Genomic DNA, 144,179 nt, shown 5'->3' with positions numbered 1-144,179 from the left:
ATCTTCAGAGCACATTCTCGGAAAGCCTCCTAGAAAAACAATCTGTTGTCTAAAAATTCCTTACCATGTAGAATCAGAGATCAGGGGTCAGGAGCATTTAACCACTGGTGGCATTAGGGACTGGTTGCTTAGGGTTCCATCACCCTCTGCAGGGATGGCTTTTGTTGTCAGTTATATTGCTCAGGGCATCCTCTCCCTGGGACCTGTCACTAGAGATCACACCAACTAGTTTTTTTTTTGCCCTTCAGCTTCCTTTTTTTGCAAACTGCAGGTAGATTTCCCCACACCTACACCCTGATAGGACAGTCTGTCTTTAGCCAAGTTTACAAAACCATTAACTCACTTATAAGCCCTTTTAGTTCTAGATCTGACACCTTTGAATGGCCTTGAGGGTTTCCCAAGTGTTCATCAGCAACACAACCCATTTCGAAGGGAAATACTTTTGCATCTGGCGAATGTTTTCATTTTCATTTCTCTGGGAAGTTAACCATGTCCAAATTCTGAGGATACCCCACAGATCTACACTGCCTATAATCTTCCTTTACTCGTTACAGCTCCTATTATTACTTGGTGTATCATTTCATTCATTCATTTAACAAGCATTTATTGAGCATCTACTGTGCGTCAGGCATTGTGCTAGGTGCTGGAAATACAATAGTTGGCAAAACAGACATGTGCCCTCCAGAGCAGACAACCTACTGGACAAAAGATGACCATAACGCTGTGAGATTGACTTTCTAACCAACATGCAGAATTGAGACATCAGCTCTCTTCCAACTGCCCCAACAGGAAATGAGCCCCCTCCCGCTCACCTCTAACAAAGCTGCCTCTGCTCAGAAGGGTTGGTTTGTTTTGTTTTTGTTTTGTTTTGTCTAGCTTTTCCCATGAAATAGCTTTTAGAGCCTCTGGTGTATTCTTTTGAATAACCTCAGTGGTGGCAAAGGCCTAAATGGTTTACAGCAGATCTGACTTTCAGAAATAGTTAACAGGCATTAAGAGTTAAGTCTGGCAAACAATTTGTGTGATAAAGTAGGTAATAACATTGTGGGTAGAAAAAAAATTTGCTTTAAATGTAACTCTCTGGTGACTGATTCTTGTCATGCTCAAAAACTGCCTCTGGAAGCATCTCCAAAGCTGGAAAGCCAAGCATGTTTGGAGCCACAATGGCATCACTGTTCAGCCCTCCAAAGGTGAAAAGGGCGACAGTTGTTTGGATATGAAGTTCCAGAGAATGGCTGGGTTGTTCACTCCACAACCTTTGAGTTCTTTTTAAACATGAGTGCCTATGGCTCTATTTTTGTATCAAAAACAATCTCATTATTTCATTGTTATGAACTCCCAGGAGGAGGAAGGGGCCTTAAGCAGCATCTTCCCAGCCCCCAGTCTGTGCCAAGCACATTGAGGACAGTTTAGTGCCAGGGCTCACCTGAGGCCCAGCATCAGGTGCCAGATTCAAATCTCAGCTCAGTCCCTTGCTAGTTGTGACTTAAGGCAAATAGCTTAGCCTCTCTCTGCCCCAGCGTCATCTTTAGAATAGTAATAATAATAATTGGGACCGGGCTTCCCTGGTGGCTCAGTGGTTAAGAATCTGCCTGCCAATGCAGGGGACACGGGTTCAATCCCTGGTCAGGGCCGATCCCACATGCCGCGGAGCAACTAAGCCCATGGGCCACAACTACTGAGCCGGTGCTCTAGAGCCTGCGAGCCACAACTACTGAGCCCACATGCCACAACTATTGAAGCCCACGCACCCTAGAGCCCATGCTCCACAACAAGAGAAGCCACCGCAGTGAGAAGCCTGTGCACTGCAATGAAGAGTAGCCCCTGCTCGCCTCAACTAGAGAAAGCCCGTGCACAGCAACGAAGACCCAGTGCAGCCAAAAATAAATAAAATTTTTAAAAATGTTGGGACTGCCTTGTAACCATTGCATAAGATAGTTGTGAAAATGAAATGAGTTAGGACATTGTAAGACATTGAGAACAGTGCCTGGCACACGGTCAGGCCCAGTAAGTGAATGAGTGATTTCCAATGATGTTAGTTCTTCGGGAGCAGGGACCAGGCATGCTCTTTGGATCTCACTGTTCCTAGCATGGAGCTACCAATATGGTACATGCTCAGTAAAAACTTATTCCAGGATAAAGTGCGCGCACACACACACACACACACACACACACACACTTCCAAGAGCTCCGTGTCCTGACATACACATCTGTTTAAGCTCCCTTCATCTTGGGTACTTTCACTGTGATGTCTCCCCTTCTGCCTAGGTGCAGTCAGTTGTCTGCTCTCTGGCAGGTGGACAGCAGTGGGGGGCTGGAAGCAGGGTGAGCCAGGGGTGGGGTGGGAGCAGGAAACAGGGTCCTCTATTTTAAGCACTTGCTTCAGCTGTTCCAAGGGGACCATCCCATCACGATTTAAAATAGGGCCCTCCAGGTGGCCAGGGCAGGTTCTCAAGGCCCACTGGGGCCCAACTGACCCATCATGGCAGTGAGGCTGAACCCTGCATCCTGCCGGCCTGACTAGCTGCTCTGAAGAAGAGTGGCTTTGTTTTGGGGTCAGGTGGTATAGCTACCTGCCACGGTGGGAGCTGCCGGGGCAGAGCTAGAAAGAAGGCTGTGGCTCCCAGAGAGCTACAATGCCTCAGAGGCCTCTCCATCACCCTGGAGGGCCTCCGGATCCCTAATCAGCTGGCTTCTCACTGGCTTGGTTCTATTTTTAGACACTTACAGTAGGTTGGGTTATCTCCAGTCCTGAACATACTCCCAAGACACAGCAGAAGTTACCACAACTCAGGCCGTGTCTGTCTCTTCCCCAGAAATAACCAGAAATCAAAAAACATAAAGATCACAGTACAGGGTGGAAGGTCAAATGTCCAGCTGCCTCTTGGAGGGCACAGGTCTTGACTTGCGGTGACTGCTTGCTCTTCATGCTTGATCTGGCCCAACTATATCCAAACAGAGAAGTGGCCACAGTCTCCCAAGGCTCTGCCCCTCACAGGTCCAGGCCTCAGAGCAGCTGAATCTGGCCCTTCCCGGCCTTCCTCAGTTCAGATTCCTCCTGCAGGCCCTAGTCACTCCACTCTCAAAACACAGGTGGCTTGTTAAAATCACCTGGGCAGCTTGTTAACAATCCAGATGCCTGGGCCCCATGTTAAACCCATTAAATCAGAGTCTCTGTGGTGGAGGCAGGTGTCTGAATTATTTTTAAAAAGTTCCAGGTGATTCTGATTCACACCAGACTCAGAGTCAGTGCCTCCATCAGTCAGGTTCTCTTTGATCCTCACTTCCTTGTTTGATTGAAACTGGAAACCCCTGAGGCTCGGACTAGCGCACACGTAATTTCTGCCTCTCTAAAAAGTGAAGTTTTCTGTTGAAGTTATGCAGACACCAGATCCCCAACATGAAGAACTTCCTAACTGCCTAGGATTGGCATTTTCTGCATATCAGACTCTGCTTTTTAAATATAAAACACGAGTGTTATTAGCAAGAGTAACAGAGTCAAGAGAGGTGGCCTGATCTGGTTCATTTATACAAGAAGTATTGCTTGAGCAGTTATTGTAAGCCAGACATGATTCTGGGCACTAGGGCTCCAGCATTGAACCGGCCAGACCAGGTCCCTCCCCTCATGAAGCTGACATCCTAGTGAGAGAGACAGTCAATAAATGAGCAAATAAGTAAATAAGATAATGTCAGGCTGCAGTTGAATCAGGTTGATCTCCAGCACAAGTAACAGAAGATCCCAACTGACCAGGCTTAAATGATAAGGGTGACTTCTTACTTTACTGTTATGGACTGAATTGGCCCCTGCCCCAGATCCTTATGTTGCGGTCCTAACCCCCAGTACCTCAGAATGTGACTATATTTGGAGACAGGGCCTTTAAAGAGGTGACTGAGTTAAAATGAGGTCTTTAGGGTGGGCCCTGATCCAATGTGACTGGTGTCCCTATCAGAAGAGGAGGTTTTGACACAGACAAGTGCAGAGGGAAGACCATGTGAGGACACAGGGAGAAGACATCATCTGCAAGTCAAGGAGAGAGGCCTAAGAAGGAAGCAACCCTGCTGACACTTTGATTTCAGGCTTCAAGCCTCCAGAAGTGTGAGCAAATAAATTTCTGTTGTTTAAGACACCCAATCTGTGCTACTTTGTAATGGCAGCCCTGACAGACTAATACACCTGCTGAGGTCAGACGGCTCCGGGCTTGAGAAATTCAGGGGCTCAGTGGCTTCATCCCTTTCATTCCTTCCATCCTTCTGCTCTTCCATCCTCTGCCTGGCCCTCAGCTCCTCACTTGGCTGTAAGTTGGCTGGTAAAGTTCCAGGCATCAAACTCAGACAGGACAACACTCTCCCTGGAAGGAAAGAGGCACCGTTCCATGCCATGTATCTCCTCTGCAGAAAAATAAAGTCTTTTCCAGCAGCCCCCCAATAGATTCCCCTCATATTTCATTGGCCAGAATGTCATCCTGTGTTTAGTCCCAAACCAAGCACTGGCAATGGGACTGGAAGCACCTTAGATGAATTAGGATTCACTCCTGAGATGAATGGGGGTGTAGGAATCATCACCTGAACAAAATTAGAGTTCTGTGGGCAAGGCAGAAGAGGAAACGGGCTTTGGGGAGGCAGCTAACAGTGCCTGCTATGAAGTGTTCTGCAGAAAATAAATGCAGACTGATGTGATAAAAAGCGATAGAGGTGGGGTGAAGTTGACAGGGTTAGACCAGGAGGTCGGGCAAGGCCTCTCTGAGATGATGTTTCAGCTGATCCCCGATTGACAGGAAGGAGCCAGCAAGCAAAAACTGGGGCTCAAAACATTCCAGGCAGTGGAACTGCAAAGGCCTGGAGGTAGAAACAAGCTGGCTGTATTCCAGCATCAGAAAGAAGTAGAACTATACTACATCTAAAAAGACCTTCCCTTCCCTCCTCTCCTCCCTCTCTGCCTCAGTCTACCTACCTGAAAGGGGGGTTTAATGAAGGTTGTCAGGCATCTCCATGTACCGGAGTCATCACCAGGGTGGACACCAGTTTGGCTGCTTCCACAACAATGTCACAAGAGCAGAAAGCCCTGGAACAACCAGGCAGGTGTTCTCTTCCAAGAAGGATGGGAAAACTCCAAATGGAAGCCAGTCCAAGGGTCTTGATGAGCAAGTACCTGGAGCTTTGAGCTTTCCTTCAGGGGGAGAATTTGCAGTTTGATGAAGAAAAAGACATATACTTTGAGAAACATGTGTGCAGGTCCTCCGAGAAAGTAAATTTCACATGCCAACTGTCCACATCCCCCTCCAACTCATTCACATCACTTCTGCCTGGGCAGGGAGAGGCGGGGAGAGTGTAGAGAGTAGATCCCAGTCTCTCAGAACTCAGGAGTGTGCCTCCAGCATCAGGGAAAATGTATGGTCTCACCAGATGTCAGGCTGGAAGGGATGTCCAGGATTATCTGTCTGCCTGCTTTATCTACAATTTTTCTTTTTTCACTTAATAATATGTTTTAATATTCTCATTCTTAAACAGTGAGCATAAAGCAGTCATAAATAGAGTCAAAAAGGTAAAGTCCCACTGGCACATTGATACAGCCACTTTGGAGTTAACCTTACCTTGTCAAGTTGGGCAGGCCCATATCCCATGGCCCAGCAATCTCACTTCTAGGTACATACCCAGAGAAACTCATGTGCTTGCACCAGAAGATGGGTGCAAGGACGCTCGTGATGGCATTGTTGGTAGGAGTGCAAAACTGGCAACCACGCAAAGGCCATCCAAAATAGAATACCTCTGTAAATGGTGGTATATTCAAGATTACGATACATCAGTAAAATGAATGAATGATAGCTGCACTCATCAACATGGGTGAAACTTACAACACTATTGAGTGATAAAACTAGTCTGAAAATACAGCATGATTCCCATGGTTCTAATTATATAAAGTTCAAAAACAGTCAAGTAATGTTTAAGCATACATACATATATGGGAAACTAAAGAAAGTGGAGGGAAGAAGTTCCCACTGGTTGGAGGAAAAGGAGCACAAAGGCATTGGTGGTGTGCCCTTCATTAGGTGGGATGGAAGGTGCATTGGTGGTCATTGTGTAAAATTGTTCTTTAAGGAACTTCTGCTTCTGTAAAGATGGAGTAGACAAACTTTTCCCTATCCTCCCACCACTATAACTAAAAGGCCTGGACATTAAATAAAGAGAAATATAAGAAGACTTTAAAAGGTGGAGGGAAGAAGCCCAGCCGGTTGGGGACGTCAGACCCCCAAGAAGGACATGCTCGTGTGCTCCCTGGATTTTCTGTTGCCTCCTGTACCCCAGAGGCAGAGCAAAAGGAGCCAACAACCAGAACCGTGAATGGGCGCAGACAAAAAAAACCCCAGCACACCCTGCTCTCCCTAGCCAAAAGACCAGGAAAGGGACAGCCCAGCAAGACAGAAAACTTGCCAGATAATAACCGCTACTCCAGTGCAGTGCTGCAGAAAAAAACTGATGCTCTCAGTGTCTGCAGGAGGAGAATGTTCCAGGTTCTTTCGGTTACAAGAGATAGAGATTCTTTCAAGACAGAGGAAAGGTGGGGTGTTGCTGAAAGAGGAACCCAGGAGAAACTGGACCAGGCCAGAAACTGACGGAGCCCTCTTTTTTTCTCCTAGATCTCATGGCATCCCTGTGTCTCGGCCAGCCTGCTCTTTCTTGCCGCACCCACAGCCCAGTGCCCTGCACCTTTGCACAGTCCCAGCTTGAACATGACCCCAGTGGCCCTCCCACTCCACAGCTGCTTTACATGACAGCAGTTCTTGGCGCAGTCTTCATGTCTCATCTCTGTCCCTGCCGCTAACTGCCTCAGTCTCTCAATTTTCCAACTTCCAATTTCCAATAAAGAAATCAGAGCAGCTCAGTTTACCTTTTTGAGGCAGCTGCCAGTCACAAGTTGCTGGGCAGCTTATGGATTGTTCAGTATGCAGCTCCAGTCCAATTAATTGTGGGCATGGGTAGCAGAGTCTTGTCCAAAATATGGCTTCTTAGAAACTCTAATTCAAAAAGATACATGCACCCCAATGTTCACAGCAGCACTATTTACAATAGCTAAGACATGGAAGCAACCTAAATGTCCATCGATCGATGAATGGATAAAGAACATGTGGCACATGTATATATATATACACCATATATATGTGTGCAAATAATACCATTTGCAGCAACATGGATGGACCTAGAGATTATCATACTATGTGAAGTTAGAAAGACAAATATCATATGATATCACTTACGTTTGGAATCTAAAATATGATACAAATGAACTTATTTACAAAACAGAAACCAACTCACAGACATAGAAAACAAACTTATGGTTACCAAAGGGGAAAAGGGTAGGGGGAGGGATAAATTAAGAGGTTGGGATTAGGGGTTTCCCTGGTGGCGCAGTGGTTAAGAATCCGCCTGCCAATGCAGGGGACATGGGTTCAAGCCCTGGTCTGGGAAGATCCCACATGCCATGGAGCAACTAAGCCCGGGAGCCACAACTACTGATCCTGCATTCCACAACTACTGAAGCCTGTGTGCCTAGAGCCCATGCTCCACAACAAGAGAAGCCACCGCAATGAGAAGCCCGTGCACCACAACGAAGACTAGCGCCCGCTTGCCGCAGCTAGAGAAAGCCTGTGCACAGCAACAAAGACCCAATGTAGCCAAAGATAAATAAATAAATAAATAAAAAGAGTTTGGGATTAGCAGATACAAACTATTAAATATAGAATGGGTAAACAACAAGGTCCTACTGTAAAGCACAGAGAACTATATTCAATATCCTGTAATAAACCATAATGAAAAAGAATATATATATATAATTGAATCACTTTGTTGTACACAAGAAACTAACACAACATTGTAAATCAACTATACTTCAATTTAAAAAAAAAGAACGAATTATGGCTCCTTCAGTGCCTGTGAGAACAGGCATCTTCCCAGACCCACGTGGAAGGGTGGGTCCTTCAAATATACCAAGTGTAGACGTAAACGAGTAAACACATAAATTATAGTAGACTATAGTTGGTGCCAAACAATGAGCCAAGGCCTAGGTGCACCCGGGCCTGAGAGTCAGGAAAAGCTTTGCAGAGGAAAAGATCATGTGAAGGAGGAGCAGGTGTTTGCCAGAGAAATATGGAAAGAAGGGCATTCCGGATGGAGGAACGTATGGGCAAATGGAAGCTGTTGTCAAAGGTCGTGACCTGTTCAGAGCACGGAGGCGAGTGCAGGGAGACTGGAGTGAGAGTGGGTGGCAAAAATGGGAGTGAAGCTGGGAAGACAGGTGGGATCAGACTGCAAATGACTTTGTATGTACACTGAGCTAGGGAGTTGGGGTTTTATCCCATAGGCGGTGGGAGCCAGCGTATGTTTATTAAGCAGGGAGGTAACATGATCCATTGTTTTCTGGAAGTAGGTTCCACGTTGCTCATAGGATCACCACTTCCTGCCATGGTTGGGCTCCGATACATCAAGGCTACTGCACTGGGCTCCTTATCCCATGGGGGAATGGTCTTTCTTTTGTGATGGGGGCCTTCTCTCCCCCCACTCCCAAACCCACCAGAAATATCTATACATGTCTCCAATTGTGAATGGGGTTCTAGTAGATATCCAGGAGTTTCATGGGGCTTTTTTGTGTGTGTGTGGTACGCGGGCCTCTCACTGTTGTGGCCTCTCCCGTTGCAGAGCACAGGCTCGGGACGCGCAGGCTCAGCGGCCAGGGCTCACGGGCCTAGCCGCTCCGCGGCATGTGGGATCTTCCCGGACCGGGGCAGGAACCCAGGTCCCCTGCATCGGCAGGCGGACTCTCAACCACTGCGCCACCAGGGAAGCCCCTCATGGGGCTTTTGACCCAAGGGATGGGCACCCCATATTTAAGAAGACAGTAAGCTCAGTAGCAGTGTAAAGGTTAGATTAGAGGGGAGCTTGGAAGAAGAGGGGTCAGTTAGGCAGCTGCTCTAATCGGCGAGATCCAACCAATAGGTAAGGAAGACCTAACCCAGGCTAGCAGGAGAGGGGGTGTGGCATGAGAGACATTCTCCAGGTGGGATCCATGGCACTTGACAACTGCTGAGGTGAGGGTGAGGCAGAGAGAAGAGGCACCTAACCTGGGTGAGTGGGAAGAGAAGGGTGCTAGAACACACACAGGGGACCCTGGAGAACGAGCAGGCTTGGGAGGAAGATGTTGGATGAGGTTTTGAGCATGTTGTCCAGAGATTTCTAACAGGCATTTGGAAATGTGGACCTGGAGTTCAAGAGAAAAGTCTTCACCTTTGCACACCCCCTCCCCACTTCAATCTATTCTACGTGATCAGCAAACATGTTATAAGTTATGTGCTCCATCAATATAACCACAGCTGGTTTTGATGTCCTTCAGATCCTTCACTCAAGCTGATGTCTGGACCTGGAGCTGTGGTCTCTGCTCAGGAGGGATTGTGATTCTATATCTTATCCTTCAAAATCTACCCCAACCTTTGAGTTTTTTTGTTCAGTCAACTCATAGCACTTCCTCTTATCCTTCCAAATTACCTGAGTGCCTCTCCTTTCTGTGACCCTTTTCTTCAGTAACAGTCCTGCAGCCTGGGTGAAGAGCCCAGAGGGTTTCTCTCAGCCCTCTGGAGAAAGGAAAGGGAGGAGCAGGTGTAGAGGGCAGCAGTGGGAGTGGCTGCGGCTTTAGTTTACTCTCCCTCTATGGTCTTGAAACCTGTATGTGGATTCCCTTGCCTTCCTTAGGCCCATAGTGGGGATGTCTCTGATGCCTGGGTAGAAGTTCCACCTTGGAAAGCTTTACTCTACCACCTCCCCTGCCCCCAAGAATTTCACACACACACACAGACACACAGACACACACACACACACACACACACACACACACACACGACCTGGAAAGAGGTTATAGCGGCACTTAGATCAGGTTCTCCCAGCCAGTGTGGGAGATGGAAATGAGCATTGCTCTCACCCCACCCCTCGCTAACTATTAAGTCTCTGCTTCTATTGCTTCTACCTTTGGTGCCTCCCTGTGGCAGATACCGCCCCTCCCCCCATCATCTCCCTGTCCTCCCCTCTTTCCATGCCTTCTCTAAGCTTCTTCTGGCCCTAGAGCTCCATCCCACTTAACTGAAGAGGTTGGGTGTCTTAGTCAGCTCAGGCTGCTATAACAAGATACCATAGACTAGGTGGTTTAAACTACATTCATTTCTCACAGTTTTGGAGGCTGGGAAGTCCAAGATGAAGGCACTGGCATATTAGGTGTCGGTGAGGGCCCTCTTCCTGGTCCCCTTCTTGCTGTGTCCTCACATGATGAGGAGAAAAGGCTCTGGTCTCTTTATCTTCTTATAAGGGCACGAATCCCAGCGTGGGGGCTTTACTCTCATGACCTCATCTAAACCTAGTTACCACCCAATGGTCCCACGTCCAAACACCATCACATTGGGGGTTAGGTTTTCAACATGAATTTGGGGTGAACACAAACATTCAGCTCCTAGTACTCAGGCTCTTAGATTGAGCATGGGAGAAGAGTAGGGTTGCAAATACCAGTGCTCTAATATTTTTGACCCTGTCACATTCTACTTCAGAATTTTATCTCTGCACATGTTTCTAAAACCATATAATGACCTGCCTTCCTTTGATTGGTCATCAGTAGATTGGAAACTCCTTGAACACAGGTAATATGTCTAAATTAAATACATTTCAAGAGCCTGGTACACAGTCATCTCTCTATGGGAATCTCGACATCTAAGTGGATGGAAATCTGGGGTCATGGCCTTGCTTGCCTTGCTGAGCAGGAGTGGTCTACAGTGAGAAGATAGAGGTTCAGATCAGCTCTCCCACTCACTGTATGTGGTGGGCAATTCACTTTCTCTCCTCTAAAAAATTAGAATAAATAACTCCTGTCCTGCCTTTTTTTTACAGGATTCCTGTGAAAATTAAATATGGAAACACTTGTAAAAGCCCTTTGTAAAGTGTGAAAAATCCTATACAATGTGAGATATTGTGATTATTATCTGGGGCACTGGAAAGGCAAGAGTTCTACAGATAGATAAAGGGGTTCTAAATAGATAAGATTATACGGCTACCCTGTGTGACTTAGCTCCTGACTCTGTCCAGAGTGTCTGTTTGCCTATTTTCTCAGCTTGCTAGTGATCCAAAGCCGTACCAGCTTGTCTACTGTTTGGCTGGAGCCTAAGAGAGACAGAGACAGAGAGACAGGGAGAATGAGGGACGGAAGCAGAGATACATGGGCAGACCTCACCTGGCTTCAGGGCTGGGATTTTCCAGGGTGGAAAAGTCCAGAGGACTTTCTTACCTTCTTCATTGAACAAAGAATGACTGTCAGGGTTTGGGTCTGAGTTCACAGAGAGAGCTCATAGTGAACTTCGAGATACTCTTACGGCAGCAGTCCTGAGGTCACCTGACCTACATGCAGATGCTGGAATATGGGATGCGGAACCTCCTCTCTCCTCCTTCCCTGTACTCCAGCCACATTAAACTATCAGGAATTCATCTAACATGCTGTGCTCTTTAGGTCTCCCTCCTGCCCCCCCTTTTTTAATGTGTATATATATTTTTAAAATTAATGTTTATTGGAGTGTAGTTGATTTACAATGTTGTGTTAGTTTCTGCTGTACAGCAAAGTGAATCAGTTATACATATACATGTATCCACTCTTTTTTGGATTCTTTTCCCATATAGGTCATTACAGAGTATTGAGTAGAGTTCCCTGTGCTATACAGTAGGTCCCCATTAGTTATCTGTTTCATATATAGTAGTGTGTATATGTCAATCCCAATCTCCCAATGTATCCCTCCCCACCCCCGCACTTTAATTGTGCTTCTTCTTCTTCTTCTTCCCAAATACCACTTCCCATGCCCCAAATCATGCCTTAACCTGGCTCACTTATCTGTTCTTAGGTCTCTACTAAAGGGTCACCTCCTCCAGGAAGCCCTCCCTCAAGTCTTCACTTTGGGGTAGGTGTCCAGACTAAGCCTCCCGCATATGTAGCAGGTATGTACTGTTCAACAACAACGAGGACACCAATTATATTACTTAAAACATGTTCTTGACATTAACTAAAACCACCTCAAGCCCACCCACCTAGATTGGAGAGAAGTTCGACACCAGTTGTTCCAGAGATGGATTCCACTCCCTTGGATCATCAGTCAACTGTGGAGTGCTTAGAAGGGGTCCCCCAGTCTCCCCATCCTCCAGTCGGAAGAGGCCCTGGTTGGCTGTGTTGCTTCAGGACCCGTTTGTGACCGCCTCTTTGTCATTGTTGTCCCATGGATCCTGCAGCCTCCTGGTCCAGCTCCCTGCTCAGAGCTTAAGGATTTCCCCCATGGAGGCCAGCTCCACAGCATCTCCCCCCCTCCCCTAGGCTCCAAAAGCTCTCCCAACCCAGTTCTTCTTCCTAGTCCTTGAGACTCTCTTGGGGTCTGGCTGCTGCCCCTTTCCTACCCCCTGAACCTCCCACCCCTTTCTTAGATAATAAAATCTAATTTCACTGATAGGCGGTTACACAAATGACCCTCACCCCCTCCTGTTATCACCTTCTGGAGGTAAAGATTTCTCAGGACTCTGAATAGAGGCCTGCTCACCATCCTGAAAGGGGAAAAATGCCTTCCATTCCCTCCTACGGCATCCACAGCAGCAAAAGCTGATTCTTAACAGATTATTACTCTGCTTCATGTTGCACATTTACATCTCACCCTAACCAAAAACAAAAAGAAAAAAGAAAAAGAACGTTCACCCGTGCTATAATTACATATGTTTCAGTCTCCCTAATAAATAGCCTTAGGCCGGTCTTGAGGAGAGATACCCCATATTATAAACTTTTGTATTCCCAAGATGAGTGCTTAATAAATGTTGGATGAATAAACGAATTGCCTGTGGAATTCAGAACTCAGTACAATATTGTACTTACCAGCTATGTTACAAGGATTAAATACCAAGGCCTGTTTGGCAGTCCCTTTTACTAACAAAGAACTCCTGCTTTTCAGAGTGTGATAGCAGCTTGTCTTCTAGACTGGGGACAAGTTTGAATGAGGCAGAATGTTTGTACTGGAATTTTCTATCATATGTGGCCAAGTCTTTGCCAACTTGTGAACATCAGTTCCATGGTCAGTCAATAGACTTGACCTTCCTGATTCCAGGCAGTTAAGAGCCAAGGTGTTAATAATTTAGCAAATACAGACTCGAGAATATTTTCACCTGAGGAAAACATTGGACGACCACTCATGTGGTTGGGCAGGGCTTTTGTCTGTTCATTTGTTTGTGTAAGTGTGTGTGTGTGGGGGGGGACTTGTCTTGTTTTTGTTGTGCTTTGTTTTGTTTTGGGCTTGCTCCATCAAAACCTTGCCTTCAGGGTGTTAGTAAAACTGACCAAATAATAAACAGCTGAATCAGCACACTGCCCCAGAAACCGAGGTGCCATGGGATGAAATGTTTCCACCTGTGCTGAAAATGAACATTATTAGCCCAAATGACCACGGCAAGTAGGGTTATTCCATTCCAGAAGGCATGAAGCCAAAGGAGGGCTCCTTGGCACATTCTTCTTAGTACTTGTGACTCAAGATCTCCTTCCCTTCCCCTAGAAACAGAGGAGGGCTCGGAAAGGCACTTAGTTATCTCAGTAACAGACAGATTGTTATCCCTCAGTGAGAGGAATTTAATTCCAGAGATCTGTGTGTGGGAGCTCAAGGGATACCAATCAAAACACAGCAGGGTTTGAGAGTAAGGTATCTAATAACTAACAAACACTTAGTTCTCCAAAACAAATCATACCAAACACATTTATAGATTCTTTTCTTTTTTTCCCCGACTTAATTACTGACCTGGTATACAGCTGGAATGCAGTGGGAAGCAAGCCCTCTGACTATAATCGGAAATACTCCCCTCTTGATGCTAAAGCAGCCACATTCAGGTTAGACGTGAGGTTGTCCTACCATAGTGACTTGGGAAGGGGGAGGATGAGCACCAGTAGGGGCAAGTGGAGGCCTCCCCACAGGAGGGGCAACATGGGAAACCAGCACACTATGTATCTGCCACGCACAGAATCCAGTGAGGAGGGCACAGAGCAGAATGGGGAAATAGAAAGAGGATGGGAATATTGGAGGATTGAATGCCGCTCTGCCACAGGAATCCCCAAGGGTTTCCTTAGAAGGCAAGGAAGTCCAGGAGAAAAATTCTCCACATAAACCTGGGCAATGGCCACCTGAGATGGAATTGGAGAAAGGGCCTGGTGAAATAAAAAAAAAAAAGGAGGTAAAGGACTCCATCTAAGCAATGATTAACAAATCACTACTGAGCACTTGGGACTTCCCTGGTGGTCCAGTGGGTAAGACTCTGCACTCCCAATGCAATGAGCCTGGGTTTGATCCCTGGTCCAGGAGCTAGATCCCACATACATGCCACAACTAAGAGTTCAAATGCTGCAACTAGGAGTCTGCATGCTGCAACTAAAGATCCCACGTGCCACAACTAAGACCTGGTGCAGCCAAAATAAATTAAATAAATAAGTAAATGTTTAAAAAAAAATACCAGTCACAAGCACTGAAATTGAAACTGTGATTAAAAATCTTCCAACAGGGCTTCCCTGGTGGCGCAGTGGTTGAGAGTCCGCCTGCCGATGCAGGGGACATGGGTTCGTGCCCCGGTCCGGGAAGATCCCACATACCGCAGAGCAGCTGGGCCCATGAGCCATGGCTGCTGAGCCTGCACGTCCGGAGCCTGCGCTCCACAACGGGAGAGGCCACAACAGTGAGAGGCCCACGTAAAGCAAAAAAAAAAAAAAAAAAAATCTTCCAACAAACAAAAGCCCAGGACCAGATGGCTTCACAGGCAAATTCTATCAAACATTTAGAGAAGAGCTAACACCTATCCTTCTCAAACTCTTCCAAAATATAGCAGAGGGAGGAACACTCCCAAACTCATTCTACGAGGCCACCATCACCTTGATACCAAAACCAGACAAGGATGTCACAAAGAAAGAAAACTACAGGCCAATATCACTGATGAACATAGATGCAAAAATCCTCAACAAAATACTAGCAAACAGAATCCAACAGCACATTTAAAGGATCAGACACCATGATCAAGTGGGGTTTATTCCAGGAATGCAAGGATTCTTCAATATATGCAAATCAATCAATGTGATACACCATATTAACAAATTGAAGGAGAAGAACCATATGATCATCTCAATAGATGCAGAAAAAGCTTTTGACAAAATTCAACACAAATTTATGATAAAAACCCTCCAGAAAGTAGGCATAGAGGGAACTTTCCTCAACATAATAAAGGCCATAGATGACAAACCCACAGCCAACATCGTCCTCAATGGTGAAAAACTGAAAGCATTTCCTCTAAGATCAGGAACAAGACAAGGTTGTCCACTCTCACCACTATTATTCAACAAAGTTTTGGAAGTTTTAGCCACAGCAATCAAAGAAGAAAAAGAAATAAAAGGAATCCAAATCGGAAAAGAAGAAGTAAAGGTGTCACTGTTTGCAGATGACGTGATACTATACATAGAGAATCCTAAAGATACTACCAGAAAACTATTAGAGCTAATCAATGAAATTGGTAAAGTAGCAGGATACAAAATTAATGCACAGAAATCTCTGGCATTCCTATACACTAATGATGAAAACTCTGAAAGTGAAATTAAGAAACACTCCCATTTACCATTGCAACAAAAAGAATAAAATGCCTAAGAATAAGCCTACCTAAGGAAACAAAAGACCTGTATGCAGAAAACTATAAGACACTGATGAAAGAAATTAAAGATGATACAAACAGTTGGAGAGATATACCACATTCTTGGATTGGAAGAATCAACATTGTGAAAATGACTATACTACCCAAAGCAACCTACAGATTCAATGCAATCCCTATCAAACTACCACTGGCATTTTTCACAGAACAGGAACAAAAAATTTCACAATTTGTATGGAGACACAAAGACCCCGAATAGCCAAAGCAATCTTGAGAAAGAAAAACGGAGCTGGAGGAATCAGGCTCCCTCACTTCAGACTATACTACAAAGCTACAGTAATCAAGACAGTATGGTACTGACACAAAAACAGAAATATAGATCAATGGAACAGGAGAGAAAGCCCAGAGCTAAACCCACACACATATGGTCACCTTATCTTTGAGAAAGGAGGCAAGAATATACAATGAAGAAAAGATAGCCTCTTCAGTAAGTGGCGCTGGGAAAACTGGACAGCTACGTGTAAAAGAAATGAAATTAGAACACTCCCTAACACCATACACAAAAATAAACTCAAAATGGATTAAAGACCTAAATGTAAGGCCAGACACCATCAAACTCTTAGAGGAAAACACAGGCAGAACACTCTATGACATAAATCACAGCAAGATCCTTTTTGACCCACCTCCTAGAGAAATGGAAAGAAAAACAAAAAGAAACAAATGGGACCTAATGAAACTTAAAAGCTTTTGCACAGCAAAGGAAACCATAAACAAGACCAAAAGACAACCCTCAGAATGGGGGAAAATATTTGCCAATGAAGCAATTGACAAAGGATTAATCTCCAAAGCATACAAGCAACTCATGCAGCTCAATATCAAAAAAATAAACAACCCAATCCAAAAATGGGCAGAAGACCTACATAGACATTTCTCCAAAGAAGATATACAGATTGCCAACAAACACATGAAAGAATGCTCAACATCATTAATCATTAGAGAAATGCACATCAAAACTACAATGAGATATCATCTCACACAGGTCAGAATGGCCATCATCAAAAAATCTACAAACATGGGCCTCCCTGGTGGCGCAAGTGGTTGAGAGTCCACCTGCCGATGCAGGGGATACGGGTTCGTGCCCCGGTCTGGGAGGATCCCATGTGCCGCGGAGCGGCTGGGCCCGTGAGCCATGGCCGCTGAGCCTGCGCGTCCGGAGCCTGCGCGTCCGGAGCCTGTGCTCTGCAACGGGGGAGGCCACAGCAGTGAGAGGCCCGCATACCGCAAAAAAAATAAATAAATAAATAAAAAATTAAAAAAAAAAAAAATCTACAAACAATAAATGCTGGAGAGGGTGTGGAGAAAAGGGAACCCTCTTGTACTGTTGGTGGGAATGTAAATTGATACAGCAACTATGGAGAACAGTATGGAGTTTACTTAAAAAACTAAAAATAGAACTACCATACGACCCAGCAATCCCACTACTGGGCATATACCTTGAGAAAACCATAATTCAAAAAGAGTCATGTACCAAAATATTCATTGCAGCTCTATTTACAATAGCCAGGACATGGAAGCAACATAAGTGTCCATCAACAGATGAATGGATAAAGAAGATGTGGCACATATATACAGTGGAATATTACTCAGCCATAAAAAGGAATGAAACTGAGTTATTTGTAGTGAGGTGGACGGACCTGGAGTCTGTCATACAGAGTGTAGTAAGTCAGAAAGAGAAAAACAAATACCGTATGCTAACACATAAATGGAATCTAAAAAAAAATAGGTCTTGAAGTACCTAGGGGCAAGATGGGAATAAAGACACAGACCTACTAGAGAATGGACTTGAGGACACGGGGAGGGGGAAGGGTAAGCTGTGACAAAGTGAGAGAGTGGCATGGACATATGTACACTTCCAAATGTAAAATAGATAACTAGTGGGAAGCAGCCGCATAGCACAGGGAGATCAGCTAGGTGCTTTGTGACCACCTAGAGGGGTGGGATAGGGAGTGTGGGAGGGAGACGCAAGAGGGAAGAGATATGGGAACATATGTATATGTATAACTGATTCACTTTGTTATAAAGCAGAAACTAACACACCATTGTAAGCAATTATACTCCAATAAAGATGTTAAAAATAAATAAATAATAGATACAAATAGAAAAAAAAATAAAAGATATTTTTAAAAAACCCAAATCATTATTGAGCACCTGATTATATACGCCAGTGACTCTGCTGGGTGCCAGGAATGTATTGTAAGAGAGATCTGGTTTTCACCCTCATGGAGTTTCTAGTACTGTAAGAGAGATGGACATCAGTCAATTAATTCCACAATGACAATCATGAACTTTGGCATTCCACAAAAATTCTAGTCTCCTGGTGCTGACCAGGACCTTGCCTTTGTCACACCAGCTGTATTCTCCAGCTACAGCCAAAGACATATTCAGCTTGAACACAACATCCTGTAGATCTCAGAGGATATCTTTCTTCCCTCAACGTCCTACAGAGGCAAACTGTTAATGAACAAAATTAAGCTCATTTGGGATGGAAGGGGGTGTCATTATGTATTTAAATATTCTGGCAGGTGGCTGTCCAACCTTTCTGAAAATCAAGAATCTTACAGAGTTTTGCCCAGGAGTTCCACTTTATTTGAAATATAACCTAAGAACTTCTTAAAAATTAGTTGCACAAGCCTGCAGTGTTAATTATAACAACAACAACAAAAAGGGATATGAGTATCCATGAACCTATCAACAGTTAAACACATCCTTATGATGGAATAGTTTGCAACAGCTGAAAACAATAGGAGCAGGTGCTCATGATGTAGTAAGTGAAAAAAAGTTGATACAAACTCATATATACAGGATACTTCAACTGTGTAAAAATATGTGAACATAAAAACAAAAATATGCCAAATATTAAGGCAGCTTGCTCTGGGAAGTCAGATTACGGATGACTGTTACTTTTTTTCACATGTTCTAAGCTTTTCCCACTGGGAAGAAATCACTTTTTAAAATCAGAAAAGGGTTATTACAAGTGAAAAACAATAATTTCAGGTCTATAAGCAGCTGAGGTTGAGTTTTGAATTCTAAGTTTTTCTTCCATTTTCCTGCTTGCTCCCTCTTCCCTTTGTTTCCATTTAAGGAACTAAGGGCTGGCAAGGTGCGGGTGAGCATTTGGTTCAGTAAGTTTTGAGGGGCCTCCTGGCACTCCTTGAAAATAGCAATCCCCAGGTCTTGGCTGCCCTCCCAGGGAGGAGAGCAGGTGACTCCATACACCATAGGGGCGGGGCAAATAGCTTTGTGACTAGCAGGGGAAGGGGGAGAGGGAAGGGGAGAGGGAAGGGGAGGGGAGAGGGAAGGGGAGGGGGAGAGGGAAGGGGAGGGGGAGAGGGGAGGGGAGAGGGGAGGGGAGGGGGAGAGGGGAGGGGAGAGGAGGGGAAGGGGGGGAGGGGAGGGGAGGGGGAAGGGGAGGGGGAGGGGAAGGGGGAGAGGGAAGGGGAGGGGGAGAGGGGAGGGGAGAGGAGGGGAAGGGGAGAGGGGAGGGGAGGGGGAGAGGGAAGGGGAAGGGGGAGAGGGAAGGGGGAGAGGGAAGGGGAGGGGGAGAGGGGAGGGGAGAGGAGGGGAAGGGGGAGAGGGGAGGGGAGGGGGAGAGGGAAGGGGAAGGGGGAGAGGGAAGGGGAAGGGGGAGAGGGAAGGGGAGCGGGAGAGGGAGGGGAGGGGGAGAGGGAAGGGGAAGGGGGAGAGGGAAGGGGAAGGGGGAGAGATAAGGGGAGGGGGAGAGGGAGGGGAGGGGGAGAGGGGAGGGGAGGGGGAGAGGGGAGGGGGAGGGGAAAGGGGAGGGGGAGGGGAAAGGGGAGGGGGAGAAGGAAGGGGAGGGGGAGGGGTGAGGGAGGGTAGCTGAGGCAGGGCAATGAAGTCTCTGGGGTGGGAGAAGCAGAGATGGCTCTGGAGACTTTGCCTGGCACCTTCCCTGTGCTAAAGACAGGCATTCCCAACAGCTACTGAATGTGTTCCTTTTCCTCCCTTTCAAGGTAGGGAAGTAGTATTTGCTAATTTGGGGTAACCTAGAAATCAGGAATGGAACAAGGGAAATATCAAGGATGATAGATAAACCCTGGCTGAGTCTGGGCTGGGTGAAGTGTTGTACCCAACTGGTAATCATTGGTAACCAGCCTCATTGGTAGGAAGAGGCCAGGCCGGTGGCTCTGAGACCTTTAGTGTGTTTCAGAAGCTCCTGGGTAAGGGATGTAGGAGGTTCATCCCCTGTTTTCGTACTGGTCAAAAATCCTGGGCCAGGAGACAGTTTAGACAATGCAGCACATACTAGGATCCTTCCACAGTACAAGAGTGTTTCCTGTCTTTAATCAGTGTCAGTGAATATCAGAAAGTTTCCTTTTCAGGAGTTCAAAATTCAAGTAGCCCAGGGATGAACAGGGCTGCAAACAAAGGCACAGACGGCAACTGAGAGCAGGAGGAGGAAGGTGAGGACTGGGGCCTCCTGGGGAAACTGGCATATTCTATTTAGAGGTGGGAGGAAAAGGAAACTGGCCTCAGGGGACCAGAAAGTCTACCACTAACTTCAAGGGAGACAGAGTTACTTATACGTCAAGGAGATGCAAATAATGAAGGGAAGGAAGAAAGATCTCTTAGGGGCTGGAGTGGAAAGGCCTGAGGGGGAAACTCTGGACACCTGCTGTCCTTCCTCTAGCATGTCCTCTCATTCTCCCTTGTTGCTCTTTGCCAAATGATCTCCCCGTGCAGGTAAATCGGGTTTATTTCCCCAGAAGGGACCACGAGAAGACACAAGTTGTCTTCATTTTGTGTCACTGACTCTCAGATTCATTCAACACATATTCCTCTGACTTGCTTCTTCCATCAATAATTCCCAAACATTTCCAATTAGCAGGCCACTTCAGGAAAGGCAAAATAGCCCTTATTAAAGCGTGATGTATCTCAGTGCTTGCCAGACTTTTTCACATCATGGCACACATCACGGTAAACGGTAATATTTATGTGACATGAAGGATAAACTGATTGTGTGAGGCTGGACGCTGTCACCAGGCACCAGCTGCTCCAGGGTTGTGAGGGTTCATCTCCTCCACACACCTGTAACCCACATGTTGGCACACTATTGGGAACCCCCAATCTGACACTTGGAGCCCAGCCACTAAAAAAAAAAAAATGCCTAGAATTAATAGACGGAAGTCATGTCTGTCAGCGACACAGCAAAGACCTAAACTATATGTCTTAAGTATTGTGAGCACATTTTAAATTTATGCCCAAAGCAAAACAAGGACATTTTATTTATTTATTTAAAAAATATGTATTTATGTATTTATTTTGGCTGCGCTGGGTCTTCATTGCAGCACACGGGATCTTCATTGCAGCGTGTTTAGCCGCGGCATGGGGACTCTTAGCTGTGGCATACGTGTGGGATCTAGTTCCCAGACCAGGGATCAAACCCGTGCCCCCTGCATTGGAAATGCAGAATCTTACCCACTGGACTACCAGGGAAGTCCCAAGGACATTGTAATATGATGTTGAAGTCCCTGTCTCCTTGCTATGCCTGGATTCTGCTGGAGAGAGCCCAGGTGGTCTCTAGATGTCTTCTTTAACATGGGGGGAGTATGAGGACTCATTATCATTACTGTAATATTCATAGGAGTATCCTTTCCAACCACGACAGGTTCTGAACCAAATGAGAACAAGGCTGAGGAATGAGAAAAATTGAGATGAAAACATAGCTTTATTTCTGATAAAGCTGGATTGGAAAACGTGGCTGGTACCTACATCCAAACGGGCTTCCTATTTTTTCTACCCAGATTTAAACTTACCCACACAGTCTTCAGCAAAGCAGCTGGATTACTGCAGGGCAAACACCCCCACCCTTCCTGCCAAGACTGGCTGCTTACCCCATGGAGTGCGGGAGGTCTCGAGAATTCAAGTTATTTTTCCAGTACCATTCCCTCCCAGAGAAGCCAGCAGAAGTTTCTATTTAATGGGGCAAGGTAGGAATGCAGGCTGATGAAAACAGCCCAAAGAGCCTTTGAGGGTTTATAAACACTTTACCCTAAAGTAAATGCAGAGTTTGACTAGGCTTCCTGGAAAACAGAGCTTGGGACAAAGCCTAAGGGTTAATGTTTCTGTGGAGAGGTTGCAAGCCTAGAGCAGCAAGAGTGAGGAAAAGAGGTGAGGCCGGGGAGGAGGGGAAGCAAACACAAGGTTGTGCATTATCAAACTGGCTACGGGCCCACAAGAAAATACACAGAGTTGCTCACTCACTCACTTGGGATGTCTCCAGGGATTGGAAGAGTCAGTTGGAGAGAAAGAAGCAGAGTGAGCAACTGCCAGCCCCTCCCAGTCTCATCTCCCTTTTTGGTCAAAGTTTACCCCCTGGGGGTTAACTCCCCATGTCTGGGCCGTGTGAGCCCCTCTGAGCAGCTGCTGGGAAGCCAGAGGTTCCTGGAGGCCAGCTGGGTTGGACTTGCATGCTGTGCCCTGGCTCCCTTGGGGCAGTTGAGGTCACACCTGACAGGACAGCACAAGGACAGCAGCTGTGACTGCAGGGCCGCAGAAAGAAGCCGGCACCTCTCTAGCTGGGAGGCAGGGCAAGACGAGGCAAGATGAGACTGAAGAAAAGGTGGGACTTAGCTAACCTAGGAAGGTATATAAACTGGGTCCAGACAGTAACTTAGGAAAAAACTGTCTTTGATTCTGAAATCGCTCAGGCCCTTGATGCTCTGGGCAGTCAGATGTCTTTTGACTGCCACTTTGGTAAGCGCTGGTTGAAAAAAAGGGTGTGTTCTCTCCTCATGATGAAATGAGGCAACCGTCTGCAAGGGCCCAGAGGCCTTGCAAATTTGAGCTGGGCCTGCACCCTCAGAGAAGCCTGGACCATTGGTCTAATCGCTGACCTGACAGCCAAAAATATGGCATTGGAACAGCATCAGTTTTATTTTTTTAATGTGTGTTGTGTCTTCGTTGCTGCGCGTGGGCTTTCTCTAGCTGCGGCGAGCGAGGGCTACTCTTCACTGCGGTGCACGGGCTTCTCACTGCGGTGGCTTCTCTTGCTGAGGAGCACGGGCTCTAGGCACACGGGCTTCATTAGTTGTGGCTCGCGGGCTCTAGAGCACAGGCTCAGTAGTTGTGGTGCACAGGCTTAGTTGCTCCGCGGCATGTGGGATGGAGCAGCATCAATTTTAACTTACTTATCTCAAGCTATGTATGGTTTTATTATATTTTTATTTATTTATTTATTTATTTATTTATTTTTTATTTTTTTTTTTTGCGGTACGCGGGCCTCTCACTGTTGTGGCCTCTCCCGTTGCGGAGCGCAGGCTCCGGATGCACAGGCTCAGCGGCCATGGCCCACGGGCCCAGCCACTTCGCGGCATGTGGGATCCTCCCAGACCGGGGCACGAACCCGTGTCCCCTGCATCGGCAGGCGGACTCTCAACCACTGCGCCACCAGGGAAGCCCTATATTTTTAGATATAATTCACGTACTTTAAAATTAATTCTTGGGCTTCCCGGTGGCACAGTGGTTGAGAATCTGCCTGCCAATGCAGGGGACATGAGTTCGAGCCCCGGTCTGGGAAGATCCCACATGCTGTGGAGCAACTGGGCCCGTGAGCCACAACTACTGAGCCTGCGCATCTGGAGCCTGTGCTCCGCAACAAGAGAGGCCGTGACAGTGAGAGGCCCGCGCACCGCGATGAAGAGTGACCCCCGCTTGCCACAACTAGAGAAAGCCCTCACACAGAAACGAAGACCCAACACAGCAATAAATAAATAAATTTATAAAAAAAATTAATTCTTTTTTTAATGATGTTGGGAGACTTTTTTGTTTGTTTGTTTGTTTTTTGGCTGCGTTGGTTCTTTGTTGCTGCACGCAGGTTTTCTCTAGTTGCAGCGAGCGGGGGCTACTCTTGGTTGCAGTGCACAGGTTTCTCATTGTGGTGGCTTCTCTTGTTGCAGAGTACGGGCTCTAGGTGTGCGGGCTTCAGTAGTTGTGGCACACGGGCTCAGTAGTTGTGGCACACGGGTTCAGTAGTTGTGGCGCACAGGCTTAGTTGCTCCACAGCATGTGGGATCTTCCCAGACCAGGGCTCAAACCCATGTTCCCTGCATTGGCAGATGGATTCTTAACCACTGCGCCACCAAGGAAGCCCCTAAAATTAATTCTTTTAAAATATACAGGGCTTCCCTGGTAGCGCAGTGGTTGGGAGTCCGCCTGCCGATGCAGGGCACACGGGTTTGTGCCCCAGTCCGGGGGGATCCCACGTGCCATGGAGCGGCTGGGCCCGTGGGCCACGGCCACTGAGCCTGCGCATCCGGAGCCTGTGCTCTGCAACAGGGAGAGGCCACAACAGTGAGAGGCCCGTGTACCGCAAAAAAAAAAAAAAAAAAAAAAAAATACAGTTCAGTGGTTTTAGATCATTCACAAGATTTTGCAACCAGTAGCACGATTAATTTTAGAACATTACCATTATCCCCAAAAGAAATCCCATACCCATTAGCAGTCACTTTCCATTTCCCATTTCCCCCAGGAAATCACTAACTGACTTTCTTTCTCTGTGAATTTGCCTATTCTGTACGTTTCATATGAGTGGAATCATACAATATGTGGCCTGTTGTGACTGGCCTCTTTTGTTCAGCCTGTTTTCAAGGTTCATCCATGTTGTGGCATGTATCAGAACTTCAGTCCCTTTTGATGGCTGATTAATAGTCCACTGTATGGATATGTCACATTTATTTTTCCGCTCATCAATTAATGGACCTTTAGGTTGTTTACACTTTTTGGCTCTTATGAGTAATGCTGCTATGAACATGCATATACAAGCTTTTTGTGTTTTAATTTCTCATGGGTACATACCTAAAAATGGCAGGTGGACTCTCAACCACTGCACGACCAGGGAAGCCCTTGCCTGTCTTTTTTTTTTTTTTTTTTTTTTTTTTGTGGTATGCGGGCCTCTCACTGTTGTGGCCTCCCCCGTTGCGGAGCACAGGCTCCGGACGCGCAGGCTCCGGACGCGCAGGCTCAGCGGCCATGGCTCACGGGCCCAGCCGCTCCGCGGCATATGGGATCCTCCCAGACCGGGGCACGAACCCGTATCCCCTGCATCGGCAGGCGGACTCTCAACCACTTGCGCCACCAGGGAGGCCCCCTTGCCTGTCTTTTTGATGATAGCCATCCAAGTGTGTGAGAAGTGATACCGCAATGTGGTTTTGATTTGCATTTTCCTAATGACAAATAATGTCAAGCATCTCTTCACGTGCTTAGTGGCCATGGAGAAATTTCTGTTCAAATCATTTTCCCATTTTTTGCTGTACACCTGAAACTAATACAACATTGTTAATTAACTATACTCCAGTATAAAACCAAAAGTTAAAAAAAATCATTTTCCCATTCTTTTTTTTTTTTTTCTTTTTTCAGTACGCGGGCCTTTCACTGCTGTGGCCTCTCCCGTTCCAGAGCACAGGCTCTGGACGCGCAGGCTCAGCGGCCATGGCTCAGGGACCCAGCCGCTCCGCGGCATGTGGGATCCTCCCGGTCCGGGGCACGAACCCGTGTCCCCTGCATCGGCAGGCGGACTCTCAACCACTGCGCCACCAGGGAAGCCCATTTTCCCATTCTTAAATTGGGTTATTTGTCTATGTATTGTTGAATTGTAAGAATTCTTTAAATATTCTGGATAGTGTTTATGTCAGATATGTTTGCAAATACTTTCTCCACTCTCTGGGTTGTCCTTTCGCTTTCTTGATATGTCCTTTGAAGTACAAAACTTTTAAATCAAAAAAAAAGATATGTTGATGCATATCTTTTTTTACTTTATGTATGTATATATCAATGTGTACTGTTTAAAACTGAGTTATAATTGACATAGCATTATATTCACTTCAGATGTACAACATAGTGATTTGATATATGTATATATTTTGAAATGTTCATTTTAACCAAGAAGAATGTGACTGAATCAAAGCTATCATGGTAGAGTTTGGTAACATCCCTCCCCACCTTCTGCCATTGCGGGCCAGTCAGCTAAGGGCACATTTCCTGGACCCTTTGCCATTTGACCACTGGAGTAAGGCCAAGGCAGTCAGAGCATCCTGGGGAAAACCAAACTGCCTCCTGAGACATTGGGAGAAAGTCAGAGGGGGGTTATTTAGAAAGGAAAAGGAAACAGGAGTCCTATTTTCTCACTTTTTTCTTTTTCTTTGCTCAACTAAGCAAATTCATACACTTCACTTTCCCCTAATGCAACTTCTTCATTTCTCCTCCTGCATAGCAAAAGAGACTTGGCAGGCATTGAGAAGAATAAGAAAAAAATGGCTAAGTCTTTTCAGACTTAACCAAAAATTTTTAAAGGTCTTGACTCAATGTAAAGTATCCTATGTGTAACCTTCCTGGTATTAGGCAGTTTTCCCCACAGTGTATTGGGGGCGAGCTGATGAGTTCCCCAGGTGCCCCATGATAGCTGGGATTGGAATTCAGAACCCCAGATTTTGAGGCCATCTGCCTTAGGGCCAGAGACTCTCCCTCCCTTCCCAGAGAGCCAGATCGGGGTACTGAGCGTGGAAGCCTTGACTCCACACATTCTGCCTCTTTTAAGAGCAAATGTCTGTTTTAGGCACAGAAAATACAAAGAGGAATAAGATAACTCCTACTCACAGGGCAGTAGGGAAGCTGCACCAGAAACATTTAGCCACTCCAACCACGTGACACCCATAAAATAGAAGTGCTGGGTACACATGGGGCCTGGCAAGCCTGCCTGTGACTCCAGCAGGTGGCCTCAGATGGGCAGCTGTGTCTGCCCTTGAAGGGGACCTGGACGTGCCGCAGCCCCACAAGCTGGAGGAAAGGGCTAGCCCCACATTTGTTGGGGAAAAATGGGGTGTCTGCCCCAGAGAGGGTAAAGTAGGACATTTAGTGAAAAGAAAAGTTGTGGCTCTTCAAGGAGAGGAGAGAACAGAGGATGGGAGAAGATGGGAGAGGAGGGAAGAGGATGTTTGGTCAACAGTTGTTCCTGCTGTGACTCAGAGCAACAAGGAAGAGTAGGACTTTTTTTTTTTTAATAATACCTTTATTGAGCTATAATTCATATACCATAGAATCCACTCTAAGTGCGCAATTCAGTCTTTTTTAGCATATTCACGGAGTTGTGCAGCCATCACCACAATTTTAGAACATTTTCCTCACCTTGAAAAGACACCTGTGCCCCTTAGTGGTCACCCCCAGCCCATTCTGCCTATTCCCCCAGCCCTAGGCAGCTACCAATTTACTTTCTGTCTCTATACATCTATTCTGGACATTTGACATGAAAGAAATCATACAATGTGGTCTTTTGTGACTGGCTTATTTCTCTTTGCATAATATTTTCAAGGTTCATCCAGGGTGAATCAATATTTCATTTCTCTTCACTGCTAAATAATATCTCACTGTATGGTTATACCACATTTTATTTATCCATTCATCAGTTGATGGACATTTGGGTTGTTTGCACTTGGCATCATGAGTAATGGTGCTTATAAACGTTCGTGTACAAGTTTTTATATGGAGGAGTAGGACTTTCCAGTTAGTCCTTATCAATTATTTATTAACTGCCTCTTGTGTATATAGCACAGTGACAGGTGTAGGGTGAGGCAAAGGATGTAGGAGGGCCGAGACCCAAAGAACTATAAATATAAATGTAATTCCCCAACTGTCCTCTGACTAAAGAGATATAAAATCAAAATACATTAGGTGAATCTTCAGTGGATTCTGGCTCAAAAAAAAAAAGCCATAGAGAGGACAGTTAAAAACATCTGATTGTGGACTGGAAATTAGATGACATTAGGGAATCATTGCTCATTTTTGTATGTGTGCTAATGATATGGTTATAAAGGAAAATGTCCTTATTTGCAGGGTATGCATGCTGAAGAAGTATGTAGGGTTGAAGTGTCAAGGTGTCTGAAGGTTATTTTCAAAAATTTAGCAAAAAAACAAAACAAAACAAAAACAACAGTACACACATGCCTACATGCAAGTAAAACAAATATGGCAAAATGTTAACAGTTGTTAAATCTAGATGGTGGTATTTGGGTGGTCATTGTACTATTTTCTCAAATTTTCAGCATATTTGAACATTTCCAAAATACAAATCTAAAAAAATTACAAAGCAAAAAAAACTGAAAGCAAGGTAAGGACATAAAAGTAAGTGGTGTATCTTTTAAAACAAGGTAGTCAGGGAAGGCCTCTGAAGGCAGGACATTTGAATAAATGCAGGAAAGAGGGAGTTGGCCATGAGGACCCAGGGGAAGGGCATTCCAGGAAGAGGGAACAGCCATCTCAGGGGCCCTGAAGTGGAAACGGGCTTGGTGTGTCCCTGGACACAAGCACTGAGAGAGGCTAAGAGGATGTGAGGGAGGCAGGAGATGAGGTTGAAAAGGTAGCCTAAATCCAGATTATACAGCATCATAGAATTGATTTTAGTTTAAGGATGACCTACTAAAGGACCATGAGTGGAGAGTCACTTGGGTCAAATTATATTTTAAAACATCTCTCTGGCTCCTGGGTGGAGAATAGGCTGTGAGGTGAGGGCGGGGGTCATAGTGGACAAGAGTGGAAACAGAGAGGCTGATAAATAGGATTTATTGCAGAGAGCATGGCATCACAGATTAGATGATGGCACAGGGAGAAGGGCTTAGTTTTGGCAAATATGTCCCAGAAGGGGAGTTCTCACGGAGTTTGTTGATGGACTGGGTGTGGGAATGAGGGGAAAAAACAGTCAAAGGAGACTCCAAGGACAGTCTGAGCATGAGCATCTGGCCAAACGGTGGCGCCATTTGCTGAGACAGGGAACTCTGGAGGGGAGGCACAGGCTTTTCCTTTTCAGAGGAACGTTAGTTTGGTTTAGAATGTCCTGGAAGTCTTTGTGGTCATGAAGCAACTGGAATTGGGGTTGGGCCTTCAAAATAAGGAGTTCATCAATATCAACAAATTAAGGTTTTCATGTGGGTTAACAAACAGGGTGGCACAGCAGGTTTGAATCCCGATGCTGCCATTTACTGGCTATGTGACCCTGAACAAATAACTTAACTTCTTTGAACCTGAGGTTCTTCATCCGTAAAATAGGCAAAATAACAACTGTCCTGCCAGGTTGTTAGGTTGTAACACACCTTGGCACAGCTCCTGGCACAGAGTAGGTGCTCAACATATAAGGTTCCCTGCTACTCTATAGAGACCATTAGGAAGAACTAACTTTGTGAGCAGCCTAAGTACTGCTTTAAGCTGTTTATCTTTTGTTGCCTTTTCAGCTAGAGTTGTCCTTTCTTCCTTTTAGTCGTACGGTATTTGAGCACTTACTGTGTACCACGTGCAGTTCTAGGCATTGGATGTATTGCAGTGAATGAAACAGACAAAACCTCTGCCTTCATAGAGTTTACATTCTGGTAGAGGGAGAAGACAAACTTAGCTAAGTAATATACAGTATGTAATATATGAGACGGTGATAAGTCCTAGGGAGAAAAGCAAAACAGGGGAGGGGAAGAGGAGGCACTGGAGTGGAGCCGGGACTGCAATTTTTAAAAAATATTTAATTATTTATTATTTATTTTGGCTGTGCCGGCTCTTCGTCACGGCATGCGGGATCTTTTAGTCGCAGCATGTAGACTCTTAGTTGTGGCATGCATGTGGGATCTAGCTCCCCGACCAGGGATCGAACCCAGTCCCCCTGCATTGGGAGTGCGGAGTCTTACCCATTGGACCACCAGGGAAGTCCCTGGGATTTCAATTTTAAATCGGGTGCCCAGAGAAGTCTCTACAGAGAAAGTGACATCTCTGCAAAGACCTAAAGGAGAGAAGGGAGGAAGCCATGTTTTTTTGTTTTTTTTTTTTTTTTTTGTGGTATGCGGGCCTCTCACTGCCGTGGCCTCCCCCGTCGCGGAGCGCAGGCTCCGGACGCGCAGGCTCCGGACACGCAGGCTCAGCGGCCATGGCTCACGGGCCCAGCCGCTCCGCGGCACATGGGATCCTCCCAGACCGGGACACGAACCCACATCCCCTGCATCGGCAGGCGGACTCTCAACCACTTGCGCCACCAGGGAGGTCCGGAAGCCATGTTTTTAATCTAAGTGAAGAATGTTTCAGACTGAGTGGCAAGTGCAGAGGCCCTGGGGCAGGAGCATACTTGGTATATCTGAGGAACAGCTAGAAGGCCAGTGTGGCTAGAAAGCTGTGAGTCAGGGAAGAGGGTAGGGGCAGCTCCTATAGGGCCTGGTAAACCCACAATGGCTTTGGCTTTAACATAGAGTGAAATGGGAAGTCCTTGGAGAGTTTTGAAGAGTGGGGATCTGATTTATGGTTTAAAAGGATCACTGGTTTCTATCTGAGTGAATTCAGGGATCAAAGAGAGGAGGCCTGCAAGAGGGAGGAGATATGGGAACATATGTATATGTATAACTGATTCACTTTGTTATAAAGCAGAAACTAACCCACCATTGTAAAGCAATTATACTCCAATAAAGACGTAAAAAAAAAAAAGAAGCACTGCTCAAAAAAAAAAAAAAAGAGAGGAGGCCTGTTGGAAAGTGATTGTATATAGTAATGATAATGGCTTAGTAGAGGTGGTGGGGAAAAGATTGTGGATATATTTGATAGTAGAGCCAACAGGATTTCCTGATAGATTCAAGGTACAGAATTAGAGAGAAGGGTCAAGGATTGTAAAGTCTAAGGCCTTTGGCCTGAGCAGCTGGAAGGATGTATTTGGTTGAACCGAATGATGTTGCTGATATTTGACTGTTCTTGACCTTAAAAAAAAAAAAAAAAAGGTTACTTCATATATTCTAACTTAATAGTGGCCATTTACTGAGAAGGGGAAAACTATGTGAGGAAGAGGTGGGGAGGTTATCCGAAGTTTATTTTTGGACATGAGAAGATGTTGAATAGTCAGCTGTATATACATGTCTGGAGTTCAGGAGCAAGGCCCCAGTCAGCAATGTATATTAGGGAGTCAGAGCATAGAGGGCAGTTAAAGCTCTGAGACTGGATGATCTCACTTAGGAATTAAATGTAGATAAAGAACAGAGGCCTGGAGACCGAGCCTGGAACCTCTAGCATTTCCAGATCATGGAAATGAGGAAGCAGGAAGCCACGACTGGCAAAACAAGGGTTCCAAACAGGGGTGCTGGCCCCGATGAATAATGTAGGTGTGAAAAATTTCCCCAGCCTTGCTCTCTCCTTGAGCCTTGGCATTAGGGTGTGTGTGTGTGTGTGTGTGTGTGTGTGTGCACGTGCACATGTGTAAGGGGGACATGATAATATCTTATCCACGACTAGAACTTTAGAAATTGCAACATCTCTTCTCCTATTTGATCTAAGCAAGGGTAATGTAGGTGCTATCATCCCATTTTACAGATGAGTAAACTGGGACACAAAGGTTAGGTTACGTGCCCAAGTTACAACAATAACAGGTAACAGATCTGGGACTATGAGGGGGCATCAGTCTCCAAGTTCACACTCTCATTGAATCACACTTGTTTGGGGGAGGTTGGTGCTTCCCCAGGGGCCAGCTGCCAGAGGGAGCAAGCAAAGAATCCCACGGGAATGATAGCAGTGAAGGAGATACAATCTTTCCATCCTTTCTGCTGCTGGCTGTTCTTGCGCCCCACTGACTGCTTCTATGGGGAAAAATTATAACAGGGTTACATGGAGATGACTTGAAATGAGTTTTAAGCTTTTATTTCTTGGCAGCAAGGAAACTGCTGATATTATTGCCCTCTTGAGGGGTCTGGACCTGTGATCTCAGATACCAAGAGCTACTGATTTAAAATGATCCTATTTCTCAACAGAAATGGTCAAATGGAATCAGGAAGCCTTATTTGGGGGACTTTCACATTTGGCGGGGATAGTGATAAATTCACTTTAGTTTTAGAGCCATTGGGTTAATAGGGACCTTTCAGAGATAGAGCAGCTTCTGGGCTGGGCTCTTCAACTCACTCCACCGAATGATGGGTTTCATCTTACTCCCTCTTAGTGTCTTGCTCAAAGCAGTATATTCTCTGCAAACTTGTTTTCTTGCCTTTGAGAAGCTGCTCCTGAGATCAGAGGCTCCATTGGTCAAGCTTGGCCCTGCCCTGGGGAGAGATAAACAGGCCCGAATACACTTCCCAGATTGCAACACTGACGAGTCAGGCGAGGCTGGACAGCTGTTCCCTCACAGCGCCCCTGGTTGTCCCCGATAAGGAAGAACATGGCTCATTCCAGCGTACTGCCTCGTGTGCACACATATAAACAGACACTCGCAGGCCCCGGTGTTGTTTGAGAGCAAATTATTGACATTCTGAGTGGCTGAGACACTGGGGGGAAAGGTGAGCACAAACTGACTCTGCTCAAGGGGAGCTCCAGGTCCATAAGCCGAAAATAAGTCAAACCAAGGCTGTCATTTGGCACCACTTTGGAGCCACTTTTTGAACCTACCTGGTCAAGGGCAGGTTCTGGAGTCCTCTGAAGCTCTGGAAAGAGGAGGAAGTCAGAATAGGGGAGGTGGATTTATGAAGGAGCAGATGTCGAAATGCCCAGAGAGAAAAGTGTCTGGTAAAAATGTGAACATACCTTCACCACAAAGATTGACCCTGTGACGTCTTTAAAAAAATACCCAAAGTGGGAATTCCTTGGTCGTCCAGTGGTTAGGACTCTGCGCTTCCACTTCAGGGGGCACAGGTTCGATCACTGGTCCGGGGAACTGAGATCCCGCTTGTCGTGTGGTGCAGCCAAAACAACAACAAAAAATTAAATTAAAAATACCCCCCCCCAAAAGCGAATGTTCTTCTTCTTAAATGACATACAGTGTATAAGGGGTGGGGCAAATGGGGGATTAATATTAATAATACCACCAGTAATATCATCACACCTTGGAATCAACACTTCACATTGTCTTCATAAAAAGCAATTTATAGTTTACAAGGGCCTTTCACATTCATCTTTTCCATTTATTCCATCAACCCACTCGAGTGGGTAGGGCATTATAAGCCACATTTTACAGATGAGAAAACTGAGGCTTGGGAGGATATAAGCAATTAACTGAGGCATAATTAAGAGCTGGGGAGGGGCAGGTTTGTCCTAAGTAACCCAGGGCTAAGATACTTACTAGGAAGGGTGATTCCTTTTCAACGACTGCTCAGAGGCTAAATCACCATGGCATTCTTAAGTAGAGCAGCCTTACCTTCCCCAGTGTAGTCCAGAACAAGTCTCTCTGATGACTTTTGCTTAGTACTTAGACCACAGCATCATAACATCTGTGAAGATTAAAGCATCAGGGAAAAATCTCTATATCCACCCTATGCCTTTCTTTCTCAAGTGTCTCGTCCTTGACCAGCTCTTTCTGTTCTGCAAAAAATAGCTTCAGATCCTTTAAGCTTGCTACCTTGGTCTCAGGTGGGGAGGAAACATCCTTATTTTCGTAGGACATTATGAAAGCACAGGACCCACCTAGAGCGGTCAGGCAGGTGTTTTGAAAGTGCTGATGCCTATTGGAATCTTCCAGCAGTGGTTCTCAAACTTTGGCCTGCATCAGAATCATCTGGGGAGCTTGTGAAAGACTTGGATGTCCAAGGCCCACCCCAGACCTTCTGAATCAGAATCTCCAGGGGTGGGGCCTGGACGTTTGTGAGCTTAACAAGCTCCCCAGGTGATTCTGAATTACACCAAAGCTTGGGAATCACAGGAGTGGGAGTCACTCAGATGAAGGTGGTGGGGAGCCGTGCTGGGAGAGGAGGGAGCAACAACAGGAGCCTGGAGAGCCTAGAGAAGACACACTCACGAGCAATTCCCTGCTCTGTCCTTGTCTCCCTTTAACAAAGTGGTCAAGTAAAAGGAAGTTAGAAATCTCTTCATTCAGAAATGTGCTCCTTCTGATAGAACAGCTATGTGCAATAGGAAAGAGCAATGCACCCCTTTTAGAAGCAGTTAAAATAGCTTGTATTTTTCAGAAAGAATAGAGGTTACCAGGGGCCGTGGAGGGTGAGAAATGAGTAAGAAATTATTGTTTAATGGGTACAGAATTTTTTTGTGATGATGAAAAAGTTCTGGAAATGGATAGTAGTAATGGTTGAAGAACACTGTGAATGTATTTAATACCACCGAATTGTACACTTTGAAATGGTTAAAATGGCAAATTTTGTGTCATGTATACTTACCACACACACACACACACACACACACACACACACACACACACACACACACACACTAGCTCGTCTTTTGAGGGGTGGAATGATAGGAGCAAATAACGTTCAATTTTAGCTGATTGCTACTGCCCCAGGTTCATGTGTGCATGTGTGTGTTTGTATATAGGAGGTTACATGAGGGGACCCAACTCACAGCATGTGGTTTGACAAAATACAAGTGTATTCGTGGGAACAAGGGAATAGATAAAAATTTTGAAAATAGATGGCAGCAAAAATGTGATATAAATAAATACAGGAGCTGCCTAGAACACTCTTTCCTGTCCCCTTTTCCTGGTTGACTCCTGGGTTCCATATCAGTTCTTTTGGAGTACCTTGTAGAGCAGTGTCTCTCAAACTTTATTGCACAAAGGAATCACCTGGGAACCTTGTTAATCTGCAAATTCTAATTCAGTAGGCCTGAGGTGAAGCTCTAGCCTGCATTTCTAACAAGTTACCAGGTGATGCTGACACTCTAGATCTGGACCACATTGGGATGGTTGTGTAAATTTAAAGTCTTTCTTAGTTCACCATGTTATCCTCATGTCAAGCAGGGTGATTACTATACAATAGGTGCTCAATAAATATTTACTGAATGAATGATGAAGTATATAGGGTTGATATAGGAGTTTGGAAGGCAGAACAATCTATGTCCTGAATAACAGCATATTTGGGGTGTTTCTGCTTCTTTCAATCACTCATTTTGTGAAATCATCTCATACTGTGTAGAATAAGGATGTTAGTACTAAATTATTTCTGGCCTTGCCACCTTGCTGCTTCACCTCTAATCCTTGAAAAGGTCACCCTATACACATGGAGGATAACCAACCCTGATTTGCAAGCCCTAAGGAAGCCTTGCTATAGTCTATAATCGATGCAAACATATTATCTCCATCCAAGGAGGGAGCACAGCGCAGGGAACCTGCTGGTGTAGGAATTTCTAGATTTTTGTTCCTGTCTGGGTTAACGGCCACCTTGGCTTCCTCAAAACAAATAAACAGACTTTTTAACAGTGTATGTGGGAAGGAGGTTCATTACCCTAAAACACATGAATATAATAATACTGCCATTCTTTAACCATTATCGTTTATGATGATGATAACGACACTGGCAGTTGAGCTATTAAATGAGTGGGGGAGTTGGGGGAGGGGGCAGAGAGCTGGGAGGGCAGGAGAAAGAGGAACTACAACTCCCAGAATCCCTCGAAGAAAGCCCACGCTACGGCCGCGGCGGCCCACCCCTTTCGCCAGCTGGGCCCGCCCCCTCCGATGACGTCACAGAGGTGACGTCACGGCGCCCAGAGCGAGGCTGGGGTAGAGAGGCCGACTGAGCTGGAGTCGTCCGCTTGTGGTGGAGGCTGCTAGGGAGCCGGCGAGAGGGTGAGCGGGCGAGCAGGCGAGTGAGCTAGCGCAGGCAGGAGGGAGAGTCGCGCGGCGCAGAGGAGCGCCGGGTCCGGGCAGCGGAGATTCACAGCCGCAGAGGGGCAGCCCGAGCAGGGCGCCGCGGGGTCCCCACCCCCACTCGGCCGGACGGTGCCCGGTGTTCCCCCGTGCGGGGGGCGGCGGCGGCGGCGGCTGACGGGACCAGACAGGACCTCGGGGGTGTTGCCACCTCCACCGAGGAGCCGGCGCGGCCGCGGGCTCCTCAGAGCCGGGGCCCGGGGCCCGTGACAGACGGGCCGAGGAAGGGAGAGAGGCGGCGGCGGCGCAGGCGACGGAGAGGCAGCGGCGACACCATGTCATCCCCTAGTCCGGGAAAGAGGCGGATGGACACGGACGTGGTCAAGCTGTATCCTTCGTGGGCTGGGAATTCGGGCTGTACGTGGGGGGCGGTTTGGGGATGCCCAGGGCACCCCCTGAAACCTAAGCAGGGGCCCAGGGGCACTCCAGGCCACTGTCCGAGGCTCCCTCCCCCATCTCCCTCCCCCCAGTGCCTACGGAGGCTCCTTGGCACCTCCCAGGAGCCGAGAGCCTTCTCAGCTCCCCCTTTATCTGCAGCACCCCGAAATGTGCGTTGTTCCACGCTCTTTCCTCACCCCCAGTGCCCGTGACTTTTCTTCACGACGTTTGGACTCCCAAGTAGGCCTTTTTTTTTTTTTTTCTTTTTTCCCCCACCCCAGGACCAGCCGCTTCTCTTCACCACCGAACCCACCTTCTTTTTCCTGTTTGCTCGCTCTGGATTTAGGGACTCGAGGTAGAAATTCCCGAAAGCGAAGAATTCCCTTTCTCCTTTTCTTGAGATGCCTCCACTCCCTCCACTCACAATGCTTCTTGAACTGGGGTAACTCAAGTGACCTCCTTTATCCCTAATTCCTTTCTATATTAGGAAGAGAGTAGTCTGCTCAGTGCCCCCTCTTGTAATAAAGAGCTCTGAGTGTTTTAAACCAGAGACCCCTATTAAGCTTTCTGGTCCTTAGAAGAACCCCACTGTTTTTCTTCCTACCGACAAAGCCTATCCCACCCATAGTTGTATGTGGTGAGGACCCCCAGTCCCTCCAGCAAGCCACCCTCCATATTGTGGCTATGACAGCTGAGGGGGAAGGAGAGAAAGAGGATCTCCTTGACCAAATAGCCCCTGTACTAGCCACTTAAGCAAACTCTCCGTATGAGAATAAGGTTCTTGGGGAATAATTGCCCTGATCTTGCCAAGTGACACCCTTTATTTTTGTACTCCTCCCCCGCCCCCCCTCCCAACTTTATGTACTTTGAAGGTAGCAGTGGGAAAGCTATAACTGATAAGAGTCCTTCAGGCAGTGGTTTTGGTTGGAGTCCAGCCTGATTATTTCATGACCAGCTTGAGAAATTCGCGAAGGTTCCTGTGACAAATCGAGACATTTTTGGAGCGGTAATTTAGAGAGTGGGGGGAGAGAGGAAATGAGCCCAGTGTTCTGAACAACTAATCCCTGGGGAGAGGGGGACCCGGGGGTGGGGAGTGGTAGTGTGTGAAACGCAGTTAAAAAGTCCTGTCTCCTGCTTCTGTCTCTCCCTCACCCCCATCCCCCCACCATTTCCCCCTGTTGCAGGGTTTTGTTTATATAACTCAAGTTGTTTGGCTAGATTCTTCAGGTGAATTCCTTCTTTATTCCTTTTATTGTTGCTGTTTTTGATTGGATGTTTTACCTGTTTGTAGAGATCAGTGATTATTGTTAGATACTCAGTTATGGAATTCGCTGAAGTTTTTAAAAAGTAGATTTTGCATTTGGTTTGGAAGTGGGGGATGGGAGGGAAGTTGCCTGGGCAAGTGATTTTTTTTTTTCCCCACCATAATCTTTTCAGGAATAAGGTGTTTTTCTCCTCACTCAGCAAAACTTGATTAGAAATTAGGAACAGTAGATGAACTTCTAAGTTTTAGGGTTTGAAGTTGAGAATTTTGGGGAGGTGGGAGTGGGGATTAGAGAGAGGGGCAAGTAATAAAATATATATTATGTACCAAATATATGTCTAGGCACAAGTGAAATTGACTCTTTATGAGCTGTTTGTGGCTGTGATTGAGTTTTGTCAATGTGTGAATGATACCAGTAACATTGGCTTTTCATAAGGTGGCAGGAAAACTTGTAACTGTGGCTGTGTGTACAGTTTACACAAAGCAGTATCGGGTTTTATTTTTGTTTAGAAACTAGGAAATGACATGGTGGCAGAATCTGAGTTATTTTTATCTTGAATTGAGACTTGCTGTCACACCTAATGCAAATTTCTACCTAATGTTTAATTGGGATGGGGCTGGGAGAGAGAATTCCAGCTGTCTTTGATCAATGTCAGGTTCTCACATTGTAGACCTATATATTTTTTAGAAGACTGAGGATAAAGGGTGAGGCCTAACTTGACCTGATGCCTTTTCCATACAGTGCCTTTTGTTCATTTAGTAGTTGAGGCATCTAGAATGATTACCGTATTTAGGAGTCGGGGTGGGGGGGGTGGAGAGGGAGAGGAAAACAGACAAAGAACAGCAGGGTGTCTCTCTTTTTTTTCTTTCCCTAAGTGGCTTATTTCATAGCTTATTTTTAGTAGAAGATGAAGAAAGGCATAGATGCATTGGCCTTCTGTTCTTTCCCCACCTTCCTCCTTTCTGACAAAAGAAAGCAGAGGCGCTTTAAAATCATTGATGTCTGAGGTAGGAGGACAACAGTCTCGGGATTTAAAAGCCAGGGGTTATCTTTGCTTCGTGTTTGTTATTTTCTTGTCTAAGTTCAGTTTTTTGTATTTCCTTTTGTGTGTGCATGTGTGTTGTAGGCGTGAGAGATTTTCTGGCCTCCTTTCTCTGTTGAATTCACATTAGTAGGCCCAAATGGAGACAATTTTTGAGCACAGAATTTAAGCAACACACTACTAAAATGAATACAATGGTGTGCAAGGGCCGAGGGTTGAAGATGAAGGAGGGTGTGGAGGAAGTAGGAAAGGTCTGAAGGAATGTTCTTGCTTTGTGCCCCTCAGTGCCCCTTGATTTCTTTGGTGTGGAGGCTGATAGCTGGTTTCCTTGCAGTCTCCTGTTTCAGCCCATTTTTGGATGTCTCTTGAGTGTAATTATGCCACCACGATTTACAGCCTGGCAGGGAACCTGTATAGTAGGAAGGTAGTGGTGTGGGGGGTAGGGAGAAAAGAGGATGTGTAACTAATTGGCCACCGCCTTCCACCACCTCGTTAGGTTCTTTTGGTCTCTGGTTGTTGTTTGGAGTCGGGGATATTTCTTTTGTGACGGGTTGGTAGGAGGAGAGCTGACTTCCAAGTTATGGAGGGAGGGAGTGTTTTGCACCGATGCACTTAATAATCTGCTGGGCGAATATGTTCTGAAACTCTGACTCATTCATTGTTTCTCTTCTGATCCTTGGCTGAGGGTTGTGCAAACCTCAAACTGATGGACCTGACTTGGGCCCTGTAGGAATGTGTCCCAATCAAGAAACTTGCAGTGAGCCCAAATCCTGTGGAATGGTGGTTGAATAGTGTTGCCATTTGTTTGCAGAGTGAGGTAGGGTGGTGATAACTGTGCTGTTCCCACCCTGGCAAGCTTTGGGGTTTCCATCTAGAACCCGGCTGATTATTTAGATTGTCTGAGAACTGGGACTCTGGTGACCTTAAAGCGTGATTTGCCCTAAAGGAATATCGGTTTAAGTTCTCCTGGGTGGAGGAACAAACAGCTCAGATTACACGGGTTTCCTTGTTGGTGGGGGTTACTCGTCTCACCCTGTTGCACAGCCTGGTGATCCTTTTATCTGTGAACCAGTGGCCCCTGCTGAAGGCTGGAGCTGCTTGTTTTGGAAAAGCGTATGCAGGCAAAAGGCCGCAGGCACAGCTCCTCACAGCTCATTGGCTGCTCTGTTACTACCCGGAAAAGGAGGAGGGGCGGAGCTACCAAACAGCTGATGGAGTGTGTGACCAGAGTGTGTTTATATACAAAAGAAGCAGGGGCTGGGGAGGCCTTGTGAGTGGTGTTACAGGATCAAGTGTGTTTTCAAGGGGTAAAAAGAGGAGAGGAAAACCTGACCTGTTAGAGTACAAGAAATGTTCAAGGTTAAATCAGAAAAGTGGATCTGATAGTAATGGGGACTTGGCATACACTGTATTTGTTATTGGTGTGAGATATTGGAACTTATTTTTATAATACCAAGACTTTTCAAAGAGTGCCTTCTTCAGAGGGAGTGTGGTAACGTAAAACTGGATAGCTACCAATTTAAATTTATTTAACTGACTCCTGCAGGGATTCAAAAGTATGGTAGAAATGTAAGCTTCCCCTACAAAAGCTTTAAGAGTAATGGTCAGGAAAGGGCAGTGTCTTATACTAAATTCATTAACAGCGTTAGTGAATTCTGTAAAGAATGCTGGTTGTCTGCCTTAGGGTTTCAGAAGCTTTCAGTAGTAAGTTCATCCCCTCAGACGTTTCCGTGCCCTCTTTGTGCCAGGCTTGGGGCTAGATGCTGGGGGTTTAGTAGTGAAAAATTTGGTGTGTGCTTATGTAACTAGTTAAACAAGTTTTGAAAAAATCAGAGTACAGACTGTGTTTATAGCAGGTGAGCACTGTATGTATCACCTTGCTTTTTGAATAACTTGTATTTACTTTCAGAATTGACTTCAAGAAATAGAAAGTTTAAAGTGACTTTTATGTTGATGGGATGTATGGGGATCTATATTTCTGTTATTTAAAAGATTGATGTTAAAAACTGAAACAAAAACAAACATTAAAAAGTGTAGCCATTTGTCTTTGACTTCAGCTTTGGTATTTTGCTGTTAATCAGTAGTTTAGTAACTATCCCTAAATTAGTAGTCTTTGTTGCTCTTTAATTTGTGCTCAAAGTGTAGACTGTTCTGTTATCTTTTAACTAGCTCCAGTGTCAATTGGGAACCTGTGGTTTGCCTTTTATTTCCTGTGGTCTCTGTTTTACTGAGATGATGAGATGGAAGGTAGAACAGTTTTATGGTCTTCAAGCTAAAAGTTAAAGCTTTGGCAACTCCCAGTGTTCTGAATTTGTCTTCTCTGCCTAGATTTTGGTGACAAATATAACATACTGGTACTTACTTTGGTTAAGCAGGAACCTACATGAGTAAGCGTTCACAGGTTCAGAACATCTGATTCCTGCAGTACAGTTCTAGTAAATTACACACAAGCCTAAAAATTTAGCTTTTAGGGGAAAACAGTCTTTGCAGATGTGACCCATAAAAATCCCTTACCCTGTTTGTGTGTGTGTGTTTTAGAAGAACCTGGATTTGTTGGTTTTCTAGTATTGTGCAATTTCCCCAGCACCTTGACCTGCATGTTATATCTATATATTAAATGTATATATAATTATATATATAATTTAATATCTTATTTCAGTCTTACCAGATTTCATGGTTCCAAGAATCATTGGATTTTTAGGCATGCAATTCAGACCTGCAAAAGTGCTTACAGTGTAATAGCTTTTTAACTGTAGACCTACAGTGTACATTTTAGTAAAGTACTTTAATGAAAAAACTTAATTGGATTATACAAGTAGTAAGATAATTGAGGAAGATATAGGTTACAAATATAGGTTCCCCCCAGGATGTATTATTGTCAACCTGTTGATCATACTGTATGTGCCCTGTTTTTGCTTAATATTTTTGCAACTATTTTTCCCATTTAAAAATATCAGATTTAATAAATAGCTCATGTAATATGCCATTCCATGCCTGTGCCATTGATTTAATTCTTTGCCATTTTTCTGTGATAAATAAGATTGAAATTAACATCTTGTGCACAAGGCTTTTCTTGCCTTTTTGGATTATTTCTATTTTCCAGAAATGGGATTCTAGATCAAAGAAGGTAAGCCTTTGAATTAAAATATTTAATTAAAAATCTTGGGGCCCCACACTCAGTGGGCTCTCACTTTGTTCTGTTGTGTTTTAGTTGGTCATTTCAACACTGAAGCCGTCAGCCTGGCATGGTGATGAAAGATGAGTTCTGATCTCTATTTAAATTTTCATGTTTTTTTGTGATAATAGTGATTTTTGAATTAGGGATACTTTTGTACTTCTCAGAGTGCCTACTGTGAGTTGGTAGGTTAAACATAATACATTCATAAGCAGATAGATCTGACCGGCAAGAGCTGTAGAATTAGTTTTGGTGACTTGTTTTTTTTTTTTTTTTTTTTTTGCTTTTGTCTTTTATTGAGGTATAATTTGGTAAGTTTTGACATAAGTAGCACCCATGAAGCCTATCACCACAATCAAGATAGTGAACATATTCATTTTCCCAAAGTTTCTCTTGCCCCTAGGTAGTCTTTCCCTACACCCACCCCCATCAGATCAGTGATCTGATTTTTGTCACTGTAGATTATTTTGCATTTTCTAGAATTTTATATAAATGGAATCATACAGTATATACTCTTTTTGTGTGAATTCTTTCCTCATATTTTTAGATCCACCCATGTTGTTACCATATAGTTCTTTCCTTTTTTACTGCTGGGTAGTATTTCATTGTATGGCTGTACCACAATTTGTTTATGCATTCACTTCTGTGGACATTTGGGTTGTTTTCTGTTTGGGGCTATTACAAATAAAGCTGCTGTGGATATATGCTTTCTTTTCTTTTGGGTAAATATATAGGAGTGGAATAGCTGGATCATGTGATAGGTATAGGTTTAACTTTTTAACAGGTAGCTTGAATTTAACTTTTACTAATGATGGTCTCTATTTCAAACAATTATGTTGTGACATTGAATTCCTGTTTCAATTGTCTGTTTTAAAGGAATCCCATTAAATAGCATGATCCTAAGCACTGATTTGTAACCTAACTCTGTCAAAGCTAGTTTTGTGAATGCTCTTCCATTTCCCCCATTCAAAATTACTGAATTAAATTTTCATCGTGAAATATTTTTGTTTTGTGGCTCTTTGAAGTGGGACTTCAAGAATTATGGTCACAAATAACTTTTTTTAAAATAAATTTATTAATTTTATTTATTTATTTTTAGCTGCATTGGGTCTTCATTTCTGCGTGCGGGCGAGCGGGCGAGCGGGGGCTACTCTTCGTGGCAGTGCCTGGGCTTCTCATTGCAGTGGCTTCTCTTGTTGCGGAGCATGGGCTCTAGGCGCACGGGCTTCAGTAGTTGTAGCACGTGGGCTCAGTAGTTGTGGCTCACAGGCTCCAGAGTGTAGACTTAGTAGTTGTGGTGCATGGGCTTATTTGCTCCGTGGCATGTGGGATCTTCCCGGACCAGGGCTCGAACCTGTGTCCCCCGCACTGGCAGGCAGATTCTTAGCCACTGCGCCACCAGTGAAGTCCCACAAATAACTTTTATTTTTGCATTTGCTAGTAAGACTATATTTTCGTGGAAAGGTAAGCACACTTTTTGTTGATGGTACCCTCTTCTCGCTTTTTGTAGAGTATTGATAAGAATTTTTTTTTTTTTGCGGTATGCGGGCCTCTCACTGTTGTGGCCTCTCCCGTTGCGGAGCACAGGCTCCGGATGCGCAGGCCCAGCGGCCATGGCTCACGGGCCCAGCCGCTCCGCGGCATATGGGACCCCCCCAGACCGGGGCACGAACCCGTATCCCCTGCATCGGCAGGCGGACTCTCAACCACTGCGCCACCAGGGAGGCCCAGAATTTTTTAACATTAGTTTTACTTAGCACCTCCAGTTACATTTACAGCAGTTTACAAATATTTACATAGGACTCTGTTAAGGTCTGAATACTATCTTCAATTTTCATATCGACTAAACTCAGGTAAAAGGAACCCACAGTAACTCAGTGGCAGAACTGGAAACAGATTCTAAGAGGGCATCCCTTAATATGTTTTCCTGGAATCTTTTTTAAAGTTAATATTTAACAAAATGGTGGGGCTTTTTGTTTTGCTTTTTTACTTTTTGGCATCCTATGTAAATTATTTTATAAGTTAATTATTAGACATTGCCATAATGAAAAATTAGACATTGCTTTTTAAAACTTGTTACTGTCACATTCTTATAAATTATGAACATTTGAATTTAGATATAGGAGTTTACATGCGTGTTGCTTAAAAAGTTAGGAGTTTAGGGCCTCCCTGGTGGCGCAAGTGGTTGAGGGTCCGCCTGCCGATGCAGGGGATACGGGTTCGTGCCCCGGTCTGGGAGGATCCCATATGCCGCGGAGCGGCTGGGCCCGTGAGCCATGGCCGCTGAGCCTGCGCGTCCGGAGCCTGCGCGTCCGGAGCCTGTGCTCCGCAACGGGGGAGGCCACAACAGTGGGAGGCCCGCATACCACAAAAAAAAAAAAAAAAAAAAAAAGTTAGGAGTTTACATGCATGTTGCTTAAAAGGTTAACATCTTATTACTGACAACTGGAATTTTTAGCTTGGCTAACAAGAAGAAAGACAACCTGTTTCATGTTGGAGTCAGTGACAGTTTATTCGGTGGGTAGACTTTGGTTCAGTCCTCAAACACGAGGATGGTGCTCTGAACGTATATATATTAGAGTGTATTATTTCCAGATTGCCGAAGTGTAATTCAAGTGCAATGTGGAAATCTTTGGAAACGCAGAGAAGTCACTGTGTACTTTTGAGAGGCTGTTGTTACTTTAGTGATTCTCAGGTCGGGTATGAGAAGAATTGTTATACTTTTATGGGGGTGCTAAGGTTATTAAAGTTTCTTCTTGTACCTCATCAGATGCTTGGGAAAGGTGGCTGGTTGTTTGCAGACTGGTGCTTGTGGGGGCACCTGCCCAAGCCTGGCAGAACCCAAATCCTCAAGAGCCTGTGGAAAGCCCCACAGGGCAGTTCTGTGCACATGAGGGATGAAGGATCGTTTCCGCCTTCCGGTGCTTTTTAGGTGTCTAAGGCATTGGGTAGGTGGTTTGAATAGGTGCTACTGGTCTTTTGACCTGGCCCTGCAGTGCAGTCAGGGAGGAGTAGGAAACCCATGTGAAGTGGAGAGGCTTGGCTGGACTTTGTCATCATCAGGACAGGCATGGCTGGTGGGTCTGTCCATGGGCTCACAAAAGGTACCTGGGCTGTAGCACTTGGAGGGACCATATTTAGGGATCAGGGAATGGAATCTTTATGTCTTTTGTCCAAATTCGTGGTTTCTAACTTTTAAACCACTTTTAAGGAGGCATTATGTATCAAAGTAAGAGATATTCCCTACACGTGAAATTGTTATTAATGTTGTAAATTATGCATTTTCCTTTTAGTCTTAGGCAGTGTTTCTTTTTTCATGTATTATGTTTTTATCATGCACACTTTTCAAGGTTTCTTGGATTATGAAATCTTAGTTGATGTAATATAAATAGAAAATTAGATACAGTGTGTGCCTGGTTCATGTTACTTCATAAGCAATTGGGTTACTACTCAGCTTAGTGAATATAGATTTAGTTGTTTTGTTCAAATGGTTCAGTATAACTTTGGTTATCTGAATATTGCTTTTTAATCAGTTGACTTTCTACTGTGTAGACAGTTTTGAAAGGTTGATTAATTCAAAAATTCAGGTAAACATTTCCATTGTAGTGTCTATCTGTAGAACGTTGAGTCGGTTAGAATTGTGTTCATAAGAGATCACCAGGCGTAATATAGTTAGATATATTGTTTTATGGTCTTATAGACTACTGAATGTTTAGTACCCTTTTGCTAATCTATTTATCTAAATCTGTAAATAAATTAGTAAGTCTCCTTGGCAACAAAGCTTGAAACTAGATCACACTTCTTGTTTCACTCCAAAGGAAAGAAACTGGATTGGCTTTTTTTCGTTAACAAATGGTCACCTTAAGAGTCTCACAGCTGGGAATTGATACTTGGTCAGATCACTAATCCAAACTAAGGCTCCTACAATGAAATCATCCCATGATGATTTCTTGGACATTTTGGATCTTTATTACAAATTATATTTACATTGAAATGGATGCACACAGGAGGGAAATGCATTTTAAATGCTTGTGGTATTTTCTGACAAGAGGAGTTTTAACTGTTTATCTTATCTTAATTTGGTCGCTGATCTCAATGTTGCTTTAGAGTATATTTAAGTAAGTATATTAAAATATAGAACATAATGTATATTTCATCACAGAATTTCTGATCTTGGCAACAATTTTGACATTATTAGCATCTGTTGATTTTGCCAACTAATTCATTCAATTCACCAGAGCCACCATCTTGATGATAATAAGAAAAAAAAAAAAAACCCTGCATTTTGCCTTTCTATTCATTTGTATCCTTAGAGATTAAAAAAAAAAAGTACTTTTAAATCAAGTTTGTTTTATGAGTGGAAGAAGGAGAGGAAGTAGACCTTTGAGTGTGTTTTTTTTTTAACAACTTTATTGGAGTATAATTGCTTTACAATGCTGTGTTACAAAGTGAATCAGCTATATGTATTATATGCCCATATCCCCTCCCTCTTGTGCCTTCCTCCCACCCTCCCTATCCCACCCTCCCTATCCCACCCCTCCAGGTGGTCACAAAGCACCGACTGATCTCCCTGTGCTATGCAGCTGCTTCCCACTAGCTATCTATTTTACATTTGGTAGTGTGTGTGTTCTTTAGTCTCATTATCTGGATTGCTGCTCTTGAATGCTGTCTTTGATTATCAAATGACATATATTTGAGTATACCTATATTGAGTCATTCATCTTTTTGTGAATACTTAACTTGCTTTTCTCTTTCTACAGGCTCTTGGGTTAGAATAGTTATTAGGTACCAGATTCTATTTGTCTTTGAGTAATTAATGTGGCTTTTCCTTTGAGACTTAGCTAAGAGTTTTGTAACGTGTTAACAGTTATATATCAGGAAGACTATATTGGTGGCTCATAAAGACTGATTTCTTTTCATATATTTCAGTCTGTATGTCTTTTTTCTATTAGTGTGCCTAGCTTATACTTTGACTAATTTCTAGAAATCAAACAGAGTTAAAATTACTGGCAGGAAAGTACACAAATAAACCTTTGGAGAGAAGGTGTTTCCTTAATTAAAAGTAGTAGTGAGGTCCAGTTCTTTTTTCTAGAAGTTTGAAAATCAGACTATACTTGGCCTGTTTCACTTTGTGCAATTTGGCAATTATATATCAAACTTGAACTTATGCTAAAAATGTATAGTAGCTTACAACTTTGGTATCCATTCTCTGAATGTAAAAATAGGCTATGCCTTAGATTTGTCTTAACTCTCTGTTCAGTGAAGTGAGACATGATGGAACTTGGTACCTGAATCTTGCGTTCTTACACTTTAAAGGCCCTTGTTTCTCATTGCCTCCGAAGAATTTGGTTTTTCTAAGCTGAATTTATACAGTCTAGCCAGTGTTTCTGAGATTCAGGAGCTGCTAACTGACTGTATTTAAGTCTTCAAGGTAGGAAGTCTAGAGGTCTCTCTCACTCAGCATTCTCCTGTGTTCTTCAGGCAAGGTAGATAGGAGTAGTCCCCTGCCCCATGGGAGCTTATTCCTGGGATTAAGTTTTAGCACCTTTGCATCTTTTTCTTTTCTTTTGGCCGCGCTGCGTGGCATGCAGGACCTTAGTTGCCCAAACAGGGATCAAGCCCGTGCCCTCTGCAGTGGAAGCGTGGAGTCCCAACCACTGGACCGCCAGGGAGTTCCCCCCTTTGCATCTTGTAATTCAAAGAATGACTAATGAAATGCCACATCTACTTGTGCTTATTCTCCATTTTGCTGGGTGATCTGGTATATATGCTCAAGCCTTTGAACTGGATTATCTTAATTGACAGAGATACATGTCTTATCTTTCTATTTGCTTAGTGAAAAATAGAGTTAGAAATCCTATTTTTTATAGAATCAAAAGTTAGTGTATGATTTATGCTTTTAAATCGGGGCTTATTACTCATTTGAAAGAATTGGGTAAAGCGTAATGATTTTAGTCTGTCAGTTCTGGCTGGTTTATTTCTTTTTCTTTTTTTTTTTGCGATACGCGGGCCTCTCACCGTTGCGGCCTCTCCCGTTGCGGAGCACAGGCACCGGACGCGCAGGCTCAGCGGCCATGGCTCACGGGCCCAGCCACTTCGCGGCATGTGGGATCTTCCCGGACCAGGGCATGAACCCGTGTCCCCTGCATCAGCAGGCTGACTCTCAACCACTGCACCACCAGGGAAGCCCTGGTTTATTTCTTAAATGTCATTCCTATAGTGTTTTGTCAGCTCTGATGAAGTTCTGATGATATTTTATTATTTGAAGTTAAATTTTAGTAGGTATTACACTTTCATAGATTTTTAGCATGTTTTTCTACTTGGAGAAAACCTGGAATGCAGATAATAGTATTATAAAGCAATGGTTGCTTTCTGAATATAAGGGCTTCTTGAGTTGAAATTAATAATTGTATTCTTTTTAGGCAATATCGTTTGTGGCCTTAAGTAACAGTTTGAGAAATACTAATGCTTGGCTGTACTGCTTCAGATTAGGAGAGTAAACTCTGGTAACTTTGTTTTTATTATTGATAGAAAAAATAGAAGCCAAAGTTGAAATAAGGAGTCTGCTTTTCATCTGTGACTTATAAAATCAGTTTTACTTCTTAGTAATCACATTTGTTATGTGAAAAATAGAATAAAAGCAGTATAGCCTAATGCCTCAGTTAATTCTATTTATGAATGTGTCATAAAGGAAAAATAAAAATGACTTTAATAGGTTTTAATGTAAATGTTATGTTATCTCTTTACAACAGTAGATTAGATGGCATTGCGTTTGGTATTCTTGAGATGTCTGAATTATATATGCCCTGTCAATAATTTTTAAATAAAGTAAGCCTTGTAAAAGTGCCTCATTTATGAAAGCTTTTATCAGGATAGAATGGCAGCATGCTGTTCTTTCAAAATTTTATGTATTTAATTACCTAAATTATATTTTGGTTTTTAAAAGATAAACTTAGGGAATGTGAGTATAATTGAGAAAAAGAATATGCCCAGAACCAGGGAAGGATCCCATCAGAGTTTGAAACAGTTTGGTACTTAAGCATCTAAATATTTTTTACCTTTGTCCTTTTTTTTCCCCTAGATCATATTTTAAATTTTGACATAGAGATATTTCTGTTATAATGCCACAAATGCATTACTAAAATATCTTGCATTCTGCAAAGTCATGAAGTGGAAATAATAGTGCTTATAGATACCTTATATCTTTTAATACTCTCCAGATATTTAAAATATATCTTTTGAAGAAAATTTAGTTGCCTACATTTTTATTGATATTTAAACTGAGTGTCTCTAGTGGATCAGTTTTGCTTTGTGTTATGGTAATTTTAATTATTAGTCTCAAGACAGCCAAGCATGTACTTTAGATGCTTAGTTTCTTAAAAGTTGGGATGATTTTTATAACAGAAGGCTTGGGATGTAAGCTGCCCTGCCTTTTTTCTACTGTTTTTGCCTTAATGTTTTGATAGCTTTTTACTTTTTTTAGGTAAACTTTTAATTTTAGATTTACAGAGACGTTGCAAAGACGATAGAGTTCTTGTACCCCACCCAGTTCTGGTCACCCCTGTTATTTATATTACTGAGACGTGTTTCAAAACTAAGAAACCAACGTTGGTATGTTACTATAAACTAAACTCCAGGCTTTGTTCAGGTTTCACCAGTTTTTCCATGAATGTGTTTTTTTTTCTGTTCCAGGCTTCCATGTAGGATAACACATTAGTTAGTGATCGTGTCTCCTTAGCTTTCTGTAGTCTGTGACAGTGTCTCACTCCTTCCTTGTTTTGCATGACATTGACAGTTTTGGAGTACTGGTCGGGTATTTTTTGGAGTGTTCAATTTCAGTTTATCTGATTTTTTTTCCCCTCATGATTAGACCTCATGATAGTGAGGTATTAAAATTTAGCCAAGGGACTTCCCTGGTAGTGCAGTGGTTACGAATCTGCCTGCAGGAGACACAGGTTTGAGCCCTGGTCTGGGAAGATCCCACATGCCGCGGAGCAACTAAGCCCGTGCGCCACAACTACTGAGCCTGCGCTCTAGAGCCTGTGAGCCACAACTACTGAGCCCGCGTGCCACAACTACTGAAGCCCGCACACCTAGAGCCTGTGCTCCTCAACAAGAGAAGCCACCGCAGTGAGAAGCCCGCTCACCGCAACAAACAGTAGCCCCCGCTCGCCACAACTAGAGAAAAGCCCGTGCGCAGCAATGAAGACCCAACGCAGCCAAAAAAAAAATTTAGCCAAACTCATTGTGGGTTTTGGAAAGAATACTGCAGAGGTGAAGCGTTGTTCTTATCACAAGTCAGGTGTGCGTGGGGGGGTACCTGTGTCCTCATGACGTTACTGGTGATGTTAACTTTGATCCACTTAGTTTAGGTGGCACTTGCCAAGTTTCTCCACTGTAAAGTTACTGTTTTTTCCCTTCTGTATTCTATTCTTTGGAAGCTAGTCACTAAGTGTACCTGACACTCAAGGGAGCCAGAGGAGTTAGGCTCCACCTCCTGGAGGGAGTAATTGTTTTTGACTTTTGATCATAACATAATAGTGCATTAATCTTAGTTATTAGTGGATTTTGTACAGAACTTACACTTGATTTTGAATGAAGTGTAAATTGGTACTGCCTTTTTTGAAATAAAATGGGACGTAAAAATATGAGGATGTGGTCTAGGAGCACACAGATTTGATGGGTTTGTTTATTTAGCAATTTGCATGCAAATTTAACTTTCAGCATTTGGCTGTTTTTAGATCTATAATATCATGTGAAAATGAAGATAAACTTAGGATGAGTTGCAAAAATATTAGTTAAAAGCCTTATAACTCAAGGAATTCTATCATCTTGAAGAGTTTTAGATCAGAAAGAGAATTTGGGAATGGGTAGTAGTGATAAAATGCCATTACATTCTGTATATCTTCTTGTTATTAACTAGTTATATAGTTAACTTAGAAGAATATGTTATTAGCTGTGAATTCTAGCAAAGAGTCATTATTTTGGCCCATAGACACATTTTATTTTATCTTAAAGGAGCATATTTTTCACCATTTTGATATCTGGTTGTTTTTTGTTTGTTTTTTGGTTTCTGGTTTTTGTTTCTTGCAGTTCTATTTGTAGTTTCAGTGAAAACCTTGACATAATTGTAGTTGGTGGTTTTAACCAGAAATTCAGTTATTATGGGAAGATTAACTGTATAGAACTTCACTTTTTCTTCAGAATTTTCTAAGCAATTGAAGCTTACTCCTTTAAATGAGAAAACTTGTTTACTTTGACAGTTTTTGGTGTATTTTTATTTTGGCTGACTTTTTTCTCCTTTCTCCCTGGGATAACACTAACTGATTTTCATATGATGAAAGTCTTAAAGTATATACAAAACATTGTTTTCTTGAGCAGAGTATATTTGTAGTTGAGGTTATTGGGTAAGTGACCTCTGAAAAAGTAATAGTGAGAGATTAAAATTTGGCCAAACCCATTTGGTTTCTAGGCTAAAAAGTTAAGCCAAGGTATTTATGTCTCAGGGGAGTCCTTGAAAATAGTGAGGAAATTGTGGTAGCAAGGTTGCAAGAATTACTATCTTGCTAGTAGTAATATATTCTTTAAGACTGTAGAGAATAGTTCAGAATTTATGAATACTTCAGTATTTATCAACTCATGGGGACACCTGGGTTTTCGTGTGGTATGTGAGTCAGGTGTTTGTAACCAGCTGTTTACTGGTTTAGTGACCCTGGTGGTGCATTTTTAGACCTTTGACCTTAAATAATGCGAGCACCTGGATGTCATGTCAGTGCTAAGAGTCAATAGTGTGGCACTTAGTGCCCTATTACTGGCGTTATGACTCTGGGCAGATGTTCAGCTGGTTCTTTTGTACCCCTGTTTCCTTTGCTCACTTTCTTAAGTTCGAGTGCCCTGGATGGCTTTTTTAAAATTAAGACTTTTTTTAAGAGCAGTTTTAGGTTCACAGCAAAATTGAAGGAAAGGTACAAAGATTTCCTATATCCCCTTGCCCCACTCATGAACAGCCTCCCCCATTATCAATATCCCCCACCAGAGTAGGGTGTTCGTTATAGATGATGAACCTACACTGACACATCATTATCACCCAGAGTCCACAGTTTACATTAGGGTGCACTCTTAGTGTTGTACATCTGTGGGTTTGGACATATGTATAATTACATGTATCCATCATTATGGTATCATACAGAGTATTTTCACTGCCCTAAAAATTCTCTCTGCTCTCCCTATTCATTTCCTCCTCACCCCACCCCCTGGCAAGTACTGATCTTTTTACTATCTCCATAGTTTTACCTTTTTCAGAATCATACAGTTTGTGGCCTTTTCAGATTGGCTTCTTTCACTTAGTAATTTGCATTTAAATTTCCTTCCTGTCTTTTTTTTTTTGGCTCATTTCTTTTTAGAGGTGAATAATACTCCATTGTCTGGATGTACCACAGTTTGTTTATCCATTCACCTTGGTGAGCCATTTTTTTGTGAATAGAGCTAATAACTCTTTTAATGGTTTCTCATTTTTCCAGATTAGCCTTTGTACTTAAAAAAAAAATCTCTTAGTAGCAAGTAGCTGAGTTTTATACTGCTGCCCCTTTCTTATCCCATTATACTTGTTCTGTAATGTGCTACTTCTCATTCTAATATGTTTCACATTTATTCTGGTACAATCCTTGCTTTGAGATGTTACGACTCACTTTATGTAAACAAGAAACCTGAGTTACAGAGATTGGTTGAAAGTGCTGAGATCACAGAGTTAAGTCCTCCTTGTGATGGGTCTGGAGCCTATGAGAGTTTCTCATGCTTTTGTCCCTTCTAGCACATATTTATCTTTGCATATGAAGTAGGTGTTCAGGAAACACCTGTTAAATGAATTTTGATAAATAATATACCACAGGTTTCCACCAAGTCCTTGGATCAGTTTTAGACTGAACTTTGTTTCTGTATAGAAACAATATGGAAACCTCACAGGAGAGAGGCAGATCTTCCTTATATGTTAAGGACTTCAGTTCGTTTACGTGCAGAAGCCATTTGCCATTTCATGTACACTGTTCATTTTTCCACATGTGACGTGTATTTGTGTTCTGAAATTGTCCTAAATGCTAATACTTTAGTTTATTAAATGCCATTTTCAGAGGAGTTCTTTTTAAAGATTCCTTGATTGCTGGTTTTATTTAAGATCAAAGGAAATTATTAAGATTGGGGATTGGGGAAAGAAACAGCTGAAACTTTTGTTACTTCACTTGTAAAATAGAATACCTTAAACTCATCAAATCATTTAGCTTACTAGTACTCTATTTTGTACTTTGTAAAGTGTCTCAAGTTCCCCCTTACAAATTAGTGGTTCTAAAGGTGACTTTTACTAGCTTAGTATTTGATACTATGAACTTCTTGGTTTGTATAGGATTTTATTGAGGACCTTACTTTATTTTGTGTTTATTTTTACCTTCTACCCATACTCTGTGCGGAAAGTAGATTTAAGAAATGCTTTAACAGCTCACACCTGCTATAAAAATTATATGCAGCCTATTTTTAGTTACTCAGAATAATGGGGGAAATACTTTGTAATAGCCAGATATTTAAAAATAATTTTTTTAAATCGAAGTATAGTTGATTTACAATGTTGTGTTAGTTTCTGGTATATAGCAAAGTGATTCAGTTATATATATATATACACACACACACACACACATATATGTGTGTGTGTGTGTGTGTGTGTATATGTATATTCTTTTTCAGATTCTTTTCCATTTTGGTTTGTTACAGGATATGGAATACAGTTCCCTGTGCTATACAGTTGCTATGCAGGACCTTGTTTTTTATCCATTCTATGTATAATAGCTAATCCCCAACTCCTAATTTATCCCTCTCCCACCCCCTTTCCCCTTTGGTAACCTTGTTTTCTATGTCTGTGAGTCTGTTTCTTTTCATAAATAAATTCATTTGTGTCACATTTTAGATCCCACATATAAGTGATATCATGTATTTGTCTTTCTGACTTACTTCACTTAATATAATCTCTAGGTCCATCCATGTTGTTGCAGATGGCATTATTTCATTCTTTTTAATGGCTGAGTAGTATTCGATTGTATATATGTACCACATCCTCTTTATTCATTCATCTGTCATTGGACATTTAGGTTGCTTCCATGTCTTTGTAACAGTGAGATATTTAAAATCTCATTTTACAGATGCAAAACTTGAGGTTTAGTGATATATTTAAATTGTATAGACACATGAGTATACTTTTTTTCTTTCTGTGTGCGTGCACAGGCTCTTAGGGAAGAACAAATTTTTGCTCCTTAGGTTTTTGGTAAGTTCTTCAATCATTTGAACCCTCTAACACAGAGGTTCCAAAGTTGCCTGCAGACCACTGGGGATCCCCAGGATACTTTCAAGGAGACGGTAAGGTCAAAACTTGTTTCATAGTTACATTAATTAATTTTTTTGCCTTTTTTTATTCTGTAGTGACATTTGTACTGATGGTGCAAAGGCCAAAACCAACAATGGATAAAACTGTCAAAGCCTTGGGAGTTCTCTGGCAGTCCAGTGGTTAAGACTCCGCACTTCCACTGCAGGGGGCAAGGAACTAAGATCCTGCATGCCTCGTGGCCAGAAAAACACACACACACACACACACACAAAACTATCAAAGCTTTAGCACACCAAAACCATATTAATAGTCATTCTTCATCACAACACATATAGAGTTTTTAAAAAAAGGCAGTTTCACTTGAACATGCTCTTGATAAGGAGTAATGACAATTAATAACTTTTGACCCTCAGGTACGTCTCTTTACTCTTCTGTGTGTTGAAATGGGGAGCACCTTTCCTGCATACTGAAAGTGTAGTGGTAGTTTCCAGAAAAAGCACTTAGGGTGACCAGCTGTTTGTTTGTTTGTTTTTAATTGAACGCCATTTGAACTTGAAAGTATGACTGACTGACAAACTATGGTTATTCAGACTTAGATGTTTGTCAGACATTTTCTCAGAAGGGAACAAAGTGAGCCCATCAGTTTGCGGAAAACTGATAGTGTGTGTTGCCGATGATAATATACAAACTTTAAAGTGAAAATCAGAATTTGGGAAAACTTGTATCTGCCACCACATGCTTGACAGTTGTCTAATACTTAGACCTTTCTGATGAGATCAGTGGTGATATTAACATGATTTTTTGATACTGTGTGATGAAATGTGCCAATGTTTAGAAGATCTGTATAAGTCAGTGAACCAGTACTTTCTGAACAGCTAATGCATGATAGAAAAATCATGCTTGGATAAAAGATCTGTTTAAAATACAAGGTGGACCAGTGGATTTTAATGTAACAATATGAAAATTTCATTGGTACTATTTCAGATGCCACATTGCAGTTAGCTTTTAGGAATCGACCACTTGTCAAGTTTTGGTGTAATATCAGTGAAGAATGTCCAGAATTTTCTGAAAAGTCTGTTAAAGTACTCTTCTCTTTCCTAACTACATTCAAAACGTTGTACCAGATTGAATGCAGAAGCAAATTTAAGAATCCAGCTCACTTCTATTAAGCCAGACATCAAAGAGATGTGTGAAATTGTTTTTTCTTTTGGAAATTAGTTGTTTTTTTCATAAAGATGATATGTTAACATGCGTAAGATTTATTACTACTTTGTAAAAATATTTATTTATTTATTTGGCTCCTCCAAGTCTTAGTTGTGGCAGGAGGGATCTTCGTTGCAGCGCACAGGATCTTTTTTTTTTGCGGTACGCGGGCCTCTCACTGTTGTGGCCTCTCCCATTGCGGAGCACAGGCTCTGGACGCGCAGGCTCAGCAGCCATGGCTCACGGGCCCAGCCGCTCCGCGGCATGTGGGATCTTCCCGGACCGGGGCATGAACCCGTGTCCCCTGCATCGGCAGGCAGACTCTCAACCACTGCGCCACCAGGGAAGCCCGCACAGGATCTTTTAGTCACGGCATGCGGGATCTAGTTCCCTGACCAGGGATCAAACCTGGGCCCCCTGCATTGGGAGTGCAGATTCTTAACTGCTGGACCACCAGGGAAGTCCCTTATTAGTACTTTTAAGTGAATTAATGTTTTAAATTTTTTAAGTGGTAAATATCAATAACTATTTCCACATAAAGAAACTCTTTTGGGTCATCAATTTTATAAGTGAAAAGGGTGCTAAGACCAAAAAGTTCGAGAACTGCTACTCTAACAAATGTGTGTCAGTAGAGAAGTTGTCATGTTGTTATGAAGTCTAGGATGCGCTTTATTTGTATATAGCATAGTGTTGGCAAAATAGTAGGTTCTCTAATAACATATTTGAATCAGATTGAATTGTACAGTAAACCATGTAAATACGTATTTAGCCAAGAAGGAAAATTGATATGTGAAGATGGCAAGTGATTTTATGTTAGTAAAGAATGTCAGGTTTACATCGTATTTCACAGATTTTAAGACATTTTTTCCCTTAATGTCTTTGAAACTGAGATGTCTTAGAATTGGTCGTGAGTCGGTTTGATTGTCAGCTTTTTTCTTTCTTGGTGTGTCGTAGATGTGATGAAATAAGGTAGTGCTTCTTGTATGGAGATGAGGAGGAAACACATTGGATAGCAGTTTACTTCTTGGGCTACAGTATATGCTGCATTAAATGTTTTTGTCAGGCACTGAGTTGACTATGGGCAGTTGACAGTGGGCCCATTGTCAAAATATTCCATTCGTAAAGCAGTTATCTTTATTCCAAGCGGGAAGACTAGACTCTAATGCTGGAATTCAGGCTTTTAAGATAAAATGTAAAACATGATATAAATTTTGGGTTTTTTATATGTAAACCTTTTTGTTTTTCTATTTAATCATATTGTTGATGGACCATAATGGTGAGTATTGAGTTATTCCCATTTCTGTTGTAAAGCAGGCTTTGGAAGGTTTTACTGTGTAGTTCTTAGAAAATGAATGAAGAAGAGTAGCAGAATTAAATTTTTTAAAATTCTTTTGATTAAAAAATTTTAAGTCTATTAATACTTTACTGAAGCTTGAGGAATTCACAAGTTCACTTTTGGCGTCTGTTATTCTGAATCTGAACACTGTTAATATTTATTCTGCATGGTTTTATCAGGACCTGGGAGGTACAGATGCTCATTTCTTCCTCTTTAGAGCTTTTTCTGTTCTCTTGAATAGGTCTAGTAAAAGATAAGTTACTGGGTTCTATTATTAACCTTGTGCCTCTGTTTAATTCTATAAAAAAAAGAATAGGACCATAATACGAAGATTAAAAGATACTGTACAGGGCTTCCCTGGTGACGCAGTGGTTGAGAGTCCGCCTGCCGATGCAGGGGACACGGGTTCGTGCCCCGGTCCGGGAAGATCCCACATGCCTCAGAGCTGCTGTGCCCGTGAGCCATGGCCGCTGATCCTGCGCGTCCGGAGCCTGTGCTCCACAACGGGAGAGGCCACAACAGTGAGAGGCCCGCGTACCGCAAAAAAAAAAAAAAAAGATACTGTACAAATAAATAACAAAGGCATCCTTAAAAATAAGTTTAAGGCTTCCCTGGTGGTGCAGTGGTTAAGAATCCGCCTGCCAATGCAGGGGACACGGGTTTGAGCCCTGGTCCGGGAAGATCCCACGTGCCGTGGAGCAACTAAGCCCACGCACCACAACTACTGAGCCTGCACTCTAGCGCCCGCAAGCCACAACTACTGAGCCCACGTGCCACAGCTACTGAAACCTGCATGCCTAGAGCCCATGCTCCGCAACAAGAGAAGCCACTGCGATGAGAAGCCCACCCACCACAACGAAGAGCAGCCCTCACTCACTGCAACTAGAGAAGGCCTGCACGTAGCAACGAAGACCCAATGCAGCCAAAAATAAATAAATTAAAAAAAAAAAGGGTAGGAGCTTGGAAAAGTAAGGAGTTGAGTCTATTCGAGAAGGCTTCTGGAGGAAGCTGAATTTCATAGAGACAGGAGGTAAGTAAGCAAAAAGGCACCTGTGGGGATGGCAGGTGGTTGGTGGCTTAGACTGATGAAAGGATCAGAGGTTGTAAATTATTTGTCACTGTTAAGTATGTATGTACTAGAGTGCAGTGTGTGTGACCATGATTATATGGGTTGCTGTAAGGTGAATAGGCTGAGTTTTGTTGCTTTTTATCATCTAATGGACACTCTGGAACCAGTAGGGCCCCACCTGTTATTTGCTGGAGGTATGATCTCTCATCTTCAGTCAGCCAAAGAAGGACTCTTCGTAAAGAGTTTACTCACATAGGTTGTTGAAATCTGGTCATGGATTGGCAGGATTTTAATGGTATTAGTAGAAGGGAATACATGGATTTTATGGCACGTTATAAAAGAATGATTAAGATAGTATTTTAAAATGCATATACTTTTTTTTTTTTTTTTTTTTTTTTGTGGTACGTGGGCCTCTCTCTGTTGTGGCCCCTTCCGTTGCGGAGCACAGGCTCCGGACGTGCAGGCCCAGTGGCCACAGCCCACGGGCCCAGCCGCTCCGTGGCATGTGAGATCCTTCTGGGCCGGGGCACGAACCCGCACCCCCTGCATCAGCAGGCAGACTCTCAACCACTGCGCCACCAGGGAAGCCCGTGAAATGCATATACTTTTTCAGGTATGTACTACTTTTGAAAAATAAAATATAGTGGAATGACCATAGGCTATAGTGGCATATTTGGATTTGCATCTGCATTTGGTTTCCTCATCCAAAAAAATGAAGAAAATATCATTATAGGAATGTTTGAAGGATTATTTGAAATAATGTATGTGAATGCATTTACTATGTATTTGCTTAGTGAATAACTCAGGAATTGTAGTTGGCTGCTAGTAAAAGATCTGAAATAATGTATAACATGGAGTTAGCAGGTAAGCAGATAAGGGCAAGGCTGATGTTGTCAGGGATCCAGATTCCTTTTGGTTTTTTTTTTTTTCCCTTTTTGCGTTATGTGGGCCTCTCACTGTTGTGGCCTCTCCCGTTGCGGAGCACAGGCTCCGGATGCGCAGGCCCAGCGGCCATGGCTCACGGGCCCAGCCGCTCCGCGGCATATGGGATCCTCCCAGACCGGGGCACGAACCTGTATCCCCTGCATCGGCAGGCGGACTCTCAACCACTGCGCCACCAGGGAGGCCCTCCTTTTGGTTTTGTTACCCAGCCATCTTTAATGTGGCTCACTTCCTAAAGGGATCTCTCCTACCATCACATTAATGTTCATGCAGGAGGAGGAAGAAAGGTAAGGCAAAGGGATAAGAACTAGCCAAAACAGTCTTCCCCTCGCCGACTTTTTTTTTCCTAAATACAGTTTATTTATTTATTTGGCTGCACCACGCAGCATGTGGGATCTTAGTTCCCCAACCAGGGATGGAACCAATACCCCCTGCCGTGGAAGCGCAGAATCTTAACCACTGGACTGCCAGCTTTTCTGAGAGTCCCTGCCTACAAATTGCACTTATATCCCGAGCAAGAAATGTCAGATGACCAACCTTAGCTGCAAGAGAGGCTGGGAAACACTGCTTTTTTTTTTTTTTTTTTTAAACAAATTTATTTATTTATTTAATTTTTGGCTGCATTGGGTCCTCGTTGCTGTGCGTGGGTTTTCTCTAGTTGCGGTGAGCAGGGGCTACTGTTAATTGCAGTGCGTGGGCTTCTCATTGCAGTGACTTCTCTTGTGGAGCACAGGCTCTAGGTACGTGGGCCTCAGTAGTTGTGGCACGCAGGCTCTAGAGTGCAGGCTTCAGTAGTTGTGGCCCACAGGCTTAGCTGCTCTGTGGCATGTGGGTTCTTCCTGGACCAGGGATCGAACCCGTGTCCCCTGCACTGGCAGGCGGATTCTTAACCACTGCGCCACCAGGGAAGCCCAACGTTGCTTTTTGACTACCCTTAATAAAATCAGAATTTTAAAATCAGAAATTTTTTTTTTATTTAGTGAGAAAGAAGGGGAGAGTAGGTATTGGGTTGGGGAACCAGCAGTGTCTGCCACAGTGAATGCTAAGTTCAAGAGCATTATCATTTATGCTTGGTTTCCCATGCCTTGAATTTTGGTTCACAAAAATTGATCTCTTAACTTTTATTCCATGTCTTCTAGGTTCTCCTTTGCTGGGGGACTGGACTTGTATGATAAATTATTTACTTGGGCATTAACAGAGAAGAAAAAGCCTTAACTTGGCATTTTTCATTTATAATTTAGCTGGTATCTTCAAACTTTAACTCAGAGGACCTAATTTGGGAGTTTGGTCATTATTGGAGGTTGGTAGAGGAGAGGCAGCGTGTTAGTATGAAAGAATTCTGCCTGAAAGGTTCTTGCCCTTGGCTCTGCTGCTCCGTGTTGTGAGACCTTGTGCCTTTCACTTCCTTCTGGGGTATTTGTTTCTTCACCTATCAAATAAGGAGTTAGCTTAGACATTCTAAGTCTTTGCAACTTGAATATTTTGATTTTATCTGAAGGCATTTTGCATATAACTCTTATTGTGTGTGTGTGGGTATGTATATTAAATACAGTAAAAGACCTTCACAGCCATGTGTATTCCTGGCATTGCCTTCTAGGGAATAGAGTATTGAAAATAGCTTTACAACATAAATTTAAAAAAAATTTTTTTTTATTTTTGGCTGCGTTGGGTCTTTGTTGCTGAGCACGGGCTTTCTCTAGTTGTGGCGAGCAGGGGCTACTCTTTGTTGAGGTACGCAGGCTTCTCATTGTGGTGGCTTCTCTTGTGGAACGTGGGATCCAGGCACACGGGCTTCAGTAGTTGCAGAATGTAGGCTTCAGTAGTTGTGGCTCGTGGGCTCTAGAGCGCAGGCTCAGTAGTTGTGGCTCACAGGCTTAGTTGCTCCACAGCATGTGGTATCTTCCCGGACTAGGGCTCGAACCTGTGTCCCCTGCATTGGCAGGCAGATTCTTACCCACTGCACCACCAGGAAAGTCCCTATAGCATAAATTTAAAATCTTATTTTGAATCTTACTATTTTTACAGAAAGATATGGGTAGTAAAAATAAATAAGTTTTTACAGTTTATCACTTTGTTGGTATGAATTTTTATTAGGGCTTTTAGAAGTATGAAGTAGAAAACCTTGACATCTTCATTTCTGACTTTGAAATATGGTAGTAAAATGTTGCTTCATAATTAGAAACCTGCATTAATATTAAGTTTGAGTAGCAAAAGCCTATCAAATGCTCCTTCATTTCTAGAAACAGATCCCTGGAATTAGCTGAAGTATTATGAAAGTGAAATTATTCAAACTCTATTCAGTGTTAATTCATCACCTGTTTACCTAAGAATTCACATGCTTTGTTTACCATGTTTAGGTCAAACTTTGACCAACTCTGTGAATGAAAACAACTGTTACCATTACTATAGATGATGAAATTGAGGCAAGATGTTATGGTCCTTGACTGGTAGTGGGGAGCAGCCAAGTTCAGAATGCCTCTGATTTTGTCCTGTGGGGTGAATGTATCTGTTCACTGTATATTTCAGTAGAGGGAAGCTGTGGTGCCCTCATGTTTTGTTTCAGTTTTGTTTTTCATGTAGAGTGTATTTTGAGAGGCAGTATGGTATAGTAGTAGATGGGAGAAGGCTCCTGCTAGAATTCCTTGAAACAATGTAATTTCAAGCCAGTAAATTTCTCTTTCATCTTTTTTCTCTGATCCCTGGTGTTACAAACAAGATTTGAGAATGCTTCCATGTTTCAGAACCAGTCCTATCTAATATAAATCACCTTAGCTATTTGTAATTGATAATTGGGATATTTTCACTGGTAGATAAGAACAAGGTATTAAATTACAGATCCTTTTGCCAGAGTTTGGCTTATTAGTTGGAAATATTGTGATTGAGAAAACTGATTATCAGTTTTATGATTTTTCTAAATTAATACATAACTTCTAATCACGTAAAAAGGGTCTAAGCTTGTCCAGCTTGCCTTAAATTATGATTAATAATACAGCAGAACCAATTCTAGGTTGGCAGTAATATTTACTGGTTAAAATATACTGGTATGCCTTTAATTTGGCCCCATTGTAGATCTTTTTCTTTCAGCTGCCACATTTTTATGAGTAAAACTACAAAAGCAGGTAAAACTTCATTTTATTCTGGAAGTTAGTTGATAAGGGTAATTCAGATAGAATTGCATGTTAACAGTATTAAGGTTTTTGCACAACAGATATTGACTGGAAAATTTTCTTTATAGTTTACTATGAAAGATCTCAAATACATAAGAGTGGGAAAAATGTAAATAAATGCCTGTATACCTTCCCACTATGTAGACTCAATAATAAATATTTTGCCATATTTGCTTTATCATATATATTTTTGGTCGAACCATTTGTAAGTTGCAAAAATAATAATAATAATAATAGCACTTCAGCCTAATTAACATACATCTTCAAAGAGTCAGGACTTTTCCTATATAACTGTAGTGCAATTATCACATCAAAGAATATTAACAATAATTATATTTATCATGTAATTTCCATAGAGGAAATATTCAAGTGATGAGATTATCCATTTTCAGAGTAAGAAAGCATATAGTCTTACTCTAAATAAGTTAACAGTATTAAAAAGACAAAGTGCCAAAAGATTGCTTTAAAACCAATGCTGTCCTAGTGGGGAAAATACTTATCACACATTCTAATAGCTTATAAGCTCAGCCATTTTTTTTTTTTTTTTTTTTGGGATACACGGGGCGTCTCACTGTTGTGGCCTCTCCCGTTGCGGAGCACAGGCTCCGGACGCGCAGGCTCCGGATGCGCAGGCTCAGCGGCCATGGCTCACGGGCCTAACCGCTCCGCGGCACGTGGGATCTTCCCGGATCAGGGCACGAACCCACGTCCCCTGCATTGTCAGGCGGACTCTCAACCACTGTGCCACCAGGGAAGCCCCTAAGCTCAGCTTTTAAATTAGAGTTTAAATTAGCTGTTACAGCTGCACATCTTTTAAAAATTTAGCAACTAGGGCTTCCCTGGTGGCGCAGTGGTTAAGAATCCATCTGCCAATGCAGGGGACGCGAGTTCGAGCCCTGGTCCGGGAAGATCCCACATGCCACAGAGCACCTAAGCCTGTGTGCCACAACTATTGAGCCTGTGCTCTAGAGCCCACGAGCCACAACTACTGAAGCCTACACGCCTAGAGCCCAGGCTCTGCAACAAGAGAAGCCACTGCAATGAGAAGCCCGTGCACCTCAGCGAATAGTAGCCCCCACTCGCTGCAACTAGAGAAAGCCCGCATGCAGCAACGAAGACCAAACACGGCCAAAAGTAAAATAAATGAAATAAATAAATTTAAAAAAATATATAACAGTTTACATAGAATGAACTAGAAGTGTACCCCCATATTCATTGAATTGATTTTTTAAAGCAAGGTGACCAAATGGAGCCTAGATTAGCATTCATTGTATATGTATTTATTTTTTACACAAGCTGCAAAGGTAGGATACATTTTAGTAAAATTTCAGCTGGGTGTGAATTTGGAATAGATTCTTTGGATTAACTGAAAATTGGGCAGAAGAAACCCTTTTGAATCTATATTAAAATCTTTTAAAAATAGATTAATCCATTTTTCTGCCCTCAGAAAATGTGGAATGGTAAATACAGTTGGACCTTCAAGATTAAAGACCAGAGGCAGTGATATAGTCATCCTAATAGAAAAATGATAGTGGCTGCCACAGAGGCTGTTGAATCAATTAAGTGAGACTGTGTACCTAGGGCTTAACACAGTGTCTGATATGTAAGCATTTCAAATGTTAGCTTTAAAGAAAAATGTGTACGTATTGATTTGGAGCTATAGACACCAGGATATTTGCAAGATTACTTTTTTTCTTTTGATTTATTCTAGTTACTTGCTCATTTAGAATGTTTTTAAAATGACGAATTTTTTTGAGCACCACAACAAATATGAGGAATAAGATAATGATAGTAAAAGAGGACCCATTTACCCAGTTTTGTCAGGTCTTAACATTTTGCCTTATTTGCTTCAGAGAATTTATTTTTAAAAAGAAGTAAGACCTGAAGTTACATTGAATCCCCCTGTGAAGTACTCCCAGATTCTACTTCCCTCCCTCTCTTATGAAATAGAGGTAGCTACTATGTTGAATTATCTTTCCAATCTTTTAAAAAGACTTTCTTATATATGTACATATCCATAAATATGTAGCATTGTCTTGCATGTTTAAATAAATGATAGCATACATTTTAGTTCAGTATTACTTTTGAGATTTGTTGTTGATAGAAGTAGATCTACTTCATTTGTAACTCATTTTTTTTTCCATTATACCATTTATTACTAATCATCATTCTCGTTGGTACTCTTATTGCTGTCGTGATGGTCAAGGGGAGCCATGCATCTCTGGTGGTCTCCATTTGTAACTCATTTTTAATTCGTTTGTAGAAGTTACATGCATATACCATATTTTACTTATCCATTTTGTTAATTTTCATTTAGGTTATTTCCTGATTTTCACCATTATATATAGTGCTGTAAAGAACATTTATGAATGTCTTTTTGAGCGCATATGTGTTTCTCTACGACAGTGTTTTTAGGCTTTTTTGTTCATTGGACACAATAAGAAATGTACTTTACAGTGAGACACAGCATATATATATATATATATATATATATATATATACACACACACACATACACACACACACCATGTATATATATATACACACACAGACACACAGAAACTTTACTTTTATAATAATATTTACTCTGAAAAAATGTTTAGCCATACACCCTTGAGATATCTCTCTGAAAAAATGCTAATCATGCTCTACTTTTGACAAATAATGGCCCAGTGTATTTAACCTGAAGTAGAATTGCTGGTCTTAATGGTGCACATCTTCAGCTTTGCTAGAGATGAAAAAATTACTCTTCGAAGTGGTTGTACCAGGCTTTACGTTTCAGCAGCATGTGAGACTTTCTGTTTACTCATATCCACACCAGCACTTGTCTAGCTTTCTAATGTTTGCCAGTCTAATGAATGTGAAATGGTATCCTAATGTTTCCTCAGCCTGTTTCTAATCAAATATTTTGAGTGCCTTTTCTCTGTCAGACCTTCTGCAAAGCAGGAAAGATGCTACCAAGACAAGTGAGACATGGCTTCTCTGTTCTAGGAGAGAGAGGTGAACTTTGTCAATCTATGAGTAGCAGAGGGATACAGAGGAATGGGCAATTTGCAGCCCACTTGGGTACTTTTGTTGTGAGAGATGAAGTTTGACCTTGGTCTTGAAAGGTGAGTAGGCATTTTCAGACAGCACATAACAGTTGAAGGACATTACACGTGGAGAGGAGGGAACTAGGCAAAGGCATAGAGCTGTAAAACCACATCATTCAAAGAACTTACTGAGTGTTAATGACTATGCATAGAGTCCCAGGATTGGGAGGCCAAGGGAGAGGCAGAGGAGAATCTGCAGACGTGTGGGCAGGCTGAAGGAGTTGAGTACTGCAGGCATCCATAGTCACTGGTGAAAGTTTTAAGCGCAGGAGATTTTTTTAAGTCTAGAAATGAATTTGTGTATTTTAAAAGTTAATCTAGTTTTTGTTTTAATTTCAGTTTCAAACTCATTAGCTTCTCTCTTTTTTTTTAACATCTTTATTGGAGTATAATTGCTTTACAATGTTGTGTTAGTTTCTGTTGTATAACAAAGTGAATCAGCTATATGTATACATATATCCCCATAACCCCTCCCTCTTGCATCTCCCTCCCACCCTCCTTATCCTACCCCTCTAGGTGGTCACAAAGCACGGAGCTGATCTCCCTGTGCTATGTGGCTGCTTCCCACTAGCTATCTATTTTACATTTGGTAGTGTATATATGTCTATGCCACTCTCTCACTTCTTCCCAGCTTACCCTTCCCCCTCCCCGTGTCCTCAAGTCCATTCTCTACGTCTGCGCCTTTATTCCTCTCCTGCCCTTTGGGTTCTCCTGTCCTGCACTTAGGTTCTCCAGAACCACTTTTTTTTTTTTTTTTTTTTTTTAGATTCCATATATATGTGTTAGCATACGGTATTCGTTTTTCTCTTTCTCACTTACTTCATTCTGTATGACAGACTCTAGGTCCATCCATCTCACTACAAATAGCTCAATTTCATTTCTTTTTATGGCTGAGTAATGTTCCATTGTATATATTTGTGCCACACCTTCTTTATCCATTCATCTGTCGATGGACACTTAGGTTGCTTCCATGTCCTGGCTATTGTAAATAGTGCTGCAATGAATATTGTGGTACATGACTCCTTTTGAATTATGGTTTTCTCAGGGTATATGCCCAGTAGTGGGATTGCTGGGTCATATGGTAGTTCTATTTTTAGTTTTTTAAGTAAACTCCATACTGTTCTCCATAGTGGCTGTATCAATTTACATTCCCACCAGCAGTGCAAGAGGGTTCCCTTTTCTCCACACCCTCTCCAGCATTTATTGTTTGTAGATGTTTTTGATGATGGCCATTCTGACTGGTGTGAGGTGATACCTCATTGTAGTTTTGGTTTGCATTTCTCTAATGATGAGTGATGTTGAGCATCCTTTCATGTGTTTGTTGGCAATCTGTATGTCTTCTTTGGAGAAATGTCTGTTTAGGTCTTCTCCCCATTTTTGGATTGGGTTTTTTGGGTTTTTTTTGATACCGAGCTGCATGAGCTGCTTATATATTTTGGAGATTACTCCTTTGTCAGTTGCTTCATTTGCAAATATTTTCTCCCATTCTGAGGGGTGTCTTTTTGTCTTGTTCATGGTTTCCTTTGCTGTGCAAAAGCTTTTAGTTTCATTAGGTGCCATTTGTTTGCTTTTGTTTTTATTTCCATTTCTCTAGGAGGTGGGTCAGAAAGGATCTTGCTGTGATATATATCATGGAGTGTTCTGCCTATGTTTTCCTCTAAGAGTTTGAAAGTGTCTGGCCTTACATTTAGGTCTTTAATCCATTTTGAGTTTATTTTTGTGTGTGGTGTTAGGGAGTGTTCTAATTTCATTTCTTTTACACGTAGCTGTCCAGTTTTCCCAGCGCCACTTACTGAAGAGGCTATCTTTTCTTCATTGTATATTCTTGCCTCCTTTCTCAAAGATAAGGTGACCATATGTGTGTGGGTTTAGCTCTGGGCTTTCTCTCCTGTTCCATTGATCTATATTTCTGTTTTTGTGTCAGTACCATACTGTCTTGATACTGTAGCTTTGTAGTATAGTCTGAAGTGAGGGAGCCTGATTCCTCCAGCTTCGTTTTTCTTTCTCAGGATTGCTTTGGCTCTTAGGGGTCTTTTGTGTTTCCATACAAATTGTGAACTTTTTTGTTCTAGTTCTGTGAAAAATGCCATTGGTAGTTTGATAGGGATTGCATTGAATCTGTAGATTGCTTTTGGTAGTATAGTCATTTTCACAATGTTGATTCTTCCAGTCCAAGAACATGGTATATCTCTCCATCTGTTTGTACCATCTTTAATTCTTTCATCAGTGTCTTATAGTTTTCTGCATACAGGTCTTTTGTCTCCTTAGGTAGTTTATTCCTAGGTATTTTATTCTTTTTGTTGCAATGGTAAATGGGAGTGTTTCCTTAGTTGCTCTTTGAGATTTTTCATCATTAGTGTATAAGAATGCAAGAGATTTCTGTGCATTAATTTTGTATCCTGCTACTTTACCAAATTCATTGATTAGCTCTAGTAGTTTTCTGGTAGCATCTTTAAGATTCTCTATGTATAGTATTATGTCATCTGCAAACAGTGACAGTTTTACTTTTTTCCGACTTGGATTCCTTTTATTTCTTTTTCTTCTCTGATTGCTGTGGCTAAAACTTCTAAAACTATGTTGAATAATAGTGGTGAGAGTGGGCAACCTTGTCTTGTTCCTGATCTTAGCGGAAATGGTTTCAGTTTTTCACCATTGAGAACGATGTTGGCTGTGGGTTTGTCATATATGGCCTTTATTATGTTGAGGAAAGTTCCTTCTATGCCTACTTTCTGCAGGGTTTTTTTAAATCATAAATGGGTGTTGAATTTTGTCAGAAGCTTTTTCTGCATCTGTTGAGATGATCATATGGTTTTTCTCCTTCAATTTGTTAATGTGGTGTTTCAGATTGATTGATCTGTGTATATTGAAGAATCCTTGCATTCCTGGAATAAACCCCACTTGATCATGGTGTATGATCCTTTTAATGTGCTGTTGGATTCTGTTTGCTAGTATTTTGTTGAGGATTTTTGCATCTATGTTCATCAGTGATATTGGCCTGTAGTTTTCTTTTTTTGTGGCATCTTGGTCTGGTTTTGATATCAGGGTGATGGTGGCCTCGTAGAATGAGTTTGGGAGTGTTCCTCCCTCTGCTGTATTTTGGAAGAGTTTGAGAAGGATAGGTGTTAGCTCTTCTCTAAATGTTTGATAGAATTTGCCTGTGAAGCCATCTGGTCCTGGGCTTTTGTTTGTTGGAAGATTTTTAATCACAGTTTCAATTTCAGTGCTTGTGATTGATCTGTTTATATTTTCTATTTCTTCCTGGTTCAGTCTTGGAAGGTTGTGCTTTTCTAAGAATTTGTCCATTTCTTCCAGGTTGTCCATTTTATTGGCATAGAGTTGCTTGTAGTAATCTCTCATGATCTTTTGTATTTCTGCAGTGTCAGTTGTTACTTCTCCTTTTTCATTTCTAATTCTATTGATTTGAGTCCTCTCCCTTTTTTTCTTGATGAGTCTGGCTAATGGTTTATCAGTTTTGTTTATCTTCTCAAAGAACCAGCTTTTAGTTTTCTTGATCTTTGCTGTTGTTTCCTTCATTTCTTTTTCATTTATTTCTGATCTGATTTTTATGATTTCTTTCCTTCTGCTAACTTTGGGGTGTTTTTGTTCTTCTTTCTCTAATTGCTTTAGGTGTAAGGTTAGGTTGTTTATTTGAGATTTTTCTTGTTTCTTGAGGTAGGATTGTATTGCTATAAACTTCCCACTTAGAACTGCTTTTGCTGCATCCCATAGGTGTTGGGTTGTTGTGTTTTCATTGTCATTTGTTTCTAAGTATTTTTTGATTTCCTCTTTGATTTTTTCAGTGATCTCCTGGTTATTTAGTAGTGTATTGTTTAGCCTCCATGTGTTTGTATTTTTTACAGTTTTTTTCCTGTAATTTATTTCTAGTCTCATAGTGTTGTGGTTGGAAAAGATGACTGATATGATTTCAATTTTCTTAAATTTACCAAGGCTTGATTTGTGACCCAAGATATGATCTATCCTGGGGAATGTTCCATGAGTACTTGAGAAGAAAGTGTATTCTGTTGTTTTTGGATGGAATGTCCTATAAATATCAGTCAAGTCCATCTTGTTTAATGTGTTATTTAAAGCTTGTGTTTCCTTGTTTATTTTCATTTTGGATGATCTGTCCATTGGTGAAAATGGGGTGTTAAAGTCCCCTACTATTGTGTTACTGTCAATTTCCCCTTTTATGGTTGGTATCATTTGCCTTATGTATTGAGGTGCTCCTATGTTGGCACATAAATATTTATAATTGTTATATCTTCTTCTTGGATTGATCATTATGTAGTGTTCTTTGTCTCTTGTAATAGTCTTTATTTTAAAGTCTATTGTGTTTGATATGAGAATTGTTACTCCACCTTTTTATGATTTCCATTTGCATGGAATATCTTTTTCCATCCCCTCACTTTGAGTCTTTATGTGTCCCTAGGTCTGAAGTAGGTCTCTTGTAGACAGCATATACACAGGTTTTGTTTCTGTATCCATTCAGCCAGTCTGTGTCTTTTGGTTGGAGCATTTAATCCATTTACATTTAAGGTAATTATCAATATGTATATTCCTATTACCATTTTCTTAATTGTTTTGGGTTTGTTATTGTAGGTCTTTTCCTTCTGTTGTGTTTCCTGCCTAGAGAAGTTGCTTTAGCATTTGTTGTAAAGCTAGTTTGGTGGTGCTGGATTCTCTTAGCTTTTACTTGTCTCTAAAGGTTTTAATTTCTCCGTCGAATCTGAATGAGATCCTTGCTGGGTAGAGTAATCTTGGTTGCAGTTTTTCCCCTTTCATCTCTTTAAATATGTCCTGCCAGTCCCTTCTGGCTTGCAGAGTTTCTGCTGAAAGATCAGCTGTTAACCTTATGGGGATTCCCTTGTATGTTATTTGTTGCTTTTCCCTTGCTGCTTTTAATATTTTTTCTTTATTTAATTTTTGATAGTTTGATTAATATGTGTCTTGGCGTGTTTCTCCTTGGATTTATCCTGTATGGGGCCCTCTGTGCTTCCTGGACTTGACTATTTCCTTTCCCATATTAGGGAAGTTTTCAACTATAATCTCTTCAAATATTTTCTCAGTCCCTTTCTTTTTCTCTTCGTCTTCTGGGACCCCTATAATTGGAATGTTGGTGCATTTAATGTTGTCCCAGAGGTCTCTGGTACTGTCCTCATTTCTTTTCATTCTTTTTTCTTTATTCTGCTCTGTGGTAGTTATTTCCATATTTTATCTTCCAGGTCATTTATCCATTCTTCTGCCTTAGTTATTCTGCTGTTGACTCCTTCTAGAGAATTTTTAATTTCATTTATTGTGTTGTTCATCACTGTTTGTTTGCTCTTTAGTTCTTCTAGGTCCTTGTTAAACATTTGTTGAATTTTCTCCATTCTATTTCGAAGATTTTGGATCATCTTTACTATCATTACTCTGAATTCTTTCTCAGGTAGACTGCCTATTTCCTCTTCATTTGTTTCGTCTGGTGGGTTTTTACTTTGCTCCTTCATCTGCTGTGTATTTCTGTCTTCTCATTTTGCTTAACTTGTGTTTGGGGTCTCCTTTTCGCAGGCTGCACGTTCGTAGTTCTGTTGTTCTTGGTGTCCGCCCCCAGTGGGTAAGGTTGCTTCACTGGGTTGTGTAGGCTTCCTGGTGGAGGGGACTGGTGCCTGTGTTCTGGTGGATGAGCCTGGATCTTACCTTTCTGGTGGGCAGGACTGCGTCTGGTGGTGTGTTTTCGGGTGTCTGTGAACTTATTATGATTTTAGGCAGCCTCTCTGCTAATGGGTGGGGTTGTGTTCATGTCTTCCTAGTTGTTTGGCATGAGGTGTCCAGCAGTGGAGCTTGCTGGTTGTTGAGTGGCACTGGGTCTTAGCATTGAGACAGAGATCTCTGGGAGAGTTCTCACCGATTGATATTACATGGGGCCAGGAGGTGTCTGGTGGTCCAGTGTCCTGAACTTGGCTCTCCCACCTCAGAGGCTCAGGCCTCCCACCTGGCCAGAGCACCAAGACCCTGTCAGCCACACAGCTTACGTGTAAATGGGTTAAATTCTCCAATCCAACGACACAGGGTGGTCAGCCTTCTGTGCTCCGCTCGGTCCTCCAGCCAGGTGTTGTCCTTCAGCCCTAGTCAATATGGAGAGCCTGCTTTGGATCCAGGTCCAGCTGCATTCCCTAGCGTCTAGAAGAAGCAGCCAACACTCTCATCCTCCCCGCTGCAACTCATCATGATCCTGGAGTGCCTGAGGCTCCACCCCCTCATGCTCTAGCTTGTCTCTTATTTATTATTGCCCATTTGAAACAGATAGATGATAGAAATTGATATGTTTTCCTTTGAACTGGAGTTGGTCACTTGCTTTCCAAAATAGAAATAATTATAGCGTAGCACATGATGCATTTGCTCTCATCCATGCTCCTTGGTTTTAAGTGGGACAGCAGATGGTCTTCACAGTATTTTATTTCTGTTATCAAATAGGTATAGGTTTGCACAGAGATGGTAATTTTAAGAATTTGTGGTTTTGGACAATGTCTTTTGTAAGGAATTTGAGTCTTCATGTCTCTCGCTACATCATAGCAAATATTTGCATAGTTGAAAGAACTTCTTTAGGAAGCTTGAGTGCTTTTTGTCAGCCAACTTTGTGTGTGTGTGTGTGTGTGTGTGTATAGGTGATCTTAGAGGTCTTTTGGGGGTCCTTGCCGCTTTTGGCATTCCTTGGCTGCCAGTTCTTTTTCATGGGAGTATTTGTCTTGCTTTAAGGCATGGAAGTTGAGGCCTCCCAGCACCTAATTTAAATGGAAGTGATTTTAGAGACCAGGTTGGAGAGAGTTACAGTATTTTGAAAAACTCCGTGCCTTAAAAGAATAAATCTTAAACACCTAGCACAGAACAGTCAGCACTTGTAACAGATCTCACACTTGTGTTAGTTTTAAGGAGAGTGTTCAGAGGTATGTTCACTGAGTTGCTGGGGCAACACTGAGTACTGCATAGATATTATTTTTAATTTAGGAAAATCATTTGCAAGTAGATTCTTTTTTTTTTTTTTTTTTTTTTTTTTCTGTACGCGGGCCTCTCACTGTTGTGGCCTCCCCCATTGCGGAGCACAGGCTCCGGACGCACAGGCCCAGCGGCCATGGCTCACGGGCCCAGCCTCTCCGCGGCATGTGGGATCTTCCCAGACCGGGGCACGAACCCGTATCCCCTGCATCAGCAGGCGGACTCTCAACCACTGCACCACCAGGGAAGCCCTGCAAGTAGATTCTTAAACAAACTTTTCTAAACCTTACAATTCAAAGTCTTAGTTGTCTTTCCTAGCTACTTGATACCCTAAAAATACCCGGTTCCCTCCATGAGATCTCTAAAAGGGCTTTTTATTAGTTTAGGACTTAATCCAGGGAGAGCTCTAATTGAGAGGACCATGCCTGGGATTAAAAGAACTAGAAGTTTGTTTTGCCCAGTCATCCTGCCTGTGTCCTTTCCTCTCAGAACCTCCCACAGTGTTGATTCTCTCAGCCTCATCATCTCTTAATCACCCACCCAGCCTCCAACACACATACACACACAGTTACAGGTGGGGAAAGAGTAGGGATATGAGGGTCTGTCCTCAGGGTAGGGGCTAGGTCTATTGTATTTACTTACCGCCTTTAGCAAATGTAATACATGTTAACAGCCTTTAGCAAATGTAATACATGTTAACACCTTGGCAGCAGAAATAGGCTGGATCATTTGGATACAAGGTGACTGTTCTAAAATAAACAAAATGAAACAGCATAATCTTGAATTTGTGGGCAACATGTGAGACTGAGCAAATGAGACTTTTGCAGGTGGTTTGGCCATTAACTGTGAGCATGCTAGGAGTATGTTAAGCAAGTGGATAGGATGTCCTCTGTGTGTACTGTATAACCTTGAAGACTTGCATCTATTTCCATTTCCCCAGGAATGAAATCTAAAACAGAAAAGCTACTTCTCCTTAACTTTCAAAACAAAAGTGAGGTTTATAATCTGAACTAGACTGTTGCATAGTGCTGGAGACGATGGCTCTGTTCCTGGGTTTGATTGAGGATTTCCCTTTTTAAAAAATTCTGTTAGAAGTTGAACATAGATAAATGGTTTTGAAAAAATGAGAGGAAAGCCCAGGACATTGATCACTGTGCATATTCTATAGCAAGTGGCTGAGAAATTTAAACCAAATCTGTTGAGGTCTGTATAAGCTGAGCATTTTCTTTTTTTAATAAATTTATTTATTTATTTATGGCTGCGATTGGTCTTCATTGCTGCACGCGGGCTTTCTCTAGTTGTGGCGAGCGGGGGCTACTCTTCGTTTTGGTGTGCGGGCTTCTCGTTGCAGTGGCTTCTCTTGTTGTGGTATGCAGGCTCTAGGCACGCGGGCTTCAGTAGTTGTGGCATGCGGGCTCAGTAGTTGTGGCTTGCGAGCTCTAAAGCACAGGCTCAGTAGTTGTGGCGCGTGGGCTTAGTTGCTCCGTGGCATATGGGATCTTCCCGGACCAGGGCTCGAACCCGTGTCCCCTGCATTGGCAGGCGGATTCTCAACCACTGCGCCACCAGGGAAGCCCAAGCTGAGCATGTTGATTTCTGTAGTAGATAAAGCCAGTGTCATACCTGAAGACTGTTTTCCTATTTTTTTTAGATCCCTTTGGAACTGGATGTATTTAATGGCAGAGGATTTCTATGTTAAGCCAGTTATAGTGCCCATCAAAACTTTGTGTTTAGAGTATGAGGATTCTGGACTAAATAAATGTGATTATCTGCCTATAAAAAAATCGCTAAAGTCATTTGAAGAAAAATGAACAGGTGCAGGAATATAAGCCATTTGAAAATGTAAAGTGCATTTGAGAAAGCTTTCTGAGAGTCAGAGTGTTTTATGGATTTCTTGTCTTGTCATTAATAATTGAACTTGGTGTGAAAGACACATTTTAGTTGGATGGACTTACAAGGCTTGTAAAGGACAAGGAATTTTTTTTTATTATAGAATGTCTTTGCATTGCCTGTGATCTATTTCTGTATCTTGAGCTAATGATTGAAAGAAAAATCTGTGGAATTCAGTACTATTATGGCTTTTGAGTTGGGGGTAGGGCTTAAAGGTGACTGCGTGTTGGGGGCAGGGGGAGTTCTTTTGAAAGACAGGCAGACTGGGGTCGTGGGCCACTTAGCCTGTTTGCTTCTGCCTTGGCCACAGGTGCAGGCAGGCTGTTTTACAAAGAGTTAAAGTTCTGCTTCTAAACAGATGCCTTTCCAGTGTTTCTTCCTGGCTTTCTGAAAACCATATGTGGGGGGAAAGAGTCTTGTTCTGTTTAAAGGTTAAGGGCGTTGCCTGCCTGAAAGCACCAATAGTATTATTTAATATTTATTTTAAGGTTTGAGGCAAGAGATGAAGAAAACTTCCCGACATTTAACAAAATGGAGCCAAGCCACCGGTTTTTTTTTTTTCGGGTGGAGGGAATGTTTTTCTACTACTACTCCTTTAAAGCTGTAAAAGTTAATTTCATATCCTCAGGGAAAGATGTTGCTTCCCTTAAAGATCTGTTCTAGGAGGGTTGGAAGTTGATTTGTCATTTGGTCTGTAACTTAAACTGATAAAAAGGTTTTTTGAGTGTTTACTGTGTGCCAGGCCTTGTGCTTTTGGCACTTTGGATATCTTGCTTAATCCTCAAAAAACCCCAATAAGTAGATCCTATTGTCATTTTTCCTGTTTCACAGATGAGAAACCTGAAGTTTAGGCTCCAGTCTCATGCCAACTAAGTTGCAGAGCTGGGTGATAAACTCAGGCTCTCTGACTCTGAGCCAGTAAACTCACACTGTAGTACTGGTATTTCCCCAGACCACGTGGTAAAGAGGGGGTGGTCTTATTTCCCGGAGGGAGTGGACTCAGAGAAGATACGTAATTTACTGTCATAAGACTGGTGTTGAAACCAGAATTCAAACCTGGGTCTGTTTGAAGTGAACACCCGTGTTCTTTCCACTAAGTGTATTGTATTACCTCTTAGAGTACATTACTGTAATATCTGATTTACTAAGATCTTTTTATTTCTTGTGTTGGCTGCCCTCAGTTTAGAGAGGGAGTTGTTTAAAGTTCATTTGTGAGGTGGTGGTTTGGAACTCAGAATACGTTGTCTGCTGGCAACAAGTGTTGTACCTGGTTATGGTTCCAAGGCCAGAGCCACCTGGGACAATCGATATGCTTCACCTTCTTTACGCTGTTATACCAGCCTGGGTTCTAAGACCTGCTTTGAGTTCCAAGGGAGTAAGAGAAGCAGATATGTGTTCCTAGTTGTTTCCAGGTTCCGTTTGTCCCTTTACAGATGTTATCTCCCTTGGTGTAGGTAACAAACTATAAAGTATGGGGTTGAGGATAAGTGTGGAGCCTCTGAGGTCAGACCTGGTTCTGATTGTGACTACACTAGTTACTGGTTCTCCCACCCACTCTCTACTAGGTGACCTGAGATGAGCCTTAACCTTTCTAAGGCTGAGTTTCCTCATCTGTAACATGGATGGGTACTGTCATTGTAGGGCTAGAATGAGACAAAGCATTAGGTGCTCAGCATAGTATCTGGACATGGAAGGTGTTCTGGAAATGATGGCAGTGGTGATGGAGATGGTGGTGATTGATTCTGCTTCGTGGGCCATCTCTTCTGTTACCAAAGGTTTTTGTAGTGGTGAATACTTTCTGGAGTAGACTGTGGTGTAACATTCTGAATTGGATATAAGGTAAAGTTTGGGATTCCCTTTATTTTGTAGTCATGTAAATCAGTAAATTGCCTCATAATTTAAATACTATAGTATTCTCAAATTATATGTTGTAACTTTTTATATACTTTAAAACCTTGATTTTAATTGGAAATACATTGGTTGATGAAAGACTTTGATACTAACAACTTTCATGAGCCTTTTAAGTTTTTGTTGCATTTAAATATAATGTACTTTTTGCTTTTCAAGTGGAGAAACTGAGGTAGGAAGTAGGGATGGACTTTTGTCCAAGGGCCAAATAGTAAATATTTTAGGCTTTGTGGGCCACAGTCTTTTTTGCAGCTCTGCTCAACTCTGCTATTGCAGCACAGAAGCCACCATCAACAATTCACAAATGGACGGGCTTGGCATGGTACAATGAAATTGTATTTATAATAACAGATGATGGGCCATAGTTTGTGCACCCCTGGACTAAAGAAACATATTCAGTTCTGTCTCACTGTAAAGCCCTACCTTGGTCCTACATCTCTCTCTGTAGGCTAATGTAGATTTATTAAAGGTTGGTTTTCCCATGGGCTTTATCCTCATTCTTCTTTTCACATAACACTTCCTTTACCATAAAATGATTCATATATACACATCTTCAGTTGAATTGTTTGCCAATCTCTAAATTAGTATAGCTGCCTGCCTTCCAACTTCTCTCCAAGAATATCCCAACAAGCCCCTTAACATGTCTGATACTGATTTTAGTACTGTAGCCTTCAAAATCAGACTGTAGTCTTTTTATGTGTTCACTCATCTATTACCCAAGTGGGAAACAGAGATATTCCCTTAACTCCTCCCTCATCCTCTTTATTCTGCCCCCTCGAAATCTTTACTCTCTCCCCTTCTCTCCATCCCTACCACCACTTCTTTATTCAGGCACTCATCATATACGTGGACTGTTGCAAATCATCTCACAGCTTCAGAGCTCCCTATGTCTAGCCTCTGTCTCCTTCCAGTCTGCCTCTCGTTTTGCTGCTAGAGTGATCCTGTTTTTAGTACATTTGATCATGCCACTTCCTGCTTAAAACCCCTCAGTTCTTTAGTCTCTGTGGTTTAAAGCCTAACCTTGGTATAAAAGTCAATTCAATAGAGAGGTATTGCCTCCTTACTGTGACAGTCTGAGATGTTGTGCTGCACCCACCCTGCAGAACGCCAGCCTTCTCAGAGGACAGTTCCTAACTGTTCTACATAGTTCCTTTCTCTTCTTCTGGCTAACTTTGGTTTATTCTTTAGTTTTCACCTTAGGCTTTGCATCTTTCTCAAACACCCCATCTCCATATTTGCCTTAGCTGCTTTTCCTGCCTCCTACCTATTTTAATAGCACCCTTTATTTTCCCCTCAGATGAGCCATGACCACTTTATTATCAGCTGTGCTTGTGGCTCCAACTCCCACCTCTCTCAAGCTGCCCCTTGGAGGATAGATCCTGAATCTTTTATACCTTTGCCCCTAGCTTCTTGTACATCTGGGCTTGGACATTTTGAAGAGTGGTAAATATTCGTTAATAAAGAGGTGGGGGGCCTCCCTGGTGGCGCAAGTGGTTGAGAGTCCGCCTGCCGATGCAGGGGATACGGGTTCGTGCCCCGGTCTGGGAGGATCCCATATGCCGCGGAGCGGCTGGGCCCGTGAGCCATGGCCGCTGAGCCTGCGCGTCCGGAGCCTGCGCGTCCGGAGCCTGTGCTCCGCAACGGGGGAGGCCACAACAGTGAGAGGCCCGCATACCGCAAAAAAAAAAAAAAAAAAGAGGTGGGGACACATGTACATTTTTCTTTCCCTTTTGGGGGGTTCTTATTTCTACTCTTCCAGGGGAATTAAAAGCCTAAGGAAAGCGGCAAAAGGAAAAGATCCTTGGGCCAGGGTCTGTGGTACAAAGAATGCACAGTGGACAGGCCTGGGGCTTAGAACTGTCCCCTTGTATGCTCTTCATGGCCTGGCAGCTCACTCCCTAGAGCAGTGGTGCTTCAAAGAATGTCTGCATGTCTGATGAATACCTACTGCCCACTATCCCCACCCAGTTAGCAGTAGGGGCAGCAGATGTTAATGTCCTGTTGATTCTTCTACATGTATATTTCTTCTTTGCATTTCCAGTCATTTCTCCCACCTGACATTTTCTCCCTGCTCTTTCCATTTCAGAGTTCTTCATGATGATTCTTCTAATGTCTTATTTCCCTTCTTCTGAGAGAGGGGCTCTAGATGCAGCGAAGTTCAAATGATAATGATGTTAGCATCTCAGTGTGCAACTCTGGATGCTTTTGTACTTTCTAATAGAAATATTGATATACGTGAGGATTAACAATCCAAATAAAATAGTGTACTTCAGATATGAGTTAAATTGGCTTTTATTTGTGAGAAATTACATTCTGAGTTTTAAGAAATTTTGAAACGAAACTTAAGTCTGTTAGCTAAGGGCTTACCTGCTGTGGTGAAGTGTACCCTTTGCTGTACCCCCCTCCTTTAGTACCCCGATTTCTTAGCTTTTCAGATAGTGACCTAGAAGTTCTATAAAGGCAGCATTTCTTGGGAGGAACTCCAAGTTGGCCCCTCTGGAAGGTGGGTTGGAAAATGGGGAGGAGGTACACATTTGTATTTCTCTGCAGTCAAATCAGAAAGGTTCAAACAATTATTTGCTGTCATATTTAGAGTACACTTTGCTGGTTTTGAGATTGAGTTTATGCAGATAGTTAGCTGGAGCCTCTAAAGAAGAAAGCTCTTTATTCTTAAGTGACTGCTTAGTAATCTACATAACAAATGAGCCGTTTTGCTCCAGAGATGTGAAATAGGCATCTATAAGTGAATAGTTTTTGAAACTAAAGTTGTTAAGACAAAGTTCATCTTTTCACAGTAGGGTTTCTCCAGAAAACCCTCTTTACTCTATTGAAATGCAGCTAGTTTGAACTAGGAAAGCATATTCCAATAATAGGCCCATGCAATTAGCCTTTACTATAATGGAGTGGATGCTGGAATTTTTTTGTGTATTATTATCATCAATTGATGTTAGTCCCAGGGGAACCGCATAATAGCTAGAAAACCTTGATTGAGAGATGCAGACAAAGGTTTCTTATTCATAGGCGTGCTTTAGTTCTTGAAACTAAATAAATGTTAGGCTCTTAAATCTTATACTTTTTTGGTAACCATCTGTCGATGGTTAAGATTAAGAATTGGTGCTTCAGAACTATGTCATTATTTTGAATTAGAAGAAAATGTTGTCACTTCATTTAGTGCCATATTCTTACGAGACCTTGTGTAGAAATGACACAGTGGTGTGCTGGTGAATGCTGAACAACCACCTATGGGGGGATAAAGCCCTGATTTGTAGCATTTACTGATTTTTGAGGTATAAATACTCCACCATGCCTGATTTCAGACTACAGATGGTGAGGTCACTGAACTTGAAGTTGGGAAGAGATGCATAATCAGTTGGCTTCAGCACACTGCCGAATTCACCTCAGCCACTAAATGTTTAAAATCTTACAGCCCGCACTTTTAATACTTGTCTCATTCCTGACTGTACTTTTGTCCTTTATTTTCTAAAAACTAGCCTTATGGATGTATAACTTACGCACAACAAAATGTGGCAGTTTCAGATGTACAGCTTGATGAGTTTTGACGAATGTGTGCCCCACCACAGTCTTGGACCTATTGCCTCTTCTGTGTGCAGTCGCCAGATGGATTTCCCCAGATCTTGCTTTGCATCCACTGCTCACGTGTGCCATATACTGTCCATACGATAAAGTTCAGAATTCCGTAGCCTGGCGCTCAACCGTCTTGCCTCTTGTTGGCTTCTCTGGCCTTGTTTACTACGGCTTGGCTACGTGAATCTCTTATTAAAAAAAAAAAACCAAAAAAAAAAAAACTGTTCAGCTGGTTTCTGGCACAGTTCCTGTATCTGTCCCTCTGCTCGTATCTGTACCCTGCTTGCAACACTACTGGAACCTCACATTGCTTCTTCTCTTGACTGTCTTGCCTTTCCGCAGATCTGGCTCACATCCCATTTTCTTCTTATACAATCAAGTCTTTAGTGATTACTCCCTCATCTGACCTATTGTACCACTGTTCGGCACTTAACTTTGCAACTTATATTGAAGTTCCAGGTTTTTTATGGAGTAATTTGGTCTTCCCTAGCAAAGTTGTAAACTATGATAGGGTAGAAAATGTCATACAGCTCAATTTTTAGCACGTGGCTTTGGTTAAAAAAAAAAAAAGACTTAATAAGCGATTCTTTTTAAAAATTTTTATTTTATTTTTGGCTGTGTTGGGTCTTCATTACTGCACGCAGGCTTTCTCTAATTGTGGCTTTGTTGTGGTGTGCAGGCTTCTCATTGTGGTGGCTTCTCTTTGTTGCAGAGCATGGTCTCTAGGCGCGCCTGCTTCAATTGTTGTGGCACGCGGGCTTTAGAGTGCAGGCCCAGTAGTTGTGCACGGGCTTAGTTTCTCCGCGGCATGTGGCATCTTCCCGGACCAGGGCTCGAACCTGCGTCCTCTGCTTTGGCAGGGTGGATTCTTTTTTTTTTTTTTTTTTTTTTGTGGTACGCGGGCCTCTCACTGTTGTGGCCTCTCCCATTGAGGAGCACAGGCTCCGGATGCACAGGCTCAGTGGCCATGGCTCACGGGCCCAGCCGCTCCACGGTATGTGGGATCTTCCCGGACCGGGACACGAACCTGTGTCCCCTGCATCGGCAGGCGGACTCTCAACCACTGCGCCACCAGGGAAGCCCAATAAGTGGTTCTTGATGACAGTAACCTTTTCAGTGGCTCTTACAAATCAGCTACCAACTCAGTGACACTGTTGGGGAGAATAGTACTGTGCTATATCATAGATCTCTTAGGGGATGAAAGTTTGGTTTGTCACAGAGTATAAATTTATGAATGGCCAGTAAAGTCTCTCAAAACCAGTGTTAGTCATTAAAATGCACAGTGGAGCTTTTATATCTGCCTTGAACATTCATCCAAAGGTGGTTAGCATCATGGACTTTGAACTTTTGGCAAGATTTAAACATTTAAAGTAGGTCCCAAAAGAAAATTCTTTGTTCCTTTCAACCAGCTTTATTTCACTTTTTGGAGTCCTAGTAAGAAGTCAGTAGGGTGTATCTCATTGATTTCCTTCCTGTTCCAGGAAGCCATATTATGGTATTCTGAAAGAACTTTTGTGTCTTTTTCAGTAACTTTACTATAAGATTGTTTTCTTTTTCTTTTACTTTCTCTGTGCAGATGTGCTTTGTAGAAATCTGACATTGAAGGATAACCTAACAAATATTTAGGACAGTTATAGGTGCCTTTCTCTATTTCACAGTCTACCTTGCTGGTTTCTTTTCTTCCATCCTTTAAATAATGGATTTACTCAGGTTCCTCATCTTTTGGTAGCTGCCATGCCTTTCTTGGGTGATTTCATCTATTAGTGCCCAAATACAAGTGTCTCCAAATTTTAAAAATTCCATTATCTCTTGAGTTCCAGTCTTGGATAGGCAAATGCCTACTGGATATCTCCTATTACCTGGCCTTCAGAGACCACAGATTCAGCATGTCCTAAAGGGGACTTCTTCTACAAGTCTAATGCCCTCGCTTACTGCTGATGCTCTCTTGCTGAATGGTATCACCATCCCCAAATAACTGAAGCCTAAAACCTTGGAATCATCCGTGCCATGTCCCTCTTCCCTCACCTTCCGTATCAGTCAGATTCACCTCAAACATTTCCCTTAAATCCTTTTCCTTAACTCTGTTTGAAGTCAGGCTAACCTCATGCTTTGTTGGGAGGGTGACTTCCCCACTCCCCAAGTCTTTAATTGGTGGACTAAGAGCAGATCCACTTCCCTGGCTTCAGATTAACCAAGCTCATGAGTCTGAAATTGGAAAGCTAGTATATAATTTTCAGTGTGTTCTCTCTTAGACATAGCCAGGAGCCCATACCATAATTAGAGAAAGTTATCTGAGAAGGAATCAGAACAAAAGCTAAATCAAGTGTTTAATGGCTTGTCACGATCAGATGATACCGATCAGATGATACCACCGTCTCATAACAGGGAGATCCCTTGTGACCGAAAATCTCATCTATGAGCAAAGGCTCCTCCTCTCCTGCCTAGTTGCTTCAGTGGCCCCTGCCAGCCTTTCTCTTTTTTTAATTCTTCTTCAGTGCTTGCAGGGGAGACCACTGCTGTTGAATACCTTGTTTCTTTACATGTATGAATACATTCTTTCTGGCTCTGCTTGAATCTTGTTTTGCGGCAAACCAGGCTTTCTCTTTTAGATGGCTTGCACCCCTCTTTTACTAGTCATTACGTGTTGATCTTGAGTTGAACTTTGAGGGCTTTCTTATTTCTTGTGTTTGGAGAAAACTTCGTTGTAGCTGCTGAGAGCAAAAGGCTAATCTCCCCTTGGGTTCAGCTGTCAACGTTACCTCCTGAAAACACCCTCTCCCTTCCCCACCCTCCTGGGTTTGGAGCATCCTCTGTATGCCTCCTTAGCACCTCTGGGTAACCCTTATCATAACACTCATTTATTTCACCGTTTGGTAGTTGGTTGCCTGTCTGTTTCCCCACAAGAACTTGAGCTGTCCGAGGGCCGATCCCACTGTCTAGCATGGTGCCTGGCACCCATTTACATAATTCACTTTAACCAGTGTTTGTTGAACACCCACCATAAGCCAGACAAAGAATAAGTCAGATAAGGTTCCCTGCCATCTTGGAACTTAGATTTTCTGGAGGTGAGGGAGGATGTAAACAGACAACATAGTACTGTGGTAAGACATACAAGGAAACAGACGGTGGGCTGAAGTAGAGAATAGTTGGGTGTCTGTTGGGTATGTACTTCAGGTGATGAGAAAGATTGCTGAGGAAATGGCATTTAAGACACACCATAAAGGATAAGAAGAAGCAAGCTATCTGTAGAAACAGAGAAGTCAGGGCTAGCCAGAAGTAGCCACTGAAAAGGCCCTGAGGAGGGCAAGAGCTTGTGTTTCAGGAAATGAAAGACCAGTGTAGCTAGAAACGGAGGAAGAATGGGGCATGAATGTACTGTGTTGGTCATATTATGGGCTCGGATGAGTGAAATAAGACAACTGTTGATACAGTGATTCACATAGGTTAAGATTTGTTTGGAACTAGTACTTGGTTATTTGTTAGAACTTGTGATTCTAAGTTTTCTTTTTACATATTCCTTTCTGGAAAGTGAATTTTCACAAATAATGATTGAAAGAGAACTGAGAATTGCAGCCTTCCATGAAACATAGCCTACAATTGGCCAAACACTCATAGGAAGTTCCTCTTTATGCCTAAATTTCTATCCCTAGGGAACCTATAGTACAGCCAGATAAGCCTTCTATATCATACTGAGAATTTTCACTTAGTCTTACTGACTATCATTATTTTCTGCTGGTTGATCTACTAACTATTTCAGCACAACTCTTGAGGTAAATATTATTAATTTAATATGATATCCTCATCTGAAAACCAATTCAGGATAAGCATAGCTGATTTAAACTTGTATGAGTACATTTTGTTTTGTACTCATGAATTTTGAATTATAATGATTGATGTAACTTTAAAATACTATTTAAAAAACTATATTTTGGGGACTTCCCTGGTGGCGCAGTGGTTAAGAATCTGCCTGCCAATGTAGGGGACATGGGTTGGAGCCCTGGTCCAGGAAGATCCTACATGCTACGGAAGAATTAAGCCTGTGCGCCACAACTGCTGAGCCTGCACTCTTGAGCCCACGTGCCACAACTACTGAAGCCTGCATGTCTAGAGCCCACGCTCCGCAACAAGAGAAGCCACCGCAATGAGAAGCCCACGCACCGCGACAGAGTAGCCCCGGCTTGCCGCAGCTAGAGAAAGCCCACACGCAGCAACAAAGACCCAATGCAGCCATAAACAAATAGATAAATCTATATTTTTAAAAACTATATGTTTTTAAAAACTATTGTTTGGATTTTTGGTAGGTGCAAGACTACTTTCCTTCCCTTCTCATCCATTTTGTGCCTTTCTCTGCCCAGGTTGCTTAAGCATTATTGGGCTTAATGGGAAGCAGAATCCTGAGTAGATAGACAATGAGTAGCAGCTCTACCACTCACCAACAATCTTACCTTGGAAGGTGTCACAAACTGGACATATCTTCATCTTTATAGTGGAAAAAGTACCTGCATGATAGGCATTGAGAGGATTAAATGAAGTAACATATGTATGATACTAACATCTCTTGGTAGAGGCTTGGTAAGTATTTGGCACCTATTAATCTTCAACCACCCTGTGCGTAAATATGATTATCTCCACTTTTGTACAGGCGGGAAAAGCAAGCCTTAGAGAACATTCACTTGCTCTAGGCTGGTGCTTCTCAAACTTTTATGTGCACACAAATTAATGGGGAATATTTTTAAAATGCAGATACCGGTTCAGTTAGTCTGGAATGGGACCCAGTTTCTGCATTTCTGACAAGTTTACCACCTTGAGTAGTTAGACCCTAGGCTACTTACCTAGAAAGTGGTGGAGCTGGGCCTGAAACCTAGGTTTGCTCTATTCCAAAGCCTTCCACCATCCAGAGAACTTCCTTAACTCTCACCAGTGGAACAGGAGTTTTATTGAGGGACCTGTAAGTTGGTTATTTAATAATTTCTTAGACTAGTGAGAATCTGAAGTTGTATTTTATTCATTAGTTCAACATTTACTTAGAATGTTTAATGAGCTGTACCCCCTTTTTAAAAAAGTGTAGGGCCAGAATAAAAATGGGGGAATATTACTTCATATTGTCTATTGGACAATTATTTGGTGTCTCATCACCTTACACTTAAATGTCCCATGTTGCTCTTACCCCACCCCCAATCTGCTCCTCTTCCTGCCTTCCCTTTTACTTTTGTTAGAACAGTGTCATCTACCTCAACAGATACTCTTGAGTCCTCTCTCCCCTCACGTATAATTAGTCATGAAGTTCTTTCAGTTCTCAGAATTTCGTTGAAATGTGGCTTCCTCTCCAGCCCCCTGCTCCCTGTCAGCTCTTACCTGTTCTTGCTCATCAGATCCCAGCTGGCCTTCCTCCCGTCATGGTCTCCCAGACTGCTCCGCAGTGTCACTGGAGTTAGTCTTCCTAAATCAAGACAAGTCTGAGCATGCTACACCCCTCTCCAAAAGCTCTGGTCTGTGTAGACAATGCTGGATGGCTAAGAGCACAGACTTGAACGAGCCTGCCTGGGTTTCATCCCTAGCTCTACAACTTACTGGCTGTGTGAGCCTGAGCAGGTTACTTAGCCTGTCTTTGTAATAATAACTTGTCTCCCTGGGCTGTTGTAAGGGTTATAAGTTAGTACAAAAGGCTTAGAATGGTGTTCAGTGCCTTGTAACTGCTGAAAGGGCTAGCTGTTGTTAATATTGGTGACTAAAGGGGAAGTATTAGCAATTTTTAAAATTCAGAAGGGGCTGCACCAGCATAGACGTTGGGCTGAATGCTATCTTTGGAACAGATTGTAGGTTAATAATCCCCTCATTGGCAATTGCTAACGTCAATATATTAAGGACCTAGGCATATTAAAGGTAAAAAGTCATTGTGTACTTAACTCTTCTCAAAATTGAAGAGCTGTAATTTCAGCTTTGTAGGTTAGTAACTAAGGGAGATTAGACTAATAGATGTACTTTGTTAAATCTGAGGTTATTGTTTTGGAAGTATTAATGATAATAGCAAATACTGAGCCTTTCCTTAATCCTATGATATATTTACTATTGCTCCCTTTATACATTGAGGAAGACCAAGGCACAGAGAGGTTAAATGGTCTGCCCAAGACCCATATGGCATCTTGAGATTCAAACTAATGAGCCCACTCTCTAACCACTAGAATTCCAGACTTACTGTGAAATCTCTGTTCCTGGAAAAGAGCCATCTTCCTCTGGGGAAGTGGTACTCTGCAACTGGGTGATCTGGTGAAACTGAGTGGCAGAGGTAGGTAGGACTTCTCTGCCATCCTGTCAGTCTCCAGCATGTGCCCCTGCAGTCCTGGATTTTACTCTGTAAATAATGCTGATGTTGGATATTCTCTGTTTCTTTTAAAGTGATATTAGTGGTTTTAGCAGAAAAATTCTTAATTACTCTTGGGCAGAGTATGGTCAGGTATTGATCCCTGTCTGGCTTCCTTCTGTCAGCTGGGATGTTCATGAGTCACCTTCCTTGGCAGTCCAGCCAGTGTCAGCTTGGGGAATGCATGGTACCTGATCAAGCCAAAGAGTGGGGCAGGTAAATTTACGAGGGGAAACATTCAAATACAGTTATTCATCTTGATGGGTTTAAACATCAAGAGACAGTTTTGTCAGAATTGAGGGACAAATAATGATAGATACATTGGTTTCTTGTTTGCTTAGTTATTTAAGGTAGTGATTATTTCCTTGAGAAAAAATACTGAAAAGAAAAAATCTTTTAGTACTGTGTGGCTCAGCAGTGAATAATATTTACATGGTCATTACTACAAGATCTCTCATTTGTTTTAAATAATCAGGGGTAGGGGCCTCCCTGGTGGCGCAGTGGTTGAGAGTCCGCCTGCCGATGCAGGGGATACGGGTTCGTGCCCCGGTCTGGGAGGATCCCATATGCCGCGGAGCGGCTGGGCCCGTGAGCCATGGCCGCTGGGCCTGCGCATCCGGAGCCTGTGCTCCGCAACGGGAGAGGCCACAGCAGTGAGAGGCCCGCATACCGCAAAAAGAAAAAAAAAAAAAAAAAAAAAAATAATCAGGGGTAAACTGCGTGGCTTTTAGTGAGTTGGAGACTAACGTATTTCTTTAAATGTTAAATATCTGTTGTTGAAGTATTCAAATCTGTAATTCTTTTGTTAGAATTCATTATTTTGTATGCTGTAACAGCAAAAGTAGTTTGGTCTAAAGAGAACTATTTAAAATATCAGATTCACCCAAGAAATAAGAAATTAACTTCACATCCTAGTTGGGGCATAAGTTTAGACGTATAAAAGATTTAAGCATTTAGAGAAGTAGGTAAGATACTACTCCTGTCATTTAATTGAGTGATGCCATGTCAGACTAAACTTTCCTTGTTTTCAGCTTTTTCTGTCCAGGTTCTGGAGTTAACCTATTCGATGAGTTAAGTGAGATTTAATTGGCTAGCTTTGTCTTTGAGATAGTTAATGAAAGGTGCTTCATATCCTAGTGCGTTTTTGTTCATGAATCTTGGAGGGCCACCTTCACAGTCAGGTGTTGTGTTGGAGAGGCAAGAAGGAAGGTCAGCAGAGTGGATGCTTTTCCCTTGGGTGACCCAGCCAGGGCTGAAGTTGAATTGGTGAGAAAGAGCACTGGGCAATTTGAAGGGGGTAGTGTTTAAAGATTAACTTTGTTTCACTTTAAAAGCTTTAATGCCAATATTGTTGAGAGTATGAGGGAAACAGGTTGGCTCATATGACAGTGGTTAGAAAGTGACTGTATGTATCCTTTTTGAAAGACATTTAGGCACTATCAAAAGTACAGCAAGGGGCTTCCCTGGTGGCGCAGTGGTAGAGAGTCCGCCTGCCAATGCAGGGAACACGGGTTCGTGCCCCGGTCCGGGAGGATCCCACATGCTGCAGAGCGGCTGGGCCCGTGAACCGTGGCCGCTGAGCCTGCATGTCCGGAGCCTGTGCTCCGCGACGGGAGAGGCCACAACAGTGAGAGGCCCGCGTACCGTGCAAAAAAAAAAAAAAAAAAAAAAAGTACAGCAAGATAGGCATACTGAGATGTTCATTGTAACAATGTAATAGCAAAACACCAACAGCAACCTACCTGCTCACTAATGGATGCTTAGTTATTTAACTTATGGTACATGGATATTGCACAGGCATTTTTTTAAAGGGAGCTTAGATCTATATGTACTAATAAAGAGGTCCTCCATATATAACCTGAAGAAAGGTGTTTACAGAAGAGTTTACACCTGTGTGTCTGGGTGTACATGATGATGTTAATGTGTGTATATATAAACATTAATATAGACAATAGTAATATCTGGGCAGTGGGATTAGAGCGTTAAGGGAATGGGGAGGCTGCTTTATGCCCCACACACATTTTAAAAGAGAATTTTTTAAAAGCCTAGAACTCAGTGCTTTACCAGATGAGGTTATTTAGTTGTACTGTAAGGCGTTCTCAGAACTGCACTCTTGCTCTGTGACTGTGCCGCCAGCAAACTGTTTGTCTCACTTAGTGGCACCTGAGCCTATCAATCCTACTTCTCCCCATGGTACAGACATGGGATAGGGAAACCTAATAGTTTTGTCACCTTTTAAAGGCCAAATTTTCTTACTATATATATACCCACTGTTGTGTATGTCTAGGTTTATATTCTCTTGTTTTGCTAAATAACCGATTTTTTTCCCCACATTGTTTAATTATTCAGGAAACACTCCTAGTGAGAACCTTGATTTTTTAACTTCTTAACTATAACTCATAACAATCAAGCTTTTATTCTCTTTATTGTTTGTGTATATTTAAATCTCAAACTTCTGTTTACTTTAAATTATTAGGCTAGCTTCCATATCACATATTTATCACTCCCATGTCTCTTAATTGTACCTGACAACCCATTTCGTAGTCTGTATTAATCATTTCTGTTGGTCTTGAGCTAGCAAGTTTACTAACATAGGAAGAAAGCTTCCTTTCTCAGCTCTGTCACCTGTTACTTGTATGATGCTTAAAATAGCTGCAACCTCCCTTGTTGTATCACATTGCACACCTAGTTTACAGTCCACTTTCACCCCACATCTCTTGACTTTCCAGGGTTTTCTACTTAACTCAGTCACATTGGGGTTATTTTTCTTAGGGTAGGATGTTTCTTTAAAAGAAACTTTTTTTTTCTATTTTAAAATTTTATTTCTTTCGCTTATTTTCCTTATGGACTTTTTTTTTTTAAGCAACATTTAAAGTTTCTGGTAATTTTTTATCCCATTTTTTTATCCTAATTATTTATAAAGGTAATAAATGAAGGCAGCTTATAATGGCTACTTGAACATATCAGATAGGGTATTTGCCTACCAACTACCCTTTGATATAGTTTTTAAGCAGAATTTCAATCAAGAAGACACTGCTATTTTCTGTATCACTTTAGATTACTTTTTAATCCTTTTTTATACTGTTTAGCCAAGCCTTTATTAAATTTCCAACAGATACTTGCTATATTACTTCTCATAAGTCTTCCAAATGGGTAATAGAAACTGGGCCCAATTGAATAAAAGCATATTCGTTTGTTGTGGAATGCAGAGTTCTCTACATGGTGGATTGTGCTTTAATTTAGCATCCTATCCAGTGTATTCATCTGTAGTTGTGCTTTTTTCAGTATAAAATCTTGACAATGATCTTGAACCTGCTACTTATTCCTTTGTACATGTATTGCTTTAAAAAAAAGCCTGAGTCTGTGCTGCTCACTTCCCCCTTATAGTTTTTATGAAATCAGGGTTGTTATTAACATTTGACATCTACTCTGCCTAATGAACATGGAGTAGTAAAGGGAACGGCAGGCATTGGTCATTCATGTTCTGGGAAAGAACTAGGGAGTGAGGAGGCACTGAGACCAGGGCTTATAGAACAGTGATTTATAAGGGCAAGCCATTTGTTATCTTTCCCCCTTTGTTCTGGGTTTACAGGCATTTATATTTGAATTTTAAAGAGCTTGCTTTAAGAAATTTTCCTTGAGATTATTGAAGTCATAAAATTATGATGAGGAATCGTTGGTCTCTAGAGACACAAACTCGTAATTAGCCAGTGCAGAGAAGGAAAGGAAGAAGAGCCATGGCCTGGGTTGCGGACCTGGGTCTTTCCATCAGTAGTTCCATGACTTCAAGGTGTGTTGATTGTTCTTTTTTTTTTTTTTTTTAAGAGTATGACCATATATCTAAGATCTCCTCCTTCTCATTTCTGTGATCCATTGTTTTTCACTCTTCCATAATCTTCATCTACTGAATGGGTACCACCGCTTGGTATTTATTAATTTTCATGGTTAATTTTCATACATCACCTTGCATTTGTAATATACTATATTTCACTTGGAGACTGCCAAAGAAAATATTTCCTTTAAAATGTCACTGCTTACTGTGAATGACTCACATATGCCTTGATTAGAATATCTGTGGGTAGGGATTATCAAACACTTAGCTTAATTCTATTTTCATTGAGTGGCATTGTAGTCTGCATGTCAGGTGTTAGGGTAAAAACTGGTCTGCTATATTTAAAATGAATAAAAGAAGTAAAGTAAAGATTTTCTGAGAAGAGAAGAACACTGGAAACATGATTACAAATACACTGCATAGATATTCCATAAAGCAATATTAGCTTCTTACTGAGAAGCTGCTTCATGATGCACTTTGCTCTGCACTGTGGATGGCTTGGTGAAGTAGCATACAACCCAGAAGGGGAGGTAGAATGTGTTTAAATAGATGTTTCCATTAGGATTTTGCAGATGGCCACCTGACTGGGGAATTCATCTCTGGGGAAATTATACGTTGCCTGGGACTTCGAAGTTTTCAGGTGCTATTGTCATCTATAATGTTGTGATTCATGTGTTTTTCTTCTCCAGCCTTCTGTGATTAGGTAGTCTGCCTTTGGAATGACAGCGTTCTTTCTTTTAATATGTCCTATCTTCTAAAAAAATTTTTTAACAGATTTTCTAGATCATTGGTTTGGATTTTCATTGTCGACTTGATGTCTCTGGGGTGTCCTGCATCTTGAGAATTTTGCAAGTCTTTATTTTTTCTCTGCAGTTCAAAGTTGTATTCCAAGTTTACAGATTTAAACTGGATGTTTGACCAGCTGATAGTTCTTTAGCAGTGAGTGTCCCCTATCCACATAAGTAGAGTGTAGTTAAATATATAGTCTTCTGATTTAAAAAAAAGAAATAATAAGTATTGGAAATTAAATAAAAAGAAATAATGTCATTAAAATTTTCAAGTGTACACAAGATTAAAGATTACTTTAATGAATCCCCATTATCCAAATTAAAATTTTACAATTATCAGTATTTTCTCTCACATCTGTTTCTCTTCTTTATGAAATATTTTAGGGCAAATCCCAGATGTTGTCATTTAACATCTACACATATCAGTAGGCCCCTCTTAAAAATGTGAACATTTTCTTAAATAAACATAATGACATTATCACACTTAAGAAAATAAGCAGTTTTGGGGGAAGGTGATTTATTTTTAAAGTACTGTGAATCAAGCTGTAACAAACCGAATTCTGAAAAATAAGCTTTTCATTAACCTTTTATGAGTTATTTAAGAGTAATAATACTATTTAAGTAATATACTGTTAATTTATGTACATGGATTTGTACATCTTTAGTTAAAAATAAACAATGCTTTGTTGCCATAAAATAGCAAAGCATCAAAGTATATTAGGGACATCCCTGGTGGCGCAGTGGTTAGGAATCGCCTGCCAATGCAGGGGACACGTGTTCGAGCCCTGGCCCGGGAAGATCCCACATGCTGTGGAGCAACTAAGCCCGTGCACCACAACTACTGAGCCTGCGCTCTAGAGCCCGTGAGCCACAACTACTGAAGCCCATGCGCCTAGAGCCCGTGCTCCGCAACAAGAGAAGCCACCTCAGTAAGAAGCCCACGCACCGCAACAAAGAGTAGCCTCCTCTCGCTGCAACTAGAGAAAGCCCACATGCAGCAAAAAAGACCCAATGCAGCCAAAAATAAATAACTAAAATAAAAAAAGAAAGTCCTGGGCTGCAGTTGTCCAACTTGAAATAAAGATCAAAAAAAAAAGAGAAAAGTTTGTATATTAAAGAGCTGTTTCTATTTTATCAATAGCCTTCTAAATATTTTGAGGTGTTTAATTGGAATTTGAACTTTTTAGAAAATGTAAATCTTATTTCTGTTTTGACTGTATTTTCTTGGTCTCAAGATGGCATCATTGTTTTTCCATATTTCCCTTTGCTTTTCTCTCTCTCTCTCACTTCTTCTGCAACTGGGTCATCTCTGACTATCTGACTGTATAAAACATTTTGTTGGGGTCGAATGGGGCTTAGATTTCTTATGTATCTTTCTGATACACTTGTTTTTTCTAAAACCTATTTGAAAAAATTATTTTCCATAACTTATGACTCTTAATTTTTCTTTTGAGTTTTTTACTTTATTATTTGGGAATCTGGTAGCAGAATAATGCATCTAGGGAAGAGCTAAGTTATAATGATTTTCCCATTTAACATTTACTTAGATCTTGCCAGTGTTTACTTTGGTTTCTGACATGGAAGCTTTAAATGAAAGCATAAACTTGAGAAGAGGAAAAAAAAAAAAAAAAAAAGCCCCAAAACTCCAAAGGCTAGTATGATTTACAGTCTGCTGGGTGGTAATGAACATGCTTGCTGTTTAACTTAATTTTTGCACTATCTTTGTAAACTTTAAGAAATACGTGCATGCTACTTTTTACTCCTTAGTGAGTCTTAAGCGTTCAGTATATCATAGTAAGTTGTCAAATTGTTTGCTTTACTTACTTTTGGACAATACTTATTTATTTTGAAGAGGCTATTTTTAAATAAGTGATAACTCCCTCACTCTGAAGTTGTTTGGTTTAGTTGTAAACCTGAAAACATACAGCTAAAAATTATGTATTTTATTTATTGGAGAATGTCTTGCTTAGAATTATTTACCCTTTTTAAAAAAAAAAAAATTCCATGAACTTTGGTTATCTGATTTTTGCACCCTACCATAGATACGTTTGAAGGAATGGTAGCCTAGTGACGGCTCTCAAATGCAGATAAAGAAGGAAGAGAAACTAGGAAAAGAACCTGCCAATCCCTTCAGCCTAACAGTATGGGAAATTTCTACTTCAGGAAATAAGTATATCCCTTACGGTTCCTAAGGGCATCATTGTATTTTGTAGTACTGTATAGCAACTATTATTCATAATGATGACTTAACATCAAGAAAGGCTTAAGGGGCTTCCCTGGTGGCGCAGTGGTTGAGAGTCCGCCTGCCGATGCAGGGGATGCGGGTTCGTGCCCCGGTCCGGGAAGATCCCACATGCCATGGAGCGGCTGCTCCCGTGAGCCATGGCCGCTGAGCCTGCGCGTCCGGAGCCTGGGCTCCGCAACGGGAGAGGCCACAGCAGTGAGAGGCCCGCGTACCGCAAAAAAAAAAAAAAAGAAAGAAAGAAAAGAAAAGAAAAAGAAAGGCTCAAGGATATAGAAGGAAACTTAATTTTTTTAGATATTGTAAAAAAATAAAAAGTGTTGTTTAAGTAAATTTTTGTCACGTGGAAATTAATTTAGTCAGAGTTTGTATATTTATTTTACGCTAAAAAAATTGAATTCCTGGTTGTGTCTGACTCTGAGCCAGGTAGATACCTTTGTAGATAGATCATTTCATCTTCAACAGTTCTGTTTGTGAGGTAGTAACCCCTCCCCAAAGTAAAGAAGCCCCCCTCCCCCTTTTTTTTTTAGAGGTTAAGAAACAAACCCCAAGTTAAGCAGTTTACAAGGTGACTCCTTTTAAATCGCGAGTTTCCCAAGCTGCTTACAGTATATTGCCTCTTGGTTCGTCCATTTATACTTCAGATTTAGCGTGTTCAGAACTGAACTTAGCATCTTTGTTCCACTTTGCCCTTAATAGTATCACCTCATCTCTCCGACAAGCCTAAATCTATCCTTAGATCTCAGACTGGCAGCTTCAGTCTATGCCTGTCTTACAGCTTCATTCATGTGTTCATTTTATACATATTGATTGGGTGCCTACTGTGTGCCAGTTACTCTTCTAGGCACTAGGAAATGGCAGTGAACAAAATAGACAATCCTATTGGCGCGCGGGCTTCAGTAGTTGTGGCTCACGGGCTCTAGAGCACAGGCTCAGTAGTTGTGGTACATGGGCTTAGTTGCATGCAGCAAGTGGGATCTTCCCGGACCAGGGCTCAAACCTGCGTGCCCTACATTGGCAGGTGGATTCTTAACCACTGTGCCACTAGGGAAGTCCCTCATAAGCTCTTAAGAGAGCTGCAGTAGCTAAGTACTTCTAAATTGTCATGCTTGTTAAATGCTAAAGTTCTGATAACTGACTTCATTAATTTTTCAGAACTTTTTTTTTTTAACGGTACGCGGGCCTCCCACTGCCGCGGCCTCTCCCGTTGCGGAGCACAGGCTCCGGACGCGCAGGCTCGGCGGCCATGGCTCACGGGCCCAGCCGCTCTGTGGCATGCGGGATCCTCCCGGACCGGGGCACGAACCCACGTCCCCTGCATCGGCAGGCGGACTCCCAACCACTGCGCCACTAGGGAAGCCCTAATTTTTCAGAACTTTTATTACGAAAAATTTCAAACTAGAGAGAACGATATAATGAAACCCCCATGTACCCTTCACTCAGATTCAGTAATTGTTGACTCAGGGCCCTATGTCCTATCTTCTGTACCTCTCTCTCCTAACTCTTCCCACACGGGTTATTTTGAAGTAAATCCTGGACATACATTTTAATTAGTAAATATTTCAATTTATATCTCTAAAGGAGAAAGATTCTTTATAAACATAACCCCCACAGTATTATTTTTGTGATATTTTGTTCATTACTGGATTAGTAGACATACCATATTTTTATCAAGAAAACTAGGTAGTGAAGGTTCCCCAGTTTCTTCAACTTTTGTAATGTGATTAATCTCAAGGAGCGTTGGAAGTGGACTGGTCTGAACATGTGGATAGAAAGCCCACACAAATTGCTTTTACCTTCTTCACAGAAGCAGCCCGTTCTTTATCCTAGTTCCTTACTGCCATGGGCACAGCTCAGGGAGGCCACCTTCCATTATCTTACAAACTCACTATCAGCAAATTTAGGAAACAATGCTGTCTGAATCCTTGACCTGTTAACAGGCTTAGCCCTTGACTCCCTTTCTGGAAAATCCCAGAAGTATATAAAAATCATTTCTAAAATCCCGACAGACACGTTTTGCCAAGAATGTCAGTTATCTTTTGACAGCTTGGCATTAACCTTTAAATATTACATTGTGTAATCATAATGCCATTCAGGGAAAATAAGTTGGTGGGTGGCTGGCATTTTAGAAGTGAAATGAACTTGGATTCCTGGGAATGTTAATCATTATTCTACTGAAAATGCTGACATTCCTTAATAGTGAAATGCTAAGTAAGTAAAAAGCAGTATTTTACAAATAACTTAGAGGTGAGTAAAATGTGATTTTTATGGGTTTATTTAACATATTTTTACCAGAACGGTATCTGAAGGATATTTTATATTTTCAAGCTTTGAAAGTGAGAAAGTAATGAAGGAACCTTCTAGTGAGTTCCCACCAGGCTACTAGCCTGACCAGCACATCTCAGAAATAGATCATTGTAACCTGTCATTGTAACCTGCCTTCTCATTTGCCTTCCTTGCCCTTGACTTTGCAGCAGGGAGCAGAAAGAAACTCATGGCTTCTACCATAAATATACATGGTAACTAGTCAAGTAATTTTATATTTTTTGTGGGTAGGTCATTCATTCATGGTGATGGAATGGCTTATTTTTAATGCAGTGTTTTTCTTTCAACTAAACTTAAATTCTTTTTTTCCATCTGATTTAGTGTCTGTACCACTCCAAGGCAGCATAAATTTAGTACAGCTTCTTCATTTTACCAACTTGGTAGAAGTTTTTAAAGGTTTCATTCAGTTTACTTTTAGCTTTTCGTATGAAATGGACTATAAGAACACTTTAATTTACAGTATAATGTGTAATTTAAGACAGACCCAGTGTATCTGGAATGTGGGTTATACCAGGGCTCATGGGAAAGAGGAGGTTTGGAGCCTTAATTTCTAATCTCATTTTCACATGACCTTTTCGAAAGAAGAATCTTCTTTGAAAAGTAGGTAACAGCATAGACTAAATCCCAAACAGATCACAAAATGGAAGAAACCCAGACTTAACTGCATCTACATAAAAGATAGAAAAGATATCTTCAGTTTTCTAGAGGGGACATTCATGTGGATAACTTATAATTTTAAATGATTAATTAAGAGTAATTGCTGTAGATCAGTGTCATTCATAGCAAGTTAGGTCTGATTGATAGGGAATGCTGCTTTTACAGATTCTTATATTGTAAAATTAGTTTGACTTCTTTTGTTGAACTCATTTAATTCTCTACCTTATTCCATTATTATTCTTGCAAATTTATTTAGTTTAATGTCTGAGATATCTTTATATGTGGTACTACAGTGTATTCATTTTGACTACTTCTGGATACCCCAAGTTAAGCAGAAACATACATTAGAGGAGCTCTGGGTGGGGAGAAGACACTAGTAAACAATAATAGACACTAGTAGCAGCCTGTTGCATAAATGGCTTGTAATTCTTTTTCCTATTGATAAATACTTAAATTATTTTCATTTTAAAAATTTAAATAAAAATATCTGTACATGTATCAGATAGTCTTATATTTAGTAAACTTCTTTTATTAAATAGTAACATATGTACAAAAAGTGCACAAATCATTTTTGTAGCTCATTGATAAATGGAACTGTAAATAAAAGTGTAATCAGCACTCTAGAAGTCCCTCTCAAACCCCTTTCCAATGACCAGGCCCCACTAGAGGGTGACCACTATCCTAATTTCTAACACCTTGATTCATTTAGCCTGTTTGAAATGTGTGTAGATGGAATCATATTGTATGTGCTCTTTGGTATCTGCTTTCTTTCACTTACTGTAATATCTTTGAGACTCATCCATTTACATGTACAGTTAATTTTTTATTGCTGTGTAATATTCTGTTGGGTGACTGTACCATAATTTATCCTTTTTACTGTTGATGAACTTTTGGGTTGTAACCTAATTTTTGGATATTACAAGTAGTGCTATACGAACATTCTTAAACGTGTTTTGGTGAACATAGGTATTCCTGTCTACTGGGAATAGTGGTGATGAGTGTGGGACATGCATGTGTGCAGCTTTACCGTGCCAACAGTTTTCCAGAGTGGTTGAAACCGTATCACACTCCCACCAGCAGTGTCTGTTTTTTGTTTTTTTAAAAATAACTTCAGAGAACTGAAATTTGAGTAAAAGAGTAAAATTCATTTTAAGTTTTAGAGTATAGTGCTAAATTTGTCCTCAGGAATACCAATTTATACTCCACTGAACACTGGGTTTTATCTAGCTCTTTCATCTTTATCAATTAATAGTGGAAAATATCTCATTTTTAAACTACTTTAATGAGTTGGACTTTTTATGGCTTAATTTCAGTTTTCTTTACTTGGCTCTTCTGGTCTTTTCTTTTTAGCTTGTCCTTTGTCCTAACTTTATTTTTTATAATATAGAAGTTTTAAATGTGTGTGTGTGTGCTTGCATCTGCTGATTTTTCCCTCTGTGGTTTCTGGCTTTGGTGTCATTCTTAAGAAAGCCTTTTTATCCCTAAGGTTTTTGTTTGTTTTTTTGAGAACTTAATTATTTGTAATTAACTTTGTTTATTGTAAGTAGATTTGACTTTTACTAACACAAGGGAGCTTTTTTGGTTGTTTTTGTTTTAAAACAATTTAAACATGTACTTTAATTTATTACATTAACATTAGCTTTGGAATATTTTGTAAGGAGGTGCCAGGAAGAATTTAGTACACCAAAGCATGCATGCATGTGTCATTTGACCATGAGAAATGAAGCCAATTTTCCAGTGTGGATACTATTTGAATCCTTTCAGTGTGCATGTTATTAAAATAGTTTTCAAAAAGAATGAGATCAAATAGACTGAATTATCTTATTATTTAATACCTCTAGTGGATACTGTTCATTGCTCTTGAGCAAGGACTTTGCCAAAAATACACCTGGCCTCTGTTCTGTGGCCTACAGGACAAAGGATTGGAGAGCCAAATACTTAATTTCAAGCCTTTAAAACTAACATTTTTCTCTATTTAAGAGATCACTTTAAATTTCTTTGCCTTTTTTCTTTTGTATAATAGTACACATAATTAAAATGTAATTTGCACTGGTGGTTGAGAAAGATGAGACCAGTCTGTCATATCTGGTTGTTGTTGTTGGTTTTTTTTTTTTTAAGGTTACAGTGGGATTTGAGAGCTCCCTAAAGCTCCCACCATCTAAAATTTTTCTCAGTAGAGTCATTATTGGGTTAGACCACAAAGCAGAGACAAAACAGATATTAAGCCAGTAGCCCTCTCTTCTGCTGATGTGGGTTGGTTTGGTTTCTATAATCGAATCTTAGTACCTTAAAGGGGTGGGTCTCGGGACAAGTAAATTTTTGAGGAAGGGAACACAGAAGTGTTAGTGCTCTGTGATTCCAGCCCCGAGCACATAAGAACCTAGAGGCCAGTCTCAAGGGGATGGAAAAGAGGGAGGAAAAGAGTAGGTGAAAATAAATACTACAGATAAGATTAAAAAAAAAAATTTTTTTTTTGCTTGTCTTTTGCCTTTGGCAATGCTACTTATAGCAAGGTTATATCACTAGTTATTTTGATTATTCTCTAAGCCAGGGAGAAAATTATGGGGACTTCCTTAGTAAATGTGTAATTTTAGGAGCACAGCATTTGCAGTTCAGGAGAATCGGTGTTTTGCTGAGTGCTTGAATTTGACTAAAGGGAATGCTGGATTTATGTTAAAGGGTCATTGGGGATAGGATGGGGTGGGGACAGTACAGAGGGGAGAAAAACTAAAATTAAGTGCCTATTTTTCATTTACTTATATATACAATGTGGTCTTACACATTTTACATACTTAACCCATTTAATCTTCACAGTGGTATGTAAAGTGGTGTTTTCCTGATTTGCAAAGGAGAACAAAAGGCTCAGGGAGTGAGTTTACATTATTTTGTCTAGGCTCAAACTCAGTATATGGCAGTTCTAGGATTTGAACACCAGCTTCTCTGAATCTAAAGCTCATTCATATTCTTTTCACAAAAGCATATATTGCCTTTTAAATTACAAGAATTATTATTCATATTTTATATTTTATTGCTTTCATATAAAATGTTGGTAACACTTTAAATGGCCTATCTTGAGGAAGCCATCTTTAGTTCTTCTGGGTAATATATAAAGCCTGTGTAATTTCCTTTACCTTCCACCTTAGCATCGAGAGTAAGCATGAGGTTACGATCCTAGGAGGACTCAATGAATTTGTAGTGAAGTTTTATGGACCACAAGGAAGTAAGTATATGTGTTGGTATGTGTTTTTTATTACAATCTTTTACTCTATTCCTTAATAGACAGTGAGAATATCAAGGGAGATGGTGATATGTGTAGTTTTTGAAAAGTAAATTTAATTCTAGAAGCAGTGAGGAAATCTTGCTCTTATCATAATTACTTTATATGCTTTTCTCTTTTATCTCTGTGTGACAGTATTAAACATGAATTGTGAATTCTGGGTTTTGTGGAAATGTTTTTTGTGGTTGTTTTTTGGGGCTGGGATGGGCATGGTATAGATTGAGACAGTAGGCTATTACTTACCAGATAACTGAACAGTGTTTGATACTTGAAAGAATCAGGTAGATTTGGGGGAGAAAATGAACCTTTGCTAACTCTAGATTTTTTAAAGAAAAGTATTATAATTGAACATAGAGTACCTACTAGTTATAGTAGTTAGTTACTTATAAGAGTTCCCTGACTCTTGAAGGAATTAATTTGCAAGGTTCTCAAAACAGGTTAGGATTTAATGTTTAACTTACATTCAGATTTATCTTCTGATTTGGAGGCACAATCCTAATGTTTAACTTTTTTGCTTTTATTTCAGCACCATATGAAGGTGGAGTATGGAAAGTTAGAGTGGATCTTCCTGATAAATACCCTTTCAAATCTCCATCTATAGGTATGTAACTACCCAGTTTCTCTCCTTAGAGAGTTTTGAAATGGAAAAAAAAAATCCTACGTTTTATGGGAGATCATTAATTCCAGAAATATTAACTTAACTGAATTTTTTCCTTTTTTGGCTTAGGTTAATTAGTAATTTGCGGGGGGGGGTACTTCCATAGTGTGATAGAAGATGTTTAAATATACCCTTTGCATGCTTGTAATGACTATAACTCTAGATTTTTCTGTCTGTTAGGGTCAGATTAAACAATTTTAAGACCCACTGTTCATTCAGGCTATTAGCAGTAAAATAATAAACATCTTAAATCTCATTTTAAATGCCAGATTGTTGGAATTAATATTTTACAGTGCCTATTCTAATTCTGCCATTTAAAAATCCTGTGTATATCCTACTTTACTTTTGTTCACTCCAACTCTGGGTACCCTTTTCCATTCTCTACATTCTCAATCTTTTTAGCCCTCTAAACAGCTAAAGAAAGTAGAGAAGAAACCTCAGTGGGGTTGTATAAAGGGTATTTTTTTCCTCACCTTCATCTTCTGCCCTAATTGGTGATATTAACCTATTACCCCTGTTAAGGCATTTAGTGACAATTTAGGTATTTTAGCATCAGATGCTATAGAGGTATATTTGATTGAAGATTGATAACCTTTAAATATTTTGAGACTGTAGAATGGTAGTAACTTAGCTAACTTAAGCCAACTTTTAAACATTTCATTCTGTAGATGATTTTAAAATGTTATAAAATATTGACCAATTTTAAGAAGGAAGAAGAAAATAAAATTGGAATATATTAGAGCATTCTCTGTCACACTGAATCGCATGTTCAGAATTGTTAGTTTCAGATATCTTGCTACTGCTGTGGGCTTGTCTTCAGAGCTAATACCAGAACTCTTGGAATTTAGACTGCCCTACCACCCCAAAAGGGTTTTTTAAAAGAGGTGGGCCAGGGGCCTCCCTGGTGGCGCAGTGGTTGAGAGTCCGCCTGCCGATGCAGGGGATACGGGTTCGTGCCCCGGTCTGGGAGGATCCCATATGCCGCGGAGCGGCTGGGCCCGTGAGCCATGGCCGCTGGGCCTGCGCATCCGGAGCCTGTGCTCCGCAACGGGAGAGGCCACAACAGTGAGAGGCCCACATAACGCAAAAAGGAAAAAAAAAAAAAAAGAGGTGGGCCAAAGACATTCTGAGCTTTATGTTTTGATTCTACGCCCCCACATTTCTGTCTTGGATAAATAATGCAGGAACGTTAGAATAGTCACAGGCTAAGTCCCAGTCAGATGCAACGGCCTAGCCCCCTGACATCTAGCTACTTTATATGTTTTAGAATTTCATGCTATAAAAATACTACAGAGCATCTATATCCCTTCTTAGGCTGGGATTCTTAGTGCTCATTTTAAGAATAAACTGGTGATTTCCTCTTAAGGGCCCTTAAGTTGAGTTTTTAAACTCAGTAATTGAGAAGATACTTTATGGATAATTGAATTGGAAATCTCCCCCTTACTATAAGGGCCTCCAAGTTTTAGAGTTATCAGCTGGTGATATAAGAAGAGTGCTGTGAGGTGCTGAATCTTTGAGACAATCCCTGAGTGTATCTGACTTAATACCTTAGCATACTTGGGACACCAGCCCATTCTCAGTTCCATTCCAGTGTGGTGGAATGTAGATTTCATTCAGTTCGGGAGGGCTTTTGTGTCACATTGTGGTTCCCTATCCCCCGTTTGTCTTTTAACTTTAGGGTGTTTCTTTCTATATAGGCATTTAAAACTTTTATGTAGGGGCTTTCCTGGTGGTGCAGTGGTTGAGAGTCTGCCTGCCGATGCAGGGGACACAGCTTCGTGCCCCGGTCTGGGAAGATCCCACATGCCGCGGAGCGGCTGGGCCCGTGAGCCATGGCCGCTGAGCCTGCGCGTCCGGAGCCTGTGCTCAGCAACGGGAGAGGCCACAACAGTGAGAGGCCCGCGTACCGCAAAAAAAAAAAACTTTTATGTAGTTGAGTGGTATGATCTTTAAACCTTTACAAACAGAATGTCCAAACCATGTAAATTCATTCAAATATATTTCATACATACCTATTTACTTAAAGACTAAAAATTGGCTTGCTAAATCTAGTTTTATTACCCTAGATTCCTAGTCAGAAGGGAATGAGTATAGCTTGTTGAAACTAACAAGGAACCTATAGAAATGCAATTACATATCCTGTAGAAATGTAGTTTTTTCTCAAGTCTTGTCTTAACATATATTTCCAGGTAATATAATTATTTCATCATAACTTTCAAAGTGTAAATATCTAAACTTCAGACATTGTTTATTAACTAATAACACAACAGAAGCCTCTGTACTTTCTTAAATTAATGATGTAACATGAAATTGGTTAGGACAAATGACTAGGCTAATTTAACTTCTTTATAATTTTTCCTTTGCCTTTCTGTGTGCTTTTAGAACTTGGTAATACCTACAAATGTGTACCATATTCTCTTAGGGAAGTAGATCTAGTTGAAATATTTGTACAAGCTGTCCTTGTTTCCTCCAAAGGAAGATTGCATAAGAGAGTTTTAAACAGTTGTGTGGGGTGACCCATTTTTCAGGTCGTCAACAGTGTAATTACTGTTAGAATGTGCATTAAACATTTTGAGAGGTAGTGGCTCATGTAGAATAGGCAAAGATTCCTTTTTGAATTGTATAGATAGTTGCAGAATTATACAGAAGGGCAAGGAGATAAGATAAATCCAACTTCACTGCTCTTTTTAAACCCTGCCTCTATAGTATCTAGGCAGGCATACCCTTCTTTCTGAGCCAAATTTTGAGATGTGCAAATTTAGATTAAGTATTTTAATGTTTAGCTCTTGGAATTTTAAAATATATATACTTCTTTGTTTAATATTACTATGTATTTTTTTAATTGTATAAATGCTCCATATCCATAGTAGGAATGTAAGAAGGTCCAGGTGAGCAAAAGTAAAGAAAAATTAAAATGTCTTATAATCCTATCCCTCAATAGATATCATTACTTGCATAAAGTGCATAAAAATTTACTTTAAAACATTTTTCTATGCATATGTAAGTGTATATGCAATGTAATTGGACAGGCTCATCTTTGGTATATACTCCAAATACAGTTTTAGAGAGTTTTCAGTAGTTACATGATTGCATGAGGTATAACTCAAAAAGTCCTTTTAGAAACAGTTTACGTCTTTAAGTAAGTTTTTTCCCCCCAAACAGCAATAAACTCCCTCAACTCCTCTTTGGAAAGAGAAGGAATATAAACAGACTCCTGGGGAAGTTATGAGCCTACTCTTACAATGCCATCATTGTTCCAAACATCTTAAGCTCATCTTTTGGAATTTTACATTCTCTTTGAATATCACGAGTGATGGCAAATCTTGATGCTTTGAAGCTGGATATAAATTCTTGAAATGGCTAAAGGTCATTTAATTCTAGAGAATAAGATGAATTGAAAAACAAAGTAACATCAGTTGAAATCTAAAATGATATGTGATTGTGAAAGTGACTTAAGTTTAAGGTTTATGATTTTCTTTTAAACTGGCCCTATGGGCTCTTTCAAAAGGAAAGTATAAAACTCCTTTAATCAATTGTAATGTCATTGAAATATTTGCATCGTTTTCCAGAGAGACTGCTTTGATGTAAATCATACTTGAATCTTTAAGTTCTGATTTATTTTAAAGTACAGACTTTTATCTTTTCATTCAGAAACATTCCTAGAATGCTAGCAGTGCTGCTGGGTGTGTCACTGTGTAGTTAGGCGATTGTGATTGGTCAGTGGACTGGTTCAGGAAAGAGTGGGAAGGAATGGTTCTGGCCCTGGTTCTCCTTGACTGTGAGAATGATACTTATCAGAACTGTTGTTTCCTCTTCTAGAAAATGAGATAATGGAATTAAATGAAGTCTGCATGTTTGATATTGACCAATGTATTAAATACTCAGAATATATGATATATGGCATTCTACCCGATAGTTAGGAAGGCTGTATAAGGCTTTCACTAGTTGGGAGGAAAAAAGCAACACATATAAAATACTGCGTTTGCTTTAATGACAGCATTTCCTTGCTTTTTAGGAGAAGTGTGAGTTAGCAGCTCAGTTGAGGAAGAAAGAGTATATGGAGGGGATAGGCTTTTACAAGAATTGTATTTCACATATTGAGAATAGAGTCTTTACATAGCTTCAGAGATGTGAAGGTGAACATAAGGACTTTACAAATACTCTTTCAAAACCCAAGTAATGCCCAGCCCATGAAGATTATGTTATACACAGAGGAGTTTCTACAGAGACTGCCATATTCCATACTTCTCCAGATTCACAGTTTTCAGTCGTTACACGTGTGCTCATCTACTAAGGAAGAGCTTTTATCCGTCAAAGATAAGACTTGCAGTTGCTGTGTGGGGAAATAAAAATGAGTGATCTCATATATACAGAGGTTCACATGGAGCAATTTTTTATAAAAATTAAAAATAATCGATAAGCATAGGATACAAATGGTTTTGTGTCTAATCCAAAGAATGCAGATTTAAAAAATGAGAGAATATATGACTTATCAAATTGGCAGATTAAACATTGTTGGCAGAGGTATTATGATGTAGCCAACCTAACAGTATATATTGATAAAATTTTGTATCCTTTGAGTGATTTTACTTAAAATAAGGAAATACCCAGAGGTGTACACTAAGCTTAATATACAAGAGTATGTAAATTGCAGTGTTATTTTTAAAACTTAAAAGTTGGAAGCAACCTAAATCACCCAGTTGATAATAAAGTAGTTAAATTGTGGTGCATTTTAATGGACAAAATGTTTCACAACCATTCCTCATATTTTAACACCATCTTTAAAGGAACACATAGGAGGGAATTCCCTGGCCAACCAGTGGTTAGGACTTGGCACTGTCACTTCCAGGGACCTGGGTTCAATCTCTGGTCAGGGAACTAAGATTTTGTAAATCGCACATGCAGCATGGCCAAAAATAAATAAATGAATGAACGAATAAATAAATAAATAATGGAATGCACAGGAAAATGTATAACATTATATAGTGTAACAATAATTTTTTCCATGCAAATTCCAAGTATGAATGCCAAATATTGGCTATAGTTATCCATGGCTGTTAAGGGAATTAAAACCATTTTTCTGTAATTCCCAAATATTCTACAGTAAGTTCCCTTTTATTATAAAAGTAAATATTTAAAAACGTATGGCAAGTGCATGTCTTTTGAATGTCCTGTCTACATCTTTGTCTGAGTCTATGCTTTTCCTGTCTTTTGTTCTAGAAAGCCACCAAGCAATCCTTGGCCAGAATTCTCACCTGGTAGCTTGCTAAGGGCCTGCTGGCCCCCATGTTTCTCACCACACTCCTTTCTTTTTTACCTTCAGTTTTAATTATTTGTGCGTGTAAGTGTACCTACTATTTCCTTTGTTTCTCTGCTTACAGTTTAGTTTACTCCATCTTGGAATAAACCTTTAAGTATAGCTATTCTACACTCCTTTTCTTCCTTTCCCTTTTCCCTTCCCTTGTTACCTTGAGCAATTCTTATCTGCTTCTTTTTTCAGTCTGACTCCTCCACTTATGTTTCCCTTTGTTCCATTTTTCTCTTCATATGAACCAAGAAGGCTCCCGTTTACAGCTAATAATAACAGTAATACTTTTTTTTTTAACAGAAGGGGAGGGGAGAGTCTGTTCTCTTATTTTCAACAGGCAGAATTAAGCCTCTTATTTTTTTAATTTATTTTTAATTTTTAAAATTTTATTTATTTTTTGGCTGCGTTGGGTTTTCATTGCGGCACGCGGGGGCTACTCTTTGTTGTGGTGCGCGGACTTCTCATTGCGGTGGCTTCTCTTGTTGAGGAGCCCGGGCTCTAGGCACGCGGGCTTCAGTAGCTGTGGCTCACGGGCTCTAGAGCGCAGGCTCAGTAGTTGTGGCGCACAGGCTTAGTTGTTCCGTGGCATGTGGGATCTTCCCGGACCAGGGATCGAACCTGTGTCCCCTGCATTGGCAGGTGGATCCTTAACCACTGCACCACCAGGGAAGTCCAATAACAGTAATACTTGGGATAAACCTCACCCAAGGGGGCAAACTTATGTCTTCTGATAAAATACAACATAAAATACTAGATTTAAGCCTTTCAGCCTCTAAAGCAGCGGTCCCCAACCTTTTTGACACCAGGGACTGGATCTGTGGAAGACAATTTTTCCACGGGGGGCGTGGGGGCTCGGATGGTTCAGGCGGTAATGCAAGCGATGGGGAGTGGCAGCTGAAGCTTCGCTCACTCGCCCGCCACTCACCTCTTGCTGTATGGCCCAGTTCCTAACAGGCCGCCAGCAGTCCATGGCGGGGGTGTTGGGGACCCCTCCTCTAAAGGTCTTGAAAGTACCTTGAAAAGTTCCCTTCAGGACCTACAGTAGTCTCCATCAGATCTACCTATTTTACTTAAACACTAGCATTCAAGAGAAAATTTTAAAGTTGTCATTTAATCTTATTTTTAAATGTCTACTGACTAGTATATTAATAGACATGTATTCTGCTAATTTCAGATAGAACTATAGAGTATTTTAGAATCTTTTGTAGATAACCTTAAGACCAGCCTGGGAACTCTGTCACCATTTATACTTTTTTAAAATAGAAAACTCTTTTGTAAGAGCCAGCTAACAAGTCTAGAAACTCACTTTTGAAATACTCCCTCTGTGTATCTCCATATTAACAGTGAGGAGGCCCCTCTCAGGAGCAGGCTATATGTGCTGTGTGTCTGGACTGTAATTTGATGATACCAAAGCTGATTGTGTAAGAGGAATTGTTGAGAACAAGATTCTGGAGAGACCACTTAATGTGTTTGCCGAATGTTGATAGAATGGCCAGGGAAAAAAACCAATCTCATTCTTCAGTGTAATTGATGTCAATAGCATATGGCAAGAGCTAGCCAAGTCCATTTGAGTAAATAGAAACAAAACGAAAGAGTCATGGACAATAACAAAAATTAGAATGCTATTTTGAGCTATACCAGTGGCCTTTACAATTAGGTCGGACTGTCATCTAAATAGAATGGTTTTAGGTCATTCTTTTCCAAAGGAAACTAGACTAGATAACCTGTCTGAGTTCCTTCTAAATTTCCCAATCTGCCACCAGTTTTTAATTAAAAGATATTCTGATAATCAGTGCACCATATTCTTTTTACTTGTGCCAGTGATTACAGGAAATGTTTTCACCTTTTTCATTGGCAGATTCACAGACTCTTCTGGCATAATACATTTTTTATTTCACTATGGCCAGAAATTACCTCACAGTATTTTTGGAATGGAGTTTTATAACATATGGTATGACTAACTGTAGAACTTAGAATATTTACCATTTACTTTGTGTCTTCCTAGCTGGAAACATTGTACAGTTACTCCCTCAGGAACTATTGTGAGTAACTTGACTGAGCCCTGCTTAGTCAGGAGTAGACCAGGATTGGGAGTAGAGAGGAGTGTGTCATGCATGAGAGGTTTGGGGTCAGTCATTTAACAAAGACTACTTGAACCACTATATTTCCACAAATAGAATGAATTCTTAGACTGAGGAAGCAAATTCCATTAAGATCACCTATATACTTCTCTACTTTTGCAACCTTGGGTTTGAATTTAGTTCCTGTTTTAGTTACATTCTAGTAGAAAAGTTTCCTAAAAAAAATTTTTTAGATAATGCTATGAGAATGTAAGCCATTGTTAAAAGCTCTCCTTTTACTGGAGTTTTGAAAATGAGATTTTTCAGGATAGATTTTTGAAAAGATTATGTCTGGCAGCTGAGGCAGAACCTACTTTCTCATAAAGTGGATACATCTTGCATCATGTCTTCTAATCAGCTCCACAAATTTATCAGATACCAACTGTGTGCAGGGCATTATTCTAGGTGCTAGGAATACAGAAGTGAACAAATTGCTCCCTTCACCCTTAAATCCTTTTGTGATGGGGGGGAGATAAAACAAAATTTTAAATGTCTGATAGCTTTATGCAGAGAACTGATGTGATAGAATTGACATGATAGCTATCTTAGATTAGGTATTCAGGAAGGGCTTCTCTGACAAAGTAAATTTAAGCTGAGGTTTAAATGAAAAGGGGAAAAAAGCCAGCCCTGATCCTCCAAAGTCAGGGATGAGAGCATTTTAGGCAGAAGAAATTGTGAAGACAAAGACCCCGAGGCAGGAGCTTTGCATGCTCAGGGAAGAGAGATAAGGCTGGGAGGCTGGGTCGAGAGCGTGGGATATGAGAAGGGGTCCAAGTGGTAGGCAGGGCGAGGTCCTGTAGAGCTTTGCTGGCCAGGTTAAATGGTTGAGTTATATTCTTTTTTTTTTTTTTTTTTTTAGGAGTTTATTAATTAGTTTATTTATTTTTGCTGTGTTGGGTCTTCGTTTCTGTGCGAGGGCTTTCTCTAGTTGGGGCAAGCGGGGGCCACTCTTCATCGCGGTGCGCGGGCCACTCTCACTATCGCGGCCTCTCCTATTGCGGAGCACAGGCTCCGGATGCGCAGGCTCAGCGGCCATGGCTCACGGGCCCAGCCGCTCCGCGGCATATGGGATCCTCCCAGACCGGGGCACGAACCCGTATCCCCTGCATCGGCAGGCAGACTCTCAACCACTGCGCCACCAGGGAGGCCCCACATTTTTTATTTTCACCAATAATTTTATTGAACAATTATTCACTAACTGAATGAACTTTTTGGCCAACCCAATAGATACACATTACTTGAAGAAATCTATCTATATAGAGGAAAGCATACAAATGAGGCTGTTACCTAGAGGAAGAGAAAAGGAAGGCTTTACTTTTTATTTCTTGAATAGGAGATTTTGCTACTTGCAGGGAGTTGTCTAGAAGAGAGGGAAAGCTTGGTGATGTTGGACGTCAGGAGGAGAATTAAAGGAGCAATGCCTTTGACACTGTAGGAAGGGACAAGATCAGAACACAAATAGAAGACTGGTACTTGAGAAGACCATGAACATGAACATTTGAGCAAGCTGTTGAGGCAGGAAAACTTAGCATGTGGGGGGGTGGATTTTGTTGGGGATGATGAGGGATCCTGCCAATTGGCACCCATTTTCCAAAAAAAATGGACAGGGCTATTAAGTCAAAGTGAGAAATGGAGGGGCAAAGGGAGTGGGAGATTTGCAGAATAATGGTAAGATGTCCAAGTCATTGGAGAATGGGGGAGCAAGCTACTAGAGAAAGAAGAGAGGAAAATTATAGGGGATGTTGAATCCACGAAAGTTGTTATAGAGCATACTTTTTAAAACTGGTATATTTGTTTACTCACATCTCTCCTCCCTGCCAACCCAATAGATATAAACTCCATGAAGGCAGTTCCTGGTTCTGTTTTACTAAAAATCTGTCTCCCACAACTCCAGGCTTCATACATTGCCTGTTCTGCAGAGGAATATCTGTTGAGTGAGTTAGTGAATAAATGAGTGAATGCCTATTTAAGAGACATCCTCAAGTCCAAGTAAGAATTGTGAATGATTGGTTTCCTCCAGTTGTAGATGGGTATTTTGGAGGGGAGAGGGCAGGGGATTTGCAGAGAATTGCCAGAGAGTGATGATGGTGATAGCTCTTAAACCTAGTTAGGAGAAGACGTGAAAAGGATGGTGGTAGGTAGGAATAAAGAGGGAGGGTGAGTGGATTAGAGTTCACAGGTGAAAGAATTGTTCATGGGGTGGGAAGCTCTTTGACAAGGATAGGAGACTGTAGTGGGAGAGGGGATGTCTGAATTTGTGATTTTGGAAGTGAAGCTATTTGTAGGGATGCCAGACTTCAAGGCATGTCCTGGGAGTGTGAATGAGATAGAACCGAGGAAAGATCATTAAGAAGAAGCTTAGAGAACTGAGAGGCCCCAGGGTGTGAGGAGGGTGGTCTGTGTAGGTAATGTCACTAAAAATGACAGGAGTTGGTGGGGGAGAGACTTGGGGGCTTAGGTGCTGAAGTTCTCAATGATGGAAGAAGTCAGTAGTCAAATTGGCCCTGTCAATGGCCCTGTCAATGAAAAACCTGTTGTTAGCAGTTTGTAATATCTGAATTTATTCAGCTTCATCTTGCTGTATAGTAAAAATAATAGTCGGCTTTGGTTTCCCTTCCCCAGGCCACCTCTAAGGGGTAACCTTGCTTTTGCACATGCTTGCTTCTGTGAGAAGGTTTGTCCATTTCCTTCTTGAAGCTGGCTTATGTCAGTTTTAATTCTGCCTTTGGCAATTCATTATTATATAATCTTTCCATTTGCTGTATTAAAGTTCCACCTAACTTGCTGTTTAGGTTAGTTCCTACTTGAACTTTAATTCCTCTAGCTTTTGAGCTGGTTGGTTAATCTGACATCTTCTGGGCATAAAATTCATTTTCCCTTTAGGATTGGTGGTATAATGAAAACATATATCCTTAGCTTCATTTTTCTTTAGTTAAACTGAAATTCTTTTAAAAACAATTAAGAGTAATATCTTAGTTCCCTTGGAAAAGCTTGTTCACACAGTTCAAGATTTGTTCATATTCTTGGTGTTGGTGAAAACCATATTGCTAGAAGGAACTTTGGAGATTATATCATCCTGTTCCCTTATTTGAAGGATTGTAAAAATGAGACTCAGGAAGGCGGAGATATATTACTACTAACTAGTTGCAGAGTCTCCCTTCTAGCTTCCAGTCCAGTGTTTTTTCCATATGCCAAATGCAATCAGAACAATCTTTTAATAGTAAATATTAGAGTAACTGTATTTGCCATTTCCAGTGTGATAGGGTTATAAAAAAAACTAATATTCCATAATCAGAATACCTTCTAATGCTCTTGACAGTTCCTAAAGGATTAAGAGATGGATATGTAGGGGCAGATATTTTCATTTTTAGGATGAGAAAAGTGAGATGAAATTACTTGCCTGAGCTCATGAGTTACTGGTCACATGCTGTGCATATATTCATTAAATCTTGGTGACAGTCCTGTGATATGTGGATACCATTATTTAACCCAGCTTTATGAATAAGGAGACAGAAAGGCAAAGAAATACAGTAGGTCTAAGTGAAACTTAGGCAGTCCGACTGGAGCCTGATCTTTTAACCACGACTTTGTGTAGTAACAGTGGCAGAGACTTGAAATTAGGTCTCGAAATTTCAAGTCCAGTGTGTTCTGTCCATACTCTGCTGCCTCTGACCATGAAAATAAATCCTGCCTGATTCAGACAGTGTGGTTATGTGAATGACCAGGAGGGTGAAAGATAAACTATGGAGACAGGAAAGAGATTACAGTCTTCCAAAAATGGAAGTGCAGAAGAGTAGATTTAAGGCTGCAGGCTTTGGTAATCTGCTAGGTTGGTAGAAGAGTTACGCTGTTGAAGGATAACACTTCACCTTTTCTTAGTTATAAATGAATAAATGAACTTTTCTTATCCATCCAGCCCATTCCTCAGATTCCATATTATCAGAGAGAAAGGAAGAAACAGAAAAGAGGACCCCTTGTTGAGTTTAGATCTCCTGAACTCACACAGGATCAGTTCAGAAGTTCCCATGACACAGGGCAATGAGAGTGAGCTCCTTGCTTGGTTCCTCACCCAAGAAGAGACCGGCCCAGGTCCATCTCTCCTGAGTAGGAAAGGCTCAGCTCTCGGAAGAGACTTCTGCCCGGGTGCAGGCTGCCATGGGCTGGGCCTGGCTGTCTGAGGTAAGATGAAAATCTATCTGAGGGTGCACTCATGCACAAAGCTGGCAGTATAGCTGTCACCAGTGAAGCTGGCAGCATCCCCACCCCTTTTTTATCTGGAACACCCTAACTCTGATCACCTCCTGCATGCTAGGAATGGAGATCCAAGTTACTGCCCTTAAAAGATTTATAGTCTGAGATACTTCTAGGGGAGATAGGATTTAATCTTTAATAAATATATTTTAAATAATATCTACTTTAAAAATAGAGAATTAATCAGTTTCATTCTGAATGGTCTACTTTATGTGGGTATTTGTCCTGAAGATAGACTATCAGAGTAATTTAATGTATTCATTTACTGTTTTCTCACAGGAATTCGTAAGCTTACAATTAAATCATATCGGCCACAGCTGCCTTAACCATCTGCAGTCCAGGTTCATCTTAGCTCTGGGATAAAGTTTTCATTTTTGCCTTTCGTGCTTTTCACCCTATTACCTTAGGGTAATAGGGTTTCATGAGTCACCTTGTTTGACCTCATTTCTTCAAGATTATTCTGGATGAAATTTCTGGATAGATGACTGGCCCTTAGGTATTTCATTCTATCCACAAATTTGATCACTAAAAATATCCCCACTTGTAAACGGAACAAAGATGGAAGTATAATTAATTTTTGCCTCTTTCATGTACATATTGACCCCAATATCAGTTATTCGAAAGTGTACAACTTTGTACAGATCCCCCCCTGGGATTGGACACAGAAACAGTCTGAAATAAAAAACAGTTTTCAGCATGACTCGGCACAGCATTATTTACTTTCTCTGTTTATTAGCCTATGGGTCAAGAGATGTGTTATTCTAGAGGTTGAGTATTGGAGTGGAACAAGCAAAAGCATGGCATATTTTTCTGTTTTAATAAACTGTGCTTTTGTTTTCTAAGATATGTAGTTCTTCATCAACTAAGCATGGTTTGGATTCCTCCTCCAGAATTATAAATCTCCTGATTTCCTTCTGATAAAAGATGGAGGACAGAGGTGATAAGCTTTTTAGCTAAACATTTGTACCTGTTGTCCCCTTTTTTATAAATGCTTGAGCCATGCCAGAGAATAATTGTCCAAAAAATTTAAACAAAGGAGTTCTGAATTTTATCTGATCAAATCACTGAAATGTTATCATTAGAAAATGTCTGGTAGTGAATAAAATCTTAAATCATATGGATTAAAGGTGACTTGCTGCTTCCACTTATCATGTTTCCATAAAAGCAGTTTTCAAAATATGTTCTCTTAAAATATCTTCAAAATAGTTCCTGGTCAAATGGAAACAAGTGTTGGGAAAATTCTCTTGTTGCAGACAAATTCATTAATGTGGTGATAGCATTGCCAAAAGGAAGGAAAACATGCCAGGGCAAACACACTCAGTCCTGAGAATGTTCCTTCTCTGAATTCCTAGCCTGTTCTTTCTCTCCTCCCCTCCTTGTGCAGAAGTTCCATGTTGCCATCATTATCCAGAATGTAAATAGCTTTGCCAGAAATGCTGCCCACAGCTTATCCAAGGACAAATGTAAAGGAGATATAGATATATACAGATATAGATAAATCTAACCCTTTCCATTTATTTGCATTGGGTATTTTTCTAACAGTAGAAAAAGCCTGGTATAGGAAGAGAGGATTGTAGTGTGGAAATTGTTCTTTAGTAGAAATGGTCTGGCTGTGCTTGTTCCTCAATGGCAAGTTTATAAACTCCATTTCTGCCTACTTTGGAATAGTCAGTGGATTGTGTGTCTCTTTGTGGTATTTTAGCTTGTTAGTAACTTTGTATTATATTCTCCAGAATACTTATGTACCTAAAAATGTGCCTCACAGAATTAATTTCCCTTATGGACTTAACCATTGGCCATTTCCCCTTAAGTCCTCTGTTCTCAGAGGTCTGGCCATTGTTATTAAATCCTAGATTTTAGAGCTGATGGTCCTTTTACAAACAGAGTAAGAGTGGAGGTTTTGGAGATCATGTAGCCCAGCTGTTTCTCTTTGCAGGTAAAGAAGCAGACCCACAGAAGTGTAGTGACCTGATCAAGGCCTGCAGTTAATAGCAGAGTTGGGACTAGAAGCCAAATCCCTATTAGTACTTTTCTCTTTCCAGTCCGATTCTGCTCTCCACCTCAGAGCTCAGATGGGGTTTTATATTTAGCAGGGGCACTGGGGACTGGGCTCCAACCCATTTATTACTAAAGAATACGTTTACTAAGCCCTTTTTGGCCCTATTTCTTATATAGTCTTGGACTCAACCAAGCCAAAATCTAGATTAAATTGAAAACAGTGTGGAAACTATATTGATTCCAAATGTAATCTCCAGACCTTGTACAAGGAGGGAGGCAGGAACCTTAATCTTTCAGAGACAGTTTTGATAAACATTTAAAGCTTTTTTCACCATAGCTATTTCCTTGACTTATACCTTTGAGGTTCCCTGTGACATCAAATTATTGAAGCTTCATTCTTTTATTTTTTAAATTTTTTGTTGAAGTATAGTTGATTTACAGTGTTGTGTTAATTTCTGCTCTACAGAAAAGTGATTCAGTTATACGTATATACATTCTTTTTTCATATTCTTTTCCATTATGGTTTATCATAGGATATTGACTATAGTTCCCTGTGCTATACAGTAGGACCTTGTTGTTTATCCATGCTGTATGTAATAGCTTACATCTGCTCACCCCAACCTCCCACTCCATCCTCCCCTTGGCAGCCACCAGCTTGTTCTCTACATCCATGATTCTGTTTCTGCTTCATAGATGGGTTCATTTGTGTTGTATTTTAGATTCCACATATAAGTGATATCATATGGTATTTGTCTTTGTTTCTGACTTACTTCACTTAGTATGATAATCTCTAGTTGCATCCACGTTGATTCAAATGGCATTATTTTGTTCTTTTTTATGGCTGAGTAGTATTCTATTGTATATATGTACTACATCTTTTTATCCATTCATCTGTCAGTGGACATTTAGGTTGTTGCCATGTCTTGACTATTGTGAATAGTGCTGCTGTGAACATAGAGGTGCATGTATCTTTTTGAATTATAATTTTGTCTGGGTGTATGCTCAGGAGCGGGATTGCTGGATCATATGGTGATTCTCTTTTTAGTTTTCTGAAGCTTCATTCCTTCTAACCCATTTCCATTGCTGCGATCCTACTTCTGGTATGGGGTGGGGGTGGTTTAAAAAGGATAACAGAGAAAATATCCCCACCACTAAGAACTAAGCACTGTTGATATGTGTACATATTTGTTTGCAGTTTTTTATCTATGTGCACACTTTTTAAAATACCAGGGCAAATAATATACAAGCACATATATCTTTTTAGTATGTGTGCTGCCAAAGCAAGAGCTAGTTCTTTTTTAAAGGAATATAGTTTTACAGATAAATTCATCTTTAATCACCATTCCTCATTCTGTTACCTATTCCCACCATGACCTTGGCCCTGCACCCTCACTAAAATAATTACTCTTATAAATTTGGTATATGTTGGTCCAATACAGTTTGCTATACTCGTTACCATAGAGAATATGTAGTGTTGCTTCGTTTTAGTTTATGTAAATGGTATCGTGCTGTAAATATATCATCCTGCAACTTTTTTGTTTCCCCTCAGCTTTGGCTCTATCCTAATTGATACATACTGGCCTCGTTCACTACGTTGGCTGTATAGGACTCCCAGCATAAGGATGTACTACAGTCTCTCCCATCCCTTGTTGATGGGGTTGAACTTGGTTCTTGGCTTTTATAAACACTGCTGCAACAGATATCCTTGTAGGCCTTCTTGGACATATGTATTAGTGTTTTTCTGAGGTTCGATAGAATTTTTATTCTGCTTTTTCCTCTCTTAACATTAAGGCATGAACATTTCCATTGGCTTAGTATAATCGCCTCATAAACACATACCTTGTACATCTAGACTCTGAAACATCTTGAATGAAAAATGAATATGAAATGGTAATTGGACACAAATCTTTTTGCGTCAGAGCAATTTAAACATTGTATGGGCTCTCTTGATAGTAGTAAATAAAACATTAAGCTATTTCAACACAAAAGATTAAAAAACAAAAATTGGAAGCATGATTAGTACTTGGAGTGGCTAGAGCATGTGAGGATTGGAATGTCTGGGATTTCATATAGTCTCATCCCCGTTTTCTAAGTCTAGAGAAGTTTCTTAGATTTTTGGAGATGACCTCTGTCACACCTCATCCTTGAGGATCTTCCTTTGATGCCACTTGTCTGCATCTTTCCTGACATCTTCCTCTCCTCATACATGCTTCCCCTGTCACCTCTTTTTTTTTTTTTTTTTTTTTAAGGGCTTCAAATGCTTGGCTTTTTTTGGGGGGGGCTGTGTTGGGTCTTCATTTCTGTGCGAGGGCTTTCTCTAGTTGTGGCAAGCGGGGGCCACTCTTCATTGCGGTGCGCGGGCCTCTCGCTGTCGCGGCCTCTCTTGTTCCGCAGCACAGGCTCCAGACGTGCAGGCTCAGTAGTTGTGACTCACGGGCCTAGTTGCTCCGCGGCACGTGGGATCTTGCCAGACCAGGGCTCGAACCCTTGTCCCCTGCATTAGCAGGCAGATTCTCAACCACTGCGCCACCAGGGAAGCCCCCTGTCACCTCTTTTTGCACACTGCAGTTATTTCTTTGTGTGTCTTGTCCCATTGCTCCAGTGACCTCCTTGGGAATAGAGTACTGTCTTTATTTGGTTTTGTACCCTAAATAAGCACAGTGCCTGACACATAGATGTTGACCAAATATATTTTGAATGAATGAAAGAGAACATGTAAGATGGGGGTGGGGTGAGGGAGGGTGGGATTGGGTCGTGGTGATAGCCACTTAATAAGGAACTTCAATTTATTGAAAGGAGGGTACAGAATAAGGAAGTTTAAAAAGGAAGTAAGGGGACTTCCCTGGCGGTCCAGTGCTTAAGACTCCATGCTTGCATTGCAGGGGGCACGGGTTCAGTCCCTAGTCAGGGAACTAAGATCCCGCATGCCGTGTGTCACGGCCAAAAAATAAATAAATAAAATTAAATTTAAAAAAGGAAGTAAGGCGATAAGGATGACAAAATGAGAGCTTTGACAGTGGATCTCTGCTTTAGAATACTGTCATTTGCTTGTATACAAACTGATTAAATCACTGGTTTTGAGTTAGAAAATAATTTCTTTTTGGAATTTAAATATCAATATATTTGTTTAAAAGTCTATACATACTTGTTTTTCTAGGAATAAATCAAAAAATTTGAATCCCTGACAGATATAGCCATCTTACAGAATTTTTTTGAACACCTTGCCTAATTTCTTTGTTGCCCCAATTTTAATCAAAACTGGGTTTCCTGGAATGAGTAGACTAAAGTTAAAGGAAATATTTTGGTCACTGTTCTTATGAAATCCTTTGTGGTTTGGAAGCGGTACTCCTTTAGCATTTCAGCAGCTTCATTCATGTTCCGCACATGGTGTAGCACAATGATACCAGTAACTGAGCTTCGGAAGGAGAAGTTCAAATGCAGAACCTCCACATTTAGTGATTGAACAATAAAACTTTGGGGAGGAAAGTCAGAGTAGCTTTCTTAACTTTAATCATGGCACTAGTTATAAACCATTCAGTACTATAAATTTTCTTGGCAAGTACCTTCATAGCTCAGAAAATAATTTCTTGTAATGATTATTTTGTATTAGAAGCTGCATTGCTCTCAAAGTTTGCTCATTTGATTAGTAGAACTCTGATGTATTTTAAGTAATTGACACAGCCAGGAGAATATAGTCTTACCAGTAACCAAAGATCTAAGATTGAAAGTAATGAGTTATCCTAATACTGAAATTGTTTCCAGTACTGAAATACTTTAAAGCTAATTGTTCTCTGGATACTTTTTGCTGCTAATTAACATCTCTTTTTACAGGATTCATGAATAAAATTTTCCATCCCAACATTGATGAAGCGTAAGTAACTGTTTAAAAATGTTTAAATCTTAGCAGCAACTGCTCTTGGTTAGCGTTCATCTCTCTGTTATAAAAAAGCCTCAATTATCTTTTTGGATTTTAACAACAGATAGGACTATAAGAATGGTCACTTCCATTATAGAATCCAGGACTACGATATTCTAACTTGTTCAGGGTCCACTATTGGACTGCTTGGTTTTTTTCCACTGTCATGAATGGGTCCTTCATTTCTCTTGATATCCAGCTAACATTTGTAATATTCCATATCTCTGTTCTCTTTGTATAGACACTGTCCAGAGATCTGTCTTCAGTGTACAGATTATATTATTTTCAGCCCTTAAAGTATTTCTCAGTCCTTGAGAGTAAAGCAAACAGTTAATGAATCTTAATTATCCCTTTCTTTCCTTCTAATATTTTATTAGTGATATTTTAAAATATGATATCAGTGCCTCCTATTTTATACTTCCAGTGCTATTTAGAATGCTATTTATCCTGCAGTTTTTCCTTGTCATGGCACTAAATTTTGATATTACACACACGCACACACGTGCATACATATGAAGTATTCTGAACTCTGAGAGGTTGTATGTATATATGTACATCATGCCCCATTGTCCTTTAATACTTCCATGTATCAGTCATCTTAGCAAGGATGTTCTCTTATGTAACTGCAGTATAGTTGTCAGATTCAGGAATTGAATATTAATGCAGTACTTTTTCATCTACTGCCATATTCTGGTAATGGACTTTTTAGCACTTTTTTTTTAAAATTCATTAAAGGATCCAGTCCAGTATCATCTATTGCATTTAGTTGTCATGTTTCTTTAAACTACTTCAATCTGAAACCATTCCTCAGCTTTTTATAAAATTGACATTTTTAAGGAATAAAGACCAGTTATTTCATTACTGTCCCTCAATTTGGGTTTGTCTGATTTTTCCTTATAATTAGGTTCAGAGTATGCTCTTAAGGCCAGAAAACCAAAAAGTGAGATTGTGTCCTCCTCAGGGTATCCTCTTTGGAGGCGCACAAGTTTGTCTGCCCTGATAACCAATGTTAATTCTCATCACATGGTTAAGGTGTTGTCTGCTTTCTCCATTGTATAGTTACTGGTTTTCCCTTTCAATTTCTAAGTAGACACTTAAGACTTTGTGTATATTCTGCTCCTCATCATGTTTTCCCCAATTGGGATTCTTTGGGTTTTTTTTTAATGATCTATTAAAAATATTTTTCCTGATGATTAAACTAGTTGCCAGATACATGCAACTAACTTTCTAATTTTTTTAAAAATGCCATTCTTTCCATCTGTTTCAGGTCAGGAACTGTGTGTCTAGATGTAATTAATCAAACTTGGACGGCTCTCTATGGTGAGTTTGGCCATGGAATATTTTTTAGAGATGTTGAGACACTGCCTAAAAAAATGTTGTTTGGATTTTCTTCTCTGGTTTAAAATGTTTTGTTGGGAATGGGAAGGGATTTTGAAAGCCGGGTGGGCAAGTTTAATCAGTGAAAAAAATGTTTTCTCATGAGTACAGACTTTGGTTTAGCAGTGGAAGTTTGAAATTATCTGGTAAGATTCTGAAATTAATGTATAGTGTTACACATATGCAGACACACAAAAACATATGCAGACATTTTATATATGTGTTATTCTGAAGCACATTGTATACATGTTTATCTGTAATGCCTTTTAGTTTTGGAAAAACTCTTAGGAATGTCCCTTTGAAATGAGATGATGTATTAAGAGGTTTGGGGGATCATCATCTGTTTCAAAGGTGAAAACTTCGTTATGAAGCAAAGAATAATTTAGCCTTACCTTCGGTGCTGAAATTGACATATGATCTCTTACAGTGAATCAGCACGTAAATTGAGATCACAGAGAGAGAGAAGCCTTATCAGGCCTTGTAACTTGGTTGGGGAGCTGAAAGTATTTTTAAATATATTTAAAGTTTATTAGGGATACAACAGATCAATCTGTTCTCCCCACATGTCCAAGTTCTCAGGTGTCACAGACTCTCCCTCTTCTCATGCGCCCACCTCGTGAAGCTTCCCCTGATGCTCCAGCTGGAAGTAATCTCTGGACATGCCTAAATTTTATAGCTCTTTTTTTGTGGCCTGCTTTTACTTTCTACCTTGTGTTTGTTGTCTGTGCCTACATTTTCTGTGCTACTGGATTATTTCCTGCCCTAAGGGCTGTCAGGGTGCTGGGCTGATTTGTGTTTAAGTTCTGGCACTCCTAGCACGGTGCCTCGCACCAATTTGTTTGTAAGAATGAGTGGTACAGGCAACAAACACTTGCTGAGAGGTGCAGAGATGGAAAGATCACTTCAGGCTGGGGTTAACTAGAGACGGCCTCCCCTTGTTGGAGAGTTGTGAGACCTTTTAGCGGTCTTAAGGTACATAAGACCCCTTATTCCAGCTACCATCTGCAAGTCAACTTGTTTGTACTAGGATGGTGATAAGAATCACAGAGGTTGGTCACCAGCAGCACACAGTTAATCCTTTTTTTTTTTCCTCCTCCTAATTCTTTCAAGAGTTATTTCCTCTGCCTGGAGTTATCCTCCCTGATCTTTGTGTAGCTGGCACCTTCTTTTATCATCTCAAACATGCTTCCTTAGAGAAGCCTCCTTTCCTGGCCACTTGATCTGAAATAACGCCCCTCCATAGCACAGCACCCTCTTTTAAAAACCTTAAAATTTATTTATTGTTTATCTTGTCCTGTCAGATTGTAAGCTCCACAAGAGCAGGGACTTTGTCTCGTGTGCGCACGTGCGTGCATGTGTGCGTGTACATATGTACAAGTGCCTAAAGCTGTAGCCCATGTACAATGAGGGTTCACATATTTGTTGAATTAATAGGTGAATTAATCATGCCCAGTACTGTTTAACATGAGAGTTTTAGGGAAACGGCAGCTTATAAGGAGATGAGGCAACAAGAAAGAACATATACACTGAGGTTGGTTAAAGGGATTCCTTTTAAGATGGTTTTTCGGTAAAAATGTCTTGTGGCAGGTTGCCTGGAATATCTGATGTAATGATGTATTTTCTTAAACTGCATTCACATTGTAGAAATATACATAACTAAATGCTGCAAGCTGGTTCCAATGACAATAAAGTAAATTGGACTTTAGTTTAACTAATTCTTTTACTACTGACCAGAAGAACTTTGTGGAAGAGGTTTGCTGATTGTCAAGTACCTCACATCTCAGAACAGATTTTTTTTTAAATAACAGTTTTATTGAATTATAACTCACATACATAAAATACACCCATTTAAAGAGTGTAATTTGATGATAGTTTTTAGTATATTCACAGTTATTTACAACCATTCCCACATTTTTATCATAGAATATTTTTATCACCTCAAAAGGAAACCCTGTACCCTTTAGCTATCATCCCCTCATCTCCCAGCCTCATCCCCCAGCCCTAGGCAATAACTAACCTTCTTGTTGTTTGTATAGATTTGCCTATTTTGGACATTTCTTGTAAATGGAATTATACAATATGTGGTGTTTTGTAACTAACTTTTTTACTTCATATAATGTTTTCAAGATTCATCTATGTTGTAGCATGTATCAGTACTTCATTCCTTTTTATGGCCAAATAATACTCTACTGTACAGATATCATTTTTATTTGTCAGATGATAGACATTTGGGTTGTTTACACCTTTTAGCTATTATGAATAATGCCTCTGTAAATATTTGTGCACAAATTTCTCTGTGGACATATGTTTTCATTTCTCTTGGGTATGTACCTAGGGGTAGAATTGCTCGGAGATACAGTGACTTTGTTTAACCATTTGAGGAACTATTTTCCCAGGTGGTACCATGTTAACATTCCTGCCAGCAGGTGTATGAGGTTTAGAATAGACTTTCAAGCAACAGGCCAACGTGACTAAGGTTTCATCACATCTGTAAAATGTTAGAATATGTTCTTGTATTACCTTGCAAAGCATTTAGTAAGTAACAAGAATTAAACCACATTGATCAAAGTGAATTTTGATTTCTGTATTACATGTGTACAAGTTACCATTAAGTGTTCCATAATACAAGAACATGAACACACTAACAGGTAAGTGTAGGAAAGCAGGAAGAAAATATTTTTATAGTATATTCAAAATTATATTCAGCATGGGAAAACCGTTTTGACATTTTTCTCAAGTCCAAACTACTCCTCAAGAAAATTCAACATTTCTTTCATGGAAAGATTTAGGAGCAGGTAAATACAGTTTATGTGAAAGTACTGGTAGTTGGTTTAGATGACCTTGACGTTTCTTTTAGACTTATCTGATCTTGAGATCTAAACTGAATTTTTATTACAAGCTGCTAAGCCCTCCGGCATTGAAGGTTAGTTTCATCATTGGTGAATTTTGAATCACTCAATTTCCTGCTGTGATTCTTGAATTTTAGTTCAAAGGACAAAAACAAATCTAACTTAATATGAAACAACTAATAGGAGAAAGTTGGCAAGTTAACACAGATATTCAACTGAAAAGCAAAAGGCTTAGCTTGGTAACCAAAACTTGTTTCAACTCAGTATACTATATAATATGGTAAGGAGCAGGGAGTTACTTGTGAAATTTCCTACAATTAACTTTGCCCCAGGGCATGTACTGTGCAATAGATACACATATTTTTATTATAACAGCAATTCCCAGATGAAATTCAGATTTATACTCATCATAACCTGATAATAAACAATGTTTATGTTTATTCCTCCACCACCCCTCACCAACTCCACAAAAGAAAATTGATTTCTGGCAGCCCATTTGACTCCTTGCCTCTGTTCTCCTCCTGTTTTCCTTTGCCAAGTGTACATGCAGTTTGTTCATTCAGAAGCTCAAAATTGGTATAACTGTAGTTTAATCACCCAGTAATTTTAAATTTTATATTTAACCTTGAAAGAGAGCATATTATAGTGCTTAATTTTGTAAAGAAGCTTGTCATCAATATGAAACTATCTATTGAGTTTGAAGTTACTATTGTTACCCTTTGTGACATTAAAAGGAAAGTAGCAGATGCCATCACAAAATTGATTCATTTTGGCTTTCTGTATGATGGCATCTTTTTTTTTTTTTACATCCCTTCGTGCTCTTCCAGACAGGAATGATAAAAGCTCTGGAAAACTTAAAATTCAGCCAAGGGGATCTGGATTTCAATTTCAAAAACAACTGTAATTTTAAAGACTGATGAAAGGAAAGTTCATTAAGCCATAGGTAGCTTGTTTTCTTTTTTCCTTTTTACTCAAATATATTTTATCCATAGTTGTGTTTTCACCCCACACTCCTGGAAGCTCCGGTACCTTCACTGCAGTACAGCTTCAGTTTCCCTCCCACCGTTCTGGGCCATGCATACTTGACCCTCGCAAATTGTGTTTCTCTCTCCGACTTTCGTTTTACTCATTTCTTGACTGACTTGGTAAATTACTTATTTGTGGATTAAGTTGTGGACAAGTAATGTAGAAGACAATTTTCATATAAAATTGGGCAGTTTATAATTTTATTCTCACCTTTAAGGTTGCTAGCCAATGGACTGGATAGTCCTCTTATTTTACTGGTGAGAAAAATCAACATTTGGGAAATTATTTCCCCTAGAGTCGTTTGGCGGGGGGCAGTCAATAACAGACAAATGAGTTTGACTACAACAAATGGAATGCTTCAGGAACTTTGGGATTAGAATTAGGAGAAACAGTGCTTCTTTTACTAGGCATTTAAAAAAATTTTAAATCATAAATTTACTTAATAGTACTATGCTGTAACCTGATGGTTTTAAGCTGCTAAATGAATTTAAGCCTTTTCATGTTGGAAATGCATTGTTATTACATACCTCTTTTCAGTCAGGTAGCCTGTGAATCTTTCCAAACAATTCAAATTTTGGCTGAGGGTAACTTTATCTTAAAATAATGCTTTATGCTGCATAAGTGTTTGCTAGCTATGTTTCTAGACATTTTAGTATAGTTGCAGAAATAAGAGATACATTTATCTATCTGCATGGATGATTGAGTGGCCAGCAGCCACTGTTTGAACAGGCTTGAGAACTCAGTATTGATCCATCCATGTTGGAATCACAAACATCATCCTGCTTTTGGAACAGCTGGGTGTCATTATGAGTCTCCTAGACAGACCCAGGTAGAGCAGTTTCTTTCTAGTACTATGGAGAAAGGTCAGCTGTAGTAGATAAAGAAGAAATATGCTGAGTTTTGGATTTGATGGTTTCCACAGTGCTAGCTCCATGATCCACCTCCTTTGTCTGCTTGTAGATATTTAGATTTGGTGTTGGCATGTGCCCCGAGAGTTTAATTAGCTATACATAGAAAAATGGGGCTTTCTTGGGTTGAACAACTTAGCAGAAATTCATTAAAAACACCACGTTCACATTCACTGACAGTCAGCATTAGAACCATGGAGTGGTCCAGGCTTTGTGGATCGTGGGATATGAGCCAGGCTATGGTCCTGAAAGACAGCCACAGCCATGTTTTTCTTTCTTTGGGGCTGTAGCCTCAGGGCTCCATTGTGATTTTATGGATTTGTTTTCTCTTCATTTGCTTGTGATCACTGTGTCTAGGTAAAGTCTTTCCCCATCCATGGTCACTTATCTTATAATTGCATGAAGTTATCTTGTTCTTTTCTGACATTAAAGACAAACTAAATTATTGCCTAGTAATTTAAAACTTTAATAATGAGTTTTAGTATGACTGTAAGAATACCCAACTAGCTAATTATACATTAACTGCCCTCATTTCTAGAAGGATAATAACAAATCCTACTACCGTGTTTTAGCTTGCAATCTTTTAAGGTAAGCAGGGTCATACCAGGTTTAAACCAGGATGAATTGACCTCTAAAGAACACCTAAGTAAGGTGGGAAGTGTTTTGAGATTGACATGGTAACAAGGGGAATGTTTTTTGGTGAACAAAAGTCTGTTTTCTTCATTCTGATCTATGTAGTAGCATTCATTTCCCTCTGCAGATCTCTACGGTTTAAATACATTGTGGAGAGGGAGTTGCAATTAGGCAAATGGATGGAAGATGATTTTCTAAGACAGTGGAATGCTTTAAAACGTTCCATGTTATAAAACTACACACCTCTGGTTGGTGACCTGGTGATCTGGCACTTAGCAGGTTATATCTGGTATTCCACCAAGTTTTAATTAGTACCCTATGTCTTTGACATTGCTCTTTCCCACATATAACAGGAATACCTGTTTTTAGCTTGGAATACTTAAAAAAGTGTAATGGTAGTGTAGTGAGATTAAGTATATCTCTCAGGAATATTGCAAAAATTCTTCAAGTGTTTGCTGATTCTTATTAATTCCTGCTGATTGCTCTCTCTCTTTTTTAAGAGGTGTGAGGAGAGAAGAGTTTTGTTTTTTGCATTCATGACCCTCTTCATGAGACTTTATTCTATCTTTAAAAGATCCGCATGGACTAACACGAGATCACGTGTACATCTAATGAGTTTCACACCCTTTGTATATTTTATCCACACAGAAGACCCTCTCAGTTAAGTGATTGGATACATTCTTGAATATATCATCTGGGATACTGGTTTGCTGTATGTATTATTCCATTAAAGAATGTTAGCATTCAGTGGCCAGCTGGTTCTGTGTCACAGCACCACACAAGTCTTTGTGGTGGTCTGCTTCAGCTTGCCACATGTGTGCCCTCAAACAGCTAGTAAGAGAATATTTAATCTCAAGGCCATTTATTTTTTCAAATCTACCTGCCTATCTGAAGGCATTCCTCCTAATTGGCTTTATTGAGGTTTTCCTCTAGGGGATGTCTGTCACCTTTTAGGGCCCACTGCTTACCCAGTCTTTCATACATAACAACTGCTTGATTATATGCAATGCTGATCCTCCAAGCTGAAGAGAGGTATAGGTTTCTGGCTCCTCCTTTTAGGGGGTAGAATTTCACTGTTTTTAGTATTCACGGACTACAAGCAGAAGAAAATTAAAGTAAAAGACTCAAATTCATCATTAATAGTGCATCTTCTTAAGAGCTGACAAGAGTAGAAAAGTAAAGATCTATTAATTAACCCAGAATTCTTAGATAACCTGAAGAAATCTGGAAATTTTATTTGTCCTGTTTCAGTCTTATAAACTTTGACCACATATATGTCAGTGTGTTTTTATACATATAGTTAGATACACCCCCCCCCAAAAAAAGAACAAAAGAAAAAACCTTGAGCAAATGAAATGGAATTTTATGATTTTTTTTTTTTTCGGTACGCGGGCCTCTCACTGTTGTGGCCTCTCCCGTTGCGGAGCGCAGGCTCAGCGGCCACGGCTCACGGACCCAGCCGCTCTGCGGCGTGTGGGGTCTTCCCAGACCGGGGCACGAACCCGTGTCCCCTGCATTGGCAGGCGGACTCTCAACCACTGTGCCACCAGGGAAGCCCCTATGATTGTTTTTATTTTGAACATGTAACTATAAATTCATGGCTTGCTTAGTAATATGATGAATTACAGTTCCTTATAAGATGAGCAAAGTCAATCAATGGGATTTTGAAAGGTCAGCTGATGATTTTCTCTAGCCAATCAAGGATAACATGGGTTGGTTTGGTTTTTTTTAATTATTGTATTTATTTATTTTTGGCTGAGTTGGGTCTTGGTTGCTGCACGTGGGCCTACTCTAGTTGCGGTGAGCAGGGGCTACTCTTTGTTGCGGTGTGCGGGCTTCTCATTGCAGTGGCTTCTCTTGTGGAGCACGGGCTCTAGTTGCGCTGGCTTCAGTAGTTGCGGCACGTGGGCTCAGTAGTTGTGGCTCACGGGCTCTAGAGCACGGGCTCAATAGTTGTGGCGCACAAGCTTAGTTGCTCCGCGGCATGTGGGATCTTTCTGGTCCAGGGATCGGACCTGTGTCCCCTGCATTGGCAGGCAGATTCTCAACCCCTGTGCCACCAGGGAAGCCCCGGATAACATGGTTTTAATTCCCAGGTGATCTCAACTTATTTAGCCATCAGCTTCAACTGTAATAGCCGAAAGCCATGGAAAGAGGAGGTCGCAGAGTCATTGGTTCTGGTTCACTAGAATCTACTTCTCGTGGGTTTTTACTTATCTTTTTACCTCTCTAATTGTGAGCAGGACTTTTCCTTTCTTCCTCTCCTTTTAGCCCTGCTCCCTATTGAATTACAAAACAGTTAAATACCTTAAGGAGTCGTGGCTAACTTAGTGATTCTGAGCTTTGGAAGCCAGGAGTCCTCCAGGAGGGAGAAGGTCAGTAAAATGTAAGTTTGTTTGGATAGCATGCTTCTGGAGTACGAAGTTTTGTAGGGAAAGAAAAGGAACTTGCTCTTGATGGGAAATGACCTGAGTGTTTTAAGGAAGTGTTCTCTGATTCCAAAGGCAAGAATTTGGAGGCTGGAAGGCCATCCAGAGATGGTTGTCCTAATCCAGGTCTAGAAAGATACATTGGGCTTGATGTAGTTACATGCCAGCGGAAACAGAAGAGGAACTAGAGGCATTTCACTAGGATTAATAGTGAGTCTGGGAAATTGACTGAGTACATGGAATAAAAGAGGAAGGCCTAACCAAGGTCCTTCCGGAGGTTTGGAGCCATCGATCTAGGTTTTAGGAGAAAGGAATAGATTTTCAGGGAAATAATTTTAAGACCAGAAATGTAAAGGACCAATTAGAAGGATTTGCTAGTTATCAGCATAGACTGATTTCTTTAAAATTGTGAGATGATGAGCTTCCTGGAGTAAGAGTATAAAATACACTCTTTGTATTAATACAAAGACCACAGAATTCACATTGCTGAGCAAGTGGCTGATGTCTTGCCAAACAAGTTTTTCTGTATGTTTTTTATTTGTTTGGCTTTAAAAAGAAGGAACCCAGGGCCTTGGACATCTGGGGAACAAGGAGTAGGGTGAAAAAAGGGGGAAGGATAGGTGGCATTGGAGAAGGGAGGAGGGCTATGATGGCTGGTGGTACCTGGCCATGACTGTGCTGTACCATGGTGGTGTTTTCCGAGTCACAGCACTTGGGGTGTTAAATCTGAAAAACAAACAAAGATTATGCAAGTTCAAGTCTCTGAGAGGACTGCCTGCTTGGTAATTGTGGTTCCTGTTAGGGCTGACCAAGTCAAGTTTTGGCATCCACAGGGTTTTAACCTGAAGATAGCAGTATGCTTTACAAAGGTTTCCATTTTAATGTTCAAAGGAAATAGAGGAAGAAGAAATAACTTACGGTCACTGGTTCACAAACAGCCAAGAATAAAACATGAGATATGTGATTCATCCCCTCCTGAGTGTCTTCTCTTTTAAGCCATGTACCCATCTTTTTGTGAGTCACCTGGAGTAGGGTGGCTTTACTAAGAATTGGTGTGGGGTGTCCCTGATGGCACAGTGGTTGAGAATCCGCCTGCCAATGCAGGGGACACGGGTTCGATCCCTGGTCTGGGAAGATCCCACATGCTGCGGAGCAACTAAGCCCGTGTGCCACAACTACTGAGCCTGCGTTCTGGAGCCCGCGAGCCACAACTACTGAGCCCGAGTCCCACAGCTACTGAAGCCCACATGCCTAGAGCCCATGCTCCACAATGAGAGAAGCCACCACCATGAGAGAAGCCACCGCAATGAGAAGCCCGCGTGCTGCAATGAAGAGTAGCTCCTGCTCGCCACAACTAGAGAAAGCCCGTGCACAGCAATGAAGACCCAACACAGACAAAAAAAACAAAAAAGAATTGGTGCATTTTTGTGTGGGTGACTCATTTTAATTATTAATATATATTCCTTGAGGGATACAGGTAGCTGAAATGTCTTCTGAGAAGATGGCATATTTGTATTAATATTTTAGTCTAGTCCTTTGATGTAGTTTGAAGCCTATTTTATAGTCATTTTTAGAAATGTGTATTTCTTCTTGTAAGGAACTACAGTATTCTCTTTTTGCAGATGAAGAAATTGAGATGTAGAGAGGAAGAGACCTGCTTTCCCACCTATAGTTTGGAGTACCTCCACCTGGAGGGAGTGATGGTGACAACAGATAAAGGACAATGAAAGGGTCAGGGAGGGCTACTAAATTAGAGCCTCTTCAGCAGCTTAGCTGCCAAGACCTAAACATTTTCTTGAGCTAGAGAACCCACAAGCACATAGCTCTTCCCGTTTGGTCTCTGGGGATAGGAGTGTGTAGAGTAGGTAGTTCATTTCTGCACACGTATCACACACATGGAGATGCTAACCAATCCTAAATCAGAATCCCTGGGGTAGGTATGAGGCCTCAGCATGCATATTTTGAAAAAACCCTGTGGGTAATTTTAATGGACGAACAACCAGGACCTAGACTTGCCCAAGAACCATTGCTCTAGACTGAGTGGGGTAAATGCTGCTTTTGATGAGAGCTAAGTATAATTTGAGTGTTTTTAAAAATTAAATATGGATATAAATCATTAGTTTATGTGCCTGAGCTGAACTATGAGTGTTGTAATATTGTTAACATTAATACTGTAAGATCAGGTTGAAGAATCAGTCCTAATGGACTGCATTTTGGTAAGTGCTGATTTAGTCCAAGGCAGAAGTAAGAGCTGTTTGCTCATGGTAAACCATACTTCTCAGGGTTCTTGGGACTTTCTTTAAAAATTAAGGCATCCAGTAATGGGGGCACCTGACTGTAATCTCTAGATTGTGTGATCCATGTCTGGTTCTCTCCCTTCCAAAAAGTGGAAGGTCAGTGTTTTTTAAAAGACTTTGGAACTGATAGATGTTTTATATTATTAACAATTCTAGGGGGAAAAATTTTATTATGATGGATTTTCCCAAAGATGAGTATCTTTATTTCATTCTTGGTTTATGATTTATGTCTCTTCTGCTAGAATATTTATCTTGAAAGAAGATTTTGCGCACATCTGCATGTTTGAGAGATATTTCTTTGGGGAAGAACTTCTCAGTGGTAGTCATTCTGTTAGCCACTTTCAGGAATTCTTTACTGCTTTAAAATGGCCATGGCAACAACATCCTGGCCTTCAAAAGCTGTCATCTTTACCCAAAACTGGGCTGCATACTTCTCCTTTCCTGCTCTTCTGTTTTAGAGGTGTGACTCAGCACATCTGTAAAATGGATCAAAAGTATGTTGATGTAGGAAGACAGTAGACACAGGAAGGAAAAACCAATAATTGAGGGTTCTTTTTTTTTTTAATTGAGGGTTCTTTTATTTGTTTGGAACAAATACATAGGCAAAGCCACTTATTGGTAGCTTGAAAAACTTAAAAGTAGTGGTGAGGGGTATAAAATCTTTTCCTGGAACACATGAAACACCTAGTTATGAGACATGTTGTCTGCAATATTTCTCAAGTCCTGAAGTGCTTCTGAACTTAAAGTAAAACCTGCACTTTATTTTTTTTTCAAGTTTTTTGTTGTTTGATAGGAACATTCAACTGTTAATCTTTTGGGGGTAGCACCAATAATGCTGATGTGGCAGGAGAGGCCCCCAGTTTGCTATGTGTGCATATCTGTGCGTGGCCGTGGGCTACTTCCTGTGGTTGAGCTACTTGAAGCACACTGCCTCTGAAATACCCGACAGTTCATCCAAGAAACTCCTGAACATTCTCTGCTTAGAGACCATCCTGTTGGCCTTGAACATGTGAGAAAGAAAACTTTTGGAGAGGAGGGTGGCCATCTCTGAGGGTGTACAGGGTTTTTTTTTGGTTTTTTGGGGGGTTTTTTTTGCGGTACGCAGGCCTCTCACTATTGTGGCCTCTCCCGTTGCGGAGCACAGGCTCAGGACGCACAGGCTCAGTGGCCATGGCTCACGGGCCCAGCCGCTCCGCGGCATGTGGGATCTTCCCGGCCCGGGGCACAAACCCACATCCCCTGCATCGGCAGGCGGACTTTCAACCACTGCGCCACCAGGGAAGCCCAGGGTGTACAGTTTTGATGCAGAGATGTGGGGAGCTTTTCCATCATGGTTGAGACAGTGTTCCTTTTATCCACTAACAGAAGCAGCGTAGTGCATAAGCCCAGGTTTGAAACCCAGCCCCTTGGACAAGTTACCTAACCTCTCTGTGCCTCATTTTCCCCATATGCAAAATGGAGATAGTAATGGTACCTACCTCATTGGCTGTAGTGAAATTAAGAGTGTATATGTAAAGTGTTTACAGGGCCTGGCTTGTAGTAAGGGCTGTGTAAGTGTAAACTCTTGCTGCCATTACTATTACTGTTACTATTATTAGTGTTACTGTAACTCTGCTTTGGGATCATGTTCAATTTGTAAAACTTGAGGTTCACACCCCTTGTCTTTTCTTCTTAATTTGCTTACCTTTTAGCATTTTCTACCATTGCTTTGATAAACCACCCACTTAAGGATAAAGAGAGGAAAATTTTTTTTCAGACTTTCCATGTTTTATTAAATGTTTCAAACATATGCAAAAGTAGAAAGAACACATTTATATGCAAATGCTATTTTTAAAGGTAAAAAAAGTAAAGTGTCGGGCTTCCCTGGTGGCGCAGTGGTTGAGAGTCCGCCTGCCGATGCAGGGGACACGGGTTCGTGCCCCGGTCTGGGAAGATCCCACATGCCGCAGAGCGGCTGGGCCCATGAGCCATGGCCGCTGAGCCTGCGCGTCCGGAGCCTGTGCTCTGCAACGGGAGAGGCCACAACAGTGAGAGGCCCGCGTACCGCAGAAAAAGAAAAAAAGTAAAGTGTCATTTGAATTGTGAAAAGTAGAAATTACAAGCCTTTTGCTTTGACATAACTTTTTAAAAACTTTTATTTACTTTTAATTTATTATTATTATTATTATTATTTATTTATTTATTTTTTGGCTATGTCACGTCTTAGCTGGGGCACACAGGATCTTCGTTGAGGCCTGTGAGATCCTTCGTTATAGTGCATGGTCTCTTCGTTGTGGCACTCGAGCTTCTCTCTAGTTGTGGCCTGCAGGTTTTCTCTCTCTAGTTGTGGTGTGTGGGCTCCAGAGCTCATGGACTCTCTAGTTTGCAGCACACGGGCTCTCTCGTTGAGGCATGCAAGCTCGATAGTTGCAGTGCACAGGCTTAGTTGCCCCATGGCATGTGGGATCTTAGTTCCCTGACCAGGGATTGAACCTGTGTCCCCTGCATTGGAAGGCAGATTCTTTACCACTGGACCACCAGGGAAGTCCAACATAACTTTTAAAATATTCTTATGCATAACTTTAAAAATATTTTTATGCATCATACTGTGTACATCATTGTAATTCTAGAGAGCATAATATTTTACAGACTTTCTCTATTCAGCATTAGAACATAAGCATTTTTCTCTGTCCCTTAGCCTTTACAAATAGTTTCAATGATTTTGTACCATGAATAGTTATTGGTTTGTTAAATATGTTGCTTACTTTAAAATATATATATATGTAAAACAGCAGTGAAAATCCTGCCACAGATGGTTGGGGTTATGTTGGAAGATCATTTTTTTTTTTTTTTTTTTTTTTTTGCTTTTTTGATTTAGGATCTCTGCATTTGTTTCCTGGTACATGGGAATTTTACTTTAATGTGGTTCTTTGGAAAGTTAGCCTTGTCAGTAATACCAAGTCCCTAACTTGGGGTTGAAGGTAAACCTGCTCTGTGTCAGTAGCTGGTGCCTGAGAATAGGACTGTGCTGGCTGTCATGAAGTACAGCCAGCACAGTCCATATATCACTCTGTAGACCTGAGTGGTCCAATGTGGGATCTACTAGCCACATGTAGTTATTTAAATTTAAATTAATTAGAATTAAAAATGAAAGATTCAGTCCTCACAGTCAAACCAGCTATATTTCACGTGTTCAGTAGCCACATGTAGCCACATGGCTACCATATTGGTAGCAGATACAGATCATTATCATCATTGCAGAAAGTTCTATTGAATAGTGCAGCTCTAGGTTTTTTTTGACTGCTCAGTTTTTTAACCTTATAGTGACAATGATGATCTGCTTCTCGTAGGATTTTCTAGAGCAGAGGTCAGCAAACGTTGGCTGCCTGATTTTGTATATAGTTTTATTGGAACACAGCCACACCCATTTGTTTATCTATTATTTATGGCTGCTTTTGTGCTAGTGGCAGGGCTGAGTGTTGAGTAGCTGTGACAGACCAAATGTGGCCCACCAAGCCTAAATTAGTATTTACTCTGGCCCTTTACAAAAAAGTTTGCTGACCCCTTTTATCTAGACCAGGGTTTCTCAACCTCAGCACTATTGACGTTTTGGTCCCAGATAATTATTTGTTGTGAAGGGCTATCCTGTGCATTGTATTGTAGGATGTTTAGCAGCATCCCTGGCCTCTGTCCACTAGATGCTAGTGCCACCCCTACACCTTCCCCCATCCGGTTGTGACAACTAAAAATTTCTCTACACGTTGCCAAGTGGCCGCTGGGGAGCAACATCACCCCTGGCTGAGAATCATTCATCTAAAGTGACGTGGCTTGACAAAACATTCACTTACAATACTGCATGAGAGTGCTCACTCTAAAACAAAATCCATTAAAAAAGCAGAATAAATTGAAGAGTAGTTTCTATGCTACTATACTTTAGCATTCCCTCTTGAAACAGAAATGTTTTTTATAAAACATGATGAGTAACTAGAGTGGGCAGAGAGATGGAAGCACTAAGGTTCCACAGTTCACTGTCTGCTAACTGAGCAGCAAATAGAATGGAAGTTAGAGCATCTCCGAAGTTATGTGGATGTGTGGTTTATTTTACAGGTTTTCAAGCCCTACTTCCTTTATAAAACACTAGGTAACTGCAGGGTTTTTGTTGTCTTTGCTGTGTATGTAGATGTACACCCAGCACCTTGTGCTGAATCTAGTAAGGGAGTTGTTAATGTTTATTAAAATGATTATTAATAAAAGCAGTAAATTGGTACTTATCTGTCTTATGATTGTTTATGATTTTAAGTGGTTCATACAGGTTCCTACCCTCATTACCTAGAATAATTGAAAAACTGGTTATATTTACCTCCATTAGAAGTTAGGAGAATTGAATTAAATGTCAAGGCCTATATAATTGTATTCAGTTCTTTTAAGATCTGGTGCTTGAATACTTTCAGAGTGGGGATTTTCAAAGCTGTAGAAAATGGCGATGTTAAGAAATTAACTGCTCGCTTTGTAAGAATGTAGAGTGCTGTACAGTATTGGGGTACAAGTTTTAATAAACCATGTAGTATTTCTAAAATCTCAGTTTACAGAGTGGAGTGAATTCGAATTGGGACAGTTGCCTTTCAAAGAGAATACCAAGTGTACCTTTACCTGGTTCTTCAAATTAAAATTAAATTTAAAAATTGGTATTGAAAGGAATATATAATATAAGTCACATGTAATGGACCACTGTTTTATGAAAAAATATCAGTGTAGTTAAATATGTTGACTACTGAATTCAAGTGAATTTTAGGTGAACTAGCTTGTTCCGTGCATGATGTATTTCTTGCTTGTTTTTCAGATCTTACCAATATATTTGAGTCCTTCCTGCCCCAGTTGTTGGCCTATCCCAACCCCATAGATCCTCTCAATGGTGACGCTGCAGCTATGTACCTCCATCGACCAGAAGAATACAAGCAGAAAATTAAAGGTAAGGCAAGTAGCTTAGCCTGGAGACAGAAGGACTTAAGTCTGTTAGGTTTTGATCAATAAAAGCCCTTCTTAGTTACTCGTAATTTTTCTCAGGCCTAAAAAGAGACAGCTGTGGGCCGGAGCAGAGCTCACTAGCCTCTGTAGGTTCAAGGGTCAGAGACACCTTTAGAAAGCTGGAGGTTTCAGCAAGAAGAGAGAGCAAAAAAGGAAAAATGAGGAAGTGGGTGACTTATTAGTTGGGTGGTAAGTAGACATAACCCTGCCAGAAATCCCTGTGACCCCCTATATGAAAGAACCTTTGCTTTCATTTGCTTCCTCTTGTCTTAGAAAATTAGAAAATTGGACTGGAGAGTAAAGTATTAGTTGAAAGGCATAGTCTCACATTGTTTTATAAATGGAATCATCCTGGCCCTTCAGGACAGCAATTAACTTTGGGAGTTGGGAAATAATTACCAAATTCATCTTTAGATTTTGTTTTATTATATCATTTTACCTGTTGGATAAAAATGACCCAACTGGCTTCTTTTCTTGGTCCCGTACTGATTTGCTTACATTTTGGGAAGTTTACATCTAAGGCACATTTCTACTGCAGATACCTGGCCCCAGTGCCCTGGTGCTATGGATTTTTCTATTAAAACTTAAAATGTGCTATTAAAGTTTAGAAATGTGCAGGGCTTCCATGGTGGCGCAGTGGTTGAGAGTCCGCCTGCCAATGCAGTGGACACAGGTTCGTGCCCTGGTCCAGGAAGATCCCACATGCCTGTGGAGCGGCTGCGCCCGTGAGCCATGGCCGCTGAGCCTGCGCGTCTGGAGCCTGTGCTCCGCAACAGGAAAGGCCACAACAGTGAGAGGCCCGCATACCGCAAAAAAAAAAAAAAAAGTTTAGAAATGTGCAAATGGTAGTAGCACTAGTTAGCTCATCCTTTAAGATTTAGGATCCTGTTTTCCCATTCTCAGTTTACAGGCTAATGGGACACGAATTTCATTAGAATGAAAATGTGGTTGTGAAAGAACAGCTAAAGCTACACACAGGATTACCAGCGTTCACCACGTTGTCCTTTTACCTCTGTGTATGTTTGAGAACTTTCATAGTGAAAAGTCTAGATACATAAAGTTCCACCAGAAAGGAGAGGAATTCAAAGTCCATGAAAATAGGCCTACTCTTCTTAACAAATGGCAGGCATTGATATTTACCCAATTTTTAGCTTGACTCGTTCATCTGCATAGCAGCTCAGAACATGAGCTTCTGCAAAGTGTATAGCCCCTCTGAGTACATTTGCAGGAGATGGCAGTAGAAATAATTTATGAGAGCCCAGAATTCATAGGTCTTCACTCTTAAATATGAAAGTATGAGACAGGATGGGAGCATCTGGGCCTATTTGTTGAACAGTAGTTTTTCCTTTTCTTCGTCTTCTCATTCTTCCCTGGTCTCTTAGGATATTGTTTGGTACTTTTTGTTGAGATAAAGTAAAAATAAATCTACTCTAATTAACTTACTTAGGTCTCAGGTGCTTTGCAAATTAATATCTAATTTATGTAACCAGAATACTGACATAGCCAAAGAAACATAATTCAAGAAAACATGTATTTCATTTTTAACCAGATACAATTCTGTTATGAGACTGTCTTACTTTGACATAAGAATCACTTAACAGTGTCTGCAACCCACAGATATCTCTGTGCAGAGCATATTTCTATAGGTCTTGTATTCATTATGCCTCTATTTAACACTATTCCTGTTTTAGTACATATCTGTTATAGTCCCAGTTACAAAAGGAACCTAACCTACGTTTTTATCTTTGAACAGCAAGCTCTAGCTTAGGGGGCTCTAGATTTCTGAAACATTAGTGTTGGCTATCACTTCCTTAGTAATCTGAGAAGATCATGACTATCAGACCTGAGCTCACCCCAGCTTCCTACCTTTATATATATCCGCCCCCCCCCCGCCAATCTTTTCTGTTTCTTCCTACAGGAAATAAGGGATCTTATTTCTCAGACCCAGTCCCCCCACCAACATGATCTTGTTCTCCATTTACCCCCTTCCCCCTAGCACTGTTGGTCTTACTTCTCCTCCTGGTTACCCACCACCCCCATACTCAAAGGTATCCCCATGTCAGAAGCCTTTATCTGTTTCTGTGGACTCCTTTAGGAGTCCTGCTGTTTGTTTCCCCTCCTCGCTCCTCTTTTTTTTGTGTGTGGCTGCATTGGGTCTTCACTGCTGCATGCAGGCTTTCTCTAGTTGCGGCGAGCAGGGGCTTCTCTTGTTGCGGAGCACGGACTCAAGGCATGCGGGCTCAGTAGTTGTGGCTCACGGGCTCTAGAGCACAGGCTCAGTAGTTGTGGCACAGGGGCTTAGTTGCTCCGCAGCATGTGGGATCTTCCCGGACCAGGGCTCTAACCTGTGTCCCCTGCATTGGCAGGAGGATTCTTAACCACTGCACTACCAGGGAAGTCCTCCTCTCTTCTTAATCATTTGGATTTTTCTCATGACCCACTTTCCTCTCTGCAGCTTTGGTATTTTACCCCTTACCTTTTTGAAAACTTTTCTCGTTCCATTCCTAAACGTGATCATTCTCATAAGATTTGGGTCCTTCGGCCCCTCTCTCCCTCCCCCACCCGTTAGGGAGCTAATTCACCCCTTACCGCTTTAGATAATCCCCTCCAGGTAGACAGTTTCCACGCCTGACATCAGAGGTCAGTGTATGTAACCTTTCTTACCGTGAACATGATTCATATTTAGTTGGTGCTATTTTATCTTGTAACTGTTGGACTGTCTGGGCTTCCCTGGTGGCGCAGTGGTTGAGCGTCCACCTGCCAATGCAGGGGACACAGGTTTGTGCCCCAGTCCAGGAAGATCCCACATGCCGTGGAGCGGCTGGGCCTGTGAGCCATGGCCGCTGAGCCTGCGTGTCCGGAGCCTGTGCTCCGCAACGGGAGAGACCACAACAGTGAGAGGCCCACGTACCGCAAAAAAAAAAAAAAAAAGAAAGAAAAGAAATATTGGACTCTCTGTAGGATGGAGCACCGTTGGAGCTGTCTAAAGATATGTCACTTCTCAAAAACCTTCCCTGAGTGGCATCTTAGCCTGCCATTCAGGGCTCTCTGTTACTGTGTGTGATCTACATCTTTGCCTTTACTCCTCTAAATGTATCAATATGTAACACACAAATTGGATGAATTTTAGATACCCAACTGTATCCACTTCCTTAGTTCTTCAGGGAGAGTTTTCAACCATACAGAAAAACAGAGTGACTTAACTACATACCCACTATCCAACTATAGCAAAACCTGTACATTTTGCCTTACTTGCTTCAGATTTTTTAAAAGAAAGAAAACAAATGTAGTTCTCTCTTAATGTGTTTTAATACCCCAGCCACTTCCTTGTCCCCTGTGCTTTGGCGAGGCTGTCTATGCCTTTCCCCTGGAGTGGCGTCTCCTATGCTGCAGCTGCCAGAGCCGCTTCAAGGGTCAGTGCAGATACTGCCTTCCTGGCTCTCAGGGGCCACAGTCCCTTCTTCCTGCTTCCCATTGATGGCACTTAACCCCCTAACTGCTTTTATCTTTGTCTGTGTTTCCTGCTCATTAGTGACCTTGCTCTTCATTTTTCTATCTCCTGAAAGGCCTTGTCCCAGTAAGCACTTAATACACATTGGTCTCCTTGAGTATACTGAAGAAGGCTGATAGTGTCGACTTACAGTGTCCAAGAGCAGTGCCAAAGTGCAGCAACTTCTTTCTACAAAGGAAGAAACAAAGTAGCCAACCCAATAGAGAATAAAAATACAATTTCTAAGACTTTAGTAAACATTTCTCTCACTCTCAAAAAAATGAATGCAAGTTCCTACCTAGCCAGGGGCTTTTGAAATCTCATTATCTCAGCATAAAATTTTGCTCTAATGAACCTGTAGGGGTGTAAGTCAGAAGCCTGCAAACTTTTTCTGTAAAGGCCCAGATTTGGCCACATGGTCTCTGTCACATACTCATTCTTTCTTTCTTTCTTCCTTTTTAACAGCCCTTTGAAAATATAGAAAATAATCTTAGCTGGCCCTGCACTTCATCATTCAGACTTGGCCCATATACCTTCTCTTCTAGTCCCTGCAACTCCGTAGGAGGAAAAACAAAGCTTACGGACGTGAGGATGTGTTTTTCTGGATAGGATTCTGTCCTGTCTTTTCATATTGTGTGTAGGCTACTTGAAAAACCATCTGCACCTAGAGTTTTAGGAAAACGTTTAATTGTGTATTCAGCTGTTCTTAACATTTTTTTCAGCTAGCAGATACAGCCTAGGCTATAGCATCATGAATCTTCAGGTAAATAAATTAATAGGTGGTAAAGTCACTCAGGCCAGCTGTGTCCCCAGGTAGCAGCTCATTCCTGAGCAGACTGAGAGACTGTCTTCACCAGCTGCTTCAAAAACCTGACAGGCAGGATCTGTTTAGACCACAATCTATTTCTAAAATAATAGATTTGGGCTGACTGTAATTATATAACTGCAAATCTAAAAATGATGGGGGATTTCCTTATAAATTACTATGGAATCATAACTAGTCCTGTTCTACCTGGTGGGGGGGGGGTGAATAGTTTTATTAATAACATAGAAAGTAAAAGAAAACGTGAGGTTTACATTTCCCCAGTCCATCAAGTTTGGAGGAGTGCAGCCACATCAGTAGGCATCGAGGAGAGAGCAAGAGCGCCCTGGCTGGAAAACTGGGGCCTGGTTAACCCCAGACACCGTCCTGGACGTCTGCCGACCTTCCTGAGCCTTTCAGGCGAGGCCCAGGGTGGTCGGCTGTCTTGTACACATCCATGTGGGAGGTAATGGCCCAAAGAAGATCTAGCATGGCATGGCGGTGCAGTGTATCTGTTCCCCTGAAAATCAAGTGTTCAGATTTGCCTCTCTTACTAAGGGGGCGAAATGCATAAACTGCAAAGACACGTCCCTGTACAGTTTTCCCCTTAGCTTTAGTGACTGTAGTCACTGTCATCTTTGTCATTGTCTGTCCCCTACTGCCCGTACCGAATAGGGAAAGCTTGGACCTCCCCGGGACTGGCCAGCTTTGGGGTCGCTGAAGCACATGCCTGCCTGCTGACTCTCCTTGTGTTTTCTTTATCCCAACCCCCTGTGCAGAGTACATCCAGAAATATGCAACAGAGGAGGCACTGAAAGAGCAGGAAGAAGGCACCGGAGACAGCTCATCGGAGAGTTCTATGTCTGACTTTTCGGAAGATGAGGCCCAGGATATGGAGTTGTAGTAGAAAAAGCACCTGCTTTTCAGAAAGACTATTATTTCCTAACCATGAGAAGCAGACTATAATATTCATATTTAAACAAAGCAATTTTTTTTATTACTAAACAAGGTTTTTATGAATAATAGCATTGATATATATATATTATATATCACCCTTTAGATCTTGATTTCTTGGTCATTTCTCAACCTGAGGTGCATAGCATATTCCCACATTCCATTTTGGTAGCAATATGCGGTCCGAATGCATGCATTCATAAGTCCATTTAGCCAAGGCAGCCTGTGTGCTACTGAACTGTCAAAAGAAACAGCCGCTCTGATAGATAGACATGAGTAAAAATAACAGGAAAAAGTTGCTTCTTTTATTGATGGTTCCAAAGAAACCAACCAAACCAATCAGCTCTTGGATGTGAAGATAGAATACTGCTTTTTCAAACTGGAAAGGAAAAAATTGGGGAGGAAAAGCCCTGCTTGGGAGCATTTAGAGCCAGCCATGTCAGAATCAGAGCTGCTTCTTCCTGTGCATCCTAGGTGGCCCCATTTCTGTGGAGTAACAGTATAAAACAGGGAGCTAATTGGAGTATTGAAACTTAAAACAATTTTTTTGACTTGGATTTTAAGTACATTTTTGTATGTAGATTCCTGCCCTTCTCACTAGCAGGCCCTGCAGCCACAAGTGTTTTGCTTTGGAGAACCTTTTGGAAATGTTTTCTGAATCTGATTCTTTTTCTTGGGGGTAGAATTTTGTAATCCAGACCTTTTTTTTGAGAGGACAGGACAGGAGGAGAAAAGTGACTGGGAAGACGTTTCCTCTCATCCAACACGTGCAGAGTCACATCCTCATCCTATTGTTGGCCACTGTGAGACCGCTACCCTCGACTCAGAGCTTTATATTTGAGGATGGTTGTGGGGTTTGGGTTTTTTTTTTTTTTTTTCTTTTTGGTGTGTGCATTGTGCTTAGGTTGCAAATTTAATCTTCACCTACCAAGAGATGGCCTCCTCCTTGGACAGCCACTCAGTGGACCATTAGACTTGGGAAGAAGACCCTTCTGGTGGCTGTGACTCCTGGGTACTCTCATTCAGGTTTTGATTTTGTTTTCCCTTCTGCTGCCGCTCTTGGCAGCAGCCTGGTCATCATCTGCTCGTGGGAGTGGGAAATAGGTATTTTAGACCCAACTCACATTCTAAATTTAAAATGAGTAATAATTGGAACAAATAAAGGTTCTTGTACCCAAAGTGACTCTACATGGGAAAAACAAACAGCTTTTTTTTTTTTTTTTCAGAGTGAGACTGAATAGGAGGAAAGGATTCAGAAATAGGATGTAGAACAGGCTTTGAAGGAAGAGAATTTTCTCTCCTGTATATGTTAACAGGAAATCAGTTTAAATGCCTGCTAATCAAATGTTTACTCAGCTAACCATATGTCCAGGTTGCTGGCAGAGTTTCTTTCAGATCTGAGTGTTGCCTGCTGAATTTGGAGAACTTCAGACATTAGCTGGTGGCGGGGGGAGGTTGACACAACCAGTAGGACAATAGCAAAATTAGCCAATCCTGAAATCTTTTCGAGATGATTTTTGAATGTCCTACTGGGATAATTTAATCCTCTCTCTGTGCGTTTTTAGTTTATAAGTGCTATATTCCACAAAATTTGAGTCAATGAGATTGAAGATACCCTATCTTTTTTATTCAAAAAGCACAATCAATCTTTTCTTTGAAAATCTATATAAAGTACAACTTGCTTTTAGCATGATTATTTTCCTAAATAAAAAACAAAGAATTTACTTATTTTATGTTAATTACGGGCATGAAGCAAAAGGTTTTCTTTAAAAAAAAAAAATTAAAAGTGCAGTTATGTAGGGCTGTGGTTAGTTAACCGTACTGAGTTATCTATCTAGCATTTGTGGCTTGTTGGAAGGGTAGTATTAACTATTTAACATGTAATGGAGTACTTTATCTCTTATCTAGCACGTTGTCTTCTCATTACTTGGGGGGAGGGAGGGTCTCTGCTGGCACTGTCTAACTTGCTTACCTGCTGAATTAGCAGTTTGCTTGTGCTATAACCGTTATTTGTAGGTGCGACTTAGGGTAGGCTTAAAGTGCTGGGTGGTGATTTGAGTTCAAACAATAAAATACTGTATTTTTTCAATATTGTATAAACAATAGTGTTCTAATTACCTTTCAAAAAAAATAATGTCCAGGTAATAATTGCTTTTAATCTTGTCAAAAAACAAAACCGAAAACTAGTAGAACCAAGTTTAGGGAAGGTGTGTGAGCAGTGCCACAGCTCCGCTCCCTGACTGAGTCCATGTTTCTCTAACAAAAAGACATCAGCTTGCCTGTGATCGAGAACTCCAGCACTAGGAATCTGGTGGTGCAGAATTTCCAAATGAAGATTTGTTGGAGGTTGCAGGGGTTAAGAAGCAGATCTGAGTATGGCTACAGTGTGTATGCACGTGTGTGTGCGCCCACCCAAGTCTGTGTGATAAAGGTGTAACTAGGCTTCTCTGCTAGCACTGGAAGCTGCTGGAAATTGCTGCCCAGATCACACTGTACCCTCTCATTCCGTGCAAGTCTATCCTTTTGGGGCACTAACCTTGATCCCATGCATGGTTTTGGCTCTGTGTGGAGCTTTTCCTCTCCACTGGGAAATTGACTTTTGATATGTTGAACAGAATCCCTTCTTACACTAACTTTTTGCCCCTTCCCTGTGCCTGGGAGAGGTAGGAGTAGGAGAGGAAGCTGGAAGAGGGCCTGGCTGTGATTCTGAGGACTCCGGGCCCCCAGTAATAGATGGTGGAGTGCGTCTGGAGCAGGGGGTGGTATGACACCAAAAGCTTTTCCACGTTGTCCCATCATAACAGAGAAGCATTCAGAGCCCCTCAGAAAGGCTGCACGTTATTGCTTTTAAAGGTGGTGGTGGTAGGCCAGAGCTGCTGCTGGCAGTTTCCCTTCCCTTCCCTTCTTTAGTACCCATCATTTTTGAAACCCTGCCTTGTGGCTTACCAGCGCAAGCCATTCTTTGCTCCTGTTCAGATGACTGAGCTCCAGCTCTCGCCAAACACCAACAAGCAAGATGGCTGCACCACAGCAGCCTGCAATCCGCTACCCTCCAGCCGCCCCAGCACCGGGGCCTCGTGGGTTGCGTTTTAAGGTAGCCAACCTAGACACTGGCGTGTTTGCTCTTTTGCCTTCAGTCGCATCGCGCTCCTTGAGGTTGCTGTGCAGTTTCAACCAGCGTTTTATACTAGTGAGATAATTATCAGAAGTTGCCATATATCTCTCCAGTCCCTAACATTTTTCTTCCACTCCAAAAGCTGTTCTAATTGCCAACTGGCTGATCTAAGCTCCAGCAGAGTGTCTCCCCTCGAAGGAATTTTTTCCCTCACAAGGCTCCCTGAAGCCCTAGTTGGCCTTGGCCTGACACTTGCTTTCTATTAGGCCTCCTATTGGGATGGCTGAGAATCATGACAGATCCTCTGCTAGCCCCCATGGTGAAGTTGTTAGATACCAACTTTCTGGGAACTAGTGTTTGAACTTTAAATGGCATGTGACCCTTCTGTGTTCTCGGGACTCAATTAGAAAAGTGAAAGCCATTAACAAAAGTTAGTTTTATTCATCTCACCAATTTCCTGACTGGGTTCACAGCCTTGTTGACTGAAATCAAATCATTTCTGATTGGGCTCAAAGACCTGCATTTCTTTGGACTTCTGAATCCATGTTCATATTTTCTCTGGCCACTGAACACCTTGGTGATTCCATTAGGGACTGAATGGAGTGGAGGCCCCTTGTGGGGAAGGGAGAGTAAACCCTCAGGTATGCAGTTTCTCCACTCGCCTGAGGAAGGGCCAGGACTCTTAATTCAGCAAATATTCATCTTGGCCGTGGGCTTGGGAAGAAATGGCCATTATTTACTGATTGTATTTGGTACATATTGTGTGATACTTGAAGAGATAAAAGGGACTTACCAGCCCTTAATTGAAATCTAAGCTTTTTATCACTTATTTTTTCCTTGCCCCCTCTCCTCCCTTCCACCTTTTTCCTTGCATTGTGATGATCTAGTGGGCACTTCTGTCAACAGGACAAATGCCTCCTCTGACTATAACCTCTTAATAGTTGTGTATAATGAAAACTGTAAACTTTTTTAAATAAAATGTGTATATACCTTGGCAAATGGCTGGACCTTGATCAATAAGATAACAGCCCCCATGATTACTAAGCCCGATATTTTAAAACACCCTCCCTAACTCATCTGGCTCCTCTGAGCAGCAGACCATGGCTTGCCCCCCCCCCCTTTTTTTTTTTAACTGAGAATCTCTTACGAGGCAGGTGACTGTGTTAGTTTGGGAAGGGAGTGTCATGTAGGCAGTAGGAACTGAGAGGCCCTGCCTACAAGAGTCCTACCCCTATACCTGGAGTGGCAGGTGACTGCTGGCTATAAACAGGGCTGGCTCTGAAACTTCTCTACCAGAGCTTTGAAAAGCCATCTGTTCTGTGAAGTCCTGTAGCCTGGAGGACCCCACCTACCCCCATGTGGATCAACAGGTATGGCTCCTGTGTTGCTGTTCAGCCCAAACCTCTAGACCCTGTTAACTAATGCTGAGCAAAGGGTACCCACTTGGTCTGGAGTTCACAGACAGTACAGCTTCCTGCTGGGGCTGGTCTGCCTCAACAAGGAAGGGGGAAAGCCGTGGGTGTTGCATCTGAAGCTGATCACTGGATTAGCCCAACATTTCAGTTCCTTTCTAAAAGCATATGTCCTCATCGGCCACCAGGTGGCGATGTTGCCTCATTAGTCTATTTACTTTTGCTGGATTTAGTTAGAAGGCCCTTTAGACAAAGCGAAAAGTTGTCCTTTGGTCACATGCCCTCATTCCCCCAACTCTCTTCCACTGTTTTCTTCTCCTTATTCATTTCCCCCACACTCCTTTTTTTCCCTCACTGCATCCCGATGTAGTTGACTGTAGGCACAGCTTTGTATCTACCAGAGAGGAGGAGGGTAAGGCCACCCAGGAACCCTGCCAACAGACATCTCAAGCTCCCCTGGCTGCCTCAAGTGCTCAGAAACGAAACAGTCAACAGAAGGCTTTGCTGTTGGTCTTCACTAACTCCTCAGCCACGGTCACAGTGGACCAAAGGACGGAACCAGCGCTGTGAGTCCTGGTGCCACCTCTTCTGATAACCAGCTGTGCGGCCTTGAGCTCTGTGGGCCTCCGGTTCATCTCTTAACATGTGATCCCTAAACTAGTAGGTTCTGACTGACACTTTGTGACTCAGAACTCCATCCAGGCTCTGAAATGAAACCATATCATAGGACTCAGTATCCTGAGAGAGGATATTATATCAACCTGAAAAACACCAAGGTTTCAAGACCAGAGGTTAGAGTTTTAGGACCCAAAGAGCTTTGGGAATTTACAGCACCCATTTTCCAGCTGAAAGAATTAGATCTACGGGTCACACGAACAGTCATCCTATTGATCTCACGCAGGCAGCTGCTTTTAAAAACCCCATGAGGGGGACTACTCTGGTGGCGCAGTGGTTGGGAATCCACCTGCCAATGCAGAGGACACGGATTCGAGCCCTGTTCCAAGAAGATCCCACATACCGTGGGGCAACTAAGCCCGTGCACCACAACTACTGAGCCTGAGCGCCACAACTACTGAAGCCCGTGCGCCTAGAGTCTGTGCTCTGCAACAAGAGGAGCCACAGCAATGAGAAGCCCGCACACTGCAACGAAGAGTAGCCCCTGCTCGCCGCAACTAGAGAGAGCCCGCGCGCAGCAACAAACACCCAACAAAGCCATAAATAAATAAATAAATAAAATTATTTATTTAAAAAAACAAACAAACCCATGAGGAATCTCAGTACATCCAGTGGGGCTTGGGTCCCTCCCCACCAGTAATTTCTCCCAGCATCACTCTTACCTCTCAGCCTCAGTCCAGCTGCTTCCCAAGTGGCAGGTGGCTCTCCAC

The 144,179-nt window shown here is 41.4% G+C and overlaps 1 protein-coding gene across 1 annotated transcript; it reads left to right on the top strand.

Annotated features, from left to right (window-relative positions):
* The first annotated feature begins 35,209 nt into the window (after nucleotides 1-35,209).
* UBE2H (ubiquitin conjugating enzyme E2 H) lies at nucleotides 35,210-142,381 on the top strand. The gene is made up of 7 exons (XM_060108337.1): nucleotides 35,210-35,705; nucleotides 98,114-98,190; nucleotides 98,774-98,848; nucleotides 116,414-116,453; nucleotides 117,766-117,818; nucleotides 132,837-132,965; nucleotides 138,093-142,381. Exons 1-7 carry the CDS (start codon nucleotides 35,653-35,655, stop codon nucleotides 138,215-138,217), a joined length of 552 nt encoding a protein of 183 aa, XP_059964320.1. The 5' UTR covers nucleotides 35,210-35,652; the 3' UTR covers nucleotides 138,218-142,381.
* Nucleotides 142,382-144,179: the final 1,798 nt, after the last annotated feature.

Source organism: Mesoplodon densirostris, chromosome 9 (genome assembly GCF_025265405.1).
Source record: "Mesoplodon densirostris isolate mMesDen1 chromosome 9, mMesDen1 primary haplotype, whole genome shotgun sequence".
In the NCBI taxonomy this organism is placed as follows: domain Eukaryota; kingdom Metazoa; phylum Chordata; class Mammalia; order Artiodactyla; family Ziphiidae; genus Mesoplodon; species Mesoplodon densirostris.
The sequence above is the reverse complement of the archived record's forward strand: the minus strand, read 5'-3'. Positions and strand labels throughout refer to the sequence as shown.

Excerpts from the sequence above, each read along its gene's own strand:
- UBE2H (XM_060108337.1), top strand. The coding sequence starts at position 35,653 with ATGTCATCCCCTAGTCCGGGAAAGAGGCGGATGGACACGGACGTGGTC. Across the intron at positions 116,454-117,765 it reads CATCCCAACATTGATGAAGC|GTCAGGAACTGTGTGTCTAG; the intron begins GTAAGTAACTGT and ends CATCTGTTTCAG. Across the intron at positions 132,966-138,092 it reads ATACAAGCAGAAAATTAAAG|AGTACATCCAGAAATATGCA; the intron begins GTAAGGCAAGTA and ends CCCCCTGTGCAG.